The sequence below is a fragment of the Oncorhynchus masou genome, chromosome 33 (genome assembly GCF_036934945.1).
Source record: "Oncorhynchus masou masou isolate Uvic2021 chromosome 33, UVic_Omas_1.1, whole genome shotgun sequence".
Taxonomy (NCBI): domain Eukaryota; kingdom Metazoa; phylum Chordata; class Actinopteri; order Salmoniformes; family Salmonidae; genus Oncorhynchus; species Oncorhynchus masou.
Window position 1 is genome coordinate 28304104 of NC_088244.1, and position 134135 is coordinate 28438238.

Here is a 134135-nt window from a genome sequence, read left to right on the forward strand (position 1 = left end):
GGCGACCCGTCAGGTAGTCCAGGAACCAGTTGCACAGGGCGGGGTTCAAACCCAGGGCTCCGAGCTTAATGATGAGCTTGGAGGGTACTATGGTGTTGAATGCTGAGTTAATGAACAGCATTCTTACATAGGTATTCCTCTTGTCCAGATGGGATAGGGCAGTGTGCGGTGTGATGGCGATTGCAACGTCTGTGGATCTATTGGGGCAGTAAGCAAATTGAAGTGGGTCTAGGGTGTCAGGTAGGTTAGAGGTGCTATTTCTTGGGTACAGGAACAATGGTGGACATCTTGAAGCATGTGGGGACAGCAGACTGGGGTAGGGAGAGATTGAATATGTCCGTAAACACTCCAGCCAGCTGGCCTGCGCATGCTCTGAGGACGCGGCTGGGGATGCCGTCTGGGCCGGCAGCCTTGCGAGGGTTAACACACTTAAATGTCTTACTCACGTCGGAGGAGAGCCCACAGTCCTTGGTAGCGGGCCGCGTCGGTGGCACTGTGTTAACCTCAAAGCAGGCGAAGAAGGTGTTTAGCTTGTCTGGGAGCAAGACGTTGGTTCCCGCAATGTGGTTGGTTGTCCTTTCGTAGTACGTGATTGTCTGCAGACCCTGCAACATACATCTTGTGTCTAAGCCATTTAATTGCGACTCCACTTTGTCTCTATACTGATGTTTTGCCTGTTTGATTGCCTTACAGAGGGAATAACTATACTATTTGTATTCTGGAATATTCCCAGTTACCTTGCCATGGTTAAATGCGATGGTTCACGCTTTCAGTTTTCTGCAAATGCTGCCATCTATCAAGAAGAAAATATGCTTAATTAGCTTTGTTGTTCACTGCCATCTGAGCACTTCACTACCTCGTACTAGATCTCCTCAGAGTCACTATTAAAAAGGCTATTTAACCTGGGAAAACAGTCAGGCCCGGACCAGTCATTCTGTGGCCAAGAGTGACAAGATATTTGTCATCATAAAGGTAGTAAGAGTGGTGTATCCTAATCAGCCAACATTTCTTCCACTTACATTAAATCCTTCCTGTGCTATGTCTGTTTTCCTAACATTTGTAGTGGCTCTATGGGAGGAAGGTGTTGCCCTATCAAATTCCTGACACAGTTCACATGTCGCATCTCATCCTGCCAGCAGCGCCAGACAAATAGCATGCTAACTTCCCAAGAGCTTCCCTACTGGACCTACAGGACAAGACTGCCTCTGTTTTGCTCTTCTTTGGATATTAGAGGTCCTCTTCGCTGGCGCCTGGCCAGGCCACATCCAACTCAGCACATTCATTGAAGAGGCTCACAGACAATGTTCTCGTTTTAACGCCTGGCTTTATAATTAAGTCAAGAAACAATCCGCATATATATTTTCATTGATTTCAGTTTCGGAAGAATTGTGAGCATTAAGTCAGGGTCAGTGGTGTGTAACATAGCATTACAGTGTGTGTGTGCATGTGAAGATAATAGTCTCATACCCTCTTCTCCACTTGTTCCAACTGCTCCTTGAAAAAGGTGCCCAGTGCTTTCATCTCTGCCTCTTTCTTCTCCAACTGTTTAGCCTGAAAGAGAGGAAGACCAGAGATTGGAACCGGTTCAGGGAACAGAACCGAACCGAAAGCTAGAAAATAACAATATTTTTGGAGAACATAATCTTAAACCGGGAAAGACAGTGATCTATTCTGTTCCGGAACAGAAGCGTAATTTGAAAAGCATGGGAACCGGTTAGTAACGTTATAATACGATCCGGTCATGTTTTCCCAGTCCCACAAAAAACACATAGTGACTATGCAAACCTCTCACTCTGTCATTCAGAAATGTATTCTAATGTCTGCCTGTCAGTTGAAAATCTTTGCCAGTGTGTTTCTGTGTGTGTAGACCCTTCCCATTCCACAACATAGTCTACTGTAGCTGACGTTACAAGCATGATTCATAAATTAGGGAGAGATCTTTAATTAGAAAAGAATGGATATATTTTTTCAATGCTAGTTAAGGATACTATAGTCATGTATATCATGTTTTGCATTGGATTTATTAACTACAAAAATATAAGATGTGTTTTAATTGTAATTCTGGTGCTGCTCTGCACACAGAAGCTTGTTAAGCCAACCCTCTGAAGTTCAAAGACATTCAAAGTTCCTTTATAGAAGCTGCTTCTCTGTAGGTATAATTCTGTGGGCCTAATTAAGATAATGCATGTCATAACAACAAGATGTCCATAGCTTCAAGCCAAGCCTCCTCCTCCACCCGCTCTTGCTCTCAATACCCACAAAATTTCAGTTGCATCTCGAGCCCTACACTTGTCTGTCCAATGCATATGAAACCTTGCTCCATAGCAAACTGCTCTATCCTCGCTGATTGGTGAAGTACTTTAATCAAACTAAATTTGATTTCAGATTTTTCAAAAAGAACAGAAAGGAACGATATAAACCATTACATTTTGAGGTTATATAAACCATGACCTTTTGGGGTTATATAAACCATGACCTTTTGGGCTTATATAAACCATGACCTTTTGGGCTTATATAAACCATGACATTTTGGGGTTATATAAACCATGACCTTTTGGGGTTATATAAACCATGACCTTTTGGGGTTATATAAACCATGACATTTTGGGTTATATAAACCATGACCTTTTGGGGTTATATAAACCATGACATTTTGGGTTATATAAACCATGACCTTTTGGGGTTATATAAACCATTACTTTATGGGGGTTGGAACTGGTTCCTAACTTTATTTTGCTGGTCAGAAGAGTGGAACGAAAAAGGGAAAAAAAAGAATGTTGGAAAATGATTTAGGTTCCACACACACACACACACACACACACACACACACACACACACACACACACACACACACACACACACACACACACACACACACACACACACACACACACACACACACACATAGCGGTCAGCAGTGAATAGGGGTAGTAAGACCACCCTGTACAAGGCCACAGTCAGACTGCAAAAAGAGAACGTTAAAACAATGGTGGAGTCCCAAAACAAGCAGAGAAGGCAAAGCATTAAAAATGAACATGATTATGATGACGAGGGTATCATTCAGGAACACATCAAAACCCCCATAAAAACAAAAATGACAAACAAATACAAACAAGACAAACATGCAAACTGACATGCATGCTGGAGTCCTCGTCCATGAGACTGTGCTCCTGCTCCTTTCTCTCTGGCTGTGTGCTGTCGTGTGTCCACTCCTGTAGGTCTACTCTGTTGTGGCCTGTAATAACTGTAGCCTGCAATATACCATAGAGACACTAGTGTCCGTAAGAGAGGGAGAAGAGGTATAGGAGAGATAGTTCTGCAAGAGAGGTAGAGTTAGTAGAGTAGGATGAGGAAGAAGAGAATAGTGTCCGTCTGTAGGAGAGTTAGCTTACTAGTGAGTGAAGAGATTAAGAGCTGAGTTGAGAGGTGGGACAAAGAGCAACAGACGTCACTGAGGACAGCTGGTGTCCCCAAACTGGAGACAACTGAGGAGACGGCCATGGAGGATGGGCACAGGCTGACAAGACACACAGAGAGATAACACAGCAGGGATGCACTTAAAGACACACAACAAACACACAGACGCACACAAACACTCTCTCTCGAACCCCGCTGGCTGTGCTCAATGTGCATGGCGGACGCTGTCGGTAATGCAAGGGCTTCCTACAGCACTGAGCCGAGAGAGTGTCAAATGTAACAGCCAGACAACAGAACGCAACAAAGCGCAATCCCAAATTACACCCAGATGAAAATTACCCCCTTTTCCTCCAGTCTCCCGTGTCTCTCACACAGAAAATAACCTCCATCCCTACGCAGATTATATGTCATTTTCGAGCTAGATAGCTCTGTACCGCGGAGGCAGAGTGGCCTGCTTGCATGCACACATTCAGCCTTAATGCAGGGAAACAACAACACTGTAGTTGGAGCAGACAAAACCGTAAGGAAAAGAGAGGGATATTAACAGAACATCAAGCTGTGATTACCCAGTCATCCACATCTTCAACACGCTAGTAAGGTCAGAGACTGAGAGAGTGAGGGAAGGGAAGAGAGAGAGAGAGAGAGACAGACGGAGAGACTGAGTGAGAGGATGGGGGGGGTGAGATGAAAAAGGATGCAAAGAAAAGGAAAAGAGAGCAGCTCTGTTGATCATTATGAGGCAGAGCGGGTAAAGGAGGGGGGTTATTGAGAGGCAGAGCGGGTAAAGGAGGGGGGTTATTGAGAGGCAGAGCAGGTAAAGGAGGGGGTCATTGAGAGGCAGAGCGGGTAAAGGAGGGGGTTATTGAGAGGCAGAGCGGGTAAAGGAGGGGGTTATTGAGAGGCAGAGCAGGTAAAGGAGGGGTTATTGAGAGGCAGAGCAGGTAAAGGAGGGGGTTATTGAGAGGCAGAGCGGGTAAAGGAGGGGGTTATTGAGAGGCAGAGCGGGTAAAGGAGGGGGTTATTGAGAGGCAGAGCGGGTAAAGGAGGGGGTTATTGAGAGGCAGAGCGGGTAAAGGAGGGGGTTATTGAGAGGCAGAGCAGGTAAAGGAGGGGGTTATTGAGAGGCAGAGCAGGTAAAGAAGGGGGTATTGAGAGGCAGATCAGGTAAAGGAGGGGGTTATTGAGAGGCAGAGCAGGTAAAGGAGGGGGGTTATTGAGAGGCAGAGCGGGTAAAGGAGGGGGTTTATTGAGAGGCAGAGCGGGTAAAGGAGGGGGTAATTGAGAGGCAGAGCGGGTAAAGGAGGGGGTTTATTGAGAGGCAGAGCGGGTAAAGGAGGGGGTAATTGAGAGGCAGAGCAGGTAAAGGATGGGGGTTATTGAGAGGCAGAGCAGGTAAAGGAGGGGGTTATTGAGAGGCAGAGTGGGTAAAGGAGGGGGTTATTGAGAGGCAGAGTGGGTAAAGGAGGGGGTCATTGAGAGGCAGAGCAGGTAAAGGAGGGGGTTATTGAGAGGCAGAGTGGGTAAAGGAGGGGTGTTATTGAGAGGCAGAGCAGGTAAAGGAGGGGGTCATTGAGAGGCAGAGCGGGTAAAGGAGGGGGGTTATTGAGAGGCAGAGCGGGTAAAGGAGGGGGGTTATTGAGAGGCAGAGCAGGTAAAGGAGGGGGTTATTGAGAGGCAGAGCAGGTAAAGGAGGGGGGTTATTGAGAGGCAGAGCGGGTAAAGGAGGGGGTTATTGAGAGGCAGAGCGGGTAAAGGAAGGGGGTTATTGAGAGGCAGAGCGGGTAAAGGAGGGGGTTATTGAGAGGCAGAGCGGGTAAAGGAGGGGGTTATTGAGAGGCAGAGCGGGTAAAGGAGGGGGTTATTGAGAGGCAGAGCGGGTAAAGGAGGGGGTTATTGAGAGGCAGAGCAGGTAAAGGAGGGGGGTTATTGAGAGGCAGAGCGGGTAAAGGAGGGGGTTATTGAGAGGCAGAGCGGGTAAAGGAGGGGGTTATTGAGAGGCAGAGCAGGTAAAGGAGGGGGTTATTGAGAGGCAGAGCAGGTAAAGGAGGGGGGTTATTGAGAGGCAGAGCGGGTAAAGGAGGGGGGTTGTTGAGAGGCAGAGCGGGTAAAGGAGGGGGGTTATTGAGAGGCAGAGCGGGTAAAGGAGGGGGGTTATTGAGAGGCAGAGCAGGTAAAGGAAGGGGTTATTGAGAGGCAGAGCGGGTAAAGGAGGGGGTTATTGAGAGGCAGAGCGGGTAAAGGAGGGGGTTATTGAGAGGCAGAGCAGGTAAAGGATGGGGGTTATTGAGAGGCAGAGCGGGTAAAGGAGGGGGTTATTGAGAGGCAGAGTGGGTAAAGGAGGGGGTTATTGAGAGGCAGAGTGGGTAAAGGAGGGGGTCATTGAGAGGCAGAGCAGGTAAAGGATGGGGGTTATTGAGAGGCAGAGCGGGTAAAGGAGGGGGTTATTGAGAGGCAGAGTGGGTAAAGGAGGGGTTATTGAGAGGCAGAGTGGGTAAAGGAGGGGGTCATTGAGAGGCAGAGCAGGTAAAGGAGGGGGTTATTGAGAGGCAGAGTGGGTAAAGGAGGGGGTTATTGAGAGGCAGAGCAGGTAAAGGAGGGGGTCATTGAGAGGCAGAGCGGGTAAAGGAGGGGGGTTATTGAGAGGCAGAGCGGGTAAAGGAGGGGGTTATTGAGAGGCAGAGCAGGTAAAGGAGGGGGTTATTGAGAGGCAGAGCAGGTAAAGGAGGGGGTTATTGAGAGGCAGAGCGGGTAAAGGAGGGGGGTTATTGAGAGGCAGAGCGGGTAAAGGAGGGGGTTATTGAGAGGCAGAGCGGGTAAAGGAGGGGGTTATTGAGAGGCAGAGCGGGTAAAGGAGGGGGGTTATTGAGAGGCAGAGCAGGTAAAGGAGGGGGTATTGAGAGGCAGAGCGGGTAAAGGAGGGGGGTTATTGAGAGGCAGAGCGGGTAAAGGAGGGGGTTTATTGAGAGGCAGAGTGGGTAAAGGAGGGGGTTATTGAGAGGCAGAGCAGGTAAAGGAGGGGGTTATTGAGAGGCAGAGTGGGTAAAGGAGGGGGTTATTGAGAGGCAGAGTGGGTAAAGGAGGGGGTCATTGAGAGGCAGAGCAGGTAAAGGAGGGGGTTTTGAGAGGCAGAGTGGGTAAAGGAGGGGGTTATTGAGAGGCAGAGCGGGTAAAGGAGGGGTTTATTGAGAGGCAGGGTGGGTAAAGGAGGGGGTTATTGAGAGGCAGAGTGGGTAAAGGAGGGGGTCAGTGAGAGGCAGAGCGGGTAAAGGAGGGGTTTATTGAGAGGCAGGGTGGGTAAAGGAGGGGGTTATTGAGAGGCAGAGTGGGTAAAGGAGGGGGTCAGTGAGAGGCAGAGCAGGTAAAGGAGGGGGTTATTGAGAGGCAGAGCAGGTAAAGGAGGGGGTCATTGAGAGGCAGAGCAGGTAAAGGAGGGGGTCATTGAGAGGCAGAGCAGGTAAAGGAGGGGGTCATTGAGAGGCAGAGCAGGTAATGGAGGGGTTCAAGCGAGAAGCAGAGAAATGATTCGTCATCATTATAAAAGCTGCTTATTGGTTTAAAAAACACAGAACTGGTGTGTTAAATAGGCTGCAGGATGGGAGGGTTTGTAATTTGATTTCATAAAGAGTGCTGCACGTGTGAAAAAGCTCAAGTTTGGCTGAGAATGCCTCAGTGCTGCATAGAAGCTAGACAGTACAGAGAGCCAAGGAGAGGATGGTTTCCACTGTCTGAGATAGAGGCTGTCGGCTAGGGTCACAGAAGTCAACCAGGGGCCAAAGTTTATAGAGCTTTTAGTGTACTGTTCTTCAAACAGGGTTCCTAATCAAGCCAGCACGTGCTTAGAAACACAATGCATTTACCTAGCTTGTGTCATTGCTAAGTGCTTAACCTGCACTTTCTTGTGTGAGACCGTCTGTGACACGATTTAAAGACCCCTCATGTCTCCAGTCGGCAGTAGGTGTGTCTGTTCCATTATAGCCTCTCCTCTCCCCTCTAGACTCACAGCCAATCAGCCAGCCAGCCCAGCAGTAAAGATGACCGCAACTCCAGTCTAAATTACAGGCATTACAATCACAGTAGAATCGCCTGAGGAAAATCTCCCTATTAGTCCCTGGTGTTCAGGACTGGGCGACAGCAGAGCTGAGGAACGCACTGCTCCACCAGAGGAGAGAGGCATTAGCTCTGAAACACTGCTGCTGTGTTATACTCTCGATGTCTGCATGTTTGACGTACTGTCTGCAAGTCTTATTCATGTTGTCGAGTAAGATCTACTCCTAGCCTACATATCTAGCCATGCACATGTCACACTATATAATACAGCAAATAGTCATGATGTGATGAGTTTTAGTGCACAATCTCAATGGGTAGTTATAGCAAGTTGCTAAGGAACAGCATCTTCCCTATAGCTAACTCACAAACATACAATCTGACAGCCTTACACTCTGACACGCAGACATGCATGCAGACACGCCATCACTAATACTAATGAGTGAAACCCTGAATCGAACCAATGGACCAGCAGCACTGTAGTAGCGCTATAACGCCGGACTTAATCCCCTTTTCTCCCTGACCACACACAGACCTTGTCAGTTTTTAATTCATCCTCTTTAATTCGCCGCAGAGACAAAGGCAATCTGATGGGCTCTCTCCTTCACCGCAGAGCCTTCTCTGGGGATCTGGAGCCGGCAGATAATACTCAGCCAAGCATGAATTACAGAGATAAGTCTTGAAATGAGGCTTGCTGGGTGCTGGTTTTCTCATAAATAAGGCCGTCCACGCCTCGTTATCTGTTGGGCTGTAACTCAGTAAACAGGCCGGATGGGATGGATGCAGGGAAACAGGCCGACCCAGACACGCTGAGAGGGAGGCTGATTCTAGAACCATGTGTTGGAACTGGAACTGAAGACCAGACCTCATGAATGAGAGGAAACTGATGAGGAACATGAAGCAGAACTAGGCTTACACAGAACCTAAAGAACCAGACAGACAACCTGTTATCAATGGTGATATGAGAGATATAGGCTATGAGAGATATAGGCTAGCTTTACTCAAATCAATTGTGCACAATGCAAATGCAATACTATGCATATGAATCATGTCAATATTGAACACAGACCAAGCTAGATGAGAAGAGACACTTGTTGTTGTAACAGACCACTCCGAATCAGAGCAATGTGACAGCTGAATTCCTCATTGCCCTCATCTAGCTTACATCCAGTATCTCAGCATCACAGTGCAGTACAGTTATTATAACACATGAAAATAGCACCACTCACTCAAACACACACACACCCTTGCGCTGTCGTCCCGTACTGAGTTTCCATCCGATAGCGGCAGTCTCAGCTCTGCCTGGGTTCCCTCCCTCTGCTCCTCTGTTTATTTACTCTGATGTATTTATTTAATACATAGCTCCCAGCTATGCAATAAATTAGCGGTTAATAATCAAACCGATTACCCAGAGTGGGAACTAGGGAGAAGGAGAATATGGGTCACTGGCTTTTCTCTCCTCTCTTCTACCATTAATAACTCTACAGCACTGATCCTGGGTGGAACACCACTCCAGTTCTTATTCAAGGGGAGCCCAGCTGTCCTGACAGCAAGGATGTGAAATAACAAGGAGCAAAGGAGAGGGGCACTCATACACACATATTTCAAACTCATATTAACACACACACATACAAAATATAGGCCTAGACTCATATACTGTATGTAAACAAATCAAAAACACCCACAAATTATTTCCAATACCTTTCACATCCTCCAATAAGATGACGTCTCATTATGCATCTTTCAGACCATGGTTATCAGTCAAATCCATTACTACTGACTGAACAAAACACAGACAGTATGGCCAATAGCGTTGGGCGGTATCCATATGTTCATGCTGTCATACCGTTTCCGTACCTGGGTATACGGTATTACTGGAAGTACACACAAGTGGCTCTATTTAAAAATGTTTTTACAAAAACTGACGCACATAACAATTTAAGCAACAGGGATCTTGATGTCTCTGCTGTAACCAAGAATCTTGATCTTGACATTTACCCACTTAGCGAGCAAGTTAGCGAACCACATGCATAGCTGGAACCCTGAGCTGGATATCATTTATTTGACAGATCTTTGACGTCTTAAAGTTATACTTAACTTTAAGTTATAAGCAGTGGCGTAGCACGCACCCCCAGAAGGCGGGGGTGCCCCAAACCCTAAACATGTTTTTTTTCTTGAACCACCCCAGTATACGGTATTAACTGTATATCGCCAAGCCTACTGGCCACAGGCTCGTCACATGTTAAACTAAACAGACACACAGATACATAATCACACACAGTGTTCTGTCTGTACTCTTTGTTTTCGATCACCTGATGCAGCTTTATCCAACGGACTAATTCTCTTTCACTCCACAAGTTCCTCCTGCACATCTCTGAGAGGAGAGCACTGAGCAGCGGATGTGTTGCTTGCCATGGTGTGCCTGTTCAGAGTAGGAGGGATAAAATCTCTGTCTCCTCCACCTACTGTTACGTCTGCAATTACTGCCATTCTGGGCTGCTTGTGAGAGGCAGCTAGCGGAGCCTTAATAGCTTTACATGCAGAAAGATGTCAGCTCTGAGATTACAATTACCGATAGAGCTGGGTTATCTGTGCAAGCCCTGTTTACTCTGCTGTTCACTCTCTCCGCACAGGCCCGATTACTGTTGCTACTACTATCTCTCTGATAAACCAAGAAGGAGAAAGAGAGAAATGGAGAGGGGGAGTGAGAGAGGGAGAGAGAAAATTAGAGAGCGAAAGAGTACAATACCAGACAAGAGTGCAAAGGGTAGGTATTAATTGAATCACCCTAAGAGGTGTGAGCACCCTACAACAAAACACAAAAAAATATACAAATATACTATCTAACGTTGAAGTTCTGTAGCATCCATACTGAGCAATCCATCAGCAAGTAGTTTGTGCGTGAACAGAATTGTAGTGATGGTGCTTCAGAGGGCTGCATGGAATAGCCCTCAATATAGAGCATCTGAAGACATGATAACGTGGCTCTGTCTGCCATCTCAGAGAAGAACCCAGGGCTGCCCAGTCGTTCACCCATGACAGGTCACGACAACGAAAGGACGGCCAAAAGTGTCACCTGGGACTTTTGCCAGTGGACGTCCCCTCATTGTGGTCTGATCGATTTCAAATTAACCCTGAACTGGCACGTTCTTAACGTATTGCACCACAGAAGACTCTTCACTACTCGTTTGCTTCAACCATTAACACCTTTTTTGTATGAAAGCGAGCAAAAACGTTGAAATGCTAACAATATAGCTGGATTTGTATGCATCTGAGCCACAGTAATGAAGCATGCTGCCATATGCCTAAGTAGAGTGGATCTTTCTAGAAGAGCTGAGCACACAGCTGTTGCAATTTCGAGGAAAACCAATAAAGGGATGTAGTCTGAGTGTGTAAGACGCTAGTTTTTTAGAGACAACAGGCTCCACATTGAGGAAATGTGAGTAATGTAAACGGAAACGTAAGAATTTCCAATCAAACTAAACATCTGTTGGATCACACAGCAGCTTGCCACTTTAAATCCCCTATCCATCTTCACTAGAGGAGCGTTTACTATGATCACGGTAGTGCAGTGTGCCACTCTACCATTCATATTATAATGGAGGTAAATGGCTTAGGCTGCTGCTGGACTGAAATCCTTATGAAAATGTGAGCGATTAGGGCCTATTAGATTATCTGGGGTGATATCATAACATTTGTCTCTAGCTTTCCTAGGAGAGGGAAATTACACACTTACAGTACAGTAGGGTAGTTAGAAGAGTAGCCTACTGTAGGTCTTCATGCAGCACGAAGATGGACCCAGAGCTGGGATACAGAACACTTCTACTGCCATCCAGTGTTGAGATGAGGAAGTGTCTTAATGGCATCTTGGCTGGCTGGGATAAGGAGCACTGGCTGAAGTTAACCTTGTCATACATTGACAAAATCAGCAGGTTAACTACATGCTAATGTCGTGGTTACCAAGTTCACAGCCACTAAAATGACATTAATCTGAAAACATAAAAGACATGCATCTGATGCCCTGAACCTAAACATAGCCAAAAATGATTTGCTGTAAGAGAGAGGGGTAAGATATAGAGCCATACAAATACAGATTGTTTACATGTGTATTCATGTTGTATTTACTGAGGATTCACTGTGATTAATGTAGAGAGTGCAAACAGCCCTGAGAAACCGTAGATGGCATTTGGTGTGAAACAGTATCAGGCTGGGAGGCTGCTAATGAAATGAGCTTTTTAATTGTACGGACAGGGAGGGGGTATGCTAATGTGACTTATCACCTATTTCTGCCGACATACTGCAAAAGGGCATTAATACATTTTAAAATACAAAATCCCTTCAGCCCTTTTTCTTCCCTCTTTCTGTCTGAAATTAATCTTCTGAAGAATTAACCAGGACTATTCATAGGGCACAGAGCAGCAAGGGCCTTGGCTGGAGGAGAGAGGGATGAGGAGATGAAGAGGAGGAGGAGGGGGGTGTCCAGCGGTTTAGTTGGATGAAGACAAAAGGCTGGAGCGAGGGATGAAATTAAAGGAGGGCCCTGACGCTCCACTTCACATCCTCTAGTGATTTGGCTGGAAGTGACCCCGGCTGTCGCACAGCGCCAACCCAGAGAAAGACAAGAGAAAAGCTTTTATCACCTTCCCTCTGCTAATAACATTGCTATTCTCTTACCCCGTCTAACAAAGGTCACAGGAGGGGCTGGACAATGAGCCTAATAGTGCACTAATGAATTGAGTTGATGCAGAGAGAGACCTTTGGAGAAATACCAGGGTTTGTCAGAGATAGTGAATCACTGAGACACAGGAGGAGAGGTATTGGTTAAACCAGCTGGTCCATGGTTAAATACTGAAGCATCACGAACACCAACAATAGTCAACCCAGGAAATTAGCCTAGTAGTCAAATGATGCTTCATTACTTCCTTATCCTAATCATTGATTTTACGTGTACGGGCCCTTTAATCAGTAGCAGTTAGGGATGCAGAGTGGTGTGGTAATGGGTTTCCAGAACTCCAGTTTATCCTGCTCACTGACTGGATCTCTATGGAGCTAAGGCCATTCACAGAGACACTCAAGCCCATGCAGGGCCTATGAAAGCAGGGCAGGGCTCCAGTTAATCCTGGATGAATACCCAACCACCGCGTAGTATCAGACCATAAAACCAGACTCTGAAGCTTAGCTTCCATCCCCTCAGTGACGTCTAGGGCCAGCCGACATCAACATCTCTACGGTGAAGCAAACTAAAAGACCATTGGTACCGTATTCAATTAGGACACTCCATGCAAATCATGGCCCCTTTCACATCTGAGGAGGGTGATGGAGGACGGTCTACTAATACAGCTGCAGATCAACCAAGGTTAAGGGTCGACATGGTTACGATCACTGACATTAGTGTCCTGAATAATCAGGAGGCAGGGAGGGGATGGACTTGAGGGAGATGGGGGGGGGGTGAACTGCAATTACCCCTCCTCTCACATCAGAGGCCCGGGCACTGGTGGCTCATTGAGCATTCCCCACACGCTCCCTCTCCAAAGAATTTCTATTAGTGTCCGGCGTGTGTCTGAGCGAAGATAAGAGCCTCCACAACACGTCTCTTTGCAGGCTTACTGAAAGGGGCTACGTGTAAAACACACGCTCCCCTACTATCTAAAGCCCCAAGAAACTCTCTGAGTTCAATTTACCGCTCACACACAAGATAACGCAGCCCTGTGGGTGATGAGTGAGGGAGGGGAGGGGTTAGGGGAGAAATACAATCCATCAAGAATTGGAAGAGTGGTTTGTGGGGGTGGGTTATTATTATGTATTTTATTTGAATTTTACCCCTTTTTCTCCCCAATTTGTGGTATCCAATTGTTTTTTAAATAGCTACTATCCTGTCTCATCGCTACAACTCCCATACGGGCTCGGGAGAGACGAAGGTTGAAGGTCATGCGTCCTCGGATACACAACCCAACCAGCCGCACTGCTTCTTAACACATCCAACCCGGAAGCCAGCCGCACCAATGTGTCGGAGGAAACACCGTGCACCTGGCAATCTTGGTTAGCGCGCACTGTGCCCGGCCGCCACAGGAGTCGCTGGTGCGCGATGAGACAAGGACATCCCTACCGGCCAAGCCCTCCCTAACCCGGTCGACGCTAAGCCAATTGTGCGTCGCCCCACGGACCTCCCGGTCGCGGCCAGTTACGACAGAGCCTGGGCGCAAACCAAGAGTCTCTGATGGCACAGCTGGCGCTGCAGTACAGCGCCCTTAACCACTGCGCCACCCTGGAGGCCCTGGGTTATTATTATTATGCTGAAAATTATTAGTCCAATCAGATTACCTGTTTTGAACAATGGATGCCAACAATGGACAGAGAGCAAGGGGAGTAGGAGGGAGAGGAAGAGGAAGAGGAAGAAGAGGACAAGGGCAAAGAAGAGAAAGAAGGATAGCCATCTCTGATGAGATTAGGGCAACACTTGTTGATCATGTGATCAACCACGGTTTGACCATGAGAGAGGCTTGACTGAGAGTCCAGCCCAGTTTGAGTCGATTTACAGTGGCGTCCATAATTCGAACCTTCAGAAATGAGAACAGGTATGCAACTATCTAATGACTATTTTAGCATTACAGTAATGTACAGCCGCTTCTCCAGGCAATGGCGGACGCATGTGGGGACATAGAGGTTGCCTCTGTCCAAGGTTGGATACGCCATGCTAGGAGATACTTCCCTCTGTTTGGCAAGAGAAAACATATCTTTTGATGTGGACGAAGTATTGTGGCCAGACCCAGGCCGGAGAAGAGATGAAGCGTAGCTTAGCACTGGTGACTGTCCCCCCTACCAATTCCTGAACTGCCCCCCCCCCCGGGACCCCACACACACAATTGTGTTCTTTACTGTATTCTAATGAATGCACTTTTGGTTTACATATGTTTATGGTTTTGTTGTATGCTACTGTACACAACAGTAATGTTTGGCCTAATAAATATTTTCTGTTTCTACATTGTATTGGTGTTTACAGTGTACTTGTTACCCTCTCAGCAGATTACTTTCACTGTAGAACATTGTATTGAAATGTAGATTTTAGCCTATGAAAGACCAAAGAGCTTTAGATTTAGAATAACAGTGTACCACTATGAAAGCAGTTTGCCATTCGATGCAAATGTTTCATTCTGACATGTGTTTATGGCATTTTGAATGCAGTGTTACATTTTGAAGGAGATGTGAGGCCTTTTGCATTTTGTGTGTGCAGTTTTGGGAATTGTGTGTAGAGTTTTGAAAAAAGGAGACAGTTTTGAAAAACGTGTGTAAGCAGTTGGAAAAAACTGTAAATGAAGTGCTATTAAGAGAGAATTCAATATATCTGGCTTGCTAAAGTGACAAAATACACTCTGTGACATCAAGGAAGATCTAAAGCCACTTTATCATTTATTTAATGTGATTTGTGAATCATTAACGCCCGTCCCTCATTTTAAGGACAACCCTGGAAGCTACTCTGAAAATATAGTTTACCAAGCTAACAATTACTTCACACTGGAAAAAGTTAAGCTGTAAGATTCATAAAGGATAGTGCTTGTGTCACTGCTAAAATGATAACGCATATTGTAAACCTTTCTATTAGTAGTATTTCCCAAGGATCTCAAAACAGCCCAGGTGGTTCCACTCCACAAGAAGAACAGTAAAACAAATGTAGGAAACTACAGGCCTGTGTCGATCCTAAGTATCTTATCCCAAGTTGTTGAGAGATTTGTTTTTAATCAAATTGAGGGATACCTTCCTGAGTATAAAACTTCTTTATGAACTACAATCTGTCTTTAGAACAGCTCATTCCACTGATACTTGCCTTATCCACCTTTTTGACCACATTAAGCAGGAAAGTGAGAAGGGGAACTATACAGGCATAGTCATGTTAGACTTACAGAACGCTTTTGACACTGTGGGCCATGATATTCTCCTGATGAAACTGAAATGCATGGGTCTAAATTATGTAGCAGGGAATTGGTTTAGGTCTTATCTGATCAACAGAACACAAGTATGTAATGTTGGTGATGTGCTGTCAGAGGCCAAAGAAATATCCTGTGGAGTACCGCAAGGATCCATTTTAGGGCCTCTCTTATTTCATATATATGTTAATGATATGCCAGATACAGTAAAGTGCAAACTCCTGCTTTATGCTGATGATTCAGCCATACTGGTATCAGGGAAGGATACAGTTTACATAGAGGAGACCCTGAGTAAGGAATTGCATTTTGTTAGAGATTGGTTGTCTGACAACAAATTGTCACTACATTTGGGAAAAACTTAATTGATTTTGTTTGGAACAAAACATAGATTGCTTAGTGCTGACAAGATAACGGTAAACTGTGCAGGCAAGGAGATTGATTCTAAAACAAGTGTATCTTATCTTGGTGTGTCCCTAGATCAATCCATTTCTAGAGACCTGATTGCTGCTAAAATCCTTTCTAAAATGGCAAACAAATAGATGTTTTAACATAAAAGTTAAGAAACTGCTTGTCTCAACTTTGATTCAGTGTCATTTATTTAATGATTTTTTAACTAGGCAAGTCAGTTAAGTACAAATTTTTATTTTCAATGACGGCCTAGGAACAGCAGGTTAACTGCCTGTTCAGAACGACAGATTTGTACCTTGTCAGCTCGGGAGTTTGAACTTGCAACCTTGCGGTTACTAGTCCAATGCTCTAACCACTAGGCTACCCTGCCACCCAATTTTGATTATACCTGCCCTGCTTGGTATAGTGGGCTATCACAAAAGCTGAAAAAGAGAATGCAGGTTATGCAAAATAATGTTATCAGGTATATACTGAATGTCCCCACTAGGACCCACATAGGGGTACAGGAGTTACGGGAGGTTGGCTTGTTGCCTTTGGAGTCCAGAGTGGACCAACTGTTCCTCTTTTAGAATATTATCTAAAAAATATTGTGGAGCTACTGCCCCTAAATACTGTATAAACAGTACTGGCACCCAAAATGAGTACCGGCAACTATTTTAGTCCAAGTCAAGCACTGGTTAACAGAATGTGTAATTTAGCCTATTAAACACACACAAAAAAATAAGTTTAAAGTGAAAATTAGGCAGGTGAAATGCAAAAAATAGAGAACATGACTGCCTACTTCAATTATATTTTATATTTTATAAAAAGCAGTGTGTAGTTCCAGTAGTTAGCTACACCACTACATGGCAAGACAGTAATTAACTACTGAAAACACTACCGAAATTTGATTTCAGTTCAACTACCACCATGGGCAGGATATCAATCCTGATAACATGGTCTTTAACCCCTCAGATATTAATAAAGCAAACTATAAATATAACAATTGTGTTGATCCAGAAATACATTTCCTCAAATTGCCAGAAATAAGTATATCGCTTGTGATGAATATAATGTTAAGCAATTTAACAAACCTGTATAGCAGTTTAACTCATTTCAAGACAAGCTTATTTTCTACCTTTCACTTAAACGGTCGCAGTCTTCCTAAAAATCATGACCGACTTGTTCATTATCAGTCTTCTCCCAGTCATGAATTGTCCATTGTGCCCTTTTAGAAACATGTTTGACTGAAGAGACAAGCATGCTTTATGACATGTCTCCTTATAATATTGTTCACCGCTGTAGAACATCAAGAATGTGAGGAGGAGTGTCCATTTTTCTTCAGAAACATTCTGGATTATTTGTAAGAGATGACCTCTCACTTACATCTAATAACATTGATGTTGAATCTCTTTTCATAGAAATTCCCTCCTGTACATTTTATGGTGGTAAAAAAAGGGGTAATGCATCTATGCATCTATCGGCCACCCAATTCTGGTAGTTTCATTGATATCCTTGCATCAGCCTTGGATTTAATTAATAATGAAGATAAAATTAGTTTTCTATTGGGTGATTCCAACATAAACATATTTAAAAGTGAGAACCACTCAGACATCTGACCTTTTGAATAATTTATCCTCCAGCTATCTGTATCCCCTCATCTATAAGCCCACAGACTGACCAGTTCATCTGTATCCCCTCATCTATAAGCCCACAGACTGACCAGTTCATCTGTATCCCCTCATCTATAAGCCCACAGACTGACCAGTTCATCTGTATCCCCTCATCTATAAGCCCACTGACTGACCAGTTCATCTGTATCCCCTCATCTATAAGGCCACAGACTGACCAGTTCATCTGTATCCCCTCATCTATAAGCCCACAGACTGACCAGTTCATCTGTATCCCCTCATCTATAAGCCCACAGACTGACCAGTTCATCTGTATCCCCTCATCTATAAGCCCACAGACTGACCAGTTCATCTGTATCCCCTCATCTATAAGACCACAGACTGACCAGTTCATCTGTATCCCCTCATCTATAAGACCACAAGACTGACCAGTTCATCTGTATCCCCTCATCTATAAGCCCACAGACTGACCAGTTCATCTGTATCCCCTCATCTATAAGACCACAGACTGACCAGTTCATCTGTATCCCCTCATCTATAAGGCCACAGACTGACCAGTTCATCTGTATCCCCTCATCTATAAGGCCACAGACTGACCAGTTCATCTGTATCCCCTCATCTATAAGCCCACAGACTGACCAGTTCATCTGTATCCCCTCATCTATAAGACCACAATACTGACCAGTTCTTCTGTATCCCCTCATCTATAAGCCCACAGACTGACCAGTTCATCTGTATCCCCTCATCTATAAGACCACAAGACTGACCAGATAATCTGTATCCCCTCATCTATAAGATCACAAGACTGACAAGTTCACCTGTATCCCCTCATCTATAAAGCCCACAGACTAACCAGTTCATCTGTATCCCCTCATCTATAAGCCCACAGACTGACCAGTTCACCTGTATCCCCTCATCTATAAGACCACAAGACTGACCAGTTCATCTGTATCCCCTCATCTATAAGACCACAAGACTGACCAGTTCATCTGTATCCCCTCATCTATAAGACCACAAGACTGACCAGCTAATCTGTATCCCCTCGTCTATAAGACCACAATACTGACCAGTTCATCTGTATCCCCTCATCTATAAGCCCACAATCCTGACCCGTTCACCTGACACCCTTATTGATAATATCTTTATGAATTCTTTGAATGATGTGGCTAATATCAAATCAAATTTATTTATATAGCCCTTCGTACATCAGCTGATATCTCAAAGTGCTGTACAGAAACCCAGCCTAAAACCCCAAACAGCAAGCAATGCAGGTGTAGAAGCACGGTGGTTAGGAAAAACTCCCTAGAAAGGCCAAAACCTAGGAAGAACCCTAGAGAGGAACCAGGCTATGTGGGGTGGCCAGTCCTCTTCTGGCTGTGCCGGGTAGAGATTATAACAGAACATGGCCAAGATGTTAAAATGTTCATAAATGACCAGCATGGTCGAATAATAATAAGGCAGAACAGTTGAAACTGGAGCAGCAGCACGGCCAGGTGGACTGGGGACTGCAAGGAGTCATCATGTCAGGTAGTCCTGGGGCATGGTCCTAGGGCTCAGGTCCCCCGAGAGAGAGAAAGAAAGAGAATTAGAGAGAGCATATGTGGGGTGGCCAGTCCTCTTCCGGCTGTGCCGGGTGGAGATTATAACTGAACATGGCCAAGATGTTCAAATGTTCATAAATGACCAGCATGGTCGAATAATAATAAGGTAGAACAGTTGAAACTGGAGCAGCAGCACGGCCAGGTGGACTGGGGACAGCAAGGAGTCATCATATCAGGTAGTCCTGGGGCATGGTCCTAGGGCTCAGGTCCTCCGAGAGAGAGAAGGAGAGAATTAGAGAACGCACACTTAGATTCACACAGGACACCGAATTGGACAGGAAAAGTACTCCAGATATAACAAACTGACCCCAGCCCCCCGACACATAAACTACTGCAACATAAATACTGGAGGCTGAGACAGGAGGGGTCAGGAGACACTGTGGCCCCATCCGAGGACACCCCCGGACAGGGCCAAACAGGAAGGATATAACCCCACCCACTTTGCCAAAGCACAGCCCCCACACCACTAGAGGGATATCTTCAACCACCAACTTACCATCCTGAGACAGGTTTGCGTTATAATGACATTTCTGATCACTTTCCAATTTTCCACTTCTCTTTGGAAAGTTTGGAAATGAACAGATGGGAATGATTAGTAGCATTAAACGTAGAATATTTAACAAAAGTAATTGTGAGAGATTTAAGATGTTGATTGATATTTAATGGGAAAATGTTAATAATTAGGCCGATGTGGAGTCTGCTTACCAGACTTTTCTCACATCTTTCAATTCTGTATTTCATCATGATGAAAAAGGTGCCTCTTTGGTGAAATCAGTGTCTTCACCAAATCTATGCAAACTGGTATTGTTCCTAAAGATTAGAGGCTCAGTTATCCCCCTCTATAAATCTGGGAATCCAAGATCTTTTACAAATTATCGCCCAATATTGTAAGGCGTGTGTACTGGCGGTAGAGAAGTCAGGCGCAGGAGAGCAAAGACTGGGTTACAACCGCGCAGTTTAATGATAAAAATCACTATGGAACAAAAAGCATATATACAATGGGACAAAACCCCAGACACAACGTGTACCGGGTTTCTTCTACCTCCTTCTCTGACGAAGAGGTTTGTGGTGGGTGATTCTGTAACGGGTTTCTTCTACATCCTTCTCTGACGAAGAGGTGGAATAAGGATCGGACCAAAATGCAACGAGGTTCATTCGATACATCTTTAATTATGACGAAACACGAACAATACAAAACAACAAACGTCGAAAACCGAAACAGCCCTGACTGGTGCAACAAACACAGAGGCAGGAACAATCACCCACAAACACACAGTGAAACCCAGGCTACCTAAATATGGTTCCCAATCAGAGACAACGATAATCACCTGACTCTGATTGAGAACCGCCTCAGGCAGCCATGGACTAATCTATACACCCCACACAATCCCAAGACGAAACACACTACAAATAAACCCATGTCACACCCTGGCCTGACTCAATAAATGAAGATAACATAATAAATATAGACCAGGGCGTGACATAACGTGCACAAGCACTTACAAAAAACAATACCAGACAAAGACATGTGTGGAACAGAGGGTTAAATACACAACATGTAATTGATGGAATTTAAACTAGGTGTGTGGGAAGACAAGACAAGACAAATGGAAAATGACAGGTGGATCGGCGATGGCTAGAAGACCGGTGACGACGACCGCAGAACGTTGCCCGAACAAGGAGAGGGGACCGGCTTCGGAGAAAGTTGTGACAAATATCTGTAACTTGTTTTTCTAAAATCCTAGAAAAGTTAGTGTATAAGAGAATGTTGAAATATTTAAATCACCACTGTATTCTTTATGAGCACCAACATCGTTTTCGTAAAAACTACTCCACAGATATGTCTCTTTTGGATAAAATCTTTAAAGCCCTTAACAACAATGAATACGCTCTTGGCATCTTTTTAGATTTATCCAAAGCTTTTTACACGGTTGATCATGGAATAGTACTTTCTAAATTGCATTATTACGGTTTTCATGATTATACATATAATTGGTTATTTAGTTATGTCTATGACAGAGAACAATGTGTTTACCAAATAGACAATGTGATACCAATTAGATTTTATCACACAATAATTTTAATTCACTAATTAATGAATCCAACTCAGTTATGGTTCCAGACAAACAAATTATCTTAAAATGTTAAAAAAATCTAACTTTATTGTATTCACTCATAAGAATAAGAAATATTGTAAATACAAAGACAGAATCTCAATTGGTGGGAATGAAATGACAAGTCCCATCCACTATATTCCTCAGAGGTCTAACTGATGAAAAGCTTTCCCAGAAAGATCATATTCATTTTGTCTGCAGCAAAGTTATGAAATCTGTTGGAATCAGAAAGATTAGTGGTTTGGTTCACCAGGCTTGAGTCCTAACCCTATACTATAGCACAATTTATCCATATCTCATTTGCTGTAATATTCTCTGGGCCAGTACATATTCCTCCTACCTACACAAATTACTCATCATACAAAATACATTTGCAAGACTAGCCACCTCCTCTACCTGGCTCCATCTGAACCATTGTTTAAGAAACTCAGTATCTTGTCTATTCACTACATTGTACACCAATTATACACTGTCATCTACAAATACTCATACCTCCCAGACAGTTTACCTAAACCCTTCAATGGATTGTTAATTCTGAAATCCATCTATATAACACAAGACTGCAATAACCTTCACCATCCCCACAGCAATTATCAGATACAGAGGTGCCATACTCTGGAATTCTTATCTTCACCTCATCATCCTTCAATAACTTCACGTGAAGACTGGGGTTCAGCTTGATGATCCAAACTACCCAATAATCCCCTCCATAATCAAACATGTTTTTTCTTGTTTACTGAACATATATTATGTACAATTATAATTAATGTGCTTTTTAAAAACTGTTTGAACAACCTTTTTTGTACTTATATTTGTGGGGTGGTTTTCATAAGCCCTTATGGGCTTCTAACCTCACCTGCACACCATTTTTGCCAGGTTTTTTAGCTGTACTTTTTCGTCTTTCGCTTCTTGACTTTGCAGCGAATAAAAAAAATATATAACCAATAAAACCAATCTACTGCAAAATGTAGTTAAATGTCTTGTTGAAATACATGTAATCCACTACTCCCCAACACTGCAACCCTGTTACATGAACTGAACTCTTGTTTTAAATCGGTGAAACTATTCCTTTTTTCCCCCATTGAACATCTAATAGTCAAATCACAGTGCAAAAAGCAGGTGAGCTGGTTCTCATCTTTCCAGGCTTTTAGTCAAAAGAATGCATTCCATCCACAATCTAGTGTTTCAAGATTGTAATATGACTCAACCTATAGTATATTCTGCAGCACTGGAACAATGTCCACTGTCACACCCCACAGCAATGCATTTCGGTGTAAACTGTGCTAGTCCAAACATTCCTCAAGGGGGCAGCAAATACCACATGTATGACCTGGAAGTGTGCAGAAACAGAGGGTCGTGAACAACCAGAATAGAGCTTCGACAAAAGGTTAGACAATCACAATGCAAGACCATCGTCCAAAACATGTTCATGTTCTTAACATTCAGATAGGAATAATGTTCACACACCTTGTCTTATAGTACCTGTGAAGTGAGAAATAGTACACTTAATACCAAAAATGTTTTTTACTTGCATACACTAGTGCTCGTTTCCTCTGCAAAATGCATGTTTGGGGCTGATTAAACCAACATTACAGTCATGGAACTGGGCTGTGGATGGAGAGAGGGAGGGGGGCCTGCAAACAACAACATCACACAAAGTAGTTATTATTGGACAATTATCAGCATATTATTATACAGTATTATGCTGTGCAGTACATCCTACTAGGTATCTTTCTGTGGGGGGTTGTGGTGAGTCTGCTGCTTGGTTGACAGGACCTGCACCCCTCATCCTCTGAAAACTGAACACAACATAGGTTTGTTTTGAGGCAAACTTAGCTCCCAATACCAGGAGCCCCTAAGTTTTTTTTCTCTATAAACAAGTTATCAGTGACCTCTACTTGTTGACAATTTATGAAGTGTTTCTAAAGGGTTGAGTGATGGGTGTGGAGTCAGACGCAGAGAGCAGAAGGTAAACGGGGAAAACGCCTTAATGTGCTCCGTAACAGGAACAGGTACAAAATAGGGTGAAGCCCAAAACACAGGCGCAAACAACAACAACAACAACCCACTGTTACAAACACCGGACAGCGAAAACCCAAAATCAACAATACAACACTAACGTACAATAACAACAAGCCTGCACAAACACCAGCGGGCTAAACGAACTTAAATAACACCCATCCCAAAACCCCAACAAGGAACAGGTGAAAACAATTAGACCAAAACAAACGAAAAGGAAAAAGGGATCGGTGGCAGCTTGCAGACCGGCGACGACCGCCGAGCGCCACCCGAACAGGAAGGGGAGCCACCTTCGGTAATATTCGTGACAAGGGTTTATAAGTAGTTACACGTCACATCATTTTTCAGAATGAGTTATAACTGTTTAGCCTAACTGATTTATAAACAATCTATACATTCATTAGTGTAACGGTTCTCGTCTGGTGAAGGAGAAGCGGACCAAAATGCAGCTTGGTATATTTGAGACATGTTTAATGACGATGAAAAAAACACGAACAATACAAAAACAACAAACGGAACGTGAAAACCTATACAGCCTATCTAGTGACAACAAACACAGAGACAGGAACAATCACCCACGAAATACTCAAAGAATATGGCTGCCTAAATATGGTTCCCAATCAGAGCCAACGATAAACACCTGCCTCTGATTGAGAACCACTCCAGACAGCCATAGACTATGCTAGATAACCCCCACTAAGCCACACACCCAATACCTAACAAAACCCCAAGACAAAACACACCACAATAAACCCATGTCACACCCTGGCCTGACCAAATAAATAAAGACAAACACAATAAACTTCGACCAGGGCGTGACAATTAGACTTCTACTAACAGCCTATAAGATACTTAAACTCTTTATAACTTGGCGGTATAGTTGACGATATTGGCCAATCTATCCTTGCCCGAAAAACCCAAAGAATTGCAGAGTCAAAGTTGAACTTGATTTTCTCATATACAGTACATTATTTTGTGATATTTCTCACAATGTGACAGCAGATCAATATCAAAATATTGCCACAATGTTACAAGATACAATGTTCCGTTTTGTTCTTATCTCCCTTTCCTCTTGTAACAGATGTCGTCTGGAGATAGAGAGGAGGACCAAGGTGCAGCGTGATGAGTGTTCATGTCTTTTTAATAAACAAACTGAACACTGGAACAAACCAATAAACCATGTGAACAAAACGAAACAGTACCGTGTGGCCCAACACGGAAACAAACATCCACAAACCAAAAGTGAAACCCAGGATACCTAAGTATGATTCTCAATCAGGGACAACAATTGACAGCTGCCTCTGATTGAGAACCATACTAGGCCGAACTCAAAACCCAACATAGAAAAACAAACATAGACTGCCCACCCCAACTCACGCCCTGACCATACTAAAACACAGACAAAAACAAAGAAACTAAGGTCAGAATGTGACACCTCTACTATTCATTTTCCTAGCTTCCTTTCTTCGTTTCCTTTCCTCCTATCCTTTCTATGCTTCCTTTTCTCCTTTCCTGTTCCCTTGCATAATTTCCTTTCCTCATATCCTAGCTCCCTTTCTTCCTTCCTTTGCCATCTCCCTTTCTTCCTTTCCATTCCTCTTTCATCCATATCTACTGTAGCTCCTCTACCTTTACTAGCTCCCTTTTCTTAGCCATTAGGGTTCTTGATATTAATATCAAGTGTACATGTAGCAGTGTGATGTTGTTCCCCTAGATTATGAATAAAGTTGCACACAAGGACCAGTTTGAATTGGCCAGTCCAATAGCTTTTGCTAGTAAATCTCTTAATCATTCACAATCCAAGTATCCTGCTCACTGGCTGGAATTTCTAGCCATGAAATGGGCCATTCATGATAAATTCAGCCATTGGCTGCGAGGGCATAAGTTTACTGTGTGGACCGACAACAATCCACTCAAATATATTCTTACAAAGCCGAGACTTGATGCATGCGAGCAGAGATGGGTTGCATAGCTGGCACCCTTAGATTTTGATATCCAGTACATACCAGGGCCCAAGAATGGCGTTGCTGATGCTTTAAGCAGAGAGCCATTTGTCCGCTCCAAAGTTCTGCACCGACTGACAACAATTCCACATGATGTCATGCCGGAGGAAGCCAGGTCTTCGAATGGATGATGTTCAAGACATGTTCCACCTCTCCTGTGAGCAGCCCGAGGCTGTAGAACATCTATGGCTCCTGGGAGTGAGTTGCGTAGAGCTGGAGACGATGTCAGTGGGTTGGTTTCCTGTGAAGAGGTGTCTGCTGTCCTCCATGCCCACCGCCGATGGGATGATGGTGTCACAGTGAGGGCTGTTTCACATGTGCAGCATCTTGAGAAGTTGATGTCCATGGGTCAGAGCCCTTGACCTGTCCTTACGCACAAGGAGCTGTATGATAACCCGTCGCTGGATCCTGTCATCAGCATAGTCATGTTCTTTGTAGATAGAGGCTGGCGCCCATCTAGCAGAGAGTCCTTGAAGCTAAAGAAACACTTCATACTCTAAGACAGTGGGGAAAACTCACCACAAGGTTAGGGATTCTGTATCGTGTCTCAGAACACCCAGTCAGTAAGAAGAACATATTCCAGTATGTCATACCTGTGTCTTTGAGAGGCCTTGTGTTGAAGGGAGTTCATGAGGATGCTGATCATCAGGGTCAGCAGTGCACATTGTGGCTCACGAGACAGCGGTTTCACTGGGAATCTATGGAAAAGGATGTCAAGGAATGCGAGGCCCACTGTAAGAGATGTGTGTTGAGTAAAGCACCCATTTTTAGGGGGAGTGTGAGGTATAAGTTAATAGGGATTTATTTTTAAATGTTTTTAATGGTAGTACAGAATTGGACAGATCATGATTGATTGTACATTCCCGCACAGTAGGTGACGACGTGCACCTGAAACCTTTGTTTGCAGACCGCCATGATATCAACGAAGAAGAACGGCTGGATAAACAGGTTGGTTGGGAAGAGAGAAGCAATGTCATATCGCGTGTCATCGCTACTCCATCATAAGGAGAATGTCTGCTCTACTTCTCGGAAATCATTAGTGAGGATGTGGACATTTCGTCAACCATAGATTAAAAACAAATCATATTTTATCGTGGTAGGTTCCCTACATTGTGGCCGCATTAGCACAATCAATCACCTGTCCCTTTGCTAAAGATTATTTTTTGACTGCATTAAGTCATATATTAAAGTTAGAAAGTTAGTGTGAGAAATGTCTTTTTAAACCAGATTGTCAAGGTTCATCTATTGTTCTTGAAGAGGCACTATGGGAGTAGTCTGGGTAGCAGTCTGCTTCGCTATCATTCCCCTTCTTGCCACTCCTTGTCATGCTAAACAACTTTCGCATATGACACAGTTCAAGGAGTGGAATGTTATCTAAATAGACAGTAGCTAGGCGGCAGGTATCCTAGAGATTAGAGCGTTGGGCCAGTAGATCGAATCCCCGAGCTGACAAGGTAAAAATCTGTCGTTCTGCCCCTGAACAAGGCAGTTAACCCACTGTTCCTAGGCCACCATTGTAAATAAAAGTTTGTTCTTTAACTGACTTGCCTAGTTAAATAAAGAAAATAGGCTCCTATGGGAGCACAGTTTTTGAAACAACTGTCAAACTATTTAGACCATCCTATCAACCAATCAGGGCTGTGTATGTAAATATCTTCAAATGTGTTTCCTAACGCCCACATGATGAGACTGACCATTTCAAAAGCCAAAGGAGGCTCCGAGACATACATTATTTTCATTAAATAAGCACACACTGGGATTTATTTGACTTACAGTAATGATTTGAAAAACAGGTACACAAATATAATCTGCTTAAATAGACAGTACATCAACAATAATTTGAACACAATACCACTACATCAATAAAAATGTATTTAGTGATGGAGAATACCATTTGCATAGTTTTAGAGCTTTTGCCAAAAATTATCTGTGGTGTCTGGTTACAACAGAACATTGCCTTAAACTAAAATGAACTGTGGACCTACATCCTGTTGCTCATTTTTATTTATACAGGTTAAATCTTTCATAGTATTAGCTCCTGATAGTAGGTTGCTGGGCCAATGCACAAGTGTGTGTGCATGTAGGATGTAAATACATGGAATTTTGACAACAAACGAAGGACTGTGCAGATTCAGCAATACAAGCCTTGAATCAAAGACAACAAATCAGCAAAGCACAATAGCAATATAACTGTTTATTCTGTTAATTATGATTCCAAAGTGGACTGATTTTCAAATAAAATTACAACGCACACATTTCTTGACATGTTGTCAACAACTGTCAAATTTGAAAATAAAGTAGCTGATATTCACATGTACTATGGCACATTATTTTTGCACTATATCAGCTCTAAAACAACTAAATAGCATAACACCACATAGATATGGCTATTTATTGAATTTAGCCATGCACCAAACTCAATCAGAAGCTGGCATTCCTTTCATTGTGAATAACAAGATACATCTATACTGACAATGACTGATGATGTACTGTGCAACAAAAAGGACCAACTAAAGGACTAGCATGGAACACATTTTTGAATATGCATAGATGTTTTCAAACGGAGATTTAGATTTACCCATTCTACCCATGTATTTATCCGTAATAATCATAATAATAAGTAAGGTATTTCTTTGGTTAGTCAGAAGCAAATGCATTTCCAGCCCAGGTGGACTAAGTGGGAGGCTGAGGGAGGGTTACACTCCACTCTGTAGCGTGATCCAGGACTGTTCTCTGGTGGAGAGGATGCTGAACGCAGGGTACACAGCCTCTCTGAACACAGCCCTGAACGTGTGCAGATGTTTCCGGTGGTCCTTGGTGCTGTGGAAGATCAGTGTTCCCCGCTCATAGTCCAGAGCCACCTCCACCCTCAGTGGCTGATTGGCCAGCTCCTCCAGCGCCACGTTTGAGGAGGCATGGCACGCCGTCAGCTTCTTGTTCTTCCACTGCAAACGCCAAGAGGACGGGTTATGCCCCAGCCGGCTGTGGTCACCCCTCCTGGGCACGCTCTTGTAGCACAAGCCCACTGACCACATGCTCTGGTCGCCCACCTCCACCACCCAGATGTGCTCCCCACTGGTGAAGCCCTGGGAGCACAGGACCTGGGGTGCGGTACTGAACCTCTCTGGGTTATCAGCATACGCCTGCTTGGTACCACTGTATTTGACTGTCTGCAGGTCTTTGGAGAGCAGCAGGCTGGTGTGGGCTGTGCTGGGGTTAAAGGTCAGCTCCAGAGGGTTTATCAGGACGTGGAGAGACTGGAGGAGCCGAGCCATCTCTGCCCTGAAGTCCTCCATCCTCAGGCTGGCCTGGAGCCGCTTGGGGTTCAGAGGGACCTTGTTGGGCACTCTGGCCACGGTACTCGTCACGACCTCCCTGAGCTGGGGCTCAATTAGCAGGAACCTATTGATGAACAGACACTTCTCTGTCTCTGTGAGGACCTCAGTGGTGCGCTGGTGGACCTCTATCAGCTGCTGCTGCTGTTCTTCTAGAAGCCCCAGGCCACTCTGCCAGCTCTCCCTCTGAAGGCCTCTCTCCTTTTCCAGCAGCAGGCTCATCCTGTCCTTGTACCTGCTCACCAGGCCAGCCATGCTGTCCATCAAATCCACAGACTTGGACAGCAGCTTGTCTCCCACAGCCTCAGAGGTGCCCTGGTCCTCAGCAGCCCTCTTTAGCAGGGTCTCGGTCAGCTGCAGCCTGTTGGCCACCGCCTTGCTCTGAATCTCCAGGGCCCGCCTCATTTCCTCCTCGGCTGCCTCGAACGTCAGGACATCATGATTCTGGTGGGTGCCCTCAATGAAACAGTTGGCGCAGAGAGAGGTCATGTCGCTGGCGCAGAAGTACTCCAGCAGGCGTCCGTGGATGGCACAATCTCTCTGGCCCAGCTCAGTCTGGGGCTCCACCAAGTCATGGGTCCTGAAGGACTCCCTCTCAGTGTGGTACTGCAGGTGCCTGGCACACAGGGACACCTCACACTTTAGGCAGGTCTTGATGGCCAGTGTCTCTAAGTCCAGGCAGTGGTCACAGCGCACCTTCAGCGGCTCTCTCTTCAGGTGGTCTGCTGGCGCAACGGCCCTGTAGCCTTCTATGATGCCGCAGAGCTTGAAGTTCCTTTGCAGTGTCTCTGTACCGCCGTACTCTTCTCTGCACTCAGGGCATTGAGGCAGGCTCTTCTCTCCACCGCTGACATCTGTAGCCTTCTGAATGCAGGCCAGGCAGTAGTTATGGCCACAGGGCAGATACACGGGATCCGTGTAGAGCTGCAGGCAGATAGGGCAGCTGAGCTCATGTTCTAACAGCTCCTTTGGTTTAGACAGAGGCATGGTCCTTCCTTATTCACTTTAATTCTCCACACTGGACTCTACACACACTGAAGAGACAGAGGGAATGAGAGCAAGTCAAGGAAGTAAGCTTTGATATTTGCTGGTAAAGCAAAGTTGAAATGTGTGCTGAGCAACATTCCGAGAGGTTATTGTGCCAAGATTCCTGCCATAGGGGCAGTCCTTGACAGTAAGCTGCCAGTACACATTGTTATTAAAATATGTTCTGAATCCAATAACCAAAAGTCTTTAAAAAATATATAACTCAGTCACAATGATTGAAACCCCTCCGTCACATTGAGGAAACAGCAATGTGAGATGGGGGAACTCAGTATTCTACATACTGTATAAACACGTGTACCATCGTACTGTGTTTACTGTAAACACCTCACTCTAAAAAAAATGTGTTTTGTTTTATGTTTGTACAGAGGTTACAAGGTTTAATTGAGGTCGATAAGAAGAGGTCTCTATTTTTTGTTTGTTAATTTAGCATGCTAAAAATAAGCAAACCTCAAATTCAGTGCAGGGTTCAAGACTAAACAGGGAAGTAAAAAAAGGTCAAACGTCCAGCAAGTTCAAGTTTGTTTATTTGTCATATGCACATTACATACAGGGGCTTGTCAGTTGGCCCTCCTGGTGGCCCTCCTGGTGAAAAATGACATACATCATTACAAAAAACATATGGCCTAGATAACAAACAACAAACAGACTGATGAAACAAATGAAACATTAGGCCTATCTTTTTTAGTATATTCATATACTAAAACAACAACACTAAACAATAAACAGACTAGTTTTCATGCATTGTATCTTGGATGTTGACAGTATGTCAAGGAGAGTATTAAAAATACATTCCAGGATCACTATCCATCCACCCATCCACTCCTAATCCACTGTTAGAGGGACGTTGGCGTCCTCTGCTGGATATCTGGACCGGGACTTGACTTTGACTATGCTACAGTGGTTTGAAGAGAATAGTGCGGCGCTATAATGGCAGTTGTAATTGAGTAGTTTACTGTAAGAACAAAGGAAAAACCTGATTTGCGAGGGCATGTGCCATTTCACAGTGCATATTCAAACTCCTATGGCACCACAGGTACCAAACTCCTGGTATTAAGCCGGGCTTTGAAGTGGCCCCACAGGTACCAAGCTCCTGGAAATAAGCTGGGCTTTGAAGTGGCACCACAGGTACCAAGCTCCTGGTATTAAGCCGGGCTTTGAAGTGGCACCACAGGTACCAAGCTCCTGGTATTAAGCCGGGCTTTGAAGTGGCACCACAGGTACCAAGCTCCTGGTATTAAGCCGGGCTTTGAAGTGGCACCACAGGTACCAAACTCCTGGTATTAAGCCGGGCTTTGAAGTGGCACCACAGGTACCAAGCTCCTGGTATTAAGCCGGGCTTTGAAGTGGCACCACAGGTACCAAGCTCCTGGTATTAAGCCGGGCTTTGAAGTGGCACCACAGGTACCAAACTCCTGGTATTAAGCCGGGCTTTGAAGTGGCACCACAGGTACCAAACTCCTGGTATTAAGCCGGGCTTTGAAGTGGTACCACAGGTACCAAACTCCTGGTATTAAGCCGGGCTTTGGAGTGGCACCACAGGTACCAAGCTCCTGGTATTAAGCCGGGCTTTGAAGTGGCACCACAGGTACCAAACTCCTGGTATTAAGCTGGGCTTTGAAGTGGCTCCACAGGTACCAAGCTCCTGGTATTAAGCCGGGCTTTGAAGTGGCACCACTTTCTTTCTTTATTTTATTGCACCCCTTTCTCCAAAATGAGAGAGAGAGAGAAAGAGATTTGTCAGAAATCCTTGGAAAGAATCAGTAAGACCTGCATATTTTTGGGGGTTTATTAACTTTATCCATAAAAGTGGATTCTAAACCCCCATCTTGGAACAGTAAAGAAACAGATGTTTTTTCTAACATTAAGAGGGATTTTACAAAAGCCAACTTCAAGTTCCTCAAATGTGGAACATATCCCACAGATATTCAAGCAACATCAATTATAAAGAACACACCACTTTTATTCCTACTACCTGTACATACTGATACTGTACATACTGTTTGCTATACAGTAGTTCACTTAACACAATACTACATTTTAGGCCTACTTCTATCAAACATCTATTTACATTTCCTAAGGTATCACGAGAATGCAGCCAATTAACTGTCTGTCATTTTGAAACTTTTAGATATGTTAAGGAGCCAATGAGATTTCAGTAGTTCAGAAACACAGACAATAAAGCTTATTCACTGCAACTGTCTGTTATCCAAGCCGTGCCCATTCCAGCTCTAACCATAACATTAGTGGATACCCCTCTGACCCTGACCTGTGTCCAATCTATATCACCTCTGCCCCTGCTGCACCCGCTCAGCATACCCAAACTTTAGACGTGCAGCCCCCTTCCCCCTCGAAGCCTGCCCACAGGAAGTGTCTCTTTACTGGAGGAAATGGAGGCCAGATGTGGGGGTGTCCCACAGCTTTGGGCAGTGGGGTGAACAGTGCCTCTGTCACAGGAGGGAGGGGTTAGTATCCCTGTTGGAATTTGTGCAATTCATCACTTTGTTAGCTTCTATTCTTTGGGATTGGTCTGAGTGTTATTTAAAAGTATCTGGCATGTGGAAAACAAAACAGTAATTGAACGTGCAATCGAATTTTGCTTCAAGGCTGCCAACGTTTCACACACAAAATATTGCAAGAATAATTGAAAACTCCCTATGTTGAGTCATATCTCACTCACCACCTTCCACAATGTATATTAAATAAGGACTCTGACTGCAAAATGAGTTGTCAGGAAATGAGATATCAAAGCAGCGTGTTGGCAGCCATCATTAAATCTTAGTGGGTTTTACACTTTTCTTTTGTTGAATTCGATGTAGACTGAGGTCACAGCTAAAGCATTAGACATTCCTGCGGATGTCAGCCATGCTATAATATAGACATGCTCCCTCACTCACAGCAGTTCCACTGTGTCTTACTCTGATACGCTAGCTGTGAGCTGCTTCAGTCCATTTACAAGTAGATTTAGCAGAACTGGTGGGTTCAGAACTATTTCCAGTCCAGTTGTCTTTTCCAGCATTTTTGGTTTCGATGGTCACAGTTTTGATGACTTTTCATTGTTTGGTGTGTTGACCACTGCAAAGAAGAGAGAGAGAGAGAGAGAGAGAGAGAGAGAGAGTAAAAAAGAGAAAATAGTGGCCGAAACATTATGTCACATCCCTGACGAGGAAATGAAATGTGCAACATCAATCAGGCAGAGTAGAGATCAAAGAGCGCCCTACACCCTCCATCTGGTTCTGTTTGGGGAGACTTTTCTCTCCCTGCCTCTCTCCCTCGTTCGTTCCCTTTTTCTTCTCTGAGCGTGGGTCCTTCTTGTTTTTCCTGTCAGGCATTCCACCATGTTACAGAGACAATGACATAGTGACACGCGAGGTAGAACCAGCCAGAGGATGACATCTGCCTGTTCTTAAACACCTCTCCTTTTATATCTGAACTGGAGATTATTCACTGTTTCTCTGATTGAATAAAGGTATCAGGTATAGTCATGTCCTGTCATCACATCTATATATTAAATGATGAAGTAATGTTTGTGTTACTGGGATGTTGGTGTATATATGCATGTCTGTCTATGCATGTGGTGCATGTGTGTGTGTGTGTAAGGGCATGTAGGTGTGTATGTGTGTGTGTGCATATGCGCCAGGGTGTGTATATAACCTCATCATGGGATAATATATTTTGCCGTCTCTCTCTCAGTGGAAATATTTAGGCTAAGTCCTCGCTTGAGCGTGCAGTTCAAACAGGAGAAGTCAGATTTCTTCTCTTTTCCAGACGTAGGCTATCTCTGGGGGGGGGGGGCTTCCATACAACACAGGCCATTGTGAGCACGCTTGGCCCCTCTCTAGAAATGTGCTGTGTATATGTGTGTTTATATCAACCCTGGTATCAATTTTCCATTATTCCATTAGCTCTGAGATATTTATTTGTACGGTGAGGGTGTTCAATGGGATTGTGATTTATAAATAGTTTGATCATTCACAGGCGTCTTGATGACTTCGGAAAGGACACACAAGCTGATTTGTTTAAAGAGCTACATTTGAAATGGACCTTTACATTCCTGAATGGTACACACAACATAATGAATGCATTCTGCCTCCTAACAATGACACCCAATTGTCCAGATGCTGTGCCTCTACACCCTTTGAAGGTAATGTTGTTTGTTGATACCAGGCTTAGACATTGACCAGTGTTGGGTGTGTTACATTCAGGAGGTCCGTTTTCTGATGACACCAATGGAATTATTTAAAATCCACAGCCTTTACCACCCATCTGGGCTGGACAGTGGAAGTCTGACATGTTAATGATGTATTTATAGGTAAGACAGTAGTAGGTCCTTGTTTATTGTAAGTATTGTAAGAAGTTTCTTCAGAGAATAACCCAAACCTCATACTAAATGCACTCAAGTGATTTAATGTCTTAACATTGTATCTGTAGTGCGACACAATTCAATATTCCTGATGTATATTAAGTGCACTTTTAAGTTGGAGGGCGTTCATTGAACTGTTTTGGACTGAAAATCAAACAATAGTTTTTGTTCTTTGTTGTGGATATGTGCCATATTTGAGAACCTACTGATGGTGGTAGAACTGAAGGCTGTGTTCTTGTTCTGGCACAGAGGATGAAACAAAGGTTCCCAGAGGCACCCATTGGATTCAGAACCTCTCATTCTTTCCTTTGCGTGAGCTAATTTTGCTATTAGACTTCACTGCTACTCTGGTATGCCAGTTTCCCCTTTAGCCTACTGCTCAGAAGACTGCGCCAAGACTCCAGTAAAATAAAACCAATCTGAAAACACTGTCGCTGATGCTTGTTCTGATTTACAAAACGAATGAAACTGTGGAACTGAATCCAGTGAAACTGTGCATTTGTTGTATACTTCATCCAGAGTATGGGCAGATGACTCAGTTATGTAGGCTACAGACGAAAGATAACAATAACCTAGTACCATAGTATCTATCCACCTAAAACTACTGACATCTTTAATTATTCGAAGAAAACTGGGCACACTGATGAGGAGTTATAGTATATCATGTATTGTCTTGATTTCAAACGGTAAAGGGAAGCACTTTTGAAGCCTCTCTCTTTTGACTTTCAAGTATTTCCTACGTTCCAAAATCCCAAAGAATTGATGATGGTGTTGAGTTGTGGAGACTTTAGAAGGGAAAAAGGGTGTGGGGGAGGGGAGGGGAACGACTTGTTTTGAAAGAAATCTGGAACCTATAAACTTGGACAACTTCTACGAGGAAAAAAAACGCCAGAATATCCCCATCTGATTGGTCAACCCACGTGCCTTTGTCTCCGCCTCAGCCCTTTACCCTTACCAATCACCAAACACATTCTCTTCCTGTTATGCTTGGCCTGGCTCTGCCTTAGAACCCAGCTGAGCCAATCTGTGGAACAGATGGGTGGGACTTACAAGTTCCATCCTCTTTCTTCTTTAAAAAGCCAGATGCAGGTTGGCTGCTGTCTTACATTGATCTAGGATACTAGATGCAACTGCTGTTCTGAATGTAGCGAGCAGATAGTAGTATTAGATTGCTGTCATGTCTAGATGTAGGCAACATATGGATTTCCAATACTGAGAATTGATTATTTTTCCATTCGCTTTCTCTTGCTAGCAGACCTGGCAGATCACTTCGGGTACTTCTATATACAGGCTTGCCAGAAAAGAGAGAAACTAAAGGGGGCATAGCACATAAGAGGGCCTTAAGGAGAGAACAGAGGAGTGGGATAGAAACAGTGTAGCTGTAGAAACAGGGTTAGGTAGATAGACTGCCATGAGAGAGGATCCGTCAAGCTGTGGTGAATACCCTGAGGGAGGGGTGGTGTCCAGCGAGGAGGAGCCAGACTGTGCTCCAATCAAATACCCTGTGGTGCTGGTAACACCAGGGGCCGGCGGGCGCAAGAGTGTCACGAGGAAAGACAACATTTCATCGCCAACAGAGGACAACAAGTCAACGACAGGAGGGCCCCCCTGTCTGATCCCGTCAGGACCCAAGAGGCCTAAGAAGAGTCCCCAGCCCTCCCTGTCTCCTCTCCCCATCCCAGGCCAGCCCCTGGAGGACCCTCAGCACCAACGGGTGATCGCCAATGTACGGGAGCGCCAAAGGACGCAGTCCCTGAACGACGCCTTTGCCTCGCTGCGTAAGATCATCCCCACGCTCCCCTCAGACAAGCTGAGCAAGATCCAGATCCTAAAGCTGGCCTCGCGTTACATTGACTTCCTCTACCAGGTCCTGCAGAGCGACGAGATGGATGCCAAGCTGGCCAGCTGTAACTACCTAGCCCACGAGAGACTCAGCTATGCATTCTCGGTGTGGAGGATGGAGGGGGCCTGGTCCATGTCCGCTACCCACTAGCCCTGTCACCTACCTCTCTAACACCCCCTCCCTCCTCTTCTGCCCCAGCCAATCTCCCATGACCTCTGACCCCTGCTCTCTGACCCTCATCCTCACATCATCTAACTCTTATCATTCTACACCAGGTATGCACTCCGACTGCCGAGATACAAACCATACAATACATACTCAATATTATCTTTCCAAAGCAAAATCTTACTGTTTTATATTGCATGCAAAGAAGTACTAATTGAACTGATCTGCTTAAGACGATCTGATATGAACATAGGACAACACCTGGAGTTTTATTAGAGTATTGAATGCCATGCTGGACATTTGTCAGAATGAAACGCAGTAACTACTACCAAGTAAGTGAATCACAAGGGAGGGTCATAGGACAGCACATCTTAGGTTACCACAATTCTCTTTTTACATTCAAGGTATACAGTAACTATTCTACAAGATCAGTTAATATTGAACATGTATATAAAATAGTAGCTTGATGTATCCCATGATTATCATCAGGACTATGGACCTAATAGGAGGATGTAGAGCTGTTATTTCATACATTTTGTAACAAATAGCGTTGAACTCTGACAAATCACTCCATTACAGTAGGTATCTTCTTTTTATTATCTACACACATGAAAATTTAATTTTGACCAGAAATCATGAACATAATCATATGCAACTTCTTCATAGACTTGATGTTATTATCCCATAGTCTCATACATAACTCATTGTTTCCCATAGTCTCATTGTATCCCATAGTCTCATACATAACTTATTGTATCCCATAGTCTCATTGTATCCCATAGTCTCATACATAACTTATTGTTTCCCATAGTCTCATTGTATCCCATAGTCTCATACATAACTCATTGTTTCCCATAGTCTCATTGTATCCCATAGTCTCATACATAACTTATTGTATCCCATAGTCTCATACATAACTTATTGTATCCCATAGTCTCATTGTATCCCATAGTCTCATACATAACTCATTGTTTCCCATAGTCTCATTGTATCCCATAGTCTCATACATAACTCATTGTTTCCCATAGTCTCATTGTATCCCATAGTCTCATACATAACTCATTGTTTCCCATAGTCTCATTGTATCCCATAGTCTCATACATAACTTTTTGTATCCCATAGTCTCATACATAACTCATTGTATCCCATAGTCTCATTGTATCCCATAGTCTCATACATAACTCATTGTATCCCATAGTCTCATACATAACTCATTGTTTCCCATAGTTTCATTGTATCCCATAGTCTCATACATAACTCATTGTATCCCATAGTCTCATACATAACTCATTGTTTCCCATAGTCTCATTGAATCCTATAGTCTCATACATAACTCATTGTATCCCATAGTCTCATTGTATCCCATAGTCTCATTGTATCCCATAGTCTCATTCATAACTCATTGTATCCCATAGTCTCATACATAACTCATTGTTTCCCATAGTCTCATTGTATCCCATAGTCTCATACATAACTCATTGTATCCCATAGTCTCATACATAACTCATTGTATCCCATAGTCTCATACATAATTAATTGTATCCCATAGTCTCATTGTATCCCATAGTCTCATTGTATCCCATAGTCTCATTCATAACTCATTGTATCCCATAGTCTCATACATAACTCATTGTTTCCCATAGTCTCATTGTATCCCATAGTCTCATACATAACTCATTGTATCCCATAGTCTCATACATAATTCATTGTATCCCATAGTCTCATACATAATTCATTGTATCCCATAGTCTCATACATAATTCATTGTATCCCATAGTCTCATTGTATCCCATAGTCTCATACATAACTCATTGTATCCCATAGTCTCATACATAACTCATTGTATCCCATAGTCTCATACATAACTCATTGTATCCCATAGTCTCATACATAACTCTTTGTATCCCATAGTCTCATACATAACTCATTGTTTCCCATAGTCTCATACATAACTCATTGTATCCCATAGTCTCATACATAACTCATTGTATCCCATAGTCTCATACATAACTCATTGTATCCCATAGTCTCATACATAATTCATTGTATCCCATAGTCTCCTTGTATCCCATAGTCTCATACATAACTCATTGTTTCCCATAGTCTCATACATAACTCATTGTATCCCATAGTCTCATACATAACTCATTGTATCCCATAGTCTCATACATAACTCATTGTATCCCATAGTCTCATACATAATTCATTGTATCCCATAGTCTCCTTGTATCCCATAGTCTCATACATAACTCATTGTATCCCATAGTCTCATACATAACTCATTGTAACCCATAGTCTCCTTGTATCCCATAGTCTCATACATAACTCATTGTATCCCATAGTCTCATTGTATCCCATAGTCTCCTTGTTTCCCATAGTCTCATACATAACTCATTGTTTCCCATAGTCTCATACATAACTCATTGTATCCCATAGTCTCATACATAACTCATTGTATCCCATAGTCTCCTTGTATCCCATAGTCTCATACATAACTCATTGTTTCCCATAGTCTCATACATAACTCATTGTATCCCATAGTCTCATACATAACTCATTGTATCCCATAGTCTCATTGTTTCCCATAGTCTCATACATAACTCATTGTATCCCATAGTCTCATACATAACTCATTGTAACCCATAGTCTCATTCATAACTCATTGTATCCCATAGTCTCATTGTTTCCCATAGTCTCATACATAACTCATTGTAACCCATAGTCTCATACATAACTCATTGTAACCCATAGTCTCCTTGTATCCCATAGTCTCATACATAACTCATTGTATCCCATAGTCTCCTTGTATCCCATAGTCTCATACATAACTCATTGTTTCCCATAGTCTCATACATAACTCATTGTATCCCATAGTCTCATACATAACTCATTGTATCCCATAGTCTCATTGTTTCCCATAGTCTCATACATAACTCATTGTATCCCATAGTCTCATACATAACTCATTGTATCCCATAGTCTCATATATTTCCTAGACACTGATCTATTCATAACAGTCTACATTAGAAGCCAAATTCTTGTGGAAGAAGTAACATTACAAGTTTCACTTTCCAACAAAAAAACAATTCCATTTATTTATTTTGGTGCAAAAACTTTCCTTTGAAATACTTTCCTTTCATTTTGGCTTAAACTTGCTACGTTGCACAAAAATGAGATAGCTCTTGACAAGGCTCAACAAAAACAAACTGGTTGTGAGAAACCATGCAGCAGTTAGCTATCAAAGGAGAAGTGATGGCTGTCTTACTGCAGTCCCACAAACCACAGAGTTTGATGAAAGTGGTGTCATTGATTCGTCCAGTTCCACCGATCCATGTTGAAGACGGTTGTCAGACGCCTCATCAGTGGCTGTGCCTCCCTTCACCAGTAGCCACACATTTGGCCTTTGCCATTTGAAACCACTGCTCATACCCACTTCATTCCCAATGCAGGAAAAAGCCCGGAACATATCATTAAACTGTCCACAAGATGTACCATTACCATGCTTCTGAGGGAAGCATTATTCATGGTACATTCAGCACAGTGAGTTCCTACAACCTAGCCCACGTTGACAAGTTATTTTCTGTGACATTCACAAATAATACTGTCCTCTAGAAATTGCGTTTGGGGGTGAATGAAAGCTACATACCCTTTAAATCGCTTACTTAATACCATGTGAAATGAAAGTGGCCTGTATAGGCGGCTAGATATGAGAAATGCATTCTCTGACAGTGTTTGTTGGGATGGTCATTGTTATGGTTCAGTCTTCAAGCTGACTTTGAAGGAAGACTTTCTTTGCTCCTTTCTCGTTAGGGTCCTGCATTATTCTCCAGTTAATCTGCTTAGCTCTTTCTGTTCATCTTTGTATTCATATACATGTGAATACAGTATGCACATGTTCTCCCTGCTATTCCGTGTGGTTGCTTTGGTATGTGTGTTTGTATGCCACATAAATACAGTTTTTTATGTTTATCCGTGTCTTTCAAGATGGCCGCTATAGCTCACCAGTTGTTGCACCGCTGTCAGATGGCTTCCTTATTAATTAAGGAGATCAAATACACATGGGTGTTTTAGCCCGCTTTGGTCTCGTCGCTAAACTTATTGCCACACACTTTGGCTTTCGATTGACCGTCTGTTCTTAAGTTTATACTTATATTTGAGGTTACTTTTGTCTTTTATATGCATGTTTATTGATATTATCCAGTTCCATTTAATAGAAATACCACATTTTACAAGGACATGGTCAACAAAACACCCAGCACTGACCTCCAAACAAAACAGGGGCAGGGAAAATGGACATAAACAGCTTAATGCTAAAGGGAGTTTTTATGCCCATGACTTTTTCCCCTGGGAGTTGAACCAGTTTAACTGTTAGACAGTGCAGAGGGATTTTGTTAGGCATCATGGACTAATCATTTGTGCTTTCTTCAACACAAAAGGAAATGTCATATTTTTCATTACGTAACACTTGCAGAATGTTTGAAGCCCGTAGCACTTACAGAATCTTGCGTCTGTCTCCCCAGCACCGTACCAAGGCGACTGAGAAGCCTCCACCTGTTGGTCTGCAATCCCTTTGTTTACTGGTTTGGACCTACACCCCTGGACCAACTAAATCAAAGATATGAGCCTGCCCTCACTCTGGAGAGGTACTGTAGAGAGACTCAGCTTCCTCGAGCCCACACAGAATCTATGGGACAATGATTCAGAGCTACTAGCAGGTCTAGAAGAAGGACAACTATAGAGTTTTAGGACCTGGAAATTGCAACTTGTGACTTGGAAACAATTTGGTAAACAAATGTAAGTTGCAGTCATTAATGGGAATATTCCTATTGTAGTGTGACTACATGTAGTACAGAACTGTTTGTAAACCAACATACAATTCCTCATTCAAATGGAATCAGTTGGTGTAAGATAATAAAATGAGTACTTGAGCATCTTTGAAGCATATTTCTCAGCCCCATCTTATTACCAATCTCACTTTACAGCATATACACCCTGTACTGCAACTACACCAGAATGGACACGTCCACCATCAGCATCCAAAATGAATGGCCAAACATTTGGAGATGGATGATGACACAATAACATTTCTAATCGCCAAATGCACAAGAAATACAGTGGTTATCCTTCTTTGAGTTTGTGTGTTAAAGAACCTGGGTTACCAGATTATCCACGTCTTACCCGGTCAGCATAAATTAGTGCTCTATAGCACAGACTTCCTTAATGAGGGCCAAGTGTCTGCTCAGGCAGACCAGGGTATAATTGCCCATAAAGCTGTTGTTCTTTTGGGGAAAATAAGGCCTCTAAAATATTTATTGGTTGTCTGGTTGGAAAGAAATCCTATGATCTGCCCAACCACAGAAGCACATGTGGATACATGTACTAGTGGACCAGGAAAGTACACCGTATATCCAACATGTTGTCACACCTACAATTCTGTACACACAAAAATGACCATTAAAAATTTTAATTAAGAGAAAAACAGTACAAAATAGACATCCTTTCTATACATACATAGGAAATATGTAGGAAAAAAGGAACACAAGGTCAATGAAAAGTATGAAAACAAGACTGTTATTCCTAACTCCAGTTAGTGAAGGCCACCAATACTTGACTCAAGGCACATGCGTGATGTATTTTGGTCTTGAGTATCTATTTACAGTGACTTTAAGAAACAGAGCATAAAAAGGACAATATTAAAGGAAATCAAGAGGAGTGGCCCACTTGTCACTAAGACAATAAGAGTGTTGCCCATAGGCCCCTGGAAGTCTTTAGAGGAGAGGCCATGTACAGTATCCAACACACTTTGTCTAACATTACTTCATAGACAACAGATACCCACTGGTGTACTACGAGACAGAGAGCACAGGCACTGTTCTACGAGAATATGAATAATGGTGGTTACTTCTATTTCTTTTTATACAAGTCTTTGAGGGGATCTTATGGACAAACATTGCCCAGAGTCTTGAAAACAACCAGCCCAAAACAAATAGTTAGTACAAACAATAATGAATATTGAAAACTGGCAATGGCCTCCTACACACATATACAGATTTTGATTTCAACCTGTTTGCTACAGTACAAAAGTAGTCCTGCAGCAAACAGGAAAAGTGAATTATGTGGATTATAATTTATGGACAGTATTGTAGAGATTGATATGTTTTTGTTTTTTGTTTAAAAGTGGACTTGTTTTATACCTCAAATACACTACAAGGTTTAAATTTCCTGCATTTCAGGAAAGTTCTCCGGCAACAGGGTGATCAAATTACAATCCTACATCTGTAGCCATCCACAGTGGTTGGTACAGAGTATAGTAAGAAATGACTATAAGACTTGTTAGCATGGTTATCGTTATCTCTCTCTCTCAACAACAACTAGGGGAGAGGATAAAAAATGTTTAGTTAAGACAAGATTGACAGGTATCACTAGCGTACAAGCCCCTGTACTGGCGCACCAGCAGAGAGAGTGTTCCTGAAGAAATACGCCTTGTAAATGCCTTCTTTCTGCAGTGGTTAGTCAGAAGTGGATGCTCTCTCTCACTCTTCTCTTCGATTTTCAACAGAGAAAACACAGTAATGCACATTAATAGAGAGCTTATGATACATTTAGACATTTAGCCACATTCCATAGAAGTATGGGGTCATATACAAAATAATATTGTGAATCTGAAAACAAATGTCAATTTCTCAATTTGATGGTGGGCAGTTTTTTTTTCATCCACTGAAGAACCTCTAAAAACAAGTGCAATCTAGATGAAATGCTCATTAAGACAAACTACATAACCCCAGAATGAATATAGAAAATGAAACAGTGGAATGTGCTACACATTTCAATTCAAAACAAAAACAATATACACTGGACATCATGAACACACAAAAAAGGTCTCAGGACATGTTAACAAACTACAGATACACTATATCTGAAAATCTATAATCAGCATGATGTCAAGTACTGCATCGTACATACAACTGGAGTACAAGAGAGACCTCCTACACAAGGCCTAAGGGAGAAGGATGCACCATCATAGTAGAGCCACATCTCCATCAGTGGAGGCTCCTCAGAGGAGGAAGGGGAGGACCATCCTCAGTGAATATCATAACATGTAATGAATCAGATAAAACTACACTATTCACGTCACCAATTAATGAATTAAAACACACTGTTTTAAAATAAAAGTCTACAGTAGCCTCAACAGCACTCTGTAGGGTAGCACCATGGCGTAGCACCATGGTCCATCCCCCTCTGGGTACATTGACTTGTCCTCCAACCTATCTGAGCTCTTGCAGCATGAACTGACATGTCCACCCAAACAAAGGATCAGAGAATTAATTTAGTAGTGAACGCATAAGCTCGGGCTAGCTAGCACTGCAGTGCATAACATGTGGTGAGTAGTTAACTCAGACACTAGTTGAACAGTTTTGAACAAATTAATTTCTTCCAAAATATAGGAGAAGCAAGAGAGTCAATTTTTTTCACTTTCACTTACTTAGCTAGCCTATGCAGCGATCTAGTTTAGCCTGCTTAAATACTCTTCTCTGACAGAGGGATGCTATGTTAGCTAGCTGGCTATGACTATCCAACAAAACACTGGAACTCTTCCAAATCAAGGTAAGATTTTGGTTTTACAAATGTATTTCCCCCGGGGCCCGCCGGTGCAGGTGCTAAACTGCTTACTGACTGTACACTGTAACATTACTGCATGATTGTAGCGGGTTTACTGACACATTAGTTATATTAGCTTTGTTGACTATGACGTCACTTTAGCTAATATGGTGACAACGATGTAGGCTGTGTGTAGCAGTTATGATATAGTTTGGCTTGGAAAGTTTTTTTTGTTGCCTGGTCACATTCAGCTGTGTTGTGCATTGAAGTCCACAAGCGAAAGGTGAGAGGAGGAGAGCGCAGAGAAGCGAGAAGGAATACAACATGGCTACTATGAAAGTGAACTGTATTTACGCGTGATCAGTGGTGTATTCATTCTGCTGTAAAACGTTTCTTAAACGGAAGCAAACAGAACAAAATGGGGATAAACATACCTGAATTTGTCCAATAGCAACTTGTTTGCAACTGTTAGACTAATGATTACACCCTAGATGCAGGCAAGAGTGTGCACGGTGATATTGAATGTGTCACTGTGTGTCCATGTGTCACGGTCTGTCACCTCAAATGTTTATCTCGACCTGTGTGCACCTACGTTGTAAACTTTCATTCATAGGCTCGGTTGTAGCAACATGATGGGTATAGGTAACATTTGAGGATCATGAAGTAGCCTAAACCTATCGCTGTTACAGTGAACTGTGTGACTGGAAAAGGAATGACAGTCATCCAATATGCTGTAATAGAAATAAAGCCATGCTCATAAAAAAAGAAATCGTCCTCCCTCATTTTAAATGGCACCGACCGCCACTGACCTCCATAGTGCTAACAGTAATAGTATTTTGGTTGGTCCACGAAACAAACAGAGCAACACCATAAAGAAGGTTTTCACATAAAATAATACACTCAGTTGAACTGTTATTCAACTCTGCTTGATATTACTATCCGTGGATAATATCAAGGGAACTGAACTGTCAAATGAATGTACACAGTAAATGTCTATCCACAGGTCAACAGTCTGGTCCTGCAAAAACAAACATCAATGTACAGTAACACCGTAACCACACTGGTCCATCTGCAGTAATACAGTCCCACTGCAGCCATGTTGAAGAGCGGTTTCTTTGGGAGATGAAGTGCATTAGAGCCTTTGACTAGCATCATAAACAATACAATGGCATAGGAATGAACATAGAACTAGTATTTCCATCCAAACAGTGGTAGGTCTTCAGCTCTTCATAAGATTCATTGGTTTAATTGTTCCTGTTCATCCAGTTTGTATACTATATATCCTCGAGACAGGAGGTATAATTTTGGTCCTCATCATGTCAGTGGTAAGACATAAAGGGAAATAGCGTGCATGTCTACAATGCCTTTCTGAGTGTGTGTGTTTGTGTGTGTCCCTGCCAACAATATATAAAGACACTTGTCTATGAACAGCAGTGGAAAGTATTCGTAATACAATCTGGCCAAACAGGATTTCTTTTGAAAATGCACTTCGTATAAATACTCAATGTGTATACCTGCCGGTAGAAATGTAGAATGCATAAGTCTTCTTTTTAGAATGTGAGTGGATTTTAGAGGACAACAATAACTTCCAATCTTCAAAGTTTAACAGATAATTAAATAATCTAGAACTTGAGTTTCCCCGAGGTTTGGAATTTTCAATGGTTCACATTACGGAATGCACAGTGCAAAAACAACAGATAAAACCACAGTCATCCTTATCTTCATTTTCTTCTTATTTTTTGTATTTTTTTTAGTGGTTAAACTATTAATGACATCATCGAGGACCGACTGAGCCATTCAACAGTTGCCAGGTGCTGGCCGGTCCCCTCCAGGCTATCGCTCTCTCCCTCTGTCCGTCCAGGGACTTCCTCAGACTGACTTGGGTCTGCTCTGCTCACTGACACAACAACAGACACCCACAGACCTGGTGCTAAGAATTCCCTCCTTCAGGGCCACATCTTCCTTTCGTCTCGATGGCCTGTATTATTCACAGACACTGGGGAAATAAGACAGCGGATGGGAAGCATTTCTTTACTGTAAGTGCCTCCATAAGACCTTTATGTCTGTACTTGTTTTAAAGGCCAAAGAGTGGTCAATATGACGGCACAGGGCTGTTATGGACGTGTCCTTCTGAATACACACAATAAAAATGACTCTGTCTTGCTAGGGCTAGACCACGGACAGAGTCAAATAATCAGCTGTTTGAGAGAACATCTTTTACCTCACATATACACTGACAGGTCTTTGGTGTGGCTGAGCAGGCTACATTAGTTCCACTGTGTTGAGTTCACTCTTCGCTGTGTTAAGTTGCACTGCATACAGTCTTTTGAGAATTGACGGTGGTCTTTGAGGCACTGTGTGGCTTTAAGGTCTCATTGGTTAAGGCAGTTCCACAGTCTACACTCCTCCCCCTCGTCGTGTGACAGGGCAGGATCTCCAAGGCTATTGGGACGTCCTGAAGGAGAGGTCTCTGAGGTCAACAGTCAGCATCTTTCACATGGAATCGTCGTCATGCTCCATAGGCTCGTCGGGGAGGCTGGGGGCAAACACATAGAGAAGATGGTTAGGAAAAGCATCATGCATCATATTTGTATAGTACTGTACAGGGGAGCCTGCCCTTTACTCTGAGAGTGTTAAGGAGTGTTTGAGAGTGTTTGGGTACATGTGCTCCTGTCGTACCTCTTGCTGGTCAGGACCCCCACAGAGAGAGAGGCCAGAGCATTGACAGCATCAGTCTCCTCACAGTCTCTTCTCTGAGCACCCAGGAAGGACAGTCCCACGGAGCTACTGAACGTCTTCAGGGACTGCCAATACTGACCTGAAAAACAGACAGAGAATCTTTTGGACTATAGAGTAGGAGAGAGTGGGGTAATTGAGCCAATGGCCATTGGAGTAAGTTGAGCAAATTGATGTGTTTAGGCATTATCGCTGGGTTATCAGGTAACAACAGGGCCTATGTTAAAAGTGTTAAAGAAAGTACAAAGTGTTTGTTGGGTGTTAAGCTTAAAATTGTTTTAAAAATGAAAAGTGATTGATCTGTGTTTGGGAAATAAAGATAGACATGGTTTTAAAAGGTAGAGGTAATATTTAATTCAGTAGGGGCTTAACTTACCCCATACCCGGTGTAAGGCATGTCAAGAGACCACTTTTTTGGGACAAGCTATGTTTTCAAAACTATATATTTTTTTTTTTACATATATTCAGACAGTGCCTTTCAAAAGTATTCATCCTCCTTGGCGTTTCTCCTATTTTGTTGCATTACAACCTGTAATTTGATGGATTTTTATTTGGATTTCATGTAATCCACATACACAAAATAGTCCAAATTGGTGAAGTGAAATTAAAAAAATTACGACAACAACAAAAAAAGGGAAAAGTGCTGGGTACATATTTATTCACCCCCTATGAAGCCCCGAAATAGGATCTGGTGCAGCCAATTACCTTCAGAAGTCACATCATTATTTAAATAAAGTAAACCTGTGTGTCACATGATCTGCCACGTGATCTCAGTATATATACACCTGGTCTGAAAGGCCCCAGAGTCTGCAACACCATTAAGCAAGGGACACCACCAAGCAAGCGGCACCATGAAGACCAAGGAGCTCTCCAAACAGGTCAGGGACAAAGTTGTGGAGAAGTACAGATCAGGGTTGGCTTATAACAAATATCAGAATCTTTGAACATCCCACGGAGCACCATTAAATCCATTATTAAAACATGGAAAGAATATGGCACCACAACAAACCTGCCAAGAGAGGGCCACCCACCAAAACCCACAGACCAGGCAAGGAGGGCATTAATCAGAGAGGCAACAAAGAGACCAAATATAACCCTGACGGAGCTGCAAAGCTCCACAGCGGAGATTGGAGTATCTGTCCATAGGACCACTATAAGCCGTACACTCTACAGAGCTGGCTTTGCAGAAGAGCGGCCAGAAAAAATCCATTGCTTAAAGAAAAAAATAAGCAAACACGTTTGGCGCAAACCCAACACCTCTCATCACCCCGAGAACACCATACCCACAGTGAAGCGTGGTGGTGGCAGCATCAAGCTGTAGGGATGTTTTTCGTCGGCAGGAACTGGGAAACTGGTCAGAATTGAAGGAATGTTGGATGGCGCTAAATACAGGGAAATTCTAGAGGGAATTCTAGAGGGAAATACAGGGAAATTCCGTCTTCCAGAGATTTGAGACTGAAACGGGGGTTCACCTTCCAGGAGGACAATGACCCTAAGCATACTGCTAAAGCAACAATCGAGTGGTTTAAGGAGAAACATCTAAATGTCTTGGAATGGCCTAGTCATAGCCCAGACCTCAATCCAATTGAGAATCTGTGGTATGACTTAAAGATTGCTGTACACAAGCGGAACCCATCAATCTCAAGGAACTGGAGCAGTTTTGCCTTGAAGAATGGGCAAAAATCCCAGTGGCTAGATGTGCCAAGCTTATAGGGACATACTCCAAGAGACTTGTAGCTGTAATTGCTGCAAAAGGTGGCTCTACAAATGATTGACTTTGGGGGGTGAATAGTTATGCATGCTCAAGTTTTCAGTCTTATTTCTTGTTTGTGTCAGAATAAAAAATATTTTGCATTTTCTAAGTGGTAGGCTTGCTGTGTAAAACAAATGATACAACCCCCCAAAAAAATCGATTTTAATTCCAGGTTAAAAGGTAACAAAATAGGAAGAATGTCAAGGGGGGTGAATACTTTCGCAAGCCACTGTACACACAACATCTTGAAATGTATGTAGATATCGTTGTTAAAAGAATACTATATTTCCCTTGACGCAGTGAAGCTGAATGTAAAACATGGCTCAACTTACCCCACTCTGCTCTACATTATGTGTGTTTATTCTGTGTGTTTTTTTTTTTTGCCTAAACCAGAGCCAGTAAGCACACGCACTTGAATGAGCAGTGAGCACTTTGGCTGCAGTCAGAAGGTCGATATAAAAGCTAGTCCTTCATACTGTATGGGCCCATATGGCGAAAGATCAATATCGTTAATAGCCTTGTAGCCTAATGTATTCAATCATTCTGTGTACTCAGGAAGTCTACATTTCACAATAATTAGGATCAGACCAGAATAAAGGGATAGACAAAAATAGACTAGAGAGACAGAGGGAAAATAGGGACAGTGGTGTACTGTATGAGAAAGAGACAAGGAGTAGAATGACTGTTTACCCACCATGTATCTGTATGACTCTCTGTAGCGAGCAAACACTGTTAGCATTGGGCTTCTGCAGCCGCACCTCCTCTGACAGAGGCTCCTGTATGGACAATAGTGGGAGAGGTAACCATCAGGCCACTAATCAACAACATCCTCCTTTCCAGCCCTCAATATCTTCCATCTTATCTACAGTGCATTTGGAAAGTATTCAGACCCCTTGACTTTTCCCACATTATGTTATGTTACAGACTCATTCTAAAATGTATTAAAGTGTTTTTATTCCTCATTAATCTACACACAATACCCCATAATGACAAAACAAAAAAAACATTATTTTTTTGCACAAAAATAAATAAATAACTGAAACATCATATTTACATAAGTATTCAGACCCTTTACTCAGTACTTTGTTGAAGAACCCTTGGCAGTGACTACAGCCTCAAGTCTTCTTGGATATGATGCTACAAGCTTGGCACACCTGTATCTGGGGAGTTTCTCCCATTCTTCTCTGCAGATCCCCTCAAGCTCTGTCAGGTTGGATGGGGAGCGTCGCTGCACACCACCATGCTTCACCATAGGGATGGTGTCAGGTTTCCTCCAGATGTGATGCTTGGCATTCAGGCCAAAGAGTTCAATCTTGGTTTCATCAGACCAGAAAATCTTGTTTCTCATGGTCAGAGTCCTTTATGTGCCTTTTGGCAAACTTCAAGCAGGCTGTCATGTGCCAATTAATTGATTTTACCACAGGTGGACTCCAATCAAGTTATAGAAACATCTCAAGGATGATCAATAGAAACAGGATGCACCTAAGCTCATTTTTGAGTCTCATCGCAAAGGGTCTGGATACTTATTTAAATAAGGTATTTCTAAAACCCTGTTTTCGCTTTGTAAATATGGGATATTGTGTGTAGATAGATAAGGAAAAAAAGGGGTTTAAAAGTAGTTCATAAACTGCTTTAATGCACCTTAAAACAGTCTCTCACCTCAATGCCCAGGAGAGCGCTGACGCAGGCCTCGGAGGCGTCGCAGATGGCCGTGAGGTCGTGACCTCCCTCCAGGGCCATGATCACCCGGCCTCCAGCCAGACCCATCAACTGCCGGGTCAGGAACCCAAAACCTGATGGACACATCAAAAACAACACAGTCAATAAACTAGCCTAAATCATGTTCAATGAGGCATGTGTGCCAACTCCTTTTCTAGACTGACAACAGAGCCTTCAGAACATATTCACACCCCTTGACTTTTTTCACATGTTGTTGTGTAACATCCTGAATTTAAAATTGATTATATTGAGATTTTGTGTCACTGGCCTACACACATTACACCATAATGTCAAAGTGGAGTTTTATACTAATTAATTGAAAATGAAAACCTGAAATGTCTTGAGTCAATAAGTATTCAACCCCTTTGTTATGGCATAAACAAGTTCAGGGGTAGATATTTGCTTAACAAGCCACATAATACATTTAATGGACTCACTGTGTGCAATAATAGTGTTTAACATGATTACCTCCTCTCTGTACCCCACACATACAGCTATTTGTAAGGTCCCTCAGAAGAGCAGTGAATTGCAAACACAGATTCAACCACAAATACCAGGAAGGTTTTCCAATGCCTCGCAAAGAAGGGTAAAAATACAAAAAGCAGACATTGAATATCTCTTTGAGCATGACGAAGTTATTAATTACACGTTAGATGCTGTATCAATACACACATTTACTACAAAGATACAAATAGAACAATAGAATCAAATTAAATGTACTTGTCTCATGTGCCGAATACAACATAAAATATTTACTAAATAAACTAAAGTAAAACATTTAAAAAGTAACACAATAAAATAACAATAATGAGGCATCCTTCCTAACTCAATTTCAAGCGGGGAAGGAAACCGCTCAGGGATTTCACCATGATGTCAATGGTGACTTTAAAACAATTGGAGTTTAATGGCTGTGATAGGAGAAAACTAAGGATCAACAACATTTCAATTACTGTAGAATACTAACCTAAATGACAGAGTGAAAATAAGGAAGTCTGTACAGAATACGAATATTCCAAAACATGCATCCTGTTTGCAATAAGGCACTAAAGTAAAACTGCACAAATTGTGGCAAAGAAATTAACTGTATGTCCTGAATACGAAGCGTTACGTTTGGGGAAAATCCAACACAACACATCACTAAGTACCACTCTTCATATTTTCAAGAATGGTGGTGGCTGCATCGTGTTATAGGTATGTTTGTCATCAGCAAGGTCTAGGGAGTTGTTCAGGATAAAAAGAAACGGAATAGAGCTAAGCACAGGCACAATCCCAAAGGAAAACCTGGTTCAATCTGTTTTCCAGTAGACACTGTTTTCCAATAGACATTCACCTTTCAGCAGGACAATAACCTAAAACACAAGGAGTTGCTTACCAAGAGGATATGTTATGTTCCTGAGTGGCCTAGTTACATTTGAGACTAAAATCACCTTCAAAATCTATGGCAAGATATGAAAAAACAACACTTGACAGGGCTTGAAGATTTTTTTGTTTTGTTATTCTGTACAATCCAGGTGTACAAAGCTCTTAGAAACTTAACCAGAAAGACTCACAGCTGTAATCGCTGCCAAAGGTGATTCTAACATTGTATTGACTCAGGGGTGTGAATAATTATGCAAATTAGATATTTCTGTATTTCATTTTCAATACATTTGCAAAAATGTCGATAAACATGTTTTCACTTTGTCATTATGTGGAATGTTGTGTAGATAGGTGAGATAAAACAAATCTATGTAATCCATTTTGAATTCAGGCTGTAAAAAAAACTAAATGTGGAATAAGCCAATGAGCATGAATACTTTGTGAGAAGTATTGTACTGCAGTGCCTGTACCAATCTTAATGACATTTACAGCACAGATTCATATAAATCAATAAAGACACACATTTACAACAGTGATGCAACCAGGTCAGCGTGTACGAGGTCAAGGCTTATAAATGTCTTACCTTCTATTTATCAAGAACTAACCAGCGAAGCTCTGAAACCACTGTACAAGCTAGCTCATGGTCTAACGTGTACTGTTTGAGGAAAGCCTTGCTTACATTTGCCGGTGACCTTGTAACCCCCTAGAGGTGCAGGATGTCCCTCTGCTGCATCGAACCCTGAGGAGACCAGGACCACGTCAGGGGAGAACTCCTGAGCTATGGGCATCACCACCGTCCTGCAGGGAGGAACAACAGCGTTTCAACAACACCTCGACAATATTTACTCCACAAACAGCCCTGTCTGGCTGTTAATGACAGTGAAGAGAGCAGGATTGAGGTCGAGGTGCAGGGGCCTCCTGTTGTTTTCTGGACTGGCGTCAGCCACCTCGCTCTGTTAAGAGAGTCTACCAGCACAGCACAGAACTGAGCAGGGCCACTAGCTAGCGAGGGAGCTAACGCAGGCATCTCTGCTGCCGCCCGAGTTCAAAGCCTCCATAAGCACGTCTGGTTCCCATTTGGAGCTTGTCACTCTCCTCACGTCACTGACAGCCTGCCATCTGGGATCCATTTGGGTTCATTATCCTGCGTTTGGATTCCTCCAGCCCAGACCCCCCCCACTCCCCACCACACTAACCAACCCTGCCTCCCCTGCAGACCAATAAAACCTCCCCTACTCCCCTGTGAGCCCAGCTATAGACAGACTACAGGGAGAACAAGAGAGAGAGGGAGAGGGCTCATTAAAGATCAATCAGAGCGAGGGAAGGGGAGAGGTAGGGAGAAGAGGAGAACAGGAATGAGACAGAGGAGACAAGGAGGTGGTGGGGGTGCATTCCTTACCCCTGGAGTTTAGAGAAACTGACTGAGAACATTTCACCAACAAACTTGCTAGACATTTTAAATCTGTGTGGGACAGACATGTGTGGCAACAAAATGGTGTCTTTTCAGATTCAAACACAAAGGCTTTATTATTAAGTCCAAGGGTGGTGTACTACTGTGTGGAAAAGAGAGTTGTAATAGGAATATTAAACCCTGGTTTCTTATTACGTTGAAGTTAAAAACTTTTGTTGAAACTTTTCCAGTACTATGTTGTCATTCTCATTTTGTTTCGCTGGCTTAGAGGTGGGGCCCACCCACCACTGTCTGTGGTCGCCACAGTTTCCTACGGTTGCCACCAGACAGCCGACCTAACCAAAATACAGAAACTTCATTAGAACCTAAACCACCCACCGGTGGCAATTAAGTGCTATGGAGGAAGTGGCAGTGAAATGTCTGTTTAATACAACAACCACCAAACCTGGAGACAATTTAATCTCACACGTAAAACATTGAAAAGTGGGACCGTACACATGCACTTCAAATGACTCCGATTCAGAAATGCGTTAAGAGTTTTTGCACTTTTGCAAATTACAGTCAATACTGTATGAGGGGAGAAGGGGGTCCTTTCTAGAAAGTGACAAGGTAAGACCTTCATTTTTGCATAGTTACAGAAATGGGGACGGGTGGACATTCATGCTTAAACCAGAAAGGATCACGGTCAGAGCTGTTGTACCTAAAAGCAGCGATGTACTCAGCATCACTCATAGGGGGGTCCAGACCTCCAGTCCAGGCCACGTTGACATTGAAGCCTTCTCCAGCACCAGATCCCACCTACAACACAGGCACACACAGAGAGACCGACTGAGACAATGCATTCTCCATGGAGATGTGGCCAATAACATAGAGGTGCTAGAGGCACAACACGTGGAATAGAATGTCTCCTAAACACACTAAGACCCTTGAGCAGACATCTGTCCACCGTTACTTTGGAGCCTAGCTAGTTGCTCTAGCTTCTCTTGATGTCATGCCCATTGTCCGACTGGCAGAATGCCCGGTGTAGAGCTGACCCAATGATGTCACTTACCTCAGCTGGCCCCCCGCTGCCAGGGAAGAAGTTGCCGTCGTCATAGCGATGCAGTGAGATATACAGCACACTGGGATCATTGTAAAACACTTCCTGGGTCCCATTACCATGGTGAACATCCTAGCAACAGGACAGAGATGGAAGACATTTGGTTACATTAAATCACATAACTGCTGGCTTATTTTATGTCATATCCTAGACCTGGCCAATAGTAACAAATAAAGCAATGTGAGACAGAACTCACATGTGTTTACTTGTGTATACATACATGTTTTCATGTGTATACAGTATATCACAAGGGTCATACTAAATACTGTAGTTGTTGTCAAAACAGTAGTAGGTCAACTGAGACGAGTATACCACCAACGAAAATAGTGTTGCTACTGTTATTGCTACAATCACTGAAACTGTAGTCCCTTACCCAGTCAACGATGAGGATCTTGTTGGCACTCAGTTTCTGTTGGAGCTGCCTGGCTGCGATGGCCACCGAGTTGAAATAGCAGAAACCCCTGGAGGGAGGGTGGGGGTGAAAGAAAGGTAGAGAAACAGACATCAGCAATACAAGATGATAGTGGTTAGGATACGAAGAAAAATGGTGGAATTCCTAAAAGCCGACTCAGCACACCAATAGGAGAGGCATAAATCTTCCCTCTGTTCTTTTCCTTCCCGGCTTCACTATCAGCCCATAAATATCTTTCATCGGACAGCGTGCTGACACTGCAACGCTCAGCAGAGGCCGCTGTGGTTAGCCTGGGCACGCACTACCACAAGGAGTATAGTACACACGAAAAACTACACACAAACAAAAACACACGCACATTCGATATGAGAAAATGAGACAGACTTACATTGGGTTGGAAGGGTCAGCATGGTGTCCTGGGGGCCTCACCACTGCAAAGCCATTCTGGAGAGAAACAAAACAAAACAGGATCATTCACTATTCTTTCTCAAGTTGCCTGAGGCAGTTCGAGAGATAGTCTGGAGTGTGATTTGATGGGGATTACAGATCTCTGTGTCTCACCTTCAGCTCTCCCTTGGCCACTCTGAAGGCCAGCTCTGTGACACTGCCTGCAGCCATGCGTGACGCCGTGGACGTGTGAGACTCGTTCCAGATTGTGTCATTGTCCACCTGCCAATCAAAACCAACACAAGGGTGAGTGACAGGACAGCACACAGTCCTCACCTCAATCAGCTGTCTGATATATTACCATACTTACAGTACACAGACACACCCGGTGCCATAGAGATGTGCTACCCAAGCAACAGAGAAATACAAGAGGGAAAAACAGGACTTGTTTCCAGGGAGAGGAAAATGCATAAATGTTGAAAATGCAGACATGGAAGAGGAAAACGCAGACATGGAAGAGGAAAATGCAGACATGGAAGAGGAAAATGCAGACATGGAAGAGGAAAATGCAGACATTTCCAGGGAGAGGAAAACGCAGACATTGAAGAGGAAAATGCAGACATTTCCAGGGAGAGGAAAACGCAGACATGGAAGAGGAAAATGCAGACATTTCCAGGGAGAGGAAAACACAGACATGGAAGAGGAAAATGCAGACATTTCCAGGGAGAGGAAAACACAGACATGGAAGAGGAAAATGCAGACATTTCCAGGGAGAGGAAAACACAGACATGGAAGAGGAAAATGCAGACATTTCCAGGGAGAGGAAAATGCAGACATGGAAGAGGAAAATGCAGACATTTCCAGGGAGAGGAAAACACAGACATGGAAGAGGAAAATGCAGACATTTCCAGGGAGAGGAAAACGCAGACATGGAAGAGGAAAATGCAGACATTTCCAGGGAGAGGAAAACGCAGACATTTCCAGGGAGAGGAAAATGCAGACATTTCCAGGGAGAGGAAAACGCAGACATTCCCAGGGAGAGGAAAATGCAGACATTTCCAGGGAGAGGAAAACACAGACATGGAAGAGGAAAACACAGACATGCACACGAGGGAATTCCCTCACGGACATAAACATGCTGCTCTCCACTCCATTCTACATATCCTTCCTTCCTTTCATAATTCTTTCCCGTTTGTTCACAAACTTGTATTTCTAGCCGTCTGGTTCAGACAATGAAATTGGAGGCATTTCTTTAAAATCCCGTGATCATCATGTTTCTATTAGTTTGTGTGTGTGTGCATGTGTGTGTGTGTGCATGCATGCATATGTGTGTGTGTGTGTGTGTGTCTCTCACTTACCCCCACTCCTCCACATGGGAGCATCACAAACATCCTTTGAGAGAGAATGCCTGTGGGAGAACAATGAGTGGTATTATTCATCACAAATAATCCAGCAGTTTATTTTCTTATCATTTTATTAGCATATGACAATACTGTTTGTCTGTGTACCATCAGTAAATTACATCTTACAGTTTTTCTCAATCGCATAGAAGCCATTTTTGGATCTGCATTGAAATGTATCTGTAGCAGAATGGCAATGATCAAATTGTGAAATACAGACCTTCTGATCATTGTATTGCCGTCGTACCTGCCTTGCATATCTTAGAACCGCTTTGGCAAAACGTAGAAGTGTCGTCAGGGAATACATGTTTATTTACAGAATATTAACACATGGTTTTCATCAGAAGGGAAATGGGTGAATCTGTGTTCATTGCTATGTACTGTTTTGCAAAAGGCCACAGAGTTCTGTGTTTTGTGGACTCTGTTTTGAAAATCGACAAGATTGTTCCAAAAAATGCTTGTACATGATTGAGAAAAACCGTAAATACACTAACGAGTTATCTTCTAAACGTAAGAGATTCCAAAGTGCTATCAATACAGCACCGTTAGAATCATTAACCAAAGGCAAATCTCTATTTACTAGAGACACCAGAGAAAGTAGCTGTACTTTACTGTTGCCAGTTATTCAAGGGGTCCTGGCATAAGTAGGAAACATCATCAAATCTTTAGTGAGGACGTACCGGCCAGCTTGCGGTTGTCCAGTTTGAGGCGGTTGAGTGGGTTGGTGCCGTACAGCAGGACATGACGCTCTGAATGGACCGACTGCAGCTCCTCCAGAGTGGCCTTTCGACCCCGGATAGTCTGTATGGGAGAACATGGACCAGACTTAGAGCAGACACTGGACCATTGAGTAAGATACAACTACCCATATCAAGATTGAATATGGCTACAAATGAAAAGGCCATGTTTGTCCCTTGAGTCTACCCACAGGGCACAGACGTCAATTACACGTCAATTCTACGTTGGTCCAACGTGATTTCATTGAAATGATGTGTAAATAACGTTGATTCAACCAGTGTGCCGAGTGGGTAGGTAAAGAAAAAGGAGGTAAAAACGGTGGTTTATGTACCTCACACTGGCCCCTGAGACCTCTCTCCTGGAGACGTGACCAGATACTCTGGATCCTCCCAGCATGCTCTGGGTGGCTGCTGTTGTCACCACATGTGCACTGGTGCTTTAGCATCTGAGAGTCATAAACCAGGCCTGCAACCAAACAGACACACACTAACGTTAGCAGTTCCGGTGAATCAACAGCTGTAAAACAGCTGATCTAACCAACAACAAGAGAGATATTGAAACAAATGCAATAAGCATATAAACTGCTTACTACCCATATCAGAGTGTCCTTGACCAGGCCTCAGATTGGATCAATTGAATTACAGCCACAGTAGGGATAATAACCTACACCTAAACAGGTTCCCTTGTGGCAGTGTGCATGGGTGTGTGTGGTTCATTTCTTACCGGTGGTGAAGCGTGGTTTGCTATGTGGTTCTGGGGCGGGTATTGGCAGGGGCTTGTCTGGCAGCGTGAGGGAGGTGGAGGCTGGTGAGGACTGGGTACGGAAGAGGGGCCGGTGGGCACTGCCAAGCATCATGGGTACCGCCAGCGTCTCCATGTGGGCTGTCTGCCGGCGCAACTGCTGCAGCTGTTTCTGTTTCTCCCATAGCAATGACTAGAGAGGGAGAGGGAGCAAGATAGAGAGAGAGCCAGAGAGAGAAAGAGCCCAGAGAGAGAGAGAGAGAGAGAGAGAGAGGGAGCAAGATAGAAAATGAGTGAGCCAGAGAGAGAGAAAGAGAGAGAGAGAGGGAGGGAGCAAGATAGAAAATGAGAGAGCCAGAGAGAGAGAGAGCCCAGAGAGAGAGAGAGAGAGAGAGAGAGAGAGCAAGAGAGAGAGAGAGAGAGGAGATATGTTTAGTGCTGTTGTGATTTTCAACCCACAGGAATCTATACACGCAGAAAGTAAAGTAAAGTCAATCCTGCATGAAGCACGAAAAAAACAAACATTGCTGCCCTCTGCTGGAAGTTCAAGGAAGGCATATTCTATTAGTGGTCCTCTATCATCTGTGTGTCTTTATCTTACCTGGTTGAGTATGAGTGTGTGTTGCAGATTGATCTGTTCTCCCTGGCTGTCCAAGTCAGACACAGGCTCCGCTTCCCTCAGTGACTCCACCCGTGCTCGGCCGTGATAGGTGTCGCTGGGCGTCGGCCCCATCTCCTCAGAGTCCATGTCTTCTGAGGGGATCTGTCTGAGCCGAGGCTTCTCACTGGATTTAGACATCAGCTGGAACACACACACGCAAAATGATTGATCAATTTAGATTCATCCAACTCCATTCAAATCAATGAATTATTTTCGAAAAAGAAAGCTGCTGAAAGAGGAAACCATCCTTGGATTGTACAAAAATCAATAACCCATTACAACAGAGTATGAGTGAGTATGAGAGTATGTGTGAGAACATGTGTGATTTGTGAAGGTGTGTAAAGTCGCTCACCTTGCCCAGGTGTGTCTGCTGTTTAAGTCTCTCCAGTAGTTGGCTGTTGTGGTGCTGTTGCAGCAGAGGGTGTAGGGATCTGAGGCTCTGGGGCAGCGGCTCTGAGCGAGTTCGGCTCAGGGCCTTGTGAGGGCCCCCACCCGGGGCCAGACGATCCATCTGGGGGGCAAACTGTAGTGGCACGGTGCCCAGGCCTGGAACTGAGACAGGAGGAGACAGGGAGAGTATGGCTGTAAATCTGACTATTTGACAAGGCCACTAGGTGGCGGTACCACATTTCCTCTGGTGTCAGAATAAACCTTGTCTTGGCTATTTCACAGGAGGCAAGAGAAAAGCGATAATGCCTACAGAATCCAGCTGAGCAATTGTGTATTGTGTAATACTTTTATAAGGAACACATTCTTGGCAAGAACTTCTCCTGTTCTATGTCAAATTACATGCAAAATGACTTAACTGCTGTATACAAAGGCAAATGTTTATTGGAAGTCAAACGCATTGCAAGGCAGCCAGCATTGTATGTGAATGGTGTGTCTCACCAGCGAGCATGGGGGTATGGACCAGTCTGGAGGGCTCCAGGAGGAGGACAGGCTGGAGGTGGGGCGACAGCGACCCACTCTGCTCCTCCATCCCCAGGGGAAGGTAGACAGACTGGCCTCCCGTCACCATAGGCACCCGGCCCACCTTCCGAGGGGACAAGTCTAATTCACTCTGCACACATACATACATGTAAAGTGGCGATAAATGATCTTGTTGCTATCAAAGATGAGTCTTAGTGTTTCTTTTACCATGTCTCTGTCGCAGTGTAATAATAATAACAATACCTCGAATTCATAACATCTTACAGTCATTTTCATAAAGTTGTGTGATATGCTTACCCTGGCGTTGGCTGGAAGGCCCAGGGTGATGGTGGGTAGGGCAGAGGAACTCTGGACGGTGAAGTGGGCTAGAGACCCATCCTGGAGCAGTAGCCTCTGGGCCTGAGGACACACACAACATGAATTCAACTACATTGACTAGACCGTTTACTCTCAAAGCTGATAAATACCTCAGCAGGCGTAGGCCTTGAGTGTACTGTATATATATGTACACTATATATACTAAAGTATGTGGACAACCCTTCAAATTTGGGGATTCGGCTATTCCAGCCACAGCCGTTGCTGACAGGTGTATAAAATCGAGCACACAGCCATGCAATCTCCATAGACAAACATTGGAAATAGAATGGCCTTACTGTTGGAAGAGCTCAGTGACTTTCAATGTGGCACCGTCATGTGAACCTTTCCAACAAGTCAGTTTGTCAACTGTAAGTGCCGTTATTGTAAAGTGGAAACGTCTAAGAGGCACAACGGCTCAGCTGCGAAGTGGTCGGCCACACAAGCTCACAGAACGGGACCGCCGAGTGCTGAAGTGCATAGCTCGTAAAAATGATCTGTCCTCGGTTGCAACGCTCACTACCGAGTTCCAAACCGCCTCTGGAAGCAACGTCAGCACAATAACTGTTCATCGGGAGCTTCATGGAATGGGTTTCCATGGCCGAGCAGCCACACACAAGCCTAAGATCACCGTGCGCAATGCCAAGTGTCAGCTGGAGTGGTGTAAAGATCGCCACCATTGGACTCTGGAGCAGTGGAAACGAGTTCACTGGAGTGATGAATCATGCTTCACCATCTGACAGTCCAATGGATGAATCTGGGTTTGGCGAATGCCAGGAGAACGCTACCTGCCTGAATGCAAATTGCCAACTGTAAAGTTTGGTGGAGGAGAAATAATGGTTTGGGGCTGTTTTTCATGGTTCGGGCTAGGCCCCTTAGTTCTAGTGAAGGGAAATCTTAACGCTACAGCATACAATGACATTCTAGATGATTCTGTGCTTACAACTTTGTGGCAACAGTTTGGAAAAGGCGTTTTCCTGTTTCAGCATGTTAATGCCCCCTTGCACAAAGCAAGGTCCATATAGAAATGGTTTGTGTGGAAGAACTTGACTGGCCTGCACAGAGCCCCTTCCCTTAACCCCATCGATCACCTTTTGGGATGAATTGGAATGCTGAGTGCGAGCCAGGCCTAATCGTCCAACATCAGTGCCCGACCTCACGAATGCTCATGTGGATGAATGGAAGCAAGTCCACGCAGCAATGTTCCAACATCTAGTGGAAATACTTCCCAGAAGAGTGGAGGCTGTTATAGCAGCAAAGGGGGTCCAACTCCATATTAATGCCCATGATTTTGGAATGAGATGTTCAACGAGCAGGTGTCCACATACTTTTGGTCATGTAGTGTATGTGTTTAAGTGATTTTTTTGTAAGTGCATAAATAAATAGTGAGTGTGCGTGTTTGCATGTTTGTGTAGTGTTTGAGTCTTTCAAAAATGCATGTGGGACAGCCTTTTTATTCTGCTGATTAGCCAAGACAAGACGACGAGGTGGAGATTTCATTTGATGATCAGATCTGGTGCTGTGTTCGGCTACAGGGCTATAGCCAGATGTCCTTCTCCAATATCACTGCTTTAAACATTTCATTACCCAAACAGGAAAAAACTGAGAGGAACACACCAAATGAACTGTCTAGAAACTAGGGCTTTGCGGCTCCCATTTCCACACAAACCCACCAGAGAGGACACCTCTGTCCTTATCTCATGCATTTGTAATGTATAAGTGTATGCGTGTGGAGGGGTAAGGGAGGGTGGGTAAATACCAATCGGATAATAACCTCATGGGACAGCCCGTCAACAGAGGGCAGGACTCCATTCTCATTGGGTAGACTGTCATTGGGGGAGCTGCAGCCAGACACTGGGGTGCTACTGCTGCTGGGAGATGAGTCTGCAGAGAGAGAGAAGGAGGATGGGGGAGAGTGAGAGAGTGAGAGAGAGAGGGAGAGAGACATAGAGAGAGAGAGAGAGAGAGACAGAGACAGAGAGAGAGAGGATGGGGAAGAGAGAGAGAGAGAGGATGGGGGAGAGTGAGAGAGACAGAGAGAGAGAGAGAGAGAGAGAGCCAGAGAGAGAGAGAGAGAGGATGGGGGAGAGTGAGAGACAGAGAGAGAGAGAGAGAGAGAAAGAGAGAGAGGATGGGGGAGAGTGAGAGAGAGAGACAGAGAGAGAGAGAAAGAGAGAGAGGATGGGGGAGAGTGAGAGAGACAGAGAGAGAGAAAGAGAGAGAGGATGGGGGAGAGTGAGAGAGAGAGACAGAGAGAGAGAGAAAGAGAGAGAGGATGGGGGAGAGTGAGAGAGACAGAGAGAGAGAAAGAGAGAGAGGATGGGGGAGAGTGAGAGAGACAGAGAGAGAGAGAAAGAGAGAGAGAGAATAAGTCCATTACAACATTTGTATTTTCTATTAGCCCTGGCACCACAGAGCCTAGTGGGCAGCAGTGTTCGGGGAAGTGGGGGACTTACCCAGAGTGTCGGGCACCCGGTGTTTGATGGGGGACGGGGCACTCTCCTTGCGGGTCAGAGGACTCTTACGAGTGTTCAGGTGTTTCTTCAACTTGTGTTTCACCTTCAGGTTGGGCTCTGAGGCTGATCAGCGACAGAGATAGTATCATCAGTATAAATTCACAGTCTAAGAAAACTATCCAAACCAAAATAAAGTTAGTAGTAGAGTACAATGTTGAATCCAGGCAAGTGAAATCAGAATCAGCACCTTTATACGATACATCTTCCTCTCCATTCATACATTTTCAGCAGGTGTATATAATGGACAAGAACACGTTTGGATTTACTGTTAGCCTCTTTAAAACAGATTCTACAGGCACTGTGAAGCCAAGATCTGATTTCAAACAGGCATAATGAACAAGCAGACAGTGATGAAGTAGTGTGCTGCCACATGGCTAATTACAGTAACAGTTTGTCAAAACTGTGTTAGAAGCAGTACTCCGTCAGTCAGTCACCTCTCTTTGCTGGGTGTGTGTGTGTATGTTTGTACCTATGTTTGTGTGCGTATGTATGTGTGTGTGTGTGCGTGCGTATGTGTGCGAGGGCTGGGAACCGTGCCACAGCTGACAGCTCTACCACTCTGAAACAAGGATCTTATGTAATTGGCTAATTGTAGATGGTATCCTCATAGCTTCAGGCACAGAGGCACAAGGCGTGGCGCTGAGAACTATCAACTTTGCATGGCAAACACCTGGATTAGTTTGTCTGTCTTTGTGCGTTTGTGTGTCTCACCTGCCCTGCGTAGAGGGGTGTCATCTGAGCCCTCTCTGCAACCCTGTGGAGGGGGGGACACCAGAGGCTGGGACGTCCCACTGGGGTCTGGAGCCAGCTCCCTACAGACACAAAACACACAGACACATAACACCGCCAGAGTTGGAAAATCAATTCTATACAGATATCAAGGTGAAACATACTGAAACATGATGTAATGCAACAACATGTGTTAAGAGTTCTCACCTGTAGCCCACATGCTACTGAAGGTGTAGAGTTCTCACCTGTAGCCCACATCCTACTGAAGGTGTAGAGTTCTCACCTGTAGCCCACATGCTACTGAAGGTGTAAAGAGTTCTCACCTGTAGCACACATGCTACTGAAGGTGTAGAGTTCTCACCTGTAGCCCACATGCTACTGAAGGTGTAAAGAGTTCTCACCTGTAGCACACATGCTACTGAAGGTGTAAAGAGTTCTCACCTGTAGCTCACATCCTACTGAAGGTGTAAAGAGTTCTCACCTGTAGCTCACATGCTACTGAAGGTGTAAAGAGTTCTCACCTGTAGCCCACATCCTACTGAAGGTGTAAAGAGTTCTCACCTGTAGCCCACATGCTACTGAAGGTGTAAAGAGTTCTCACCTGTAGCCCACATGCTACTGAAGGTGTAGAGTTCTCACCTGTAGCCCACATGCTACTGAAGGTGTAAAGAGTTCTCACCTGTAGCCCACATTCTACTGAAGGTGTAAAGAGTTCTCACCTGTAGCCCACATGCTACTGAAGGTGTAAAGAGTTCTCACCTGTAGCCCACATGCTACTGAAGGTGTAAAGAGTTCTCACCTGTAGCCCACATGCTACTGAAGGTGTAAAGAGTTCTCACCTGTAGCCCACATGCTACTGAAGGTGTAGAGTTCTCACCTGTAGCCCACATGCTACTGAAGGTGTAAAGAGTTCTCACCTGTAGCACACATGCTACTGAAGGTGTAAAGAGTTCTCACCTGTAGCTCACATCCTACTGAAGGTGTAAAGAGTTCTCACCTGTAGCTCACATGCTACTGAAGGTGTAAAGAGTTCTCACCTGTAGCCCACATCCTACTGAAGGTGTAAAGAGTTCTCACATGTAGCCCACATGCTACTGAAGGTGTAAAGAGTTCTCACCTGTAGCCCACATGCTACTGAAGGTGTAGAGTTCTCACCTGTAGCCCACATGCTACTGAAGGTGTAAAGAGTTATCACCTGTAGCACACATGCTACTGAAGGTGTAAAGAGTTCTCACCTGTAGCTCACATGCTACTGAAGGTGTAAAGAGTTCTCACCTGTAGCCCACAGGGGGACCACTGAGAGGGTTGGAGCAGGTTCTTCCCAGGGCTTGTTGTTTCTGCTTCTTCAGAATGACCTCCTGGAGCTTCTGCTTCACCAGGGAACTGGCCACAGCACCTGTCAATCAACATAGATATAGAGATCATCAGACCAATCCCTACAACTACTCAGTCGAGTGTTCCACCTTTCAACAGCAACATTGTAACTGAAGTGAAAGAACGACTCATTTTTCCTGTCCAGGGCATGACATTGTAGCCAGAGTATCAAGATGAGATGGCAACATTTGGGAAAATCCCTTTCTATTTCAGTCTCCCTCTGCATGCTAGGAAGCTGTGACCATGCCGTCCCAGTGTGTGTGTGTGTGTGTGTGTGTGTGTGGAGGGGACTAGGGAGGGCATGGAGGACAGGGGGAGGTGACAGGAGGTGTCACTATTGATACGGTCAATATTGACACCGGTGCTGTTTGCACAGCTCGACTATGTTTTAACCACTGTTTTAGAGGAACTTCTTTCTCTTTCTCCAAAATGAGCTGCTCAGCTCTGTCTGTTCTGCTCTAAAAGTCAATACCGGCCCAGAAACTCCCTCCTACCGTAGCATGATAGTATTCAGTAGTATACAGTGTTCATGACTGACAGTGAAACCCCATATTGTCTTGGATGGTAGTAGGATGAGGATCTATATATAATCTGTTGGTGTGTGTGTGTGTGTGTGTGTGTGTGTGTGTGTGTGTGTGTGTGTGTGTGTGTGTGTGTGTGTGTGTGAGTGAAAGAGAGAGAGAAAGGCAACAGGAACAGTGGACTCTGTGTGAGGAGGAAGCAACACGGGATGTCTACTACCACAGCCCTCCCAGCATGCCTCAGCCCACAACATACAGAGATGAGCTGCTCTGAGCAGAGCCACAATGGTCCATTGACAGCCACTCACAGAGAACCGGGTTTGGGACCCACAGGGCAGGGGTCAAAACAACAGCACTCTACAGCTCATTCTCTCCTCTCCTCTCCTCTCCTCTCCTCTCCTCTTCTCTTCTCCTCTCTTCTCCTCTCTTCTCTTCTCCTCTCCTCTCCTCTCTCCTCTTCTCTTCTCCTCTCTTCTCCTCTCTCCTCTCCTCTTCTCTTCTCCTCTCTTCTCTTCTCTTCTCCTCTCTTCTCCTCTCTTCTCCTCTCCTCCCCTCTCCAGGGCCCTACCAGATACTGTCTGACTAGAGGAATGCTCAGAGACCTCACAGAAGTATTTATGGACATGCAAAGACAGAGCACTAAATTACTGTTTTCCTCTGCTTGTTGTAAGAGACAAGATATTTGGTGTTATTTGTGTCTAGGTGCTATTTATGATGACTCAGTCTGTTGGGAATAGACAAAAAGAAATGCCTCTCAAATCGGTGTCCCTGTCGGTTTTTGCCCAAGGCATTGTTTGGCTGTTTGGTGAGAATATTTACATTTGTAGAGTGTATGTGCATTTATCTGTGTTTATATACAGTGCCTTGTGAAAGTATTCGGCCCCCTTGAACTTTGCGACCTTTTGCCACATTTCAGGCTTCAAACATAAAGATATAAAACTGTATTTTTTTGTGAAGAATTTACAGCTCCAGGACCATTCTGGAAGAAAACCTGATGGAGTCTGCAAAAGACCTGAGACTTGGACGGAGATTTGTCTTCCAACAAGACAATGATCCAAAACATAAAGCAAAATCTACAATGGAATGGTTAAAAAATAAACATATCCAGGTGTTAGAATGGCCAAGTCAAAGTCCAGACCTGAATCCAATCGAGAATCTGTGGAAAGAACTGAAAACTGCTGTTCACAAATGCTCTCCATCCAACCTCACTGAGCTCGAGCTGTTTTGCAAGGAGGAATGGGAAAAAATTTCAGTCTCTCGATGTGCAAAACTGATAGAGACATACCCCAAGCGACTTACAGCTGTAATCGCAGCAAAAGGTGGCGCTACAAAGAATTAACTTAAGGGGGCTGAATAATTTTGCACGCCCAATTTTTCAGTTTTTGATTTGTTAAAAAAGTTTGAAATATCCAATAAATGTCGTTCCACTTCATGATTGTGTCCCACTTGTGGTTGATTCTTCACAAAAAAATACAGTTTTATATCTTTATGTTTGAAGCCTGAAATGTGTCAAAAGGTCGCAAAGTTCAAGGGGGCCGAATACTTTCGCAAGGCACTGTATGTGTGTGTGTGTGTGTGTGTGTGTGTGTGTAGGGTGTTTGTCTTGCGAAAGTGACATTGATGGATCTGTTTCACTTTACACAACATTGTGCAGAACACCAACCAATGAGGATAACAATAGGAGAGAGTGGGGTATGTTGAGCAATTTTTTGAAAATCAGCACTACATCAAAGTGAGATATAGTATTCATTATAACAAAGAACATCCCATCATGCTTAGGGTCATGTATGAAAACGCTGGGAAGGCCATTATTTTGGTTACCATGTCTATGTCCCTATAGGATGACATCCACAGGGCCCGAGTGGTCACTGAATAGTTTGATGAGCATGTAAACGATGTAAACCATATGCCACGGCCGTCTCAGTCACCAGATCTCAACCCAATTGAACACTTACGGGAGATTCTGGATCGGTGCCCGAGACACTGTTTTCCACCACCATCAACAAAACACCAAATGATGGAATTTGTCGTGGAAGAATGGTGTGGCATTCCTCCAATAGAGTTCCAGACACTTGTAGAATTTATGTTGAGGTGCATTGAAGCTGTTCTGGTTTGTGGTGCCAAACATCCTATTAAGTCACTTTGTTGGTGTTTCCTTTATTTTGGCAGTTACCTGTATGTCAAAGTTTAATTCATTGAATGGGAGTGGAATGGAATGGGAGTGGAATGGGAGTGGAATGGGAGTGGAATGGAATGGGAGTGGAATGGGAGTGGAATGGAATGGGAGTGGAATGGGAGTGGAATGGAATGGGAGTGGAATGGAATGGGAGTGGAATGGAATGGGAGTGGAATGGAATGGGAGTGGTATATTGTATATCTTAAATGTACATTCGGATTTAGATCTCTCTGCTCAATATTACCCTTCCATTTCTTGACCAGTTGTCTGGGACAGAGATGTTGTTTTCAATGTGCCAATTCATAGGCAAGTTCTCTGCACTTGAGGCTACTTAAGCTTATGAAACGGTTCTACAATATTGTTGATATGTATAGCAAGCTGATAGAGACCCCAACTGATGTACAGAACAATGTTAAAACAATCGACTTTGGTTTAGATACAAGCATCATGAAACCTTTAACCCAATACATTTGACTTGGTACAAATATAAATAAATGTACCTAACTTGCTAACCACTTTTTCCATGCTTCACAGACTCCATGAAACCATGACCTATTCCAAACGATTTGCTCACATGATTCATTGTGTGTGGTTTCCTAGAAACAAGGGGTGGCTCAACTTGACCCGCTGGCTCAACACAACCCACTCTCTCCTACTACAGTGTACAAGCATACAGGCATACCTATGCACGCACACACACACACACACACACACACACACACACACACACACACACACACACACACACACACACACACACACACACACACACACACACACACACACACACACACACACACACACAGTGAAACTCACTCTGTTGGCTCTTGTCCTTGTGCCACAGCTGCTGCAGCTCTTGCTGTTTCTCCTGCTCCTGCTCACGTCTCCGTTGTTCCATGTTAAACTGAAAGCCAACGAGACAGTCATTACAGTACGTGTGGAAACAGGAACAAGTGCCGCTCTGATCTGGGAATGTGTGACATATGGTGATGGAAAGACTTGGGCTTAATGAGTGTAAATGAGGCAAGAAAGTCATTAATACGAGCTCAAATGTATAAGAAACATTACACATGAAACATTACAGACATGTAATGCAATTTATGGGTTCCTTTCACATCAGTGTGTGTGTCGGTGTTTGGCAACAGTGTGTGCTGAGAGCAGGCCTAACGATGCAGTACGTACCCGGATGTGCTGATGCAGCTGGTGCTGGGAGAAGGTAGTGCAGGGCTGGTGGGAGAAGGGGCTGTGGAGCAGAGGAGGGTGCAGGGCCGTGCCTGAACCCGGCCGCATCACACGCTCCGTCACACGCAGGTCCATTGGGACTGACCCCAGGGGCGCCGACACCGAGGGCTCTAGGGGAGGGTGGCGAGAGAGTTGAGTTTCTCAGAAAATCAATTTCTTATTTCCAACCTCTTGACTTCAGGTCAAGTGTTTAATTACTGTACGGCAGTAACACTTGACTCCCAGAAACTGGAGGGGATAGGAGAGAGAGGTAATTTTGAGTAAAGAGAAGAGAGAGAGAAAGAGAGACGTGACAGAGAGGGAGATAAATAGACCAGAGGCACAGCCCACTCAGTGTATAGATGTGGGCTAGATGAATGTGAGCGCCGATCCCACACTGGACACCACACATACAAAAAGAATGTCTGCTGTACATATATAACACTGTCTCACAGCCTTTCCCTCACCCCTCCACTGTCTCACAGCCTTTCCCTCACCCCTCCACTGTCTCACAGCCTTTCCCTCACCCCTCCACTGTCTCACAGCCTTTCCCTCACCCCTCCACTGTCTCACAGCCTTTCCCTCACCCCTCCACTGTCTCACAGCCTTTCCCTCACCCCTCCACTGTCTCACAGCCTTTCCCTCACCCCTCCACTGTCTCACAGCCTTTCCCTCACCCCTCCACTGTCTCACAGCCTTTCCCTCACCCCTCCACTGTCTCACAGCCTTTCCCTCACCCCTCCACTGTCTCACAGCCTTTCCCTCACCCCTCCACTGTCTCACAGCCTTTCTCTCACCCCTCCACTGTCTCTCAGCCTTTCCCTCACCCCTCCACTGTCTCACAGCCTTTCCCTCACCCCTCCACTGTCTCACAGCCTTTCCCTCACCCCTCCACTGTCTCTCAGCCTTTCCCTCTCCCCTCCACTGTCTCACAGCCTTTCCCTCACCCCTCCACTGTCTCACAGCCTTTCCCTCACCCCTCCACTGTCTCACAGCCTTTCCCTCACCCCTCCACTGTCTCACAGCCTTTCCCTCACCCCTCCACTGTCTCACAGCCTTTCCCTCACCCCTCCACTGTCTCACAGCCTTTCTCTCACCCCTCCACTGTCTCACAGCCTTTCTCTCACCCCTCCACTGTCTCACAGCCTTTCTCTCACCCCTCCACTGTCTCACAGCCTTTCCCTCACCCCTCCACTGTCTCACAGCCTTTCCCTCACCCCTCCACTGTCTCACAGCCTTTCTCTCACCCCTCCACTGTCTCACAGCCTTTCTCTCACCCCTCCACTGTCTCACAGCCTTTCCCTCACCCCTCCACTGTCTCACATCCTTTCTCTCAGCCTTTCCCCCCTCCACTGTCTCACAGCCTTTCTCTCACCCCTCCACTGTCTCACAGCCTTTCCCTCACCCCTCCACTGTCTCACAGCCTTTCCCTCACCCCTCCACTGTCTCACAGCCTTTCCCTCACCCCCCTCCACTGTCTCTCAGCCTTTCCCTCACCCCTCCACTGTCTCACAGCCTTTCCCTCACCCTCCACTGTCTCACAGCCTTTCCCTCACCCCTCCACTGTCTCACAGCCTTTCCCTCACCCCTCCACTGTCTCTACAGCCTTTCCCTCACCCCTCCACTGTCTCACAGCCTTTCCCTCACCCCTCCACTGTCTCACAGCCTTTCCCTCACCCCTCCACTGTCTCACAGCCTTTCCCTCACCCCTCCACTGTCTCTACAGCCTTTCCCTCACCCCTCCACTAGCTCACAGCCTTTCCCTCTCCCCTCCACTGTCTCACAGCCTTTCCCTCACCCCTCCACTGTCTCTCTCCTCATTCTAGATTCTTCACTGACATAAATGTCTGATTTGCATGATAATCCAGGACATTTGCATTGCATGGGCGAGCCAGGGGGAAGGATTGCCTTGCCGCGCTCTACAACAGGATCCAGAACGGGGTTGGGAAAGAGCTTTTACCGCACCATGCTGACACACATGCATTCACCCTCTCACACACGGATACGGACACAGAGACTCAAAACAATTATTGACATAATTGCCAAGTCTTTGGTTGAGTTTATAACTACACACACAAAGTCTCAATTGTCTGAGGCTTTGTAAAGTGAAATGATGTACTGTACATGGCATGAAGTTTGACTTGGCCTGCTTCCAAATCCCAAGCAGCGAGAATGTTTCTGCCTTGTGTCAGGACCTGCAGGCAGTAGAACTGTCTCTCACAGCTGGGTTGAGGAGGGTGTGGAGTGACTGAGGGTGAGATAGATATATTCTATAGCCTACAACACTGCTGTGGTGTGTAGTGTGCAGTGCCTGTGCATGTGTGTGAGGAGAAAAGCCTCCTTCGTACACACTGATATAGCCAGCTGTGTACTCTCACATCCAGAATGGGAACAACAGATGATGTGATTCATGCCTCAGTTTGGACGCCCGTGGAAACCCAAGGGCTGTTTGCAGGCCCTCACAGTGCACAGCCAGCTGGGGACAGCGTCAACATATACTGTATCATTACACAAACACTTCATTGTTCACCCGACGAGCATTATTACTGTTTAACTAAATCAATCACTCCCTACTGCTAATGAGAGAGAACCAACAAAAGTGTGTTTATCTAGGAATGAAAGATGAGCTTTTCACAATCCTATTGTAGGAATGAAAACGGGCTGATGAGATTGGTGTGTGTGTGTGTGTGTGTGTGTGTGTGTGTGTGTGTGTGTGTGTGTGTGTGTGTGTGTGTGTGTGTGTGTGTGCTGCAGTGTGTTTTTCTGTGTAAACATGAATGCAGGCATTGCAAACGCGATGGGGGGAAGCCTTCTGATGGACATTTTTGTCTTTTAAAGTCCAGTTGGTGTTTGTGTATAAATGCGGCCGTAACAACCGGCCACAACATCTACTGACACAGCCCTCTGCTTAAGGCCTCCATATTAGGAGGCTGGAGAGGAGGAAGGCGAAAAGCTTGACAGAGGCTGCATGAATGTCATCGATGTTTGGAATTATTAAATACCTTCTTGACGAGGAGTCAACAGGCTCTCTGTTTGCATCCCAATTGACACCCTACTCCCTAAATAGTGCACTACTTTTGTGCATAATATAGGGACTAGTGATCTATTTAGGAGACGCTGACCAGAGTCTGACAAATGAGGAGGAACAAGTGGATTATTCCAGGAACGTAACATCAGCGACTCTTAAAAGGAAACAAAGGGGACCAGTCATCAGCAGAAAACACCAGCACCTTTTCTGTTTGCATCTCCCTCCCACCGCCAGCTATATTTAGAGACAACATTCACCTGTACAAGCCTCGTTTTCACCAGACTCTCCATCACCTTTCGTTTCCACAGTAATGGAACCCACTGGGAAAGGGGATGAGGATGTGAGTGAGAGAGTGTTTGCCTGTGTGTGTGTGTGTGTTTGCCTGTGTGTGTGTGTGTGTGTGTGTGTGTGTATGTATGTATGTATGTATGTATGTATGTATGTATGTATGTATGTATGTATGTATGTATGTATGTATGTATGTATGTATATATATATAGATATAGATATATATAAATATATTTGCCTGTCTGTGTTGTGAAAAAGATACCCTGTTTGTCTGAAATATGAAACTGGCTGATGGACAAACTCATAACAATGTCAAACAAATGTGAGCAGGGCTGCACATAGAAATGCACAGTCTGTTTTTATGTCTGTCTGAGGAAGACTCAGTGGAAGAAAAACATGAGTGTAGCATCTTAACCATTACAGTACAACAGACAGAGGTTGTGTCCTGAATGGCACCCTAATCCCACGTTTGACTAGAGCCCTAAGGGCTTGGCTCAAAAATAGTGCACTATATCACATTACAGCCTAAGTCATGGTGTCTGTGATCTGATGGGCTGTGAAGTCATGGTGTCTGTGATCTGATGGGCTGTGAAGTCATGGTCTCTGTGATCTGATGGGCTGTGAAGTCATGGTCTCTGTGATCTGATAGGCTGTGATGTGATTATGAAGTCATCTCTGTGTTCTGATAGGCTGTGATGTGATGATGAAGTCATCTCTGTGCTCTGATAGGCTGTGATGTGATGATGAAGTCATCTCTGTGCTCTGATAGGCTGTGATGTGATGATGAAGTCATGGTCTCTGTGCTCTGATTGGCTGTGATGTGATGATGAGATGTGGTTATTGAAGCCTGGTTCCATGCTGGCCTGAGGGATAATGAGTTCAACCGAACAATGAACAGACAGAAGACAAGGAGTCTCTCCTCCTCCTCTCGCCTTCCCCAGAATATTGTTCTCCGCTCTGGACTGGTTATACCAGTATGGCCAGTGTGTACGGGAACCTCTCTCCCTCTGGTCCCTCCTCCAGATTAGGCAGAACACAGAATGACTGATTGAGTGAGTATGAAACCACGCCTTTCTGTAACTAGACACCCTTTACCTCGTATAACCTCTACCACTCCACTCATCAGTTGACATGATCATTCTGCATGGAGAAGTTATGTGTACAGTACCATAACTGTAGTATGAAGTTGGAGTACACACATCCCCCCCCAAAAAAAAACAACAACATGTCAACTGCTGACATTTGTATCCTCTGAATAGGGTTAGAAAAAGGGGGAAAGCGTAGGGAACAGACAGTGGTGACACTATCAACACTATAGTCTGTGTTGATGGAGGCTGAGCTGGAGCTGAGTGACGTCCTCTGTGGTCAGGTCTGCTAGGAGAGAAAGGAAACTGGAACAATGGAAGCCAAAGTGTCAGAGTAAATCTCAGGCCCGGCTCCACAGAGAGAGAGCGGGGCAGACCGGCTGGGCCTCTAAATTAGGCGTCTCAAAATAAAAAGGCCAACAAAACAGGAAGTATTGACCAAGTGACATCTGCTCCAATTGGGTCAGACGCCTCCCCCTGCCTCCCTCCCTCCCCTACCTCCTTTTGTTTATGCTGACTGGACTGGAGCCTCTAATTGGCATGTCCACATCTATTTTGGGGTGGGAGGAATGTTTTTTTCAGGCTCTGCTGCTAATTTCTATGGTGACTTTTGTTTTTCCTCCTCATCAGAGGTCCTGTCCATCGGCCCAGAGGATATGTAGCACAAACAACATCCTCCGGGGATAATGTATTGAATATGTATGCGCATAATGTGTATAAAGTTTTTTTTAAAGGAACCTTTCTGAAAATATACATGTATTTGTTAATGCAAAAGGTGTGTGTGTGTGTGTGTGTGTCTGAGTGTGCAAACAGTCCTTAGGGCCTGTAGATAAGCCTTGTCACTCTGCATACACTAAAAGATTGATGACAGTCCACAGAATGGTGCCAGTGGCGACACCCAGGAATACAACAATTGTCTGCAACTAGGGTTGCAAAGGGTCGAAAATGTTCCGGTAAATGTCCCAGGAATATGAATTAATATGAATTAAATGAATCCAAAAAAGTTAGCTTATAACAATTAACCTTTTTTGTGGGATACACATATGGCAATTCTAGGTCTTGTCGCATATTTTGGATAAACTAACCCCAATTCAATGGAATTGCAACCCTCTGCATGCACAGTGCATTCTTCCATCACATGTACAGCTGATTCTCAAGATCTTGCACACTATTGAGCCCACACTACTACACTGTCTGAGCCAAGGACTACATGCTTTCTGGTAAGTTTTGATTACAATACTGGGTGGGGTGAATATATTTTATACGACATACATGATTTTTTGTTAACAAGTAAATAGTAGCCAACAGCAAAGTGTGTTTAAATCATTTTACAATTTCTGCTAGTTAGTTTTTGCTACCATGTGGGTTTTAGCTTGCTTGAGCCTGCTAACTGAGGAGTATTAATTCACCTGTTTCCATACATGTTTAATTTTAAAACATGTATCTTACAAAGGAGTTGTTTAATCTAACTGCTTAACTATTTATCTGTATTTATTTTTTGTCATTTTTTTCTAATCTTTACAGGAAAACGCCACGGAAACTATCTGATGTGTGGAGACATTTCACTGCAGCTAATGTAGAAGGAAAAGCTGTGTACATTTGCAAATACGGTGCCAAATCATATGTGAAGAATGCAACAAAGATGCAGAATCATCTGGCCAAGTGCATAAAGTTACCTCAGTGCTCACAACAAGCAACCTGACAAAAGTCCCTCTACTTCTATTCGAGGTGAAAATGAGGAATCAGACACCTTATTGATAGCAACAGCTCATGGTCCTCCTGGAATCAGAAGTGTTTTGGACTCAATGGAGGAACGTAGTCAGAGAAATGCTGATGAATGTCTTGCTTGAGCTGTGTATGCAACTATTCACCTCTGATGCTCACAGGCAATGTGTATTGGAAGAGATTTCTGAATGTTCTCCGCCCAGCATACACCCCTCCAACCAGACATGCTTTACCTACTAATTTTCTGGATGCAGAGTTCAACAGAGTTCAAGTGAAGGTCAAGCAAATCATAGAGAAAGCAGACTGTATTACTATCATCTCTGATAGGTGGTCGAATGTTTGTGAGCAAGGAAAAATTAACTACATCATCTCCACCCCTCAACCAGTATTCTACAAGAGCACAGACACAAGGAACAACAGACAAACCGGTCTCTACATTGCAGATGAGCTGAAGGAAGTCATCAATGACCTTGGACCACAGATGGTATTTGCACTGGTGACAGACAACGCTGCGAACATGAAGGCTGCTTGGTCTAAAGTGGAGGAGTCCTACCCTCACATCACACCCATTGGCTGTGCTGCTTATGTATTGAAACTGCTCCTCAAGGACATCATGGCATTGAAAACAATGGATACACTCTACAAGAGAGCCAAGGAAATGGTTAGGTATTTGAAGGGTCATCAAGTTATAGCAGCAATCTACCTCACCAAGCAAAGTGAGAAGAATAAGAGCACCACATTGAAGCTGCCCAGCAACACCCGTTGGGGTGGTGTTGTCATCCTGTTTGAGTCTCCTCGAGGGGAAGGAGTCTCTCCAAGAAATGGCCATTTCACAGTCTGTCGATATGGACAGCCCCATCAAGAGCATCCTCCTGGATGATGTATTTTTGGAGAGAGTGGTAAGTAGCCTGAAACCTATAGCAGTAGCCATTGCACATATTGAGTGAGACAATGCCATCCTGTCTGATGTTCAGACTCTGCTTGCAGATGTAAGAGATGAAATCCGTACTGCCCTGCCCACTTCCTTGTTGCTCCCACAAGAGAAAACTGCAGTTCTGAAATACATCAAAAAGCACGAAGACTTCTGCCTGAAGCCCATACATGCTGCAGCGTACATGTTGGACCCCAAGTATGCTGGCAAGAGCATCCTGTCTGGTGCAGAGATCAACAAGGCCTATGGTGTCATCACTACCGTGTCTCGCCTCCTTGGCCTGGATGAGAGCAAGGTTCTTGGCAGTCTGGCGATGTACACTTCCAAACAAGGGCTTTGGGATGGAGATGCAATATGGCAGTCGTGCCAACATATCTAATCAGCCACCTGGTGGAAGGGACTTTGTGGATCTGAGGCTCTTTCCCCTGTTGCCTCCATCATCCTCCAAATCCCACCAACATCAGTCGCCTCGGAGCACAACTGGTCCTTGTTTGGGAACAGACACACCAAAGCACATAACAGGCTGACCAATATAAGGGTTGAAAAATTGGTGACCATCCGGGCAAATTTGAGGCTTTTTGAGCCTGACAACGAGCCATCCTCAACAAGGTTGGAAAGTGACAGTGAAGATGAGACCTCAGAGTCTGATGTTCAAGAGGTGGACATTGAGAAGGTCCAGGAAGAAGACATGGAAGCCTGAGAGGAAGACAACCAAAGCTTTAGTTTCTAGACTATCATTTTACAGATGTATGTTGAAAACGTTTTTGGGAGATGCGATGGATCATTGGGGATCATTCAATATTCCCTTTCTTTTGTTGTTCAGTGAAATCATCCCATGTGAAAAGTCAACTAATTTAATTGGAGTTCAAGTTGTAACTATATAGTTTTTTTTCTATTGGAATGATTTAATCATTTGCAATTCTGTCTACTTATGATACGGTATAAGGTTTATGTTTCTGTCTCCACATGATATGGTAAATATATCCAATGCAAAAAACATCTACATTTAAATGGTATTAATATTAATTTGAATATATTTCCATTAATTCCCACAGAACGTTTCCACCTCTGAATATTCCCCAAAATGTGCAACCCTATCTACAACACACTATCTATCACCACCGTATCCTCTGGTCTACATTCAGTCTGCATCAATTCTCCAACCGTCTCTTTTCCAAAAATATATATATTTTTTTTAATAAAGAATTTATTCCATGAAGGCAGTACAAAAGCCCTACACTTGGCCAAGCTTAAAACACAAGTCAAGTTACTGAGTGGAAAGGTTCACCTACATTATGAGCAATTTCCTAGTCATGCAGGTTCAGTTCCTTTACACTCTGTGACCATGTCTGAATAATTGCATTAGAAATAGAAGGCATTTTGAGTATGCGAAAATAAAGTTTTATAGTTCATGAAAATGTCAAAACTTGAGTATGCTTTAAATGCCTACTCATTTCGTCTTTTCATGGAGTAGAATTCGCTGCACCCTACTGAGGAAGATACTTGTTTCCGGGCTCATGTGTTTGACGACAGCTGATAATCACATATGGTGACTGGCTGTAGAAAATGTAACCAACGGAATAAACGCAGTTACGCATTAGATGATTCATTTGGTTCTACTAAACAGTACGTTTTAAATAGTATGCAGTATGATTAGTACAAAGTATGTATGCAGTTTCAGTAAGTAGTAGACAAGACAGATTTCGGACTTAACCGGTCTCTGCAAGACTGCCAGAAGCTTAAAGTATTCCCTTTGAACTTCCTGAGACATAATTAAACAGAGAAGAAATGAGAGGAGAGGAAAGGGGAAAGAGGTCACAGCAGGGGGATTGTTATGACAACCTGACACCCCTGAGAAAGTCCCCCCCCCCTCCCTGAGCCTCCACTGAGGCATCTCAAACACGCTCCCTCCTAAAAGGGGATATGCCACAGCGTTATTATGATCCCAACCTCAATATGTGTGTGTGTTCCACTACTGAGGAGGAGTCTTTCACCATCTCTCAGTACAAGTGCAACTCAACACCTCCTTCCATCTTCTCTCTTCCTGCAGGCCCTCCTGTCGCTGCGGTGTGTGTGTTTAGTGCGCGAGGTCAACCCTGCTGCGCAGCATGGCTTGCCATTCCTGTCTGCAGTGTAGGATTGCCTGCAGTTAGCTGTGCTCTATGTACTTCTAGGAGCTGCCCGTTTCCAACATGTGGATACATAACGGAGTTGTTCCTGCCATATACAAAGGTCACCTCTATTCAATTTCTAGGATACCACATCACTTGTTGGTACATCAGGTAACATAGCTCTGGAGTAAACTTGAGGACCTAACGCATACTAAATATGCATACAAAATAGCGGCATTCTTTATAATTGTAATTGAATGCGGTTGTTAATAATAGAAGCCCGTCTATCAGGCCTCATTAGTCCACCTCATTTTCGAACTCATTTAAAACACGGAAGCCAAACGTGGAAACTATAGATACAACTTCTTCCATGCTGGCGCATTATCATACTTCATATGCGCGCCACCAGAAATCCCTGCATGAGCATGTTTCTGTTAACTGATACACCATAACAAAATACACCATATTACTGTCCTGCTAATGTGCCTGGACCTTGTAGGCTAAACATCCGAGAAAACCTCCAAAACGGATTCAAATGGTTGCCCAATCAGGCAGGCTAGATGCAGTTATTTTGAAATTAATATGCATTCAATATGCCAGGCTTTTGAACGGTTATTCAAATATCATAGGCTATTCACTGCAGTTTACAGTCTAGACTAGTGTTTTGTACTTACTTGAAAACAACAATAACATTCTTCATTACATTGTGTTGTTATTGTAGTCTAGGTAGGATACATTTCGTGTCCCTAAAAAACTGAAACAATAGGGTAGCTTTTCGAGCTGCGTAACCCGCGGGGACTGGGACTTGGACTGGGACTTGGAGGGAGCGCAGCCTCAGGAGCGCACATACTGTAGGCTAACTATGATCCGACAGCCTAAACCTTTTTTTCTCTCGCGGTGTAAATTGACTGGATATTTTCACTGCAATATCAAGCCTAACATTGAGCTTATGAATTATGGGCTAACATGCATAAACTTCTATCTTAGGCTATATCTCGAGCCTGTGTCTCTTAATTGTTCTGTTGTGCATTTACGCACATGTCCTCTCCGCTGCCACAGCTATTCCTTTTAAATCTTGTAGAGGGGCATAAAAAGCCAGACAACAAAAGCTTGTTTGACACTTATTTTTGACGTATTTTCTTTAGCCTACTAATAGCCTATTGGACGAGAGATGGACGCTCGCTTGCTGAATGTAAAATAGGCTACAGCATTAACAGGCAGGGGGAGTTGGAGAGGAAAGGCCCATATGTTCCTATATTAGGCCTTAACACGGGGCTACATCCTGACAAAAATAGACATACACCATATGAGTGGCCTGCTAATGCACCTTTCTGGACTGTTGAGAATAGACCCAAACTGAACCCAATGGTTGCATGACTAGGTCTAGTCTGTTGGCCTAAGCAGTTATTTCAGCATGACACAAAACAGGACTTATGAGCAGTTATTTCAATGAGCCTACATCACTGAAGTTTACAGTCTATGGAGAATAACTGTGTATTCACTTCATAACACTAATACATTCCTCATTGAACTGTGTTGTTGAAGCACATGCATAATCGTTTTGTCTACAAACCTTGGCCTAGGTTTATCCTGTTGCCGTGTCACTTTATCCCCACCTAATACCTATATGTACTGTGCATATCTACCTCAAAATCCTAATACCCCTGCACATGGACTTGGTACTACTACCCGATGTATATAGTCAATCTAGCATTGCTCGTGTTACTATTTTTTAAATATGATTTAAAAAAAATGGTATTCTTCATTGTTGAGAAGGGCCTGCTCGTAAGGGCTCGTAAGAAAGCATTTCACTGTTGGTCTACACCTATTTTACGAAACATGTAACAATTAAAATTTGATTTGAGATCTGCCATTTCATAATCTGGTTTCTTATTTTTCATGCACTTTGACAGGCAATTATTTTGCCTATTGCCCTAATATCTAGGTAATATTTAGCTACTGAATGGTCTAATATCTAGCTAATATTTAGCTACTGAATGGTCTAATATCTAGCTAATATTTAGCTTCTTACTTTGGCTACACATCGCTAGCCTCGCTTTTCCAGCTGTTCCGTGAGCAAGCCCCTCCGCAATAGGCCATTCCTCTTCTCATAACATCCCAGGAAAAGATATAGATTACAAAAGCTATCGGACATTTATTTTGATCATGTTTTATTCTAGACCTAATAGCCTATTCGGGGAAATGAGAAGGCTTGCTCTTGCTAATTGCTGAATGTAAAACAGACTTACATCATAGGAAATGCATTTCAGGGAAAGTTAAGGAGAGAAAGTGCATTGGTGTGATCACTATTGGCCCGTTATGATAACATTGTTCCACTGATGCATTGCAAATAGTGCACAGGACAGACAGAGGTGAGCACTGTAAAAAAGAAGACCCAAAGAAATTGACAACCATTAGAAAAATGGAAATCACTTGCAAACCACTTGAGCAACGAGGCAATGGCCTTATGTAGGCCGAAGAGATGCGCAGAGACAACAGTGTTCGTTGTCGAATTGCTCCATTGAAAAACGAGTTACTATATTATTCTCATTATGCCTACATGTACATTGAAGTATTATTTGCAGTTGTCACCATGACAATGAACACACCTTGAAAGCACTGAACGTCTGAACCACTATCTGTGCGTTAGTCCTCATGAATGGTTTTGTGTTGTCTAATAGCAGCATGTACCATGTCTTGATTAGTTTGATTAACAGGTGTAGGACTGTATAACGATAAACTATTAACTTTCCTCTAGTGTGGATGTTCACCAACGTTTTATAGCCATTTTATAGCCTCTTGTTTATCATCATCGTTATAGTTATTGACTTGGTTAAAGACCCGGGCCTTAACACTGACACAAACCCAACTAACTTGAATTAAATAAATGTAGAATTAGACTTATACACCTACAGTATACATGTTTACTTGACTGTTATACTCTATAAATGTACTCTTTCAAAACATTTACACTGGCAAGTTTGCCACCAGTGTGCTGCTGTAGGAAAGTCAAGCGGAAGTCGAATCTATCACTTCCGTTGTTTGGCTGTGCCCATAGCAACGTTCGAAAATGAGGTGGATTGCTCAGTCAGGGTAGGTAGTCAAAAAAAGTAAAATTATAATATTTGTCCCATGCTTCGTAAACAACAGGTTTAGACTAATAGTGAAATGCTTGCTTATGGGCCTTTCCCAACATTGCAGAGAGAAAGAAAATAGAGTTAAAAGTTATAATAAACACACAATGAGTAACTTGGCTATATACACAGGGTAGGAGGTAATGGAAGTAGATATGTACATATAACTAGGAATAAAGGGACAGATACTGAACAGTAGCAGCAGCGGATGTGATGAGTCAAACAAAAAGTGCAAAAAAGTGTCAAGCAGATGGTTAAATAGTTAACCAATAGCTACCCGGACTAACTATTTAACAGTCTTATGACTTGGGGGTAGAAGCTGTTCAGGGTCCTGTTGGTTCCAGACAAGTCACTAGTCTCCTCCATGTCCTGTCAGTCCTCTCCTCCATTCTCTTCCCCTCTCCTCCATTCTCTTCCCCTCTCCTCCATTCTCTTCCCCTCTCCTCCATTCTCTTCCCCTCTCCTGCATTCTCTTCCCCTCTCCTGCATTCTCTTCCCCTCTCCTCCATTCTCTTCACCTCTCCTGCATTCTCTTCTCCTCTCCTCCATTCTCTTCCCCTCTCCTCCATTCTCTTCCCCTCTCCCCCATCTTTTCACCTCCCCTCCATTCTCTTCCCCTCTCCTCCATTCTCTTCCCCTCTCCTGCATTCTCTTCCCCTCTCCTCCATTCTCTTCCCTCTCCTCCATTCTCTTCCCCTCTCCTCCATTCTCTTCCCCTCTCCTCCATTCTCTTCCCCTCTCCTGCATTCTCTTCCCCTCTCCTCCATTCTCTTCCCCTCTCCTCCATTCTCTTCCCCTCTCCTCCATTCTCTTCCCCTCTCCTGCATTCTCTTCCCCTCTCCTCCATTCTCTTCCCTCTCCTCCATTCTCTTCCCCTCTCCTCCATTCTCTTCCCCTCTCCTCCATTCTCTTCCCCTCTCCTGCATTCTCTTCCCCTCTCCTCCATTCTCTTCCCTCTCCTCCATTCTCTTCCCCTCTCCTCCATTCTCTTCCCCTCTCCTGCATTCTCTTCCCCTCTCCTCCATTCTCTTCCCCTCTCCTCCATTCTCTTCCCCTCTCCTCCATTCTCTTCCCCTCTCCTCCATTCTCTTCCCCTCTCCTCCATTCTCTTCCCTCTCCTGCATTCTCTTCCCCTCTCCTCCATTCTCTTCCCCTCTCCTCCATTCTCTTCCCCTCTCCTGCATTCTCTTCCCCTCTCCTCCATTCTCTTCCCCTCTCCTCCATTCTCTTCCCCTCTCCTCCATTCTCTTCCCCTCTCCTCCATTCTCTTCCCCTCTCCTGCATTCTCTTCCCCTCTCCTCCATTCTCTTCCCCTCTCCCCCATCTTTTCACCTCCCCTCCATTCTCTTCCCCTCTCCTCCATTCTCTTCCCCTCTCCCCCATCTTTTCACCTCCCCTCCATTCTCTTCCCCTCTCCTCCATTCTCTTCCCCTCTCCTGCATTCTCTTCCCCTCTCCTCCATTCTCTTCCCCTCTCCTGCATTCTCTTCCCCTCTCCTGCATTCTCTTCCCCTCTCCTCCATTCTCTTCCCCTCTCCTCCTTTCCCTTCCCCTCTCCTCCATTCTCTTCCCCTCTCCTCCATTCTCTTCCCCTCTCCTCCATTCTCTTCCCCTCTCCTCCATTCTCTTCCCCTCTCCTCCATTCTCTTCCCCTCTCCTGCATTCTCTTCCTCTCCTGCATTCTCTTCCCCTCTCCTGCATTCTCTTCCCCTCTCCTGCATTCTCTTCCCCTCTCCTCCATTCTCTTCCCCTCTCCTCCTTTCCCTTCCCCTCTCCTCCATTCTCTTCCCCTCTCCTCCATTCTCTTCCCCTCTCCTCCATTCTCTTCCCCTCTCCTCCATTCTCTTCCCCTCTCCTCCATTCTCTTCCCCTCTCCTCCATTCTCTTCCCCTCTCCTGCATTCTCTTCCCCTCTCCTGCATTCTCTTCCCCTCTCCTCCATTCTCTTCCCCTCTCCTCCATTCTCTTCCCCTCTCCTCCATTCTCTTCCCCTCTCCTCCATTCTCTTCCCCTCTCCTCCATTCTCTTCCCCTCTCCTGCATTCTCTTCCCTCTCCTGCATTCTCTTCCCCTCTCCTCCATTCTCTTCCCCTCTCCTCCATTCTCTTCCCCTCTCCTCCATTCTCTTCCCCTCTCCTCCATTCTCTTCCCCTCTCCTCCATTCTCTTCCCCTCTCCTCCATTCTCTTCCCCTCTCCTCCATTCTCTTCCCCTCTCCTGCATTCTCTTCCCCTCTCCCCCATCTTTTCACCTCCCCTCCCATCTCTATGAGCTGTAGCAGTAGGACAGAGACAGATAGGTGAGATAGGACAAAGGTTGACAGAGAGCAGAACAGCAGAGCAGAGTAGCAGTATGTAGACTTCCTCTGCTGGGTAAATATGTCTGGAATTACAGCAGGAATGTTAATCATGGCCCGGCGTATCTATCAACCTCTCACTAATACAAACTTGTAGAACATCCCTCCAAAACAATGTGAGCACATAGGGAGTTTGGGAAATCATTGTTGAATAGAGTGTTGCTAATAAAAAATATATGAGTTGTGTTTTCATGGAACTCGAATCCAACAAACACTGGGGTCAAAATGAAAAGTTGACTCTTGTGATGAGAGTTTGAGCCAGAATCAAGAGAAACAAGTTCAGATTGATACCAGAGATAAGTACTGTGGAGAAAAAACAATATAAACAAGCCCAAAATAACCAGCTGTGGAATAACAGAGACATTGTATGTGGCCCTTTCTGTGAATGGTTTATCCCAGGCTGGCGTGCGTGCGTGTGTGTGTGTGTGTGTGACTGGTATAGTGTGATGTGATCCTATCCGGCCAGCTCATTTGTTTGTGTGGGAGGACAGATGTGCCAGAGAGCTATCTATGGACTACCAATGGAAGGTGTGCTTCCAGTCCTCATCGTTATGGAAATCACCTGAGACCTACCTCTCTCTCTCTGTGTGTGTGTGTTGCCTAATTGAAGCCGACCATAATGACGTGCCTGTGGACTGAGATCTTCCTCCTTCCATGGTGCTGATTCAATATCATGTGCTTCCTTACCTCCTTCACTAGTCTTCAATTCCTCAGTCAGTCAGACCTGCTTTCCCAGGGCCTAGTCCTCTGAAGTGGAAGTAACTAGTTACAGCACTCCAGATACATCATCAAGCCTAGACTTACTGAAAATGGTCCAAGGTTCATGTATAATAACTTATACAGTTTATGAATTAGTATAGGAGAGTAGAAAGACTGCTCTCTCTCTCTCTGAGTGGAATCTGATTGAAGCAGCTCTGAGAGTGAGCGAGAGAGAGAGAGAGAGAGAGAGAGAGAGAGAGAGAGAGAGAGAGAGAGAGAGAGAGAGAGAGAGAGAGAGAGAGAGAGAGAGAGAGAGAGAGAGAGAGAGAGAGAGAGAGAAAGAGAGAGAGAGAGAGAGAGAGAGAGAGAGAGAGAGAGAGAGAGAGAGAGAGAGAGAGAGAGAGAGAGAGAGAGAGAAAGAGAGAGAGAGAGAGAGAGAGAGAGAGAGAGAGAGAGAGAGAGAGAGAGAGAGAGAGAGAGAGAGAGAGAGAGAGAGAGAGAGAGAGAGAGAGAGAGAGAGAGAAAGAGAGAGAGAGAGAGAGAGAGAGAGAGAGAGAGAGAGAGAGAGAGAGAGAGAGAAAGAGAGAGAGAGAAAAGAGAGAGAGAGAGAGAGAGAGAGAGAGAGAGAGAGAGAGAGAGAGAGAGAGAGAGAGAGAGAGAGAGAGAGAGATCAGCATGGAAAAGTTGTGTAACATGCTCAACATACACGGTGAAGTAGACCTGTCCACAGTGGCTGACTGCTCCAAGGAAATACAGGGACCCGTTTAAATACCGAATAGAAGCAGGGACTCTCTGTAACTCCTCAGCTGAGCCAAGTACATCTTGCTATTCGTAGATGGTGTTCATAAACAGGTGTAGACTATCAGTGAAATGATTTCTCACGGGCCCGTCTCAACAATGCAGATCATTTTTTATGAATTTAAAAAATAATAACATACAAATATTAACGAGGAATAAATACACAATGAGTAAAGATAACTTGCCATTTGTTTTTGTGTGACTCTCTTTCTTTGTGGGCCAGTGGATTGACAGTGGAGCGGAGGTTAATGTATACTTCTGTCCAGGCTGAAGTTTCCACTGTCCTTACCTGGGTTTCCTTTTGTGGGGTCAGAGGGTGCCGAGATAAAACAACACAATGTGAGATGTATTACCAAGGCCTCACTGTGACGTGTATCTGTATGGTACGTTACTACGGAACATTAGAACGATTCCATTAACGTAGAGAGACAGAGACAGGGACAGAGACAGGGACAGAGACAGAGACAGGGACAGAGAGACGGGGACAGAGACAGGGACAGAGACAGGGACAGAGAGACAGGGACATAAAACAACGCAATGTGAGATGTATTACCAAGGCCTCACTGTGACGTGTATCTGTATGGTACATGTTACTACGGAACATTAGAACGATTCCATTAACGTAGAGAGACAGAGACAGGGACAGAGAGACAGGGACAGAGACAGAGACAGGGACAGAGAGACAGGGACATAAAACAACGCAATGTGAGATGTATTACCAAGGCCTCACTGTGACGTGTATCTGTATGGTACATGTTACTACGGAACATTAGAATGATTCCATTAACGTAGAGAGACAGAGACAGGGACAGAGACAGGGACAGAGAGACAGGGACAGAGAGACGGGGACAGAGAGACGGGGACAGAGAGACAGAGACAGGGACAGAGAGACAGGGACATAAAACAACACAATGTGAGATGTATTACCAAGGCCTCACTGTGACGTGTATCTGTATGGTACATGTTACTACGGAACATTAGAACGATTCCATTAACGTAGAGAGACAGAGACAGGGACAGAGACAGGGACAGAGAGACAGGGACAGAGAGACGGGGACAGAGAGACGGGGACAGAGAGACAGAGACAGGGACAGAGAGACAGGGACATAAAACAACACAATGTGAGATGTATTACCAAGGCCTCACTGTGACGTGTATCTGTATGGTACATGTTACTACAGAACATTAGAACGATTCCATTAACGTAGAGAGACAGAGACAGGGACAGGGACAGGGACAGAGAGACAGGGACAGGGACAGAGAGACGGGGACAGAGAGACAGGGACAGAGAGACAGGGACAGAGAGACAGGGACAGAGACAGAAAGACAAGGACATAAAACAACACAATGTGAGATGTATTACCAAGGCCTCACTGTGACGTGTATCTGTATGGTACATGTTACTACGGAACATTAGAACGATTCCATTAATGTAGAGAGACAGGGACAGGGACAGAGAGACAGGGACATAAAACAACACAATGTGAGATGTATTACCAAGGCCTCACTGTGACGTGTATCTGTATGGTACATGTTACTACAGAACATTAGAACGATTCCATTAACGTAGAGAGACAGGGACAGGGACAGAGACAGGGACAGAGAAACAGGGACAGAGAGACAGGGACAGAGAGACAGGGACAGAGACAGAGACATGGGCAGAGAGACAGGGACAGGGACAGAGAGACAGGGACAGGGACAGAGAGACATGGGCAGAGAGACAGGGACAGAGAGACTGTGACAGAGAGACAGGGACAGAGAGACAGGGACAGAGGGACAGGGACAGAGACAGAGACATGGGCAGAGAGACAGGGACAGAGAGACAGGGACAGAGACAGGGACAGAGACAGGGACATAAAACAACACAATGTGAGATGTATTACCAAGGCCTCACTGTGACGTGTATCTGTATGGTACATGTTACTACGGAACATTAGAACGATTCCATTAACGTAGAGAGACAGAGACAGGGACAGAGACAGGGACAGAGAGACAGGGACAGAGAGACAGGGACAGAGAGAGAGGGACAGAGAGACAGGGACAGAGAGACATGGGCAGGGACAGAGACAGGGACATAAAACAACACAATGTGAGATGTATTACCAAGGCCTCACTGTGACGTGTATCTGTATGGTACATGTTACTACGGAACAGTAGAACGATTCCATTAACGTAGAGAGACGGGGACAAGGACCGAGAGACATGGGCAGGGACAGAGACAGGGACAGAGAGACAGGGACAGAGACAGAGAGACAGGGACAGAGAGACAGGGACAGAGACATAAAACAACACAATGTGAGATGTATTACCAAGGCCTCACTGTGACGTGTATCTGTATGGTATATGTTACTACGGAACATTAGAACGATTCCATTAACGTAGAGAGACGGGGACAGGGACAGAGAGACATGGGCAGGGACAGAGACAGAGAGACAGGGACAGAGAGACATGGGCAGGGACAGAGACAGGGACAGAGGGACATGGGCAGGGACAGAGACAGAGAGACAGGGACAGAGAGACAGGGACAGAGAGACAGGGACAGAGAGACAGAGTCAGGGACATAAAACAACACAATGTGAGATGTATTACCAAGGCCTCACTGTGATGTGTATCTGTATGGTACATGTTACTACGGAACATTAGAACGATTCCATTAACGTAGAGAGACAGGGACAAGGACCGAGAGACAGGGACAGAGAGACAGGGACAGAGAGACAGGGACAGAGAGACAGGGACAGAGAGACAGAGACAGGGACATAAAACAACACAATGTGAGATGTATTACCAAGGCCTCACTGTGACGTGTATCTGTATGTTACATGTTACTACGGAACATTAGAACAATTCCATTAACGTAGAGAGACGGGGACAGGGACAGAGAGACATGGGCAGAGAGACGGGGACAGGGACAGAGAGACATGGGCAGAGAGACAGGGACAGAGAGACATGGGCAGAGAGACAGGGACAGAGAGACAGGGACAGAGACAGAGACAGGGACATAAAACAACACAATGTGAGATGTATTACCAAGGCCTCACTGTGACGTGTATCTGTATGGTACATGTTACTACGGAACATTAGAACAATTCCATTAACGTAGAGAGACGGGGACAGGGACAGAGAGACATGGGCAGGGACAGAGAGACATGGGCAGGGACAGGGACCGAGAGACAGGGACAGAGAGACAGGGACAGAGAGACAGGGACAGAGACAGAGACAGGGACATAAAACAACACAATGTGAGATGTATTACCAAGGCCTCACTGTGATGTGTATCTGTATGGTATATGTTACTACGGAACATTAGAACGATTCCATTAACGTAGAGAGACGGGGACAGGGACAGAGAGACAGGGACATAAAACAACACAATGTGAGATGTATTACCAAGGCCTCACTGTGACGTGTATCTGTATGGTACATGTTACTACGGAACATTAGAACGATTCCATTAACGTAGAGAGACAGGGACAGGGACCGAGAGACAGGGACAGAGAGACGGGGACAGAGAAATAGGGACAGAGAGACAGGGACAGAGAGACAGAGACAGTGACATAAAACAACACAATGTGAGATGTATTACCAAGGCCTCACTGTGACGTGTATCTGTATGGTACATGTTACTACGGAACATTAGAACGATTCCATTAACGTAGAGAGACAGGGACAAAGAGACAGGGACAGAGAGACGGGGACAGAGAGACAGGGACAGAGAGACAGGGACAGAGAGACAGAGACAGGGACATAAAACAACACAATGTGAGATGTATTACCAAGGCCTCACTGTGACGTGTATCTGTATGGTACATGTTACTACGGAACATTAGAACGATTCCATTAACGTAGAGAGACGGGGACAGGGACAGAGAGACATGGGCAGAGAGACGGGGACAGGGACAGAGAGACATGGGCAGAGAGACGGGGACAGGGAGACAGGGACAGAGAGACATGGGCAGAGAGACAGGGACAGAGAGACAGGGACAGAGAGACAGGGACAGAGACAGAGACAGGGACATAAAACAACACAATGTGAGATGTATTACCAAGGCCTCACTGTGACGTGTATCTGTATGGTATATGTTACTACGGAACATTAGAACGATTCCATTAACGTAGAGAGACAGGGACAGGGACCGAGAGACAGGGACAGAGAGACGGGGACAGAGAGACAGGGACAGAGAGACAGGGACAGAGAGACAGAGACATAAAACAACACAATGTGAGATGTATTACCAAGGCCTCACTGTGACGTGTATCTGTATGGTACATGTTACTACAGAACATTAGAACGATTCCATTAACGTAGAGAGACAGGGACAGAGAGACAGGGACAGAGAGACAGGGACAGAGAGACAGGGACAGAGAGACAGGGACAGAGAGACAGGGACATAAAACAACACAATGTGAGATGTATTACCAAGGCCTCACTGTGACGTGTATCTGTATGGTACATGTTACTACGGAACATTAGAACGATTCCATTAACGTAACATGGGTGATTGGAATAATACTGGAATGAATTGGGTGAGATTGGTTAGCATACAAAACAGTGAGCAAAAGCTCTAAGAACTGGGTCCTTCTCAAATCTCCTTCTACGATCTGTGGCCCAACTAAGTGCCTGAGTCCCTCTGCAGTTCTCCAGTTCCTGTTCACTCAATTTATCTCTCTCTCTGTCTGTGTGTCTCTCTCTCTCTGTTTGTGTCTCTCTTTCTGTTTTGTGGAAGGAGCAGCGCAAGTACGAGCCCCAGAGAGCAGGGAGAATGCAGAGAGCTTTAATCAACACCAGAGAGACATTTTAATTAGTCTCACACACACACACACACACACACACACACACACACACACACACACACACACACACACACACACACACACACACACACACACACACACACACACACCTCTCCCCACCAGCTGCCCTCTTGAGATCATTTTTTAAAGTAGTCTATTATTTGGTTTGCTGCTCAGGCAAGGAAGCCCTAGTGATTAGAACTCAGGTTCCAGCCATGGACAGGGAGACAGGGACAGAGACATGGTTAGGGACAGAGACATGGGCAGGGACAGAGACATGGGCAGGGACAAAGAGACAGGGACAAAGAGACAGGGACAGAGACATGGGCAGGGACAGAGACATGGGCAGGGACAAAGAGACATGGGCAGGGACAGAGAGACAGGGACAGAGAGACAGGGACATGGGCAGGGGCAGGGACAGAGACAGGGACAGAAAGACAGACAGACAGAGACAGGGACAGAAAGACAGACAGAGACAAAGAGACAGGGACAGAGAGACAGGGACAGAAAGACAGACAGAGACAGGGACAGAGAGACAGGGACAGAGAGACAGGGACAGAGACAGGGACAGAAAGACAGACAGAGACAGGCACAGAAAGACAGACAGAGACAGGGACAGAGACAGGCCCAAAACAACAAGCCAACCACGCTGAAAGATATGAAAACACACAGCAGTGCTTCTTCTCTCTGTGAGCTATAATTAGTCAGAAGTGCTACCCCCTCTTTACTCATCTTTGAACAGACCACATCCTCTTTTAACTCCTTCTTCTTCTCTCGGTCTTACTGGCCGTATTCAGTCTCAGCTCTCAGAGACAGACATGGCTCTGCTTTGCCCTGGGCCATCCCATAACACCACTAGAGATCAGGGGGCTGGTGTAACCGTGGTAACCAATGCAGGCAAAAGGAAGCACAGTTTATAAAAACACAACAATGAGAGAGAAAGAGACACTTCCTGTTTGCAGAGTTTAGCTTCTTCCGAGCCAGTCACTTCTGATGAGATGGTATTTATGAATCGTAAAGCTAGAACCAAAGTGAAGCTCACAGTGGCCATATTAACAGAAATACACGCCAGATCAAATATAGAACATATGCTAAATGTACACTTTACTACTGTTCTGAGAGGAACAGTAGTAAACGGAATGTACACCAGATGTCTCTACAAATAAACCATGAGTGTAGAGCTACAGCTCTACAACTATTCAGACAGGCTCAGTCAAATTCATGTGCTGCTCGCTCAGTATTGTCAAGACCAAGCTATTCAAGACCGTTATATTTTCTTCTTCACATTAAATTTGAGCTGAAAGACCAAGGGCCAGCAGGAGTCTCCTCTCCCCCTCTCCCCCTCTCCCTCTCTCCCCCTCTCCAGCCCATAGCCCAGCCAGTAAATGGCTGAAGGGGAGCTGCTACCCATTCAACTGAGTTGATTAATGTCTAACTCTCACTCCATAGGCCCTGAGGACATCAAACGAATTGACCAACAGCAACAGAGAGAGGAGAGATGGAAAGGTTAGTAAGGGATTGATAGTAAAAACCAGATCATTGACGCCTAGAAAACTGAATGGGGCAAGTATTTTGTTGTTACCAATGCAGCCATTTTGATCTCAATGTCAGATCATATCTGGGCAAGAATTATGTTTTCAATTAACATGGTCAAAAAGAAACAAAAATAGGTTTTTAGCAAAGAGCAATATCTCAAGCAAGATTTTTGCTGAGACTGTCTGGGAGTGGTCTGAGTTGGAAGAGGAAAACAGAAAACTAGCTGTTATTGGCAGAGAGGTTTGGAACCCCTTATTTGTCTATTAACTAATTTACCGCCTGGTGATGTCATCAGGCAGGCCAAAACTCCATCCCACCAAACCAGGCTGACATTTCAGGCTGTCTTTTCAATAGTGCTGAGCGATTAACTGACATGTCTGTTATTTTTCAGTTTTTAAACAACTAATTTGGCAAAGTGGGTGGGGTTATAACCTGCCTTGTTGGCCGTGTCCGGGAGTATCACAGTGTCCCCCGACCCACCCCTGTCTAAGCCTCCAGTATCTATACTGAAATCGTCTATGTGACAGGGGGCTAGGGTCAGTCTGTCTTATCTGGTGTCCTGTGTGAATTGTAAGTACGCTGCCTCTAATTCTCTCCCTCTCCCCCATCCCAGAGGACCTGATCCCTAGGACCATGCCCCAGGACTACCTAGCCTGATGACTCCTGGCTGCCCCCAGTCCACCTGGTTGTGCTACTGCTCCAGTTTCAATTGTTCTGTCTGCGGCTATGGAACCTTAACCTGTTCACCAGACGTGCTAACTTGTCCCGGACCTGCTGTTTTAGACTTTCTGTCTCTACCGCACCTGCTGTCTCGGCCTCTGAATGCTTGGCTATGAAAGGCCAACTGACAATTACTCCTCAGGCACTGACCTGGTGCACCCTCTATAACCATTGATTATAATTTGACCCTGCTGGTCATCTATGAACATTTGAACATCTTGAAGAACACTCTGCCCTAAAATGGCCAAGTACTCTTATAATCTCCACCCGGTACAGACAGAAGAGGATTGGCCACCCCTCAGAGCCGGGTTCCTCTCTAGGTTTCTTTCCTAAGTTTCTGTCTTTCTAGGGAGTTTTGCCTAGCCAAAGTGCTTCTACATCTGCATTGCTTGCTGCTTGGGGTTTCTGTATAACACTTTGTGACATCTGCTGATGTAAGAAGGGAATTTATAAATACATTTGATTGATTGATATACAGGGCATTCAGAAAGTATTCAGACTCCTTCCCCTTTTCCACATTTTGTTACGTTACAGCCTTATTCTAAAATTGATTTTTTTTAAATGTTACTTAATGTACACGCAATACCCCATTGGGACAAAGCGAAAACAGGTTTTTACACATTTTTGAAAATGTTTTTAAGAAAATACCTTATTTACATAAGTATTCACACCCTTTGCTATGAGACTAGAAATTGAGCTCAGGTGCATCCTGTTTACATTGATCATCTTTGAGATGTTTCTACAACTTGATTGGAGTCCACCTGTGGTAAATTCAATTGATTGGACAAGATTTGGAAAGACAAACTCCTGTCTAATATAAGGTCCCACAGTTGACAGTGAATGTCGGAGCAAAAACCAAGCCATGAGGTGGAAGGAATTGCCCGTAGAGCTCTGAGACAGGATTGTGTCGAGGCACAGATCTGGGGAAGGGTACCAACAAATGTCTGCAGTATTGAAGGTCCAAGAACACAGTGGCCTCCATCATTCTTAAATGGAAGAAGTTTGGAACTACCAAGACTCTTCAGAGCTGGTCGTCCAGCCAAACTGAGCAATTGGGGGAGAAGGGCTTTGGTTGGGGAGGTGACCAAGAACCCGATGGTCACTCTGACAGAGCTCCAGAGTTCCTCTGTGGAGATGGGAGAACCTTCCAGAAGGACAACAATCTGTAGAACTGCACCAATCAGGCCTTTATGGTAGATTGGCCAGACAGAAGCCATTCCTCAGTAAAAGGCACATGACCACCCGCTTGGAGTCTGCCAAAAGGCATCTAAACGACTCAGACCAGGAAAAAAAAAGATTCTCTGGTCTGATGAAACCAAGATATAACTTTTTTACCTGATTGCAAAGCGTCATGACTGGAGGAATCTTGGCATCATCACGACAGTGAAGCATGTTGGTGGCAGCATCATGCTGTGGGGATGTTATTCAGCGGCAGGGACTGGGAGACTAGTCAGGATCGAGGGAAAGATGAACGGAAATAAGTACAGAGAGATCCTTGATGAAAATGTCCTTGAGTGGCCCAGACTTGAACCCGATCGAACATCTCTGGGGAGACCTGAAAATAGCTGTGCAGCGACGCTCCCCATCCAACCTGACAGAGCTTGAGAGGATCAGCAGAGAAGAATGGGAGAAGCTTCCCAAATACAGTTGTGCCAAGCTTGTAGCATCATACCCAAGAAGACTCGAGGCTGTAATCACTGCCAAAGTTGCTTCAACAAAGTACCGAGTAGAGGGTTTGAATAATGTGGTATTGTGTGTGGATTGATGAGGAGGAAAACAGTTTTATACATTTCAGAATAAGGCGGTAACGTAACAAAATGTGTGAAAAGGGGAGGGGTCTGAATACTTCCCGAATGCACTGTAGAGAGCAGCTGTTGCGTCACGAGGTACCTCTACCTGAAGATACAGGATGGAAGTAATTGATAGTAATCAGCAGTCATAAAAGTATGCCTTACTTCCTTTGAAGAACTACAAAATAGTGATTTTGTCAGACAGCATAGGCAGCAGGTCTATGGTGATGAGATGACTTGAAATGAAATAATACATTCATCAAATAGAACAAATGTAAAATATACAACAACTTAAATATTTTATTAAAGTAAAGTCATGTGAATAAATGATGGTTAATAAGTGATAATCATTCATGGACAGTCGCTACCATCACAGGACTTGTATTAATTGTTTTATTCTGTGTTGTTACAGCATTCAAACCAAATAATTTAAAAAAGTGGTTCTTTTTAATAATTGAACCCGAAACTGAACCGACATCAAAACGCACTAATCTCTCAGCACTACTTTTCAAACAGCTTACACTAAAAAGGCATTGTCATAGTGTTCACATTACAGTAATATTCCAACCTCAGTGTTGAAAACATAGGCAAAACATGTTTTTGCCTGCACTGGGCCTTTAAACAATGATAGTGTTTTTGTCTTAACCATTGCTAAATCAACCTTGTGCAACCCAGGATCTCCAATTATAGTGTGTGTCGACCGCAATCCCATATACCCTGATCTGTCAGTACTTCTACATCCCCTTCTCTCTCTGTCCTTCTCTCAGTTCCATCTCTCTCTCTCTTTTTCCTTTTTCTTTTTGAGGGTCTGAAGGAATCCACAGCTGTCAGTGGCTTTCAGACCCTCTGCTTCAGAAGCAGCTGCCCTGCAAACATTAATGAGTCTTTAGGACATCAAGAAATGGTCGCCTAAAGTCGTCAGGACATTGGGTCATGGTCCGCAGGAGGTTTTTGCTAGTTCCTGGTTGGTCCCGAGGATATTTTTAGGACTTTCTTGGGATGTTGTGCCTTGGTCCCCCTGGAGGATTTGTCGAGTTCCCCGTTTGTCCCAGGGACATCCCCGAGGACATTTTTAGGATGTTCCTTTGGGACCATCATGCAACATTCTTAGAACGTCAGAGGGATAACGTCACGCCGAAAACCTTAATCAAATCAAAGTTTCTTTGTCACGTGCACAGAATACAACAGGTGTAGACCTTACAGTGAAATGCTAACTTACAGGCTCTAACCAGGTATTAGGTGAACAATAGGTAAGTAAAGAAATAAAAACAACAGTAGAAAAGACAGTGAGAATGACAGTAGAGATGCTATATATATACAGTAGTGAGGCTTTATACAGTAGTGAGGCTATAACAGTAGAGAGGCTATATACAGTAGAGAGGCTATATATATACAGTAGTGAGGCTTTATACAGTAGTGAGACTCTATATATACAGTAGAGAGGCTATATACAGTAGAGAGGCTATATATATACAGTAGTGAGGCTTTATACAGTAGTGAGGCTATATACAGTAGAGAGTTTATATACAGTAGTGAGGCTTTATACAGTAGTGAGGCTCTATATATACAGTAGAGAGGCTATATACAGTAGAGAGGCTATATACAGTAGAGAGGCTATATATATACAGTAGTGAGGCTTTATACAGTAGTGAGGCTATATACAGTAGAGAGTTTATATACAGTAGAGAGGCTATATATATACAGTAGTGAGGCTTTATACAGTAGTGAGGCTCTATATATACAGTAGAGAGGCTATATACAGTAGAGAGGCTATATACAGTAGACAGGCTATATACAGTAGTGAGGCTATATATATACAGTAGTGAGGCTATATACAGTAGACAGGCTATATACAGTAGTGAGGCTATATATATATACAGTAGTGAGGCTATATATATACAGTAGTGAGGCTATATACAGTAGACAGGCTATATACAGTAGTGAGGCTATATATATATATACAGTAGTGAGGCTATATACAGTAGTGAGGCTATATACAGTAGACAGGCTATATACAGTAGTGAGGCTATATCAGTAGTGAGGCTATATACAGTAGCGAGGCTATATACAGTAGTCAGGCTATATACAGTAGCGAGGCTATAACAGTAGACAGGCTATATACAGTAGACAGGCTATAACGGTAGACAGGCTATAACAGTAGCGAGGCTATATATAGTAGAGAGGCTATATACAGTAGCGAGGCTATAACAGTAGCGAGGCTATATACAGTAGACAGGCTATAAAAGTAGTGAGGCTATATACAGTAGACAGGCTATATACAGTAGACAGGCTATATACAGTAGAGAGGCTATATACAGTAGTGAGGCTATATACAGTAGACAGGCTATATACAGTAGCGAGGCTATATACAGTAGTGAGGCTATATACAGTAGCGAGGCTATAAACGTAGCGAGGCTATATACAGTAGACAGGCTATAACAGTAGTGAGGCTATATACAGTAGACAGGCTATATACAGTAGACAGGCTATATACAGTTGACAGGCTATATACAGTAGAGAGGCTATATACAGTGGAGAGGCTATATACAGTAGACAGGCTATATACAGTAGCGAGGCTATATACAGTAGCGAGGCTATAAACGTAGCGAGGCTATATACAGTAGCGAGGCTATATACAGTAGCGAGGCTATAAACGTAGCGAGGCTATATACAGTAGACAGGCTATAACAGTAGTGAGGCTATATACAGTAGACAGGCTATATACAGTAGACAGGCTATATACAGTTGACAGGCTATATACAGTAGAGAGGCTATATACAGTGGAGAGGCTATATACAGTAGACAGGCTATATACAGTAGCGAGGCTATATACAGTAGCGAGGCTATAAACGTAGCGAGGCTATATACAGTAGACAGGCTATAACAGTAGTGAGGCTATATACAGTAGACAGGCTATATACAGTGGAGAGGCTATATACAGTAGCGAGGCTATATATATATACAGTAGTGAGGCTATATACAGTAGCGAGGCTATATACAGGCACCGGTTAGTCAGGCTGATTGAGGTAGTATGTACATGTAGATATGGTTAAAGTGACTATGCATATATGATAAACAGAGAGTAGCAGTAGCGTAAGAGGGGTTGGCGGGTGGTGGGACACAATGCAGATAGCCCGGTTAGCCTATGTGCGAGGGCACTGGTTTGTCAGCCAATTGAGGTAGAATGTACATGAATGTATAGTTAAAGTGACTATGCATACATGTATGATAAACAGAGAGAAGCAGCAGCGTAAAAGGTAAAAGAGGGGCGGGGGGGGCACACAATGCAAATAGTCCGGATAGCCTTTTGATTACCTGTTCGGGAGTCTTATGGCTTGGGGATAAAAAAAACTGTTGAGAAGCCTTTTGGTCCTATACTTGGCACTGCAGTACCGCTTGCCATGTGGTAGTAGAGAGAACAGGCTTGGTGGCTCTTTGACCATTTTTAGGGCCTTCCTCTTATACCGCCTGGTGTAGAGGTCCTGGATGGCAGCTTAGCCCCAGTGATGTACTGGGCCGTACGGACTACCCTCTGTAGTGCCTTGCGGTCGGAGCCTGAGCAATTGCCGTTTGGCCCATTCTAGTTTGTTGGTGATGTGGACACCAAGGAACTTGAAGCTCTCAACCTGTTCCACTACAGCCCCGTCGATGAGAATGGTGGCGTGCTCGGTCCTCCTTTTCCTGTAGTCTACAATCATCTCCTTAGTCTTGGTTACTTTGAGGGATAGGTTGTTATTCTGGCACCACAAGGCCAGGTCTCTGACCTCCTCCCTATAGGCTGTCTCGTCGTTGTCGGTGATCAGGCCTACCACTGTTGTGTCGTCTGCAAACTTAATGATGGTGTTGAGTCGTGCCTGGCCATGCAGTAGTGGGTGAACAGGGAGTACAGGAGGGGACTGAGCACGCACCCCTGAGGGGCTCCAGTGTTGAGGATCAGCATAGCAGATGTGTTGCTACCTACCCTCACCACCTGGTGGCGGCCCGTCAGGAAGTCCAGGATCTAGTTGCAGAGAGAGGTGTTTAGTCCCAGGATCCTTAACTTAGTGATGAGCTTTGAGGGTACTATGGTGTTGAACGCTGAGCTGTAATCAATAAATAGCATTCTCACGTAGGTGTTCCTTTTGTCCAGGTGGGAAAGGGCAGTGTGGAGTGCAATAGAGATTGCATAATCTTTGGATCTGTTTGGGTGGTATGCAAATTGGAGTGGGTCTAGGGTTTCTGGGATAATGGTGTTGATGTGAGCCATTACCAACCTTTCAAAGAACTGCAATGTTACGGACGTGAGTGTTACGGGTCTGTAGTCATTTAGGCAGGTTACCTTCATGTTCTTGGACACAGGGACTATGGTGGACACAGGGACTATGGTCTGATTGAAACATGTTGGTATTACAGACTCAATCAGGGACATGTTGAAAATGTCAGTGAAGACACCTGCCAGTTGGTCAGTACATGCCTGGAGCACATGTCCTGGTAATCCGTCTGGCCCCGCAGCCTTGTGAATGTTGTCCTGTTTAAAGGTGTTACTCACGTCGGCTACGGAGAGCGTGATCACACAGTCGTCCTGAACAGCTGATGCTCTCATGCATGCCTCAGTGTTGCTTGCCTCGAAGCGAGCATAGAAGTGATTTAGCTCGTCTGGTAGGCTCGTGTCACTGGGCAGCTCGCAGCTGTGCTTTCCTTTGTAGTCGGAGCCGGTGTAGTACAATTCAACTTTAGCCCTGTATTGACGTTTGGCCTGTTTGATGGTTCGTCGGAGGGCATAGCAGAACGTCCCCTGACGTCCCCTGTTTGCTGGGTGGTGAGGCTATTCGGTTAGGCACTCCTAAAAGCCAGTGTGTGTGTGTGTTTCCACCCCTCCTTCCACCTCCAACATCAAACACATTCCCCACAGCCCCAGTGAGATAAGACACTCAACACAGCAACTCTCTCAAAGAGACTCTGCATGGCCCACTCATCACCCAGGCCCAACATACGTCAACACACCCACATCAACAACCCTTACAACAACACACACCTGTCTCAGCCATGCCACCACCGTATCACCACAACATCTCTTAGCAAGAAACTAAAACAAACATTGTTACAGACAGCTGTGCTGTAGGCTACATGGTGTGATATGAAAGGTTCCACTTGTCTTGCATGCATCAATTACTGCGGTTTAATTCTATGTCATGTTATTTAAGAAGAGGATGCACCCAATAAAGGACTACATAGCGCTCTCTCAACAAGCCTGTTGCACTGAACCATGAAGGAGCAACCTGTACTGTATAACCATGACTACAAAGTGAAACACAATTTCCTGCATCACCCTGAGAGCAGAACAGACAGGTAAACGAAAGTTCCGCCACTTGACCCAGAGGTCAGCAGTATGGGGACACTGTGTAGTGAACCCTGGTCTGGCTCCTGGGTGGGGAGAGAGGGACGAGAGGAGAGAAGAAAGGCCCCTGGATTGCTAACCCTAAGGTACTACGAAAACAGAACATTCATGGCCAGCCCAGCTTGGCAGAGACACAGAAAGGAAAGAGGACAGCTTCTGCTACATTTACTGCTCTCTGAGAGAAGAGGAGAGGCTACAGTATAATTCAGTGGTTAAGGTAAACGGCATATGAGTGCACACAAAAATGCAGATAATGACATCTTTCTGACATCCGTGCATCTCTCTTTTCTTTCCTGTCTCTCGCCAAGTTTAAGTCCCGGTGTCCCTCTGCAGTTATCAAGGTTTCTTTCTATCCCTCTCCCTATCGCAGACTCTCTGAGACTTTTACACTTTAACAACTGTTCTAGGAAAACCATGAATATGCAGAGTCACACTTCTCTGACTGAATGAACAACAACAGAAGAGGACATTAAAATTCTTGGTAACACACACACGCATGTACACACACACACAAAACACACGCACTCACACTGAATACATAACTGCAAAACCCACAGTCGTTATCGGAGACCAGAAACGTATCCATCTCCAAATCCAGTAAGCAAACCTCAGAGCTGTAAGTAGATTTATTTTCTTGGTTCCTGGCATTCAAAGTGAACACAGGTAGACCATGAGACCATTAGCAGAGCATCATTAACTGACTTCAGCTCCTGGTGCAGAGCTGGGAGTTTTCTTAAGGTGACTTGGTAACTTTTTAACATGTCCAACTGGCCTGAGAGGTAAATGCTATATGTATATGCTGCCGTTATGAAACCAATTCCTGGACAGCAGGGACACAATTTACAGGCCTGCCTCAGGGATCCAGACTCACATTTCACATTCAACAATGTTTGGTTCCACAGATAACAAGGTCTGTCACCACAAGGAATATGTATCTACCTGTATCAAATTATTTCATGGATCTAAAGGACAGCAAACGATCAATCTATCCAACTTCAGTCGAGTTGTATATAGGACTAATACAGGACTAAAAGTCTCTGCCTCCCTGACTAAAAGTTCAATTGAACCCTCTGGGCTTTTTCTCTCAAGACAGCAACGGGAGGGAGGGAGGGAGGGAGTCAGCTGACCCGGGTTTCAGTCAGAAACAGGAAATGTGATCTTTACTGCAGCTCCTTGCAAAACAATCTTGCTATTGTTATCTCCATTTTCCTCCGTTCCTGGTATGTTAAGGGAAATGTAAGACTATATTCTTTGAGGGTTTGTGAGTTCTCATCCCCTTCACTCTCCGTATCACAACCCTTCACTCTGTGGTTTCACAAGCAACAAATACCTTGTCCAGACAAACAGCAAACCACAGACACGTACTCGGTTCCAGACTCTGAATAGGCTGGCATGATCCAAATCCAAACTGCTGGAAAATATCTTTAACTGATATTGAGCTTCTTGCTATGGAATGATACAGTACCGTCTGGGCACATAACACATCACAGACCAAGTACCTTTTCTCTGGCAGGTGGCTGTAGAATCACAACAGGAGGATCTGAGGAACAACCACAGCACAGCGCTGACGGACCACAGCCTCGTTTTAATTACCTCATTGATTTAACTTCAATTAAGGGGGCTTGTTGTGTGTCTCATCAGAGCAACAGCAGCAGCTAGCGGAGAATGAGACGCACAGCCCTCTGATGAATAGCGACAGGGACAGAGGAGAAGGGTCGTGTCAGTTGGCCTGGACGGACACACATGAAACTGGACACTGCCGCCTCGGCCATGACCTCACTCTGTTTTTCTAAGGAAACCGGACTCGTTTGGAAGGATGGAACATAAGCCTGGCACAGCAAGAGCTAGCAGTCAGAGCAAATACATACACTCAGACTGTAGCCGTCAGTGCCAACTATTCCACACACGTAATAAGCATGTTAGCGTTTACAATGAACACTGATTGATAGTTCAAACAGGATTCATCCCCATCAGACTCAAAACAACAACATACACAGTACATGTTTTACTGAATCATATGTACTGTGTTTGTCATTCTGGGAGTACTTTGTGGTGTGAAAACATAAGAATATAGGATCCCCTATCCTACTGTAGTGTTGTGATTTGTGTACCTGTGTTGCTCTGAAAGTTTATAAATCTAGAGAATCACGTGTTTCAAGTGAAAATACTTGACTTCCTCTGACAAATCATTGACTATGACATGCTCATCCTCATTAGAAACGCTCAACCCAGAACAATGTTTTCTCCAGGATATTTCCATATTTGTCTGAGCATAGATTGCTATAGACAGACAGAATAGATTCGATCTGAACGTTTCTGACAACTGCATAACTGTTCTGACCTGTTCAAAGAACCTTGAATAGCGGGTGGGTTGGTGACATGCAAACAGATGTAGCCCATCTAAAAAATTAACTCATTCTGAAAGATATATATAATATATATGTATGTAGGCCAGGCCTATTCTGAAGACCGTGAGGTGATATGCAGCAATGAGTTGTTACATTGTTATTTCACGGCTGAAGTGACACATTTAGGGGGCCTACCTGCCACTCTTGAAAAAACGCTGTCCCGTTGGTCTTTGTCTAGGTTAGGTCCCGACGCCGTGATTGCATCTGCAGACCGGAGAGAGAAAGTTTATTATTCACAATCATCAGAGCAATGAACTATCAATGTTATCTTCGTGATAGATAACATCAAACATATGTATCAAAAGTCTAGGCTGTCTAAAACAAAGGACCTTACACAGCTTTCAGAAAAAAAGAAACACTTTGCTTCCGACAAAAAGTATCGCTTTACGATCGCGAAGTTTCTTGTAACAATTCAACAATGGAATTCATTTTCTTCTCTCGGAGAAAACCTGTTGCCCTGGCCTGAACATCTGCTCTGAGGGGATGCCATGGAAACGAGAAGGGAGAGAAATAACATGCCTACATTTACAAGACGGCCCTGCGAGGAGAGGTTGATTGTAGCCCCAATTAAATCGGCTTGTTTCAAAACGTTGCCAACCTATTTGTAGAATGACAGACCTGGCTGCGGTGCACATAAACATAACCAGTATGATACATTCCCGGGTATATAGAGTACTCTCTACTGCTGCAATATAACCCCGAATAATTATCTGAGATCTCGTAAGTTATGGGCATGAAAGAAAATGTGTTACCTTGTAAGAATAAGTCACAAAATAACGCCACATTCTAAAACTGGCTACTCCTCCAAAAACAAAACAAAAAAAGGCAATGATATGATTCGTCCTTTGAAGCCTTGGCTTTTTGTGAAAGGACTTACAGGGAACCGGACCAGGGTCAAAGGATGAGATTCGTCAGTAGTACAAGAGAGTGAGAAAGAAAGAGTTGTCGCAAGCAACTTGGTAAGTCCAGCCCCTGAAGAAGACGAAAATAGAAATCTAGGCGGGTAGCACCAAAAATAGCGTTGACATCACACAACTTCTCTCTGCCATTGTTTCAGCATAGGAGCTTCCTATTGGTACACTCTGTAGCCAATCCGAACACCGTACTTTTTCCTGTCCGAAACTTTGTTCATAGTTTTTGTTCAGATGGCTTCTACAGCTCCACCTGCTGACATGGCAACCACTGTTTATTGCAAGAGAATAACTATGTTAGAGTCCTCTACTCGTACTTTTTGGACAACGCTATTATAAACATGTAATAACTTGTGTAATAATACATATTCTCTGTTCCAATATGTTTCTCAATGTAGCATTTCCATGTGAATTTATGACATCAATCAAGTAAACCAAACAGCATGATATAGAGTTTACAAGTGCTCTAGTAGCTATTGTCTCAATTAGCAGCATGTGTGGTTATAGCAGAGACATATGGAACTCTGAGAAAAGGTGAGATGTAATTTGTCAGCTTCATCTGGGCATCTTCCATTTCTCAGAAAACTTCGATGAAATGTCTTTATGAACAGTAGCTCCTAGGAAATGGTGAGATCTAAATAGTTACTAAGGGCTTCCTGTCTATCTGTTGGACAAGGTAACCCATGCACATTACTTTATCTGTCACCTCCCACAAACTCTTCCTGTGACCCTAATGCGTTGTTTAAAAGTAACAATACAAATACTGATGTTTGGATTTAAAAAAATTCAGACTTGATTTTCCCTTACAAAAACTGTATCAACCCCTACAAAAATGTCTGTTAATTATAATCCACATAATAATGCACATTTCCTGCTGTAGCAAACTGACTCAAAATCAGATCCTACAAGTCTTTTGCAGAAGTGCAAATAACACAATATGAGGGTTTGAGGTGGGATTCGAGCATCACCTGCGTGTGCTGTGTGTGTTTAGAGGACAGGAAATGACAGAAAGGGATCTATGATAAAGAGTTCAGTCCATCCTTTAAAGGCGTTTTTCCCGGCTTGAGCACTGCTTTCATTTCCACTCAACCTCCGTGATGCAGTTTTCAAGCTCAACAGTAAAACAAACTGCTCATGCACACCAAGAACGAAACCTAACGCAGGCTGTGCTGTGGGTTATACTCGCCTTCACATGCGTATGCACAGGGGGAGCCCAGCACCCTTACCAGAAATCCTCCCAAAGTGTGGCTGTTTATGAGTGTGTGCATGTGTGTGTGGTTTGTCTTGTCAATTACACAATCCCCCAGTCTGAATCACGTCCGGCATGAGCTGAAAATAACAAGACCACAGTGTGTGTGACAGCGAAATGGCACAGCAGGCTAGCAGCCCACGGGGAGGCACACACACATGATCACAAACACAGGCAGAAGTTTAGGCGCACTGGCGAGGCGCTGGCCTATGTGAGCCACGCTGCACTGTAACATCCAAATGTAATAGACAGGCAGCAGTGACCAATCTGTTGCTCTGGTTGAGATGGATGTTAAACTGTTTCATTTGACCCATATCATGCTGTGTCAGAGACGTGATGCATACAAACACTCTTTTAGAGTGACTGTATAAGACACTAAGAATTTCTAAATCAAATATATCCAAAATGTTTAAACAGAGGCTTGACATACAGCGGGCCCAGTTCAAATCTGTTGAACTGTATTTTTATAGAATATTTACCACGTTCAGATGTCAGTTAATTTGAGGGGAAGAGGCCTCTATGTTAGTTCTATATGTACAGGATGTGGTCAGCTGTGAACTACATGTATTTACAGTTGAAGTCGGAAGTTTACATGCACTTAGATTGGTTGCAGTCATTAAAACTCATTTTTCAACCACTCCACACATTTCTTGTTAACAAACTATATTTTGGCAAGTCGGTTAGGACATCTACTTTGTGCATGACAAGTAATTTTTCCAACAATTGTTTACAGAGAGATTACACTTATAATTCACTGTATCACAATTCCAGGTGGTCAGATGTTGACTGTGCCTTTAAAAAGCTTGGAAAATGGCTTTAGAAGCTTCTGATAGGCTAATTGACATCATTTGAGTCAATTGGAGGTGTACCTGTGGATGTATTTCAAGGCCTACCTTCAAACTCAGTGCCTCTTTGTTTGACATCATGGGAAAATCAAAAGAAATCAGCCAAGAAAAAAATGGTAGACCTCCACAAGTCTGGTTCATCCTTGATCCTTGGGAGCAATTTCCAAACACCTGAAGGTACCACGTTCACATGTACAAATAATAGTACGCAAGTATAAACAACATGGGACCACACAGCCGTCATACTGCTCAGCAAGGAGACACGTTCTGTCTCCTAGAGATTAACGTACTTTGGTGCAAAAAAGTAAAAATCAATCCCAGAACAACAGCAAAGGACCTTGTGAAGATGCTGGAGGAAACAGGTACAAAGTATCTATATCCACAGTAAAGTGAGTCCTATATCGACATAACCTGAAAGGCCGCTCAGCAAGGAAGAAGCCAATGCTCCAAAACCTCCATAAAAAAGCCAGACTACGGTTTGCAACTGCACATGGGGACAAAGATGGTACTTTTTGGAGAAATGTCCTCTAGTCTGATGAAACAGACCGTTTTGTTACTAAAGCACTTTATACCACCCACCACTGCGACCTGTATGCTCTAGTCGGCTGGCCCTCGCCGCATATTCGTCGCCAGACCCACTGGCTCCAGGTCATCTACAAGTCCATGCTAGGTCAAGCTCCGCCTTATCTCAGTTCACTGGCCACAATGGCAACACCCACCCGTAGCACGCACTCCAGCAGGTGTATCTCACTGATCATCCTTAAAGCCAACACCTCATTTGGCCGCCTTTCCTTCCAGTTCTCTGCTGCCTGTGACTGGAACGAATCGCAAAAATCACTGAAGTTGGAGACTTTTATCTCCATCACAAACTTTAAACATCTGCTATCTGAGCAGCTAACCGATCGCTGCAGCTGTACATAGTCCATCGGTAAATAGCCCACCTACCTACCTCACCCCCATACTGTTTTTATTTATTTACTTTTCTGCTCTTTTGCACACCAGTATCTCTACCTGCACATGACCATCTGATCATTTATCACTCCAGTATTAATCTGCTAAATTGTAATTATTCACTCCTATGGCCTATTTATTGCCTACCTCCTCAAGCCTTTTGCACACAATGTATATACACTCTTTTTTTTCCTACTGTGTTATTGACTTGTTTATTGTTTACTCCATGTGTGACTGTGTTGTTGTCTGTTCACACTGCTTTGCTTTATCTTGGCCAGGTCGCAGTTGTAAATGAGAACTTGTTCTCAACTAGCCTACCTGGTTAAATAAAGGTGGGGGAAAAAATAATAACAATAATAATAATAATACTAATTGAGAGGTATGTAAACTTCTGACCCACTGGGAATGTGATGAAAGAAATAAAAGCTGAAATAAATCACTCTCTCTACTATTATTCTGACATTTCACATTCTTAAAATAAAGTGGTGATCCTAACTGACCTAAAACAGGGAAGGTTTACCAGGATTAAATGTCAGGAAATGTGAAAAACTGAGTTTAAATGTATTTGGCTGAGGTGTATGTAAACTTCCGACTCCCACATGCACAATGGGGCGGCAGGGTAGCCTAGTGGTTAGAGCGTTGGACTAGTAATCGAAAGGTTGCAAGTTCAAATCCCCGAGCTGCCAAGGTACAAATCTGTTGTTCTGCCCCTGAACAGGCAGTTAACCCACTGTTCCTAGGCCGTCATTGAAAATAAGAATTTGTTCTGGTAAAATTAAATATATTACACTGACAAGGACTCTCCACAGCAAGATCCTGGCATGCCTCTTAATTACATTAGAATTGACAGAATTTTTGCAACTTTGCTGTACATTCCAACTCAAGTCAATAAGATACAGATATTATTTTAGGCCTTTCAGGACAAGACCTGGTAAACTTTGCCCAAGATCACAATGTGGTCCAGAGAGAGGGCATCAGACAGACGGGGACAGGGATGGAGGGAGGGAGGGAGGAGGGCATCAGACAGACGGGGACAGGGATGGAGGGAGGGAGGAGGGCATCAGACAGACGGGGACAGGGATGGAGGGAGGGAGGAGGGCATCAGACAGACGGGGACAGGGATGGAGGGAGGGAGGAGGGCATCAGACAGACAGGGATGGAGGGAGGAGGGCATCAGACAGACGGGGACAGGGATGGAGGGAGGGAGGGAGGAGGGCATCAGACAGACAGGGATGGAGGGAGGGAGGAGGGCATCAGACAGACGGGGACAGGGATGGAGGGAGGAGAGCATCAGACAGACGGGGACAGGGATGGAGGAGGGCATCAGACAGATGGGGATGGAGGGAGGGAGGAGGGCATCAGACAGACGCGGACAGGGATGGAGGGAGGGAGGAGGGCATCAGACAGACAGGGACAGGGATGGAGGGAGGAGGGCATAAGACAGACGGGGACAGGGATGGAGGAGGGCATCAGACAGACGGGGACAGGGATGGAGGGAGGGAGGAGGGCATCAGACAGATGGGGACAGGGATGGAGGAGGGCATCAGACAGATGGGGACAGGGATGGAGGAGGGCATCAGACAGACAGGGACAGGGATGGAGGAGGGCATCAGACAGACAGGGACAGGGATGGAGGGAGGAGGGCATAAGACAGACGGGGACAGGGATGGAGGAGGGCATCAGACAGATGGGGACAGGGATGGAGGGAGGAGGGCATCAGACAGACAGGGACAGGGATGGAGGGAGGGAGGAGGGCATCAGACAGACGGGGACAGGGATGGAGGGAGGGAGGAGGGCATCAGACAGACGGGGACAGGGATGGAGGGAGGGAGGAGGGCATCAGACAGACGGGGACAGGGATGGAGGGAGGGAGGAGGGCATCAGACAGACAGGGATGGAGGGAGGAGGGCATCAGACAGACGGGGACAGGGATGGAGGGAGGGAGGAGGGCATCAGACAGACGGGGACAGGGATGGAGGGAGGGAGGAGGGCATCAGACAGACAGGGATGGAGGGAGGAGGGCATCAGACAGACGGGGACAGGGATGGAGGGAGGGAGGGAGGAGGGCATCAGACAGACAGGGATGGAGGGAGGGAGGAGGGCATCAGACAGACGGGGACAGGGATGGAGGGAGGAGAGCATCAGACAGACGGGGACAGGGATGGAGGAGGGCATCAGACAGATGGGGATGGAGGGAGGGAGGAGGGCATCAGACAGACGCGGACAGGGATGGAGGGAGGGAGGAGGGCATCAGACAGACAGGGACAGGGATGGAGGGAGGAGGGCATAAGACAGACGGGGACAGGGATGGAGGAGGGCATCAGACAGACGGGGACAGGGATGGAGGGAGGGAGGAGGGCATCAGACAGATGGGGACAGGGATGGAGGAGGGCATCAGACAGATGGGGACAGGGATGGAGGAGGGCATCAGACAGACAGGGACAGGGATGGAGGAGGGCATCAGACAGACAGGGACAGGGATGGAGGGAGGAGGGCATAAGACAGACGGGGACAGGGATGGAGGAGGGCATCAGACAGATGGGGACAGGGATGGAGGGAGGAGGGCATCAGACAGACAGGGACAGGGATGGAGGGAGGGAGGAGGGCATCAGACAGATGGGGACAGGGATGGAGGAGGGCATCAGACAGACAGGGGCAGGGATGGAGGGAGGAGGGCATAAGACAGACGGGGACAGGGATGGAGGAGGGCATCAGACAGATGGGGACAGGGATGGAGGGAGGAGGGCATCAGACAGACAGGGACAGGGATGGAGGGAGGGAGGGAGGAGGGCATCAGACAGATGGGGACAGGGATGGAGGAGGGCATCAGACAGATGGGGACAGGGATGGAGGAGGGCATCAGACAGATGGGGACAGGGATGGAGGGAGGAGGGCATCAGACAGACAGGGACAGGGATGGAGGGAGGGAGGAGGGCATCAGACAGATGGGGACAGGGATGGAGGAGGGCATCAGACAGATGGGGACAGGGATGGAGGAGGGCATCAGACAGACAGGGACAGGGATGGAGGAGGGCATCAGACAGACAGGGACAGGGATGGAGGGCATAAGACAGACGGGGACAGGGATGGAGGAGGGCATCAGACAGATGGGGACAGGGATGGAGGGAGGAGGGCATCAGACAGACAGGGACAGGGATGGAGGGAGGGAGGAGGGCATCAGACAGATGGGGACAGGGATGGAGGAGGGCATCAGACAGACAAAGGCAAGGATGGAGGGAGGAGGGCATAAGACAGACGGGGACAGGGATGGAGGAGGGCATCAGACAGATGGGGACAGGGATGGAGGGAGGAGGGCATCAGACAGACAGGGACAGGGATGGAGGGAGGGAGGAGGGCATCAGACAGATGGGGACAGGGATGGAGGAGGGCATCAGACAGATGGGGACAGGGATGGAGGAGGGCATCAGACAGACGGGGACAGGGATGGAGGAGGGCATCAGACAGACAGGGACAGGGATGGAGGGAGGAGGGCATCAGACAGATAGGGACAGGGATGGAGGGAGGGAGGAGGGCATCAGACAGACGGGGACAGGGATGGAGGAGGGCATCAGACAGATGGGGACAGGGATGGAGGAGGGCCTAAGACAGATGGGGACAGGGATGGAGGGAGGGAGGGAGGGAGGAGGGCATCAGACAGACGGAGACAGGGATGGAGGGAGGGAGGAGGGCATCAGACAGATGGGGACAGGGATGGAGGGAGGAGGGCATCAGACAGATGGGGACAGGGATGGAGGGAGGAGGGACAGACAGACGGGGACAGGGATGGAGGGAGGGAGGAGGGCATCAGACAGACAGGGACAGGGATGGAGGGAGGAGGGCATCAGACAGACGGGGACAGAGATGGAGGAGGGCATCAGACAGATGGGGACAGGGATGGAGGAGGGCATCAGACAGATGGGGACAGGGATGGAGGAGGGCATCAGACAGATGGGGACAGGGATGGAGGAGGGCATCAGACAGATGGGGACAGGGATGGAGGGAGGAGGGCATCAGACAGACGGGGACAGGGATGGAGGGAGGAGGGCATCAGACAGATGGGGACAGGGATGGAGGGAGGAGGGCATCAGACAGATGGGGATAGGGATGGAGGGAGGGAGGAGGGCATCAGACAGACAGGGATTAGGGGGGGGCATCAGACAGACAGGGACAGGGATGGAGGAGGGCATCAGACAGATGGGGACAGGGATGGAGGAGGGCATCAGACAGACAGACAGGGAGGGAGGAGGGCATCAGACAGATGGGGACAGGGATGGAGGGAGAAGAGCATCAGACAGACAGGGATGGAGGAGGGCATCAGACAGATGGAGACAGGGATGGAGGAGGGCATCAGACAGACAGGGATGTAGGGAGGATGGCATCAGACAGATGGGGACAGGGATGGAGGGAGGAGAGCATCAGACAGATGGGGAAAGGGATGGAGGGGGAGGGAGGGAGGGAGGGAGGGAGGGAGGGAGGGAGGGAGGGAGGGAGGGAGGGAGGGGGAGGGAGGGAGGGAGGGAGGGAGGGAGGGAGGGAGGGAGGGAGGGAGGGAGGGAGGAGGGCATCAGACAGACGGGGATGGAGGGAGGGAGGGAGGAGGGCATCAGACAGATGGGGACAGGGATGGAGGGAGGGATGGAGGGAGGAGGGCATCAGACAGACGGGGATGGAGGGAGGAGGGCATCAGACAGATGGGGACAGGGATGGAGGAGGGCATCAGACAGATGGGGACAGGGATGGAGGGAGGAGGGCATCAGACAGATGGGGACAGGGATGGAGGAGGGCATCAGACAGACGGGGACAGGGATGGAGGGAGGGAGGGAGGAGGGCATCAGACAGATGGGGAGGGAGGGAGGAGGGCATCAGACAGACAGGGACAAAGGATGGAGGGAGGAGGGCATCAGACAGACAGGGACAAAGGATGGAGGGAGGAGGGCATCAGACAGATGGGGACAGTGATGGAGGGAGGGAGGGAGGAGGGCATCAGACAGACGGGGAGGGAGGGAGGAGGGTATCAGACAGACGGGGATGGAGGGAGGAGGGCATCAGACAGATGGGGACAGGGAGGGAGGGAGGGAGGAGGGCATCAGACAGATGGGGACAGGGATGGAGGAGGGCATCAGACAGATGGGGACAGGGATGGAGGAGGGCATCAGACAGACAGGGACAGGGATGGAGGGAGGAGGGCATCAGACAGATAGGGACAGGGATGGAGGGAGGGAGGAGGGCATCAGACAGACGGGGACAGGGATGGAGGAGGGCATCAGACAGATGGGGACAGGGATGGAGGAGGGCATCAGACAGATGGGGACAGGGATGGAGGGAGGGAGGGAGGGAGGAGGGCATCAGACAGACGGAGACAGGGATGGAGGGAGGAGGGCATCAGACAGATGGGGACAGGGATGGAGGGAGGAGGGCATCAGACAGATGGGGACAGGGATGGAGGGAGGAGGGCAACAGACAGACGGGGACAGGGATGGAGGGAGGGAGGAGGGCATCAGACAGACAGGGACAGGGATGGAGGGAGGAGGGCATCAGACAGACGGGGACAGAGATGGAGGAGGGCATCAGACAGATGGGGACAGGGATGGAGGAGGGCATCAGACAGATGGGGACAGGGATGGAGGAGGGCATCAGACAGATGGGGACAGGGATGGAGGAGGGCATCAGACAGATGGGGACAGGGATGTAGGGAGGAGGGCATCAGACAGACGGGGACAAGGATGGAGTGAGGAGGGCATCAGACAGATGGGGATAGGGATGGAGGGAGGGAGGAGGGCATCAGACAGACAGGGACAGGGATGGAGGGAGGAGGGCATCAGACAGATGGGGATAGGGATGGAGGGAGGGAGGAGGGCATCAGACAGACAGGGATGGAGGGAGGAGGGCATCAGACAGACAGGGACAGGGATGGAGGAGGGCATCAGACAGATGGGGACAGGGATGGAGGAGGGCATCAGACAGACAGACAGACAGGGAGGGAGGAGGGCATCAGACAGATGGGGACAGGGATGGAGGAGGGCATCAGACAGACAGGGATGGAGGGAGGATGGCATCAGACAGATGGGGACAGGGAGGGAGGGAGGGAGGAGGGCATCAGGCAGACGGGGATGGAGGGAGGAGGGCATCAGACAGACGGGGACAGGTATGGAGGAGGGCATCAGACAGACGGGGACAGGGATGGAGGGAGGAGGGCATCAGACAGACAGGGACAGGGATGGAGGGAGGAGGGCATCAGACAGATGGGGACAGGGATGGAGGAGGGCATCAGACAGATGGGGATGGAGGGAGGAGGGCATCAGACAGACGGGGACAGGGATGGAGGGAGGGATGGAGGAGGGCATCAGACAGACAGGGACAGGGATGGAGGGAGGAGGGCATCAGACAGATGGGGACAGGGATGGAGGGAGGAGGGCATCAGACAGACATGGACAGGGATGGAGGGAGGGAGGGAGGAGGCCATCAGACAGATGGGGAGGGAGGGAGGAGGGCATCAGACAGATGGGGACAGGGATGGCGGGAGGAGGGCATCAGACAGACAGGGACAGGGATGGAGGGAGGGAGGGAGGAGGGCATCAGACAGACAGGAGGGAGGGAGGAGGGCATCAGACAGAAGGGGATGGAGGGAGGATGGCATCAGACAGATGGGGACAGGTATGGAGGAGGGCATCAGACAGACAGGGATGGAGGGAGGAGGGCATCAGACAGACGGGGACAGGGATGGAGGGAGGGAGGGAGGAGGGCATCAGACAGACAGGGACAAAGGATGGAGGGAGGAGGGCATCAGACAGACAGGGATGGAGGGAGGAGGGCATCAGACAGACAGGGACAGGGATGGAGGGAGGGAGGGAGGAGGGCATCAGACAGACAGGGACAGGGATGGATTGAGGATGGCATCAGACAGACAGGGACAGGGATGGAGGGAGGGAGGGAGGGAGGAGGGCATCAGACAGACAGGGACAGGGATGGAGGGAGGAGGGCATCAGACAGACAGGGACAGGGATGGAGGGAGGAGGGCATCAGACAGACAGGGACAGGGATGGAGGGAGGGAGGGAGGAGGGCATCAGACAGATGGGGACAGGGATGGAGGGAGGAGGGCATCAGTCAGACAGGGACAAGGATGGAGGAGGGCATCAGACAGACAGGGATGGAGGGAGGAGGGCATCAGACAGACGGGGACAGGGATGGAGGGAGGGAGGGAGGAGGGCAACTGTGGTGGTGGGTGTTGAGTGTAAAATATCAGGCAGACAGCCTGCAGCTCACCACATTACATGTACCACCCTGCCGGCCTACTCCATCACCACCCAACAAATTATCAAGATACAATTTCTGAAATATCCACACTAATTCAGCATCTATGTTTTAAGAAATAATACACATGTTGTATTCTTGCTGTATCAAAATATAGAATAAAGCTTTTTACAAATTCAATCTGCGCATTTTAATCCATATTTATAAACCACATATTTGTGTGAAATATGTTTTCCTGCCATGAATCACTTCCATTTTGTGATTAAAGGAGAACCGAAGCGCTAAGTCATTCTGAAGCAGAAAGTTGGTAATAACGAGCGTTTGAATTCAATATAGATATAACTAGATTACAGTTGTTGGACCAGCTGTTGAGAAACTTTCCACTGAATCAAACCTCATGAGGCTGTCTAGATCAAGGCGCGGTTGGGCTTTATGTTAGCTACATGTGTGGACAGTATGCAGTTGTAAAAATACAGTACTGTGCATTTACTTGTGTGTATATAAATGAGATCATTTTAAAATCTGTGGAGACTCATATTTCACCAATTATGAAACACACTATAAAATGGTCCAAGTGACCAGTACCAGCAGTATAGTGAATAAATGTCCTGGCACAGAAACACCAGGCTGTGGGAGAGGGTAACAGTAACATATATGTGAACTGGTAGGCTTATACTTTATTACTGCAGTGTGAGGGAAGAAAGAAGAGAGAGTGAAGGAGGGAGAATGGAGGAGTGAGCAATGTATCTGATGTGAGGATGTCTGGTCGCAGCTTGCCAACAGGGTCCTTCCCTTTAAGAAGCCAAAAGGAATGTGAAAAATGCTGGATAAGGAGGTATGGAAGCAGCAGTCATAGTTATAACACTCACAGTATGGTGAAGAGAGAGAGAGGGGGAGAAAGAGAGAAAGAGAGAAAGAGAGAGAGGGGAGAAAGAGAGAGAGAGAAAGAGAAAGAAAGAGAGAAAGAGAGAGAGAGAGAGAGAGAGAGAGAGAGAGAGAGAAAGAGAGAGAGAAAGAAGAGAAGAGAATAGAAGAGAAGAGAAGAGAAAAAGAGAGAGAAAGAGAGAAAGAGAGAGAGAAAGAGAGAGAGAAGAGAAGAGAGAAAGAGAGAGAGAGAGAAGAGAAGAGCATAGAGAAAGACATGGAGAATGGATTTGAGTACAGGACAGTTTGTTGGAGAGTGAATACTACAACTGGATCAGTGGATGTTTAGATGTTTAATATTGGAGTCGTGTGTGTATTTTTGTGCACACATGCAAGTGTGTGTGTGTGTTTGAAAGAGATTGACAGAAATGGGATAACAGTGTGCAGTGCTGTATATAAGCAAGGAGCAGCAGTGGAGGATGGCGTGGACAGGGTTTACAGTACAGGATCATTTTGGTCATTTAGCAGAGCAATTTTGGTCACTTATTTGGAGCGATTTGGGTTGAGCGCCTTGCTCAAGGGCACACCGGCAGATTCGTCACCCAGTCAGCACAGGGATTCAAACCAACAACATTTACTTGCCCAATGCTCTTAACCACTTGGCTACCTGCGACCCAGCATAATGTCTGTTGGCCCTCGCTAATCAGTCGTACACCCCCTGAACTGCACGTACAGAATCCAATTCACACACAGTCATACTAACAAATACGCACATATACACAGGGACACGCATAGCACATTTTCCATGGGGTTTTTAGTGTCCATTCGTTCACTGACGTGGTGGGTGGTTGTGTGAGCGAGAGTCTGAAACATACAGCTGGCTGTGAAGAGGCCTAACTGGAAAGTGTTGGTTAGATCTCTCTATCCTGTCCATCATCAGTGTGTCTGCTCAGCACACCACCACGTTCAAACAGCCACTTTCCAAAACAAAGGAAAACAGCTCACACTAGGTTCCCTCTAGAACAGTCATCAAGCTCTACTGTGTTCATATATATATTTTTTTAAATGGAGATTGATAATCTATTCAATACAACATTAGGTGGTATGTCTGATGATGATGAGTTTCACATGAGCACATACCTATAATACTATAGGAAAGAACAATGGAATACCTTTTGTTTGCTATTTTTAATATTGATTAATACAGATACCAAATGTGGCAATTTCCAGTCATAGCTCAATGGAAACTAAATCTCCTTCTCAAATGAAACTTGAATCTGATTTCATGCATTTTTTTTGTAGATGGTTCAAGAGAGCCAGACAGCCCAGGGGGAATCCCAGAGGGCGCCTCAATATCGGTGATCAGAATGAGATCTCACATCTCAACTCCCACTATTCTCAATAACAACAAGACAAACGAGGTGGGCGTAGGACATGGAGAGAAGCCCAAAATAGCCTGTCACATTCTGTCTTTCCATCTCTATGTTACGCACACACTTGTATCAGTTACTCATCTGCCTATCTGCTTCTTGAATGTGAGAAATTCTATCTATCTAGATTTATATCAAAATGTTACACAAGTACTAAGTTAAGGCCTGGGCACATCATTATTACAGAAACCACTGTAGTTTTTTAATGATCTTGTCAATGATTTAGACACTAAAATGAAATGTGATGCTTTGTTTGTGGAACTGTCAAAATCTTTTTGATGCTGCTGATCATGCTATTTAATTGAATACGTTTTCCTTGATCGGCCTGAGCTCGGACGCCTGTTCATGGCTTCATGATTATCTTAGTGACAGAACTCAGGCCTTCATGATTGATGGGGTTAAGTCTGAATGTCTTGAAGTACATAAAGGTGTACCACAGGGGTTGATTTGGAGACCTCTTCTCTTCACTACTCATATAAACCCCATTGGTCAATCCTAATTGTTGTTTTTTTACTTTGTCTATATACAGATGATACTATTATGTATGCTATTGCCCTGACTGTTGATCTGGATGTGTCAAAACCAGTCAGATTATATAGCTATTTTAGAATCCCTTCCTGATTTAAACAATGACATGTTGTTTTCAAACTCTCATAAGTATGTTTCAGATGAACTACATGTTCACTGATTAGGTGGTTCTCCAATTGAACGTGTTCCTGCACATTAATGCTTCGGCAATTGGATTGACAAGGATTTGATTTTTAAACAACATATAGAGGAGCTGGTTAAGAAGCTAAGACTTAAAGTTGTCTTTTTCTACAGAAACAGATTGTACCTTTCTCTAAGCAGTAGGATGCAGATTTGGATGCCATCTACCATAGTGCCCTTCATTTTGTTACAGGTGATAGTTTTGATACTAATCATTGCATCCTGTATCAAAAGGCTGGCTGGACTTTGCTAAAGACCCGTAGATCTCTACATTACTCCCTTTGTGTTTACTAGGCCCTACTTCATAATTTCTGTCTTTCCTAACTTTGCTGTTGAAGTATAGACACCAGGGTTGTGTAACCAGTTCACAGGATTGGATAACTCGAGGTTCCTTGAGTCTCCACCGAGCTAGGTAGATCTGCTTTTAGTTTTAATGCACCGTATTCCTGGAACAAAATTCTAAATACATTTCATCTTGATGTTCTGGTTTCGTTTGGGCAATTTAGAGTATTGTTTGGGGACTCATTTGTGGAGGAATGAGACTGCTTTTCTGGGTGATTTGTGATGCTTCCCATGACTGTGTTGTTGTATTCTAATGTGTATATGTTTGAGTATAATGTATAGATTTATGTTGAATATACAGCGCACATTTGTAAAAGAAACCTAGGTCTCCATATGTTTTCCCTGTTAAAATAAAGGTTAAATAAAACACTTTCTGATTGTGACAATCAACATTGTTTAAATCATTTTATGACATGTTATCAGGCCTGAAGTTTGTAAGCAAAGCGGCAGCATCTGTAGTTACATTGTATCACCAGAGGAGGGCGGTCAGTAAGGTAGTAAACCACCCTGCTTCCTCTGCATCTCTCCTCTGAACAGTTGGTGGCAACGTGATTGGGGAGGACGTGCTCGTGGTAACGGCTGGAGCAGAATGGTATCATTTATATCAAACACATGGTATCCATAACTCCGCATTCTATTCGCTCCTTTTCAGCCATTATTATGAGCCGTCCCCCCGTCAGCAGCCACCACTGCCTCTAACTCCGCCTCGTTCATCTCAACCCTGGTCTCTTAGCCACTTCATCTGGAGCACCTCTTCACTTAAATACTTCATCTGGACTCAACAGGGGTAAGAACATCTCTGGAATACCAAACACAGCAAACAATGTCTAGGCTATGATTTCCATATTGATTCAATAGGCACATTCAGGCCTACCGTTGTCTATTGTCCAACAGTAGATACACCAAACAAGTTTGCCATAGATACACAACCCTTGGAGGGCAACATGTGGAAGATTCGTTGCTCCATTTATTTTGAGATGTGAGTGAAATGTTACACCAGACCAGTACCCACCCTGCCCCCACCTTCACTGTGGGCTCCGGCTCCACTAGCCCTCCATGCCTGGGAATACAGGGGAGAGAAAACCATGGCTCTTCCTGACAGGATATCCTGCCCTGAAGTCCTGCTCCTAGGCTCCATGTGACCTCTTAACCCTTCCTGACCTCCAGCCACAGCCACAGCCACAGCATAACAGCCACTGAGCACCCTCTAACACCTCCCACCCCACCGCCCCGGGCCACTCACAGTAAATGGAAGCCATTAGGTGATGAATGAGTGTCGTTGGTGTTGATTTAAGCTCAACGGCGCCCCTGGTGTCCCATATGGACGGTGTGGGTATACCACAACACTGGAGGTAATTAGCCAATCATCCCGTGGTCTCTCCCACACCCAAGGTCAGTAACTGAGTCCTTTCTCACCCATCTGTTCAGTCAGGCTCAATGGGCTAGGAAAGATATTGCTCTGCCTCCAGTCTGAATGTGGTGATACTCAGTGAGGCTTCAAATCACACAGCCACTCTGATCAAAATGATTTTGTGTGTATGTAGTGCTGTTTGTGTGTGCGCGTGTGGCTGTATGCGTGTGGCTGTGTGCGTGCGTGTGTGTGTGTGCGTGCGTGCGTGGGTGCGTGCGTGCGTGGGTGCGTGCGTGTGTGTGTGTGTGTGCGTGCGTGTGTGTGTGTGTGTGTGCGTGTGTGTGTGTGTGTGTAGAGAGAGCTGTTCACACACTGAGAGTGGAAGGAGGTTCCCAGTGGACACAGGACAGGGGCAGGGTTGTCCAGAGACTGGAGTGGAAATCAACACAGTCAGGACAGGAAGGGCTACTGCCCCTTATCACTGACCACACAGGCTGGAAGGAAGAGGGCTGGGGAGAGAGAACTGGATGGAGTAACAGAAAGTGACAGTCAGATAGAAAAAGAAGGAGGGATACATTGACAGAAAGTGAGAGGGTCTTTGATAAAGAGGCCAATGAAAGAGTGGAATGTAAAGGGTGTAGAGAGATACAAGATAGGCTACTGTAGATGAGGAGTGAGGCAAGTGGAATGCATTATAGTATCTGCTATCTGTCTGTGACGAGCACAGCGAAGATTAGATTGAGAGCATCCTTGTAGTTGTAAGTTTGTCCTGTAAGGTGGACATATTTGAAGTCTATAAAAGTGAAGAAAGTATCAGTATGTTGTTATAACAGGCTAAGTGATTGATGGAGGCTTCATGCATTACAATCACATGGTGGTTAAGTATGGCTTCCCAATTCTGATCTTTTTTTCACTAATTGGTATTTTGACCGAAAAGATCTGATGATATTGGTCAAACTATCAATTATTGAAAAAAATGATCAGAATTGGGCTGCCTGTGTAAACACAGCTGATGCATCACCAAAATCTCTGGTGACCAAGCTACAATGATAACATGCACAACACTGTCAGAGACTATGCACAGACTCCCCCAGCCCACACTCAGAGTCAAGTTAACTACAACCCTACCAGTTTTGTATGCAGAGGGAAACAGGATTTGGGAGCAGGGTGGGGAAGCTTTCAGCACTCAGCACTAGGGATTGTCCCAGATGGACACAAGCCGCTCCCTCCCTTTCAAACCAGCCCATGACAGAGGCCAGTCCTCTCCTCTCCTGTCCTCTCCTCTCCGGTTCCTATGCACATGTAAACTATGGGGATTTAGTGACAACAACAGAATAAGCCAAACATATTCCCTCTGCCTTTAGCAAAGTCCTCTCTGACAATTTGTCTGTCCTCTGAAAGTCAACACATCACAAATGCGGGCTAACTCACTTCCAGTGTGGGTGGGTCTGTTTCCAATTCTCACCCCTCCGCCCAAAAAATAAAACTTTGGTCCAAAAACAACAAAACAAGCAAGAAAAAAAGCCACACTTAAATGTTCCACACTATTAAAGACACAGGGCAAACTAAAGCAGCTCCATCTTGCTGCTCCGCAAATGGTTATCACTGTTTTCCTTCCTTTCTCTGAGAGAGCGTGGGAGCACGCTCAGAGAGGAGGAGAAAACCTGTGCAGAAAACAACAGGAGGAAGCTGGAAACATGAGCCGGGGGCTGCAGAATGAGCCGGGGGCTGCAGAATGAGCCGGGGGCTGCAGAATGAGCCGGGGGCTGCAGAATGAGCCGGGGGAGAAGAGAAAAGAGGGAGAGGAACCGGGGAAAGGGCGAGAGAAAAGAGAGAGAGAGAGAGAGAGAGAGAGAGAGAGAGAGAGAGCACTTTGACTGGGTACGATGTTAATCTCTGAAGCGCTGACTTTGAAACAAAATTGACATTGAACATAAACTTAATCCACCAGTGATTTTTAAACCAGCTCACACACAAAAGAGGACTAAGACATGGTTGCATTTCCACATAGACACATTCTCCTTCCATACTATAACAGACATAAAAACAGACTTAATGAAAGCGTAACTTCTGTAAAGTTAGAGTAGGGCTGAAGCAGGGTCTCACCAGCTCGTAAGGTGAACATCCAGTCAGGGTAGCGTCAGGGTGTCTCTACGCCATATCCAGTCCAGAGCAGGCAGGCACAGTGTCAGCTCCCGCTATCCAGGCTAGCAGGGGGAAAGTGAGGGGCCGCAACAAAAGGCATAGAGGGAGGGAGAAACAGATGAACCACTCTGAGCTGACTGGTGGACTCCCCCTCTCTCTCTAACACACACAGTCACATGTACGCATAACCTGTTCACAGTTGGTCCCCCCTATCACTGACTTTTGGGTAACTTATGTCCGAGTTGCCTCAGAAGCTGAAGCGGCGAGTGGAGGAAAAGAAGGAGGATGAGAATGTGTGCAGTGGTGTGTGTGTGTGTGTGTGTGTGTGTGTGTGTGTGTGTGTGTGTGTGTGTGTGTGTGTGTGTGTGTGTGTGTGTGTGTGTGTGAGAGAGAGAGAGAGAGAGTGAGAGTGTGTGAGAGAGAGGAGCTGGGGAGAGGGGGGTTAAGGTAGGAGGGACAGGCACAGCTTGGAGGCTGGAGGCAGAGTACTAAAGACAATGGCAGGAAACACTATCAGGAGGGAAAAAAACATTGCAAAAATAATTTTAAAGCGCAAAAACAATGACATCCACATGGAAAACAAATGATGCGCTGTGCCTCGACTGCAAACAATGATATACAAAACAACAATGATAAAGATAAGAGATGTTTAGCCCTGCTGTTTGAGACCATATCAAAGTCCTAGTTTCACTGCAAGCTTTCCTCAGGGTCCTTGCTGTTCTGTCGCCATAGACGAGACCAAAAACTGCCCCCAGCAAAAACTAGAATAGTCCCAGTAAGTAAAATGACATTGAAAATATATGTAAAATACATATTTTTCAGACATTACATTTAGGTTCTGAAAAGAGGTGAAAAGGTATTTTCCGTATGTTTAAAATACATCTTTTTTTCAGGATGTTGAAAAGCATATTTTACAGACATTGCATGTATTTTTGGATGTTGAGATCAGGCTCATTTTTGGTTCTGAATGAAAGTTGAAAATAAGGCATTTATAGACGTCGATGTTTGTGCCATATCAAGGCTGGTCCAGACCGAACAAAATCTGAACCAAACATAGATGTCTATTATCGGTTCATATTTGGTCCGGACCAAAAACCAATGTCCGTGGATGTGGAAATCAAGGTCTGTCCGGAACTGCATCAAAAAAAGATGTCCAAAATGCATCGGTGTTGGTCCGTGCTTACTGAGGTGTAGCCTACAGTGTTTCCTGAAGTATCGTTTTATGAATGCCCATCTATGTGGTAAGCCTACCATCTGTAAACACCAAAAAACAAAGTCCGGACAGGGCCAAAAAAAGATGTCCAAAAGACGGTCTTGTGCTTACTGGGGTGTAGCCTACCATGTCTGCAATGGAATCTTATGAATGCCCATCCATGTGGTAGGCCCATCCATGTGGTAGGCCAATCCATGTGGTAGGCCCATCCATGTGGTAGGCCCATCCATGTGGTAGGCCCATCCATGTGGTAGGCCCATTCATGTGGTAGGCCCATTCATGTGGTGGGCCCATCCATGTGGTGGGCCCATCCATGTGGTGGGCCCATCCATGTGGTGGGCCCATCCATGTGGTGGGCCTATCCATGTGGTGGGCCCATTCATGTGGTAGGCCCATCCATGTGGTAGGCCCATCCATGTGGTGGGCCCATCCATGTGGTGGGCCCATCCATGTGGTGGGCCCATTCATGTGGTAGGCCCATCCATGTGGTAGGCCCATCCATGTGGTAGGCCCATCCATGTGGTAGGCCCATCCATGTGGTAGGCCCATCCATGTGGTAGGCCCACCGTTTGTAAAGCAGGCCGTTGCATTGTCTTTATTAGTCCTAACTCCTGTGACTCATCAATTTGGCTATTTAAGCTCTGAATATCAGCTACCCAACTTTATCAGGAGTTCAGCCTGTTTGTGAGTTCAGCCTGTTCGTGAGCCTATTTGCAATTTGTTTACACAGCGGGAAATGTAGAAGTATTTTATTTTTTGCTATGATCAGCTTGTCAAAATCGATGGATACAAACTTGAAACCACTGATAATGACAATGGAGTGAAACTCCTGGACAACAGTTGGAATTGTCCATTCCATTGTCCAACAACATCTCTCCAACAGCATCCTGAAGAGGCAAAGTGGTCACGGCTTATCACATGGCGGCATCAACACTTACCTAAAAAGCCCATATGCCACTGGTTGAGAGAAAATGTCATTGTTTTTGGGCAGAATCAAGTGAAGTTTTATGTGTTGTTGTTGGAGGTTCTTGGACAGTTTCTCAGAAAATGCTGCACTTGTCAATCTGCCGCCATAGGTGGCTGCCTGGTCCTGCCTAATGAGCGGGCAGGCCGTGACTTTCTTACACACACACACACACACACACACACACACACACACACACACACACACACACACACACACACACACACACACACACACACACACACACACACACACACACACACACACACACACACACACACACACACACACACACACACACACACACACACACACACACACACACACACACACACACACACACACACCCTGTAATCATACCTTGTGATAAGAAAAGCGTCCCCAGTACTCTCTGTTTAGCCTCAGCTGCTTGGCCACAACAGCCAGTATTCTGTCCCCAGTCTGATTGCACACACAAGGGGATGGATTTCAACATGCTAATTCAATTTCCTCTCTAGGGGAAAAGGTGAACCAGGAGGACATGGATGAACCGGCCCCTTGTGGAGCTGCCTGCCTCACACTGTGGAGAGCAGATAGTAGATGGATGATTGGCTAATTGTTGGTAAACTGATGACTTGGTCAGATTGACTAATTTGCCTGCGGTCTTGTGGGTCAAACTAGAGAGTAGTTACATCAATAACAATAGTCCGAGCCCTTCATATTCATAACTGTAATATGAGTTGAGAAATTGGCTGCAGGTTCATTCTGAAGGCTTTTCATTATGTATGAATCAATAATAAAACAAGGCTGTGTGTCACGGTCGGCAGAGCAGCGTGGCATGAATACACAGTGAATGTTTCTGTAAATGACGAAACACATGGGCGAGGTCCCACCAGAAGGGTGAGTATGTAAGACGCACACACACACACACACACACACACACACACACACACACACACACACACACACACACACACACACACACACACACACACACACACACACACACACACACATACACACACACACATACACACACACACATACACACACACACACACACACACCTCCAGATGTGGGTGTGTGATGTATGCAGTGATTGTTCTGTGTCCTCTCCCCTCCTCTGTTTTGGTTACCAACCCCTCTGCTAAGCCTAAAATCCAACGCTGCTCTCCAACTGTCAGGAGAGGAGGCGCTAAGTGCCTATAACTAGCCTCCCTGTAGCCCTGCTAACAATGTACAGAGCTTTGAAAGAGATGTGGAATGAATGTATATTTCATGCATGTTCTTCTTACACAGCGTCTCTGTTTTTGTGACATTTTTACTACCATAAAATGAAACCATGCAGCCATGTGGTTGATGGAGAATGTACAGTATTTGCAAAATTCCTAAATCCATCTCTGAATCTGAGTGCTGGGATGTAATTACAAAATATAATTTTCTGAATCCAGATTTCATGACAGATCTATCTGTTCTTGCTGTTAGAGTACATGGTGTGGAATGTACAGTGCCTTCAGAAAGTAGTCAAACCCTTTGACTAAATCCATTTTGAATTCAACACAACTAAATGTGGATTAAATATAGTTTTTTCTCATCAATTTACACTAAATACCCCATAATGAGTGTTTTCCTCATTTTTTTTGCGAATTGTTTGAAAATGAATTTCAGCAATATCTCATTTACATAAGTATTCACATCCCTGAGTCAATATTTTGTAGAAGCACCTTTGTTGCCGATTACAGCGTTGAGTCGTCTTAGGTATATCCGTATCAGCTGTGTACATCTGGATTTGGGGATTTTCTCAAGCTCTTTTAAGTTAGATGGGGAGCAGAGATGAACAGCAATCTTCAAGTCTTTCCACAGATTTTTAATGCGATTCAAGTCTGGGCTTTGGCAGGGTCAATCAAGGACTTTCACATTCTTGTTTAGAAGCCATTTCAGTGTTGCTTTGGCTGTATGTTTGGGGTTATTATCCTGTTGGAACGTAAATCTTCACCCCAGTCTGAGGTAATTTGTAGTCTGAACCAGGTTCTCATCAAGGATTTGCCTGTATTTGGCTCCATTCATTGTTCCCTCTATTCTTACCAGTCTCCCAGTCCCTGCTGCTGAAAACAATTCCCATAGCGTGATGCTGCAACCACCATGCTCCATGGTAGGGATGGTGTTAGATGGGTGATGGGCTGTGCCTGGTTTTCTCCAGGCATAGCGCTTTGCATTCAGGCCAAAGAGTAAAATATTTGTCTCCTCAAACCACAGAATCTTTTGCCTTATGCTCCCAAGTGGCACAGCGATCTAAGGCACTGCATCTCAGTGCTAGAGGCTTCACTACAGATCCTGGTTCTGATTGCAGGCTGTATCACAACTGGCTGTGATTGGGGGTCCCATAGGGCGTTGCACTATTGGCCCAGCGTCATCCGGGTTAGAGTTTGGCCGGGGCCGTCATTGTAACTAAGAATTTGTTTTTAACTTACTTTCCTAGTTAAAAAAAGGTTAAATTCAAATAAATAAATGAAAATGCTTTCAGAGTCTTTCACATGGCTTTTTGCAAACTCCAGGCGTGCTGTCAAGTGTCTTTTAGGAAACTCCAGGTGTGCTGTCAAGTGTCTTTTAGGAAACTCCAGGCGTGCTGTCAAGTGTCTTTTAGGAAACTCCAGGCGTGCTGTCAAGTGTCTTTTCTCAGGAGTGTCTTCCATCTGGCCGCTCTCCCATAAAGCCCAGATTGGTAAAGTGTTGTACAGGTTGTTGTCCTTCTGGCCGCTCTCCCATAAAGCCCAGATTGGTAAAGTGTTGTACAGGTTGTTGTCCTTCTGGCCGCTCTCCCATAAAGCCCAGATTGGTAAAGTGTTGTACAGGTTGTTGTCCTTCTGGCCGCTCTCCCATAAAGCCCAGATTGGTAAAGTGTTGTACAGGTTGTTGTCCTTCTGGCCGCTCTCCCATAAAGCCCAGATTGGTAAAGTGTTGTACAGGTTGTTGTCCTTCTGGCCACTCTCCCATAAAGCCCAGATTGGTAAAGTGTTGTACAGGTTGTTGTCCTTCTGGCCGCTCTCCCATAAAGCCCAGATTGGTAAAGTGTTGTACAGGTTGTTGTCCATCTGGCCGCTCTCCCATAAAGTCCAGATTGGTAAAGTGTTGTACAGGTTGTTGTCCTTCTGGCCGCTCTCCCATAAAGCCCAGATTGGTAAAGTGTTGTACAGGTTGTTGTCCTTCTGGCCGCTCTCCCATAAAGCCCAGATTGGTAAAGTGTTGTACAGGTTGTTGTCCTTCTGGCCGCTCTCCCATAAAGCCCAGATTGGTAAAGTGTTGTACAGGTTGTTGTCCTTCTGGCCGCTCTCCCATAAAGCCCAGATTGGTAAAGTGTTGTACAGGTTGTTGTCCTTCTGGCCGCTCTCCCATAAAGCCCAGATTGGTAAAGTGTTGTACAGGTTGTTGTCCATCTGGCCGCTCTCCCATAAAGTCCAGATTGGTAAAGTGTTGTACAGGTTGTTGTCCTTCTGGCCGCTCTCCCATAAAGCCCAGATTGGTAAAGTGTTGTACAGGTTGTTGTCCTTCTGGCCGCTCTCCCATAAAGCCCAGATTGGTAAAGTGTTGTACAGGTTGTTGTCCTTCTGGCAGGTTCTCCCATCTCAGCCAAATAACTCTGTAGTTCTGTCAGAGTGGTCATTGGGTTCTTGGTCACCTCCATAACCAAGGTCTTTCATGCCTGGTTTCTCAGTTTGGTTGGACTGCCAGCTCTAGGCAGAGTCTGGGTAGTTCCATATTGTTTTCAATTCCCCAATGATTGAGACCACTGTGTTCTTGGAAACGTTCAACACTCTAAAAATTGTTTTATACTCTTACCCAGATATATGCCTCATCACAATTGTATCTCAGAGATCTACGGACAGTTCCTTGGACTTATAGTTTTTGCACTTATAGCATAGTTTCTGCTCTGACGTGCACTATTGACTAAGGGACCTGTTACAAGACCTTATATCGACAGGTGTGTTTCATTCTAAATCACGTTCAAACAATTGAATTGGCCACAGGTGGACTCCAATAAAGTTGTAGTGACATTTCAAGGATGATTAAAGGGAATTGGGTGTGAATACTGGTATAAATTAGATATTTTCAGCAACAAAAAAATCTAAAAACAGGTTTTCACTTTGTCATTATGGGGTATTGTATGTAGATGGGTGAGATCAACTGAATCCATTTTTGAATTCAGGCTGTAACACAGCTAAGTGTGGAATAGGCCAAGGGGTATGAATACTTTCTAGCTGGATACGGAGCATGTCACAGGTCATAGTTATATTAGTGTACTAGGGAAAGCCACTAGAGGATCAGGCCCGGACGCATTTTGGTTGCTGGAGCACCCACCTCTGTTTTCCTTTATTTAGTAAGACAGTCTTTCCCTTGAAAATAATCTCTGTCAGATTTGATGACTTCGTGGCCGTGCCAGCTAGTGACTAGTCTGCAGAGCTACCTCCAGGGTAACATTCATGACAACAAAATGCCAACCTGATGTTTCCTAGCTCATCTCAAGCTATTCGTCACATTTTGCCATGAGGATGAGAGAAAATGTAATCGTTTTAAAGCTGTTCATGTGCTATTTGGGGTGCCCCCGACCCCCAGGGCACGTGCCCGTTTGGTAATCCAGCCCTGACAGGACGGATACAGATCAGACTGAGAAGTCTGCAGTGGAACCCATGGCAATGGATTGATGCTTAACTGGATCTACTGTTGGATTGTTGCTGTAGATGTTATTGTCTATTAGCTTCACAGATTTATAAAACTACATCAGTATGACAGTGGCTAGTGGGGAGGAAGCACACTGATGTCTTATTTTGCATTGCCTTCGCTGTATCCTGCACTGAGCTCTGTTATGATCTGCTCGTAAAATGCATAATTAAAAAAATTCAACATGCAATGATTCCCCTTTGGGAAGGAGGAATTCATTCTCTGGGCTGGAACCAACTCAACCGCCCTTTCTCCTGCTTCAATAAGGCTTCCATCATGTTTAATATTGGCCTGTACACAACCCTAACAACCAGTCAAGTAAATCTACCCCATTGTTAACAATACTTAGATTGTTTTTGGATCGCTCTGCATTCAGCCTCGGACTCCTATTTAATTTTAGTATAATATTTTGCTTCCTCTTCCACATACAGACAAAGAATCCTTAACATTTAGATAAAAAGACTGGAGAAAGAAAAACATTGAAAGTGGTTTATATTAATACGGTATAGAAGGGGGGAAGGAGGATACAGAATGACAGAAGTAACAGTCCAGTGGGAGTAATAAACAGAGGAGAGAGAGAGAGGAGGCAGAGAAGTACATGGAGACAGAGAGGAGAGAGAGAGGAGGCAGAGACGTACATGGAGCCAGAGGAGAGAGAGAGAGAGGTGGCAGATAAGTACATGGAGCCAGAGGAGAGAGAGAGAGAGGGGAGGCAGATAAGTACATGGAGACAGAGAGGAGGCAGAGAAGTAGACAGAGCCAGAGAGAAGAGAGAGAGAGAGAGAGAGAGAGAGAGGAGGCAGAGAAGTACATGGAGAGAGAGGAGAGAGGAGCGGAGAGAGAGAGGAGGCAGAGAAGTACATGGAGACATAGCGGAGAGAGAGAGAGGAGGTAGAGAAGTACATGGAGACAGTGCGGAGAGAGAGAGAGGAGGCAGAGAAGTACATGGAGAGAGAGGAGAGAGGAGCGGAGAGAGAGAGGAGGTAGAGAAGTACATGGAGAGAGAGGAGAGAGGAGCGGAGAGAGAGAGGAGGTAGAGAAGTACATGGAGAGAGAGGAGAGAGGAGCGGAGAGAGAGAGGAGGTAGAGAAGTACATGGAGACAGAGCGGAGAGAGAGAGGAGGCAGAGAAGTACATGGAGAGAGAGGAGAGAGGAGCGGAGAGAGAGAGGAGGTAGAGAAGTACATGGAGACAGAGCGGAGAGAGAGAGAGGAGGCAGAGAAGTACATGGAGACAGTGCGGAGAGAGAGAGAGGAGGCAGAGAAGTATATGGAGACAGAGAGAAGAGAGACAGAGAGGAGACAGATAAGTACATGGAGCCAGAGGGGAGAGAGAGAGAGAGAGAGAGAGGGGGAGGCAGAGAAGTACATGGAGACAGAGAGAAGAGAGAGAGAGAGGAGGCAGATAAGTATTTGGAGCCAGAGGAGAGAGAGAGAGGAGCAGATAAGTACATGGAGCCAGGGGGAGAGAGAGAATGAGAGAGAGAGAGAAGTACATGGAGTCAGAGAGAAGAGAGAGAGAGAGGAGGCAGAGAAGTACATGGAGACTGAGAGGATAGAGAGAGTGGAGGCACAGAAGTACAAGGAGCCAGGAGAGAGAGGAGGCAGATAAGTACATGGAGACAGAGGAGAGATAGAGAGAGACAGGAGGCAGAGAAGTACATGGAGCCAGAGGCGAGAGAGAGAGAGGAGGCAGATAAGTACATGGATACAGAGGAGAGAGAGAGAGGTGGCAGATAAGTACATGGAGCCAGAGGAGAGAGAGAGAGAGAGAGAGAGAGAGAGAGAGAGAGAGGCAGATAAGTACATGGAGACAGAGGAGAGAGAGAGAGGCAGATAAGTACATGGATACAGAGGAGAGAGAGAGAGGTGGCAGATAAGTACATGGAGCCAGAGGAGAGAGAGAGAGAGAGGCAGATAAGTACATGGAGACAGAGGAGAGAGAGAGAGGCAGATAAGTACATGGAGACAGAGGAGAGCGAGAGAGAGGGGGGCAGATAAGTACATGGAGACAGAGGAGAGAGAGACAGGAGGCAGATAAATACATGGAGACAGAGGAGAGAGAGACAGGAGGCAGATAAGTACATGGAGACAGAGGAGAGAGAGAGACAGGAGGCAGATAAGTACATGGAGACAGAGGAGAGAGAGAGACAGGAAGCAGATAAGTACATGGAGCCAGAGGAGAGAGAGAGAGAGGAGGCAGATAAGTACATGGAGCCAGAGGAGAGAGAGAGAGAGGATGCAGATAAGTACATGGAGCCAGAGGAGAGAGAGGAGGCAGAGAAGTACATGGAGACAAAGGAGAGAGAGAGAGAGAGAGAGGAGGCAGTGAAGTACATGGAGACAGAGGAGAGAGAGAGAGAGAGAGAGGGAGAGAGAGAGGAGGCAGATATGTACATGGAGACAGAGGAGAGAGAGGAGGCAGAGAAGTACATGGAGACAAAGGAGAGAGAGAGAGAGAGAGAGAGGAGGCAGTGAAGTACATGGAGACAAATGAGAGAGAGAGAGAGAGAGGGAGAGAGAGAGGAGGCAGATAAGTACATGGAGACAGAGGAGAGAGAAAGAGAGAGGAGGCAGATAAGTACATGGAGCCAGAGGAGAGAGAGAGAGAGAGAGAGAGAGAGAGAGAGAGAGAGAGAGAGAGAGAGAGAGAGAGAGAGAGAGAGAGAGAGAGAGGAGGCAGAGAAGTACATGGAGACAGATGAGAGAGAGAGAGAGGAGGCAGATAAGTACATGGATACAGAGGAGAGAGAGAGAGGTGGCAGATAAGTACATGGAGCCAGAAGAGAGAGAGAGAGAGGGAGGAGGCAGATAAGTACATGGAGCTAGAGTAGAGAGAGAGAGAGGCAGATAAGTACATGGAGACAGAGGAGAGAGAGAGAGGCAGATAAGTACATGGAGCCAGAGGAGAGAGAGAGAGAGGAGGCAGATACGTACATGGAGACAGAGGAGAGAGAGAGACAGGAGGCAGAGAAGTACATGGAGACAGATGAGAGATAGAGAGAGACAGGAGGCAGAGAAGTACATGGATACAGAGGAGAGAGAGAGAGGTGGCAGATAAGTACATGGAGCCAGAAGAGAGAGAGAGAGAGGGAGGAGGCAGATAAGTACATGGAGCCAGAGGAGAGAGAGAGAGAGGCAGATAAGTACATGGAGACAGAGGAGAGAGAGAGAGGCAGATAAGTACATGGAGCCAGAGGAGAGAGAGAGGAGGCAGATACGCACATGGAGACAGAGGAGAGAGAGACAGGAGGCAGAGAAGTACATGGAGACAGAGCGGAGAGAGAGAGAGGAGGTAGAGAAGTACATGGAGACAGTGCGGAGAGAGAGAGAGGAGGCAGAGAAGTACATGGAGACAGTGCGGAGAGAGAGAGGAGGCAGAGAAGTACATGGAGACAGAGAGAAGAGAGACAGAGAGGAGGCAGATAAGTACATGGAGCCAGAGGAGAGAGAGAGAGGAGCAGATAAGTACATGGAGCCTGAGGGGAGAGAGAGATAGAGAGAGAGAGAAGTACATGGAGACAGAGAGAAGAGAGAGAGAGAGAGGAGGCAGAGAAGTACACGGAGACAGAGAGGATAGAGAGAGAGGAGGCAGAGAAGTACAAGGAGCCAGGAGAGAGAGGAGGCAGATAAGTACATGGAGACAGAGGAGAGAGAGGATGCAAAGAAGTACATGGAGCCAGAGGAGAGAGAGGAGGCAGATAAGTACATCAAGCCAGAGGAGAGAGAGAGAGGTGGCAGATAAGTACATGGAGCCAGAGGCGAGAGAGAGAGAGGGAGGAGGCAGATAAGTACATGGAGCCAGAGGAGAGAGAGAGAGAGATGCAGATAAGTACATGGAGACAGAGGAGAGAGAGAGAGGCAGATAAGTACATGGAGACAGAGGAGAGCGAGATAGAGGGGGGCAGATAAGTACATGGAGACAGAGGAGAGAGAGCGACAGGAGGCAGCTAAGTACATGGAGCCAGAGGAGAGAGAGAGACAGGAGGCAGATAAGTACATGGAGCCAGAGGAGAGAGAGAGACAGGTGGCAGATAAGTACATGGAGCCAGAGGAGAGAGAGAGAGGAGGCAGTGAAGTACATGGAGACAAAGGAGAGAGAGAGAGAGAGGGAGAGGAGGCAGATATGTACATGGAGACAGAGGAGAGAGAAAGAGAGGAGGCAGATAAGTATTTGGAGCCAGAGGTGAGAGAGAGAGGAGCAGATAAGTACATGGAGCCAGGGGGAGAGAGATAGAGAGAGAGAGAGAAGTACATGGAGACAGAGAGAAGAGAGAGAGAGGAGGCAGAGAAGTACATGGAGACAGACAGGATAGAGAGAGAGGAGGCAGAGAAGTACAAGGATCCAGGAGAGAGAGGAGGCAGATAAGTACATGGAGCCAGAGGAGAGAGAAAGAGGAGGCAGATAAGTACATGGAGCCAGAGGAGAGAGAAAGAGGAGGCAGATAAGTACATGGAGACAGAGGAGAGATAGAGAGAGACAGGAGGCAGAGAAGTACATGGAGCCAGAGGCGAGAGAGAGAGAGACACACACAGGCACGCACACACACACACACACACACACACACACACACAGAGGGTTGCAGATTGCATTGCACTTATTTTATGTGCAATCTTATTCCATTCTTATTAATTTGTTTACAACTATTCTTAATTTTATTGACACCGGTATTACAATAATAATTCTGTGTGATGGTGTATGTGTGTGTATATATATATGTGTATGTATGTATGTATGTATGTATGTATGTGTGTGTGTGTGTGTGTGTGTGTGTGTGTGTGTGTGTGTGTGTGTGTGTGTGTGTGTGTGTGTGTGTGTGTGTGTGTGTGTGTGTGTGTGTGTGTGTGTGTGTGTGTGTGTGTGTGTGTGTGTATGTATGTGTGTGTGTGTGTGTGTGTGTGTGTGTGTGTGTGTGTGTGTGTGTGTGTGTGTGTGTATGTATGTATGTATGTATGTATGTATGTATATATATGTGTATGTATATATATGTGTATGTGTATATATATATATATATATATATATATATATATATATATATATATATATATATATATATATATATGTGTGTATGTGTGTGTGTGTGTGTATATATATATATATATATATATATAGTATTATTTTTATTTGTTTTTTTTCGATGTACTTTACTCAAACCAGTGAATATCACTTATTATAAATGAGATCATTAACTATCAGCTCTTGGAATATCCAGGGCCTATACTCTTCACATTTTGGTTATAAAACAACAAATCCAGAATTGCTTAAAAACATCAAGGGACAGGACATCATAATCCTACTGGAAACATGGTGTCGTGGAGACATAGATACTCAGTGTCCCTCAGGCTATAGAGAAAGTTTACTACCGTCAATCAAACATAAACATGTTAAACGGGGCCGAGACTCAGATGGAATCATCATTTGATATAAGCGGGACTTAGCGCTGGATGAAATGAAAAAAGGTACCACTCACATTTGGCTAAAACTTAACAAAGTTACAATCTATTGTGACAATGATGTATACATATGTGCAGCTTATGCTCCTCCTTCAGATTCATCATATTATGATGATCAGTTTTTTGAAAATCTCCAGACAGAAATCATTACATTTCAGGCACAGGGTAAAGTGCTTCTTTGTGGAGATTTCAATGCAAGAACAGGTTCTGAGCCTGACTACACTGATGCGGGAGGTAACCACCACATATTTGGACACCCGTCCTTATACAGTAGCCCTATTATAAATAATAGAAACAGTCCTGACCAAATACTGAACAAAAATGGAAAGGAGTTAGTACATCTCTGTCGAGCCTTAGGCCTGTACATGCTTAATGGTAGAATCAGAGGGGACTCTTTAGGTCAGTTTACTTACTGCTCAGCTCTTGGGACAAGTGTAGTCGATTATGCCATCACTGACATTGACCCCTCTTCCATTAGTGCATTCACTGTCAGACCACAGACACCCTTGTCAGATCACAGTCAGATCAACGTGTTTCTGAAGAAATTAACCGGCAATATTCATTCAAAAAAACAGCCCAATAAACTCTACAACATAAACCAATCATATACAGATGGGCTCCAAACAGTGCAGAGAGATTCACTGAAACATTGAACTCAAATGAAATAATGAACTCTATACAGTTTTTCAATAACTCACGGTACCAAAACAATAAAGATGGTGTCAATTCAGCTACTCAAAACATCAACTGCATATTCCAAAAAGCAGCATCGAAAGCAAATTTGAGAAAACCAAAGAAATGCAACATCAGAAGCAAAAATCAAAATGTTTCTGACAAATGGTTTGATAATGAATGTAAAACAATTAGAAAACACTTGAGACAAATGTCAAACAAAAAACATAAGCAGCAAAACAACCCAGAGCTACGATATGAATACTTTGAAACTCTGAAACAGTATAAACAAACACTGAAACGCAAGAAATTTAATTATACCAACAGGACACTTGATGAAATTGAAAACGCAATTGACCAAAATCAGTTCTGGGACATGTGGAACAATTTAAGCACAACAAAGCCACAATAATTAGCAATACAAGATGCAGGAATTTGGAAAACTTATTTTGATAATCTATACAAAAACATCCCACAAAAAGACTTGCAACAGAACCAATTAGAAATTAAAGAAAAATTGAACATCCTTGAATCAGTCATTAAAAACAACCAAAATCCATTAGATTACCCAATAACCCAACAAGAACTAAATGAAAAGCTAAAATCTATTAAATCAAAGAAGGCTTGTGGTGTAGACAACATCAGAAATGAAATGCTGAAAAACAGCACACCTGAGTTGCAAAATGCTGTGCTTAAATTGTTCAACATGGTTTTAACTTCTGGCTGCTTCCCTGATGTCTGGAACCAGGGGCTCATCTCCCCTATCCACAAAAGTGGAGACAAATCAGACCCCAATAATTACAGGGGAATTTGCGTAAACAGTAACTTGGGAAAGAGTTTCTGTAGCATTTTGAATTCAAGAATTCAAACCTTTCTTCAAGAAAAAAATGTAATAAGTAAATGTCAAATTGGCTTTCTCCCTAACCATCGCACTACTGATCATATATACACCTTACACACACTAATTAATAAACACGTCCACCAAAAAAAAGAGGGCAAAATCTTTGCTTGCTTTATTGACTTTAAAAAAGCATTTGATTCGATTTGGCACGAAGGGCTATTCTACAAAATTCTACAAAGTGGGCTTGGTGGTAAGGTATATGACTTAATAAAATGTATGTACACAGAAAACAAGTGTGCAATAAAAATCAAAAACCAAAGAACAGAATTTTTTCCACAATGTCGAGGTGTGAGACAAGGCTGCAGTTTGAGTCCAAATCTTTTCAACATTTATATCAATGAATTAGCAGACATGTTGGACCAATCTCCAGCCCCAGGACTCACACTATTTGACACAGAGGTGAAATACCTGCTATATGCTGATGACTTGGTACTTCTATCACCAACCAAAGAAGGTCTTCAACAGAAAATTAATATTCTGGAGCAATATTGCCATATTTGGGCCCTGGCAGTAAATTTCCAAAAAACTAAAATCATGATTTTCCAAAAAAAAAACAGATGTCAGAAACACAAATATAAATTCACCCTGAACAACACCTTAATTGAACACACAGAAAATTACACCTATCTTGGTCTGACCATATCTGCATCGGGAAACTTTAATATGGCAGTGAATGCACTCAAAGAAAAAGCCCGCAGAGCAATGTATGCAATAAAAATGAAATTAATCAAAATCAACATCCCAATTAGAATTTGGACTAAAATATTTGACAGTGTAATCCTACCAATAGCTCTTTATGGAAGTGAGGTTTGGGGCCACTCAATAAACTGGACTTTAAAATGTGGGACAAACATCCAATTGAAGCCCTACATGCAGAATTCTGTCGGAAAATCCTACAAGTCCAGAGAAATACACCAACTAATGCATGTAGGGCAGAATTGGGCCGTTTTCCAGTAATAATGAAAATACAGAAAAGATCATTAAAATTTTGGCTACATCTGAATTCAAGTCCAAATTCAAGTCTGCAATTTAAATCACTTCAAACCCAAGAGCTGAGCCCAGAAACGAGCCCTCTCAGTCAGCTGGTGTTGGACCTCACCAACCAAGCTGACACCAGCACTGCTTCAAAAGAAAGAATTCCAATAAGCAAAATCATGAACCAATCAAAGGAATCATATTTACAACATTGGAAAAATGAAACAAAATCCCAAAGCCGACTAAATTGCTATCTGACCCTAAACAGAGAATTTGAATTGGCTGATTATCTCTACTCTGTCAGAGATATGAAGCAGAGACAGATACTTACCAAGTACAGGCTGAGTGACCACCGATTGGCAATAGAAACCGGCAGACATAAAAAGACATGGCTACCCAAAGAGGAGCGTGTATGTGGTCACTGCATAACAGGGGAGGTAGAGACAGAGATGCACTTTCTCCTTTACTGTGATAAATATTCCTCACAAAGAGATTCATTATTCACAGAAATTACTAAACATATTCCAAATTTTTACAAATTGAACCCAGAAGAAAAACTAAGAATACTCATGGGCGAAGGAGCAATGGCTCCTCTTGCAGCCAAATATGTATTTTCCTGCCATAGCCTGAGGGACACTGAATAATAACATCTGCATAGTAAGCAGTAACTTACTTGTTATTGCTATTATTGTTATTACTGTAATTATTATTATTTTT

The 134135-nt window shown here is 45.0% G+C and overlaps 3 protein-coding genes across 8 annotated transcripts; 1 reads left to right on the plus strand and 2 right to left on the minus strand.

Moving 5' to 3' along the window:
* Nucleotides 1–27317: 27317 nt before the first annotated feature.
* Nucleotides 27318–29557, minus strand: LOC135528183 (E3 ubiquitin/ISG15 ligase TRIM25-like). The gene has a single exon (XM_064957083.1). The coding sequence runs from the start codon at nucleotides 29458–29460 to the stop codon at nucleotides 27835–27837; it is 1626 nt and encodes a 541-aa protein (XP_064813155.1). The 5' UTR covers nucleotides 29461–29557; the 3' UTR covers nucleotides 27318–27834.
* A 5430-nt stretch (nucleotides 29558–34987) lies between these two features.
* Nucleotides 34988–40827, plus strand: LOC135528186 (twist-related protein 2-like). Its single transcript, XM_064957090.1, has 2 exons — nucleotides 34988–35998; nucleotides 40409–40827. Exon 1 carries the CDS (start codon nucleotides 35292–35294, stop codon nucleotides 35871–35873), a length of 582 nt encoding a protein of 193 aa, XP_064813162.1. The 5' UTR covers nucleotides 34988–35291; the 3' UTR covers nucleotides 35874–35998; nucleotides 40409–40827.
* A 509-nt stretch (nucleotides 40828–41336) lies between these two features.
* LOC135528184 (histone deacetylase 7-like) lies at nucleotides 41337–118884 on the minus strand. Of its 6 annotated transcripts, none has more exons than XM_064957085.1 (26): nucleotides 118507–118884; nucleotides 100633–100701; nucleotides 67686–67855; nucleotides 67320–67407; nucleotides 63708–63828; nucleotides 62415–62515; nucleotides 61644–61766; nucleotides 60962–61071; nucleotides 59131–59232; nucleotides 58792–58963; nucleotides 58256–58455; nucleotides 57844–58044; nucleotides 57225–57435; nucleotides 56833–56966; nucleotides 56444–56564; nucleotides 55722–55771; nucleotides 54538–54645; nucleotides 54365–54420; nucleotides 53938–54025; nucleotides 53517–53636; nucleotides 53166–53263; nucleotides 51734–51852; nucleotides 49636–49769; nucleotides 48671–48752; nucleotides 46167–46305; nucleotides 41337–46023 (listed from the first exon to the last, which is right to left on the minus strand). In XM_064957085.1, exons 1-26 carry the CDS (start codon nucleotides 118523–118525, stop codon nucleotides 45981–45983), a joined length of 2979 nt encoding a protein of 992 aa, XP_064813157.1. In that variant the 5' UTR covers nucleotides 118526–118884; the 3' UTR covers nucleotides 41337–45980. The 6 variants fall into 6 exon arrangements, with proteins under 6 accessions (XP_064813157.1, XP_064813158.1, XP_064813156.1 ...); XM_064957086.1 differs by having other exon boundaries at nucleotides 58792–58936; nucleotides 60947–61071; XM_064957084.1 differs by having other exon boundaries at nucleotides 60947–61071.
* Between the last annotated feature and the right edge of the window lie 15251 nt (nucleotides 118885–134135).

Bases quoted from the DNA above. Each gene is read 5' to 3' on its own strand.
- LOC135528186 (XM_064957090.1), top strand. From the start codon at position 35,292: ATGAGAGAGGATCCGTCAAGCTGTGGTGAATACCCTGAGGGAGGGGTG.
- LOC135528183 (XM_064957083.1), bottom strand. From the start codon at position 29,460: ATGCCTCTGTCTAAACCAAAGGAGCTGTTAGAACATGAGCTCAGCTGC.
- LOC135528184 (XM_064957084.1), bottom strand. The intron at 58,456-58,791 runs GTGAGACACACC...CTCCTGTCTCAG, and splicing joins CCATACCCCCATGCTCGCTG to TTCCAGGCCTGGGCACCGTG. The intron at 54,646-55,721 runs GTAAGTGAGAGA...TTTGATTGGCAG, and splicing joins TCCCATGTGGAGGAGTGGGG to GTGGACAATGACACAATCTG.